General features: G+C 34.7%; 11 protein-coding genes across 33 annotated transcripts; 3 read left to right on the forward strand and 8 right to left on the reverse strand.

The window, feature by feature from the left end:
- Window positions 1-721: 721 nt before the first annotated feature.
- LOC104894531 (type I inositol polyphosphate 5-phosphatase 4) lies at window positions 722-6,039 on the reverse strand. The gene is made up of 14 exons (XM_010680787.3): window positions 5,252-6,039; window positions 4,989-5,076; window positions 4,532-4,600; window positions 4,299-4,386; window positions 4,091-4,195; window positions 3,358-3,979; window positions 3,071-3,264; window positions 2,786-2,894; window positions 2,513-2,661; window positions 2,077-2,336; window positions 1,915-1,994; window positions 1,599-1,673; window positions 1,345-1,497; window positions 722-1,242 (listed from the first exon to the last, which is right to left on the reverse strand). The coding sequence occupies exons 1-10, from the start codon at window positions 5,279-5,281 to the stop codon at window positions 2,111-2,113; spliced, it is 1,680 nt and encodes a 559-aa protein (XP_010679089.2). The 5' UTR covers window positions 5,282-6,039; the 3' UTR covers window positions 722-1,242; window positions 1,345-1,497; window positions 1,599-1,673; window positions 1,915-1,994; window positions 2,077-2,110.
- Window positions 6,040-21,695: 15,656 nt separating this feature from the next.
- Window positions 21,696-33,266, reverse strand: LOC104894533 (CST complex subunit STN1). 13 transcript variants are annotated; one of them, XR_007274026.2, is made up of 4 exons: window positions 32,337-33,265; window positions 28,576-28,622; window positions 27,242-27,329; window positions 22,281-24,014 (listed from the first exon to the last, which is right to left on the reverse strand). XR_007274026.2 is itself a non-coding variant. In XM_048643988.2 (3 exons), exon 1 carries the CDS (start codon window positions 32,894-32,896, stop codon window positions 32,339-32,341), a length of 558 nt encoding a protein of 185 aa, XP_048499945.1. In that variant the 5' UTR covers window positions 32,897-33,265; the 3' UTR covers window positions 27,112-27,329; window positions 28,576-28,622; window positions 32,337-32,338. The 13 variants fall into 13 exon arrangements, 3 of the variants coding, with proteins under 3 accessions (XP_048499947.1, XP_048499945.1, XP_048499946.1); XR_007274025.2 differs by lacking the exon at window positions 22,281-24,014 and adding an exon at window positions 26,452-26,891; XR_007274031.2 differs by lacking the exons at window positions 22,281-24,014; window positions 28,576-28,622 and adding an exon at window positions 21,696-22,241 and having other exon boundaries at window positions 27,242-27,307; window positions 32,337-33,266.
- A 634-nt stretch (window positions 33,267-33,900) lies between these two features.
- On the reverse strand, window positions 33,901-37,590 carry LOC104894534 (uncharacterized). 4 transcript variants are annotated; one of them, XM_019249771.3, is made up of 8 exons: window positions 37,437-37,590; window positions 37,155-37,264; window positions 35,843-35,956; window positions 35,461-35,739; window positions 35,239-35,352; window positions 34,618-34,690; window positions 34,453-34,536; window positions 33,901-34,247 (listed from the first exon to the last, which is right to left on the reverse strand). In XM_019249771.3, the coding sequence occupies exons 2-7, from the start codon at window positions 37,215-37,217 to the stop codon at window positions 34,499-34,501; spliced, it is 681 nt and encodes a 226-aa protein (XP_019105316.1). In that variant the 5' UTR covers window positions 37,218-37,264; window positions 37,437-37,590; the 3' UTR covers window positions 33,901-34,247; window positions 34,453-34,498. The 4 variants fall into 4 exon arrangements, with proteins under 4 accessions (XP_019105316.1, XP_010679092.1, XP_019105317.1 ...); XM_010680790.4 differs by having other exon boundaries at window positions 33,901-34,536; XM_019249772.3 differs by having other exon boundaries at window positions 33,901-34,536; window positions 37,155-37,269; window positions 37,437-37,572.
- Window positions 37,591-38,704: 1,114 nt separating this feature from the next.
- LOC104894535 (uncharacterized) lies at window positions 38,705-42,503 on the forward strand. Its single transcript, XM_010680791.4, has 5 exons — window positions 38,705-38,959; window positions 39,090-39,139; window positions 40,069-40,195; window positions 40,764-40,868; window positions 41,756-42,503. Exons 1-5 carry the CDS (start codon window positions 38,845-38,847, stop codon window positions 42,376-42,378), a joined length of 1,020 nt encoding a protein of 339 aa, XP_010679093.1. The 5' UTR covers window positions 38,705-38,844; the 3' UTR covers window positions 42,379-42,503.
- A 775-nt stretch (window positions 42,504-43,278) lies between these two features.
- On the reverse strand, window positions 43,279-50,755 carry LOC104894536 (selenocysteine Se-methyltransferase). 2 transcript variants are annotated; one of them, XM_010680792.4, is made up of 7 exons: window positions 50,529-50,755; window positions 47,413-47,469; window positions 47,068-47,297; window positions 45,907-46,036; window positions 45,314-45,517; window positions 45,030-45,101; window positions 43,279-43,652 (listed from the first exon to the last, which is right to left on the reverse strand). In XM_010680792.4, the coding sequence occupies exons 1-7, from the start codon at window positions 50,685-50,687 to the stop codon at window positions 43,497-43,499; spliced, it is 1,008 nt and encodes a 335-aa protein (XP_010679094.1). In that variant the 5' UTR covers window positions 50,688-50,755; the 3' UTR covers window positions 43,279-43,496. The 2 variants fall into 2 exon arrangements, with proteins under 2 accessions (XP_010679094.1, XP_057251270.1); XM_057395287.1 differs by having other exon boundaries at window positions 43,484-43,719.
- Window positions 50,756-55,251: 4,496 nt separating this feature from the next.
- Window positions 55,252-59,184, reverse strand: LOC104894681 (serine/threonine-protein kinase STY13). 3 transcript variants are annotated; one of them, XM_048643983.2, is made up of 7 exons: window positions 59,045-59,184; window positions 58,030-58,482; window positions 56,665-56,786; window positions 56,305-56,510; window positions 56,038-56,212; window positions 55,819-55,953; window positions 55,252-55,683 (listed from the first exon to the last, which is right to left on the reverse strand). In XM_048643983.2, the coding sequence occupies exons 2-7, from the start codon at window positions 58,376-58,378 to the stop codon at window positions 55,474-55,476; spliced, it is 1,197 nt and encodes a 398-aa protein (XP_048499940.1). In that variant the 5' UTR covers window positions 58,379-58,482; window positions 59,045-59,184; the 3' UTR covers window positions 55,252-55,473. The 3 variants fall into 3 exon arrangements, with proteins under 3 accessions (XP_048499940.1, XP_019105321.1, XP_019105322.1); XM_019249776.2 differs by having other exon boundaries at window positions 58,988-59,166; XM_019249777.3 differs by lacking the exon at window positions 59,045-59,184 and having other exon boundaries at window positions 58,030-58,923.
- Window positions 59,185-66,319: 7,135 nt separating this feature from the next.
- Window positions 66,320-69,217, reverse strand: LOC109135038 (high mobility group B protein 13-like). Of its 2 annotated transcripts, none has more exons than XM_048643984.2 (5): window positions 69,049-69,217; window positions 68,088-68,537; window positions 66,995-67,143; window positions 66,818-66,896; window positions 66,320-66,722 (listed from the first exon to the last, which is right to left on the reverse strand). In XM_048643984.2, exons 2-5 carry the CDS (start codon window positions 68,434-68,436, stop codon window positions 66,550-66,552), a joined length of 750 nt encoding a protein of 249 aa, XP_048499941.2. In that variant the 5' UTR covers window positions 68,437-68,537; window positions 69,049-69,217; the 3' UTR covers window positions 66,320-66,549. The 2 variants fall into 2 exon arrangements, with proteins under 2 accessions (XP_048499941.2, XP_048499942.2); XM_048643985.2 differs by having other exon boundaries at window positions 69,106-69,199.
- A 3,926-nt stretch (window positions 69,218-73,143) lies between these two features.
- On the reverse strand, window positions 73,144-80,747 carry LOC104894537 (FACT complex subunit SSRP1). 2 transcript variants are annotated; one of them, XM_010680793.4, is made up of 16 exons: window positions 80,606-80,747; window positions 78,951-79,136; window positions 77,303-77,408; window positions 76,257-76,393; window positions 76,052-76,135; window positions 75,829-75,917; window positions 75,605-75,713; window positions 75,421-75,507; window positions 75,234-75,326; window positions 74,915-75,112; window positions 74,642-74,787; window positions 74,424-74,559; window positions 74,101-74,199; window positions 73,817-74,008; window positions 73,640-73,718; window positions 73,144-73,544 (listed from the first exon to the last, which is right to left on the reverse strand). In XM_010680793.4, the coding sequence occupies exons 1-16, from the start codon at window positions 80,657-80,659 to the stop codon at window positions 73,417-73,419; spliced, it is 1,923 nt and encodes a 640-aa protein (XP_010679095.1). In that variant the 5' UTR covers window positions 80,660-80,747; the 3' UTR covers window positions 73,144-73,416. The 2 variants fall into 2 exon arrangements, with proteins under 2 accessions (XP_010679095.1, XP_048499938.1); XM_048643981.2 differs by lacking the exons at window positions 77,303-77,408; window positions 78,951-79,136; window positions 80,606-80,747 and adding an exon at window positions 77,061-77,081.
- On the reverse strand, window positions 80,606-91,564 carry LOC104894538 (methylcrotonoyl-CoA carboxylase subunit alpha, mitochondrial). The gene is made up of 16 exons (XM_010680794.4): window positions 91,079-91,564; window positions 89,467-89,588; window positions 89,068-89,215; window positions 88,455-88,592; window positions 88,111-88,206; window positions 87,974-88,033; window positions 87,767-87,859; window positions 87,560-87,671; window positions 86,604-86,708; window positions 86,121-86,257; window positions 85,195-85,429; window positions 84,947-85,113; window positions 84,717-84,833; window positions 83,894-84,139; window positions 83,481-83,576; window positions 80,606-83,342 (listed from the first exon to the last, which is right to left on the reverse strand). The coding sequence occupies exons 1-16, from the start codon at window positions 91,430-91,432 to the stop codon at window positions 83,334-83,336; spliced, it is 2,235 nt and encodes a 744-aa protein (XP_010679096.1). The 5' UTR covers window positions 91,433-91,564; the 3' UTR covers window positions 80,606-83,333.
- Window positions 91,565-108,618: 17,054 nt separating this feature from the next.
- LOC104894539 (protein NETWORKED 1D) lies at window positions 108,619-116,703 on the forward strand. 3 transcript variants are annotated; one of them, XM_048643980.2, is made up of 4 exons: window positions 108,619-108,861; window positions 109,610-109,784; window positions 110,548-114,629; window positions 115,384-116,703. In XM_048643980.2, exons 2-4 carry the CDS (start codon window positions 109,697-109,699, stop codon window positions 116,536-116,538), a joined length of 5,325 nt encoding a protein of 1,774 aa, XP_048499937.1. In that variant the 5' UTR covers window positions 108,619-108,861; window positions 109,610-109,696; the 3' UTR covers window positions 116,539-116,703. The 3 variants fall into 3 exon arrangements, with proteins under 3 accessions (XP_048499937.1, XP_010679099.2, XP_010679098.2); XM_010680797.4 differs by having other exon boundaries at window positions 108,620-108,941; XM_010680796.4 differs by lacking the exon at window positions 108,619-108,861 and adding an exon at window positions 109,478-109,519.
- Window positions 116,704-120,816: 4,113 nt separating this feature from the next.
- On the forward strand, window positions 120,817-122,756 carry LOC104894540 (protein DETOXIFICATION 55). Its single transcript, XM_010680798.3, has 2 exons — window positions 120,817-120,861; window positions 120,951-122,756. The coding sequence occupies exons 1-2, from the start codon at window positions 120,817-120,819 to the stop codon at window positions 122,394-122,396; spliced, it is 1,491 nt and encodes a 496-aa protein (XP_010679100.1). The 3' UTR covers window positions 122,397-122,756.
- The last annotated feature ends 17,230 nt before the right edge of the window (window positions 122,757-139,986 follow it).

The following is a 139,986-nucleotide window of genomic DNA, read 5'->3' on the forward strand; positions in this document are numbered from 1 at the left end:
TAGGGATTGGTTCAGTCTTGCATGAGATGGCCCACACTCCTTTTGTTATGTACTCATTTGATGACTATGTCATGGATGCATGGACGTTTTCTCTTTGTCATAACCCTAAATGATGAAACTGTCTCAAAATAAACAAATGCATTATAATAGATTTTACATACTTTTTCCGATTTTTTTTATACGTGTTACACTTTTCAAATCACGGACTACTAGGTAATTTTTGGAGATGATAGAAATAGAGAGAAAGAAAACAAAAATGTTCCATGTGAATATGTGATAGGAAAGAGATAAACAAAAGTTATTACCTAAAATAAAAGTGTACTAACATCTAATTTGAAACTTCCTAAAATTACATGTAAGAAAAAAAAACGGAGGAAGTATTAGAAAAATGTCTAAATATAAAGAAAATTTCCCTTTCTACTCTTTTTATGCTCTTGGGAGATTCATATAGTGACATCTCTGTAAGAAGCTGACAATGTTGTTTTCTGCAAGGACTATTATCTGTTTACTATATTCTTTTTACATTCAAATAACTGTGAAAGTTTAACTCTCATTACAATAAAGAAAGTGCAATGCAAGAAAATGGAGCAAAGTTCTGCCTAAGAAGGCAGATACTCAATATACAAATCACTCTTATTTGTTTTTACCTTTGACAGTATAATCATCAGAAACAGTAACAAATAAAGAAGAATCAGAACTACTGCTGAAAGAAGATAAAGGGTAGGGGTAAAAAGAAGCTTATAGATCAATAAGAACTTCAATTATGATCTTCTTTGCTCTTTTAGTTTGTATTTTTGTCCATACAAAGAATAAGTGCCACACATGACACACCCATCTTCTATGTATCTATATACTTGGATTATACAACTATTGAACACCCTCAAATGATTATGTTCATCTACTACTAGCTCTTTTACACTTAAAAATGTAACACTCCGACTAACAATTAGGCAACTAAGGGCCTGTTCTCTTCGGCATAAAACAGCTGAACTGAACTGAAATTAAGCTGGGGAGAACAGGCCCTAACAAGGGATGAGATGTCAATATGCCTTCACTTGAGTCGGATATTTTCATACACGATTATTTGCACTATCTAGGCAAATAAACAATCTAAATCTTTACAATTGTAATTTCACATTCCAATAGCCTAATTAAATCTATATTTACAAGAAAGAATGGTAATACTATGTCATAACCATCTAGGCCACTTATGGCGAATTCCTATTATGATATCAGCATATCCTGTATAAAAACAAGTTCAGTTTTCACATATTAGCTTAAATTTTACACACAAAAGGTGAATAAATAGGCAGAGGTAAACCAAATTGTTCATTTTTAACTCACCATTGAAGATTTTCTTTGTTTGAACTGTCAGAATATGCCAAGGGGTGTATATGTACCCCATATGACAGGGGAAAAGAATGGTAAGTTGCAGAGTTTGTGGGGTTAATAGAAAGGAATCAGCAAAGATTTACAGGTTGAGAGTACCTGTGTTTTCTGAGGAAGAAATGGGAGAATAAAGAGAATTAGACAAAAGGAAAGATTCACAAGGGATGGAGAATAACAGCAATAACAGAAAAAAGAGTAAAAAAACTAACCTTTTTTGGGGAGGGATGATGGTGGAATGTCACTATCACCATTATACTGTGTTTACATTGCAACAGTTCCACTACCTACAGATTAGGGGGACCAAAATCAAGATGTTACTTATCTTTAGAAATTTTGATCATAATTGATGCAAAATTGACTTATGTGTGAAGTATGAGAAAATGAGGAAATTGGGAAAATGAAATAACTGAGAAAATGATCAACTATTTTTGGTTATATAGGAATTGTGGAACTATACACTAACTTACAACAGATGATTTGATGCAATATGGTAAAGTGATTGCTTTTATCATTTTGGTAAGTTACCTTTCGACGGTTCTTTTGCAATGTACCTTCTAAACATGGAACACCTTATCATTGCTTACGAAATGCAGCAAGCCGCGTATCTGCAGAGTAAACATAGGAACTTATAGAATTTGAAAGTGATATTAAGATGCCTCAAAGAAATGAAGTAAAGATTATACCCACTTGTTAAAATTTCGATATTGAATTTGAATCCCTTTTAGTAGAAATTGAATCCTGAATATCCATGTGCTTGAGGTAATAGCTCTTCCACTTCAATCCGGGCACTGGAACAGCTCATACTTTTCCTGAGTCTGCCTCGGTTGATGGACTCTACCTCTGCCAAAAATACACTATAAACTGGCCTGTGATCTGAGAACCTAGATTCACCACGCACATAGGATAGTTGACGGAGGCCTTTCCCAAACCACAAGATTCGATCACACCTTCATATGTAACCAATAGCAATATTTCAGATGTCTAAATTTCATACTTCGTAGGTGAAAAGAACAAAGTTTGAAGCATCCATTTTTAACTTCAAATACAGCATAATTCCTGCTAACCATATCAGCATCATAAGGCAACAGTCTACAATATGAAAATATACATGCATAAGATTTACCATGCAGGAGTCCTTCGCTTCTCTTTTTGATGAGTATCAGCACCAGCATATCTATCTGAATTTTGGGAATACTTATATGTAGGAGGGAAGTATATCTTCCCTTCACTCCATCCCTCAAAAACACAACCGCGTCTCTGCTCTATGCGAAGCTGTAAACACAAACACATCAATGTTCAGACTCAGAACTTTTTCTGCATAACTATAAATACACACTGATTTAAGAAGACCAATGTTTTGATTTTAAGATAAGAGACATCCAGTTTAGAAAATTGCCTGATCTTTTTCGAGCAGAGCCTTCCAGTTTCTCATTTCAACAAGAGCCTTGGCAGATCGGTAGGATAGGGCAATCCGGTAATTCAAATCCCCAAGCCAAATGACTCGACTGCAACAAAAAATATCAGTGTTTAGACCAATAAGTAATAACATGTTTGTTGAACACATACATTGACACTAATCCAACAAAACTTTACATACATTCTTCCTATATACTAGTAAAAATATATATACTAGTAAATTATTGCAACAATTGAGATATAGAGATTCGATAAGGGGTCTCACTCATGGTCCAAAATATGCTGAGGGGAGTACTCATCACCCGTTGCATTAACTCTAGGAAATCTAGTCTTCTTCAGTATCTCCATGACATCGGAATTTCTTCTTAGCTCATCGCCCTCTTTTTGTCCTGAAGTTAGATGACTACAGACGAAGCAAAAGCTTGTTTGGTGTAAAGACATGCTAATAGAAATTGAACCCTGCAAAATATTATATACAAAGTTCCAACATCAGTTGAGTTCTTGCCTCATCCTAGTTCCTAGGAAAAAAAACTACAATTAACTTTCAAGTACCTTGTTTCCAAGATAGCCCATTAACCCTCTTCCTACACAAGATACTTTCATATTCTGAACATCATCTCTAAGATCACTCCTTACCCAAACAGTGAGAAATATTCCCACCATTTGCTTGCTTGCAACCAAACAATACCTTGACTGACCTCTTTGCTTTTCAGTCTCCTCCACGTGAAAGGAACCGTTGTAATAAGACATAGGTGAGCAATGTGGAACAACAGGTGGTGATTCACTTGTGTTTTCATCATCTGAGGAGCACCATCTATAATTGGGATCATAATCACTAGCTCTATGTCCAGACATGACCCGGTCACAAACACTGAATCTTCGATCAAGCCGTGGTTGAGGCTCTGACATGTCATTGTCCACCCTCATGCTCCGGCTCAACGACTGAAAAGATCGTCTGTGGAAAAAAGAGGAGGCCTTTTGCCTTGTTGATCCCTCAAAATCGGCGTCTAACTCAACAATAGGATCAGGGATTGGTGAAGGTGTTTGATAATAACCACTTGAACCAGGAAGACTGTTCAGAGTCCTCCTAATTAGTGCTAGCCATTTCTTAGCTGGGCCATTGTCTTCTGTACCCAAAACATTACCAGCATTCAGAGGAACAATTTCCTGAAAGCTGAATTCAGAAATGGCAGCATCACAAACAATCAGTACTTTTTGTCACATGGTAGAAAATTGCATTTTGTTTCAAGAAACTTAATCTGAAGTCTAAACATGAAAAACACACCCAAGAACATAAATGTCAGCAGGAGGTGATGTATGAAGCCAATCTTCAAGATTCAAATGGCTTGGTGGTGATTTTCCTGCCACATTCCAAGTAGCTACAAAAATCCTGCAACCATACCCAATTGCCAGAAATATGAACACCAATACTTCTCAAGGTGGAAATTCACAAAAAATTGAACAAAACCATTTTGAAAGAATTTGGGACTAACCTATAGTTTTCTACATCAGTGACATGAGATGTATCTAAATCAATCTTAATGCGCCGAGGACGGTCAGAATTCCTCCTATATGATCTTTCTGGTGAAAAAAAGCATTTGAAGAAGAGCAATTATGAGATTAAAGCACAAATTTGAATGGAAAAAGTGATTCTTGAAAAATTAGTATATATGGAATCAAAAGGGCAGAGTGGTCCAAAAGCAATATAATGTGATAGATACTGAACCTGTCTTGCTTTTCTTGATAGTGCATGCCTCTCTCTCTGTGAAGTTGTTACTCCAATCTTCATCACAACCTGAATAAAGAACCATTACAAACAAAAGTTGCTAAAGCAATGAAATTCATGCACTCAACTTCTCAAATTAGACAACCCCATTTCTTAGCCCCAAAGGAGAAACAAAAAGGGAAAAAAAGTGTGTAAAAAGAGAATGCAAGAGATCTTTAATTCTCAATATGAGCTCATATGACAATGATTCAATAATACAGCTGAAATATAACACTTTTGATTCAGAATTAACTATACAAGGATGAAATTGTAGAGTCTACTATAATGTAAAAGTAAAACAAGTTTAAATCACCCAAAAACTTAAACTCAACAAAATTGATCATTTCAAAATCATCATTATCAATATAGTATTTTTGAGTTAAGTTTAATTGAAGAAGAAAAAGGGGAAAAATTTCACCTTCATAGAAGACATCATCCGCATGAAATTCTTCAGCTTTATTCTTGATATTGAACCACTTCTTTACTAAAGTCTTGGGCCATGAAAGCTTCATTTATGCAACAGAACAATAATTAATTCAACCTCCCAAATGAAAGAGAATAGTAATAGTATTATTTATGTGCATATTTTTTTTCATTTTGTTATTTTAATTTTCTTAAAGAGGAAAAAAAAGAAGTTATGGGCATTTTCTCATACAAACACAAACACAAACACAAACACACCTTGGTCTTTTTGGAGCTCCCATCTGTCATTGTTTTCAGTACTTCATATAGGACACTCCCCACACACACTTAAGGCTTTTCTCTGGGGTACTCTAATTAATTTGGAGACACAAATTTGGAAGAAAAAATGCCAATAATTGATTGAAGAAAAATGGATCAAGCTTTCAATCTCAACCAAATAATAGAAAGTTTCTTACTTTACACACAGAAAAACCAACACCAAGAAAATTTGAGTAAAAGTCCAAAATAAAAATCCTACCTTTTTTCCAAGAAATCAAGAACTAACAAAGAAATTACTACAGTTTTTAAGCAATCTAATTTCTGGGTTTTTAACTATGAATTGAAATGAACAAAACCCAGTTAGGAAATTGGTTAAAACTTAAAACTCAACTCATTGAATGAATTTGAAGGGAGAAAAAAAAGAGGGAAAAAAAGCAGAGGAAGCCAAATAATAAGAAACATAACAAGAGACAAAGGAAAGATGAAAGAGAGGGATTGAGACAGTCAAGAGTAGTAAGAAATACTTAGTATAGTATTTTTTTTGAGATATATAGTATAGTATAGATTTATAGTATAGTATTAGTATTAAAATTAATATGAGTATGACAATGAGATTCAGAGAAAAGAGGAACAAGACAATGTGGGGAACATGAAGAGAGAGAAAGAGAGAAGATGGGTAATGTCCTCTTCTTCTAATGCTGGTACTGAGCAAGGCAAAGTATCGAATTTGAAGGGAATAAAGTGCAGCAAAAAAAATGGGGTGTAGACTTGACTGTAGTAGAGAGGTTAGAGAAGCTCATTTCCCCTTGAGGCTTTATTTTTTTTAAACTAGTCCAATTGTAGATTTTGAGTTTTTTGTCCTATGAAAATTTCTATAAACAAATTGGGGTGTGAAATAAGGAAATTTACTGATTGATATTTGCATGTGTGATTGTGATCACATTGAAAGGAAACTAAGATAATTGTGTAGCTAATTAGGAGTATATATTTACTTATTTAGTAACAAATCGTATTGTGTCAACACTTAATTGTATAAGGAATTATATGAGTCGTGTAAATGTCATATGCGAAGTAGTTAATGAGGAATCGGGGTTGGTTCAAGTGATGAGTTTTTTCATCTTCCTTGTCTAGGGTTTGATTTCTGCCACGAATTTAAGGGGATTGGGGAGTTGGGGGTGTCTGGTTTGTAATGAGTCTCTGGGTGGGGGACTTATGCGAGGGTAGTCCAGAGTAATTCTTCTTAGCAATTTTAAAAATAAAAAATATGTGAAGTAGTTAATTGTTAAAAATATACTACTATAATTGAATCTCGTTTGTATCGTTGCCTTTTATCACTCTCTATTCCTTATTGACAAGGAAGAAAGTGTGATTTTAGACAAATTAAGTTTTGTTTTTATGGCCAATAGGCAAAGACAAACAAATTAAGGTTGGAAGTGGCATATAGTATTATCAATAATGAAAGTCCTTTTTTTTCAATATCTGTTGATAAGCAACAAAAATAAATGATTTATGTTATTATCAAGCGACAATTATACTCTTTATGAATCTTGTCTTTTATTACATTTGAACTGTTACGATTAAGAATGCTTGTTTTGCAATGTTTTCAAAATCAATAATTTCATTACTATTTGAATAGCAGTTCAATCATAAGAATCTCGGAAGATACAACTTGACTCCGATTATCTGATACTAAAAGATCAACCAATACAAACATAAAGCTTGATTCGTTATCTTGATGTTGATTAACTTGGTTGCTCTTCGATGGACTGTTCACCACATCCTCAACTTAGCTTCTTTACTTTCGTCTTGTCTTATACGCAAGGTTTCTCGCTAACAAGTTCAGAATGCTCATGAGTTGGCTAATTTTTTATCGTACTTATTCTTAATTGTTTTAATTTAGTTTAAGCTAAGATGGAACTCTTGTAACAAAACAAAAAAAAAACTTGGTAAACATTCAAAGACTAATACGACTTAAGATCAAATTAATTCTCGTTTTTGTCGTTTTAGTTCCATATAATAGTATATACAAGTATACAACCACACCAAAAAGTACACCTACACCCAAAAAAAGTTGGTTAATTATCTGTTAAAAGTGATGAAACCATTAATCAATTGTTGAAAACTTGAGATGCATCTAATGATAAGTTATTCACATATGCGGATAAATGTACTTGTAATTTACCAAATGTGCACCTGCCCAACCTCTCCCCCCACAAACTGTTCGTAGTACTGACCCTGGGCAGCTGGCTACTCTAGGTTTTGATCGAACACCCTGGTTGTGTCCCCTTCTTCATTTTTGTTATTCCTTATGATGAGTGACAAAAAAAAACAGTTTAAAGTAAAAAAAAATGAAGATAAGGAAGAATCTGAATTTTTACTTTGCATTATGCGATATGCAGCTCTAGAAGCTAACGGATGTCTCGAAGGCGCTAGATAAGAAATATAGTATTGTTTAACTTAATTACTTATATGTATATAAAATGATATAATAATGTATAATTCCAATACAATGCATTTAAATGCTTTGCGTTGGAATTAAATGTTTTTTTCTCTTTCCTTTTGAAAAACATTAAATACTTTGCATTGAAATTATATATTATTTTATTATTTTGTATAAATATGAGTGATTAAGTACTCCCTCCGTTCTGAAATATGTTTCCATTTTTCTTTTTTCACGGTAATTTATGCAAGTAGAATCTAATAAGAGATAGAGATAGTAAAGATTTTTTATTTATATAAATAAATATTGTATGGGAAAAGATGAGTTTAGGAGAGAGAATGGAGAATAATTGGTGAAAGGGCATTAATTGTAACATTTTGGTTGAATAAACAAATTAAAGAAAAAAACAAAAATCAAAAAGCAAATAAATGATTGGACACGATTTTTCTAGACAATTTACGGAAAAATTTGGAACTAAATATGGAAATGAAAAATATATTTTAGAACACTTAAAAATCAAAATGGGAACTATATTTTGGGACGGAGGGAGTAGAACAATATATTTCTTATCTAGTGTCTCGGAGCGTCCGTTAGCGGGATCGAACATAAATATATTGTTTAAAATGAAAAGTAGTTGTCATGACAAAAGTTTGCATTAATCTATGTAATAAATGATTTTCGTAGGTTTATTTTATTTATTGAAATTCAAGAAACTCTTTTTGAATTTTGAAGCAGCAAATGTGATTAATAACTGCTAGTATTAGTACACCTTCATATATTTTTGGTCAAGATTTTATGAACCTATGCTGTTGTAATTAATAATTTGTTACCCGATTCTTGAAACATGCCAAATGTAGTTAAACAAACAGTATTGACAAAGATAAGTTTAATGTTAGTAATTATTTAAGAGAACTTCAAATGGATGAGCTAGCTACTTAACTTATGTTTTGGACTTTTCTGCTTAAATCATGCACTATTATAAAATTTATGTCGAGAACTAGTACTATTTACATGAAGTACTATAAACCAATAAACAATTCCATTTCGTTTAATAAAAATAATTCCCTTTGTAAATAGAGTTTTAAGTAATTACTTTATAAGAGAAAATATATATTAGATTGAAGTCATTTGACAAAATTTGTGAACTCCATATATTAAATATGAGCTCAAGAGGAATGGCAGAATCTTCACTCACAGAAGGAACAAAGAAGAGAATTCAGGGTGATAAGAGGTTGTTTGAAAGGTAATTCATGCCTAGCTAAGAACGAACATATGGTGACTTTTACGATTACTTTGAGGTTGAATGGAAGATATGCAAAATAGCTAAATTGTAAAGACTATTACTTCCTCTATTCTGAAATAAGTGAAACACTTCTCTCTTTTATGTAAGAGCTTTTTGAGAATAGGGTTCCAATTATTTCATAATAGAGGAAGTACAAATTTTCGGACGTTCCTGGGGTACAAACAATAGACCTTATGGGTTTCCTCCTAGTGTCATAGGAGGTTATTTGAAAGCTAATATATGCCAAAGGACGAGCATGATGTAGCTTTTAGAGCTATTTTAAGATTGGATGAAAGATAATACGAAAAAAGTTTTTGAAGACATATTTCAGAGCAATGTAGAGGATTCCAAGTCCGAACTACTAGAAAATCATCCCAAAACATCAAGAGAATCTCGGAAATTTCTTTGATAAAAAAATATCGTAGTTTATTAAAAGTTCAAAATTAGCCCAAAATAGCCCAATTTAAAGACCAATACATGTTCTTTAACGTTTTGAATGCAGAAACATTAGTGTAGCACCCCTAAGTGTTCACAAGCCCATTAGTAGATATGCTTTGGTGTATGACTGTAGTCCTATCCAAAAGGTCTCTACTAGGTTGATGTCCCCACCTTTGTATAAAGAAAAATTCGTTCTCCTTAAATTTCGACATGGGATAGCCTAGATGTTAGGCACCTTCCTCGATCCCCTCCTTTTAGGATGTTCAATAATTGATGCATAATGATAGCTGTAAGAGTGAAGCTACTAAAATGAGTGCAAGAGCTAATCTCTTGGGGTGGCAAACAAGCTCCAATGGCGGAAGGCCGAACAATTTAAGCAAAACTTAATATATATAGCGAGTAATACAATATTATCATGAGTACATTTTTTTCTTTTGAATTGTCACTAACATTCATCATCGTCTCGGGGTTATGGAATTCATACTGAAATTGAAAATTTATAACAATATCACATATTTGAGAATACAACTCCATTTTAATGGACGTTGACAATTGATTTTATTACAATATTATCTCTAAATATATTATCATTAACTTATTACCAACCATTGTGACCATTTATGGAATATGCCATAAAAATTGTATGTTAGCCAATGTAACAAAAATAAATATTTCAAAGGTATGATTAGTATTGATTTGAATAATCTACTTCAACTTATATTTGCTTTTAGTTATTACATTAATTCAAATTGCACAACTATAATGCTAATTATTACTTTTGGATTTGACTATTACACATGCAAACTATGAAGATAATTAAGGCAGGACTAATTACCTCCATATGAAACAGAAATGAATTTTAGTATGTCTTTTTCCAAGGTCCATAGTGCATTAGTGCACCTACATGTTAGAAAATTATCACCCTTGTTCTTGTTCACTATTTCCTAAACTCTTGAATCTAGGAACTTAATATAAGTATTTACAATAATACAACAAACAACAAATACTTCTATTCTGGCTCTGCATTTTGTAACATCAGTAATCAAGGTAGTAAAACAGTACCTATTTCCCATTTTCCCTTAAGAATTTATGATAAACTTCAAAGAGAATTGAATGTTTGCCTTTTGGGAGTGCTAACAGGCACATCTACTTTTGTACTTTGCCTTACTTCCATAGCAATAAAACACTGTCTCTAATTGTAGTATTTTGTAGAATGTCATATCTCTCCATTAAATAATTAATTTATCCTAAAATATATATAACATTTTCAATTTCGTACCATGTACATGCCTCACTTTGACCAAATTTTTTACTAATATATAAAGGAAATGTTAATATATAATATATTATTTTTAGATTTATCTCAATGTATATTTTGAATATATCTTTTATAATATTTATAAATATATACTTAGAGTCATCAATGGTAAAAAAAGTTGAGTATCGTCAAGACATCAAGTGTGTCACTTAAATTGTTTCATTTAATTGGAAAGAGAGGCCGGAGTAAATATCTATATAAATATATTAAAAGGCATGCGTGACAATGTATACAACGTGACAGCTCTGTTACTCCACTAGAATTGTCCAATGTGCACATAAGTCATGTCATCAATTAACAAAAGTAAAATTATCTTGCAACAAAATTTGAACACGTGACCTCTTGCTATTATACATGGCACAATTACCATCTCAATCAACTTTTAATCATGCTTTAAGTGTTCCACATTATTATATTTGTACCTTTTAAATATTGAGTTTTCCTTAATATATTTTAATGAGAATGGAAAAAAAATACATATCAAGTTCGAAAAACAATACCAACCTGGAGCAACGAACGAGCCCAAATACTAATTTATCTCTAATGAGGGTAATTTACCAAGATCTCTACTTTACCAATTGTTTAAAAAATGCTTTAACCTAAACCCACACTTTTTTTGGATGAAGATGCATGGAATTTCTAGGTTTCCAACTTGTATGGGTTATGCCTATCCTAAAACCTTTCAACTCTTACTTTAAACAAGAACAATATATGCCTACTAATTAGAATGTTTAACCTAGTTTTAAACCTCTTTTTGACTCAAATTTAGACTTCTGTCTAGTTTATAGTAGGCAAATCTCCCCAAATTCAAGATTTTAGCTTTCTTAGAGATTTGTTTCAAATTGTATAGGCTAAAGTGTTTATGCATGGATTAGCATAAAGTAACCCCACAAAGTATGATTTAATTACATTTAAGTCGGATCATGTTAGCCCATAAAAGCATCCTTAGGCTATTTAGCTAGACTGGCCCTCCACATCACCTCATGACACAATCTCATAGATTTTCGTGCAACAATAAAGTACTCTTTTAATGGTTATTATCTTACTAAAACAAGTTTAGATCTTGGATTAGACACTAAATAAATTGCTAATAACAATGTACACATGTGGGGGCCCCCAAACCAAAGGACCACAACGCTTGTGTAGTCTAATGTGTTGATTTCATTGGCACTCTTCAAGGAGAGTGATTATATTAAATTTAAGGAAAACAAAGTGATTTCTTGGACTAAGCTCACTACTTAAATTGACTAATTGTAGAACACATGCTGCATGTGGGGGACTGTTGATTCTTTCAACTTGTGAGTTCTCAAGCACACATAACTAGCAAACTCCAAAATAAACCAATTAACATGGGATTGATTATAGCTTCAATTTGGAATTACAGAATGAAATAGATAACAGCGGAATAATTTTCCTTCTCTATTGTGGATCAACCCCTTTTTATGTTTTATTTTATACTTTCGTCATTCACTATTAGTTTCGACACTCCCTATTTTTAGATGTTTCAGTTTAGTTGTGATGTTACCATTTTTTTATTTCCATGCTCTCTATCTCTTTGTCATCCTTGTTCTCATCGTATGAGTAGCTTTTTTATTTCTCTCTATCTCTTTCCTCACCTTAATTCACGCTTTCGGACTTTTCCTGGGTCTACGCTCCGAACGCCACGGGGATGCCTCCTAGGGACATGGGAGAGCATTAGAAAGGAGTCATGTGGATGCCTTTACGTTCATTTCGAGGCGATTTTGGGTTTTACAAGAAATGAACAAATGAGGTGTTCAAAGGCTTTTCGAGGCAATGCAAATGGTGCAAAGCACACGCGCAACGTTACAAGTTACGTCGGCACTACTAGGAATGTTTCGAGAGAGAATATGACCAGGTTCGGAGTAGTAAAAAAATGTCCCAAAAAAACCCAAAATTGAAGGTCATTATACACGCTTTCGGACTTTCCCGGGGCCCAAGATCCGAACACCACGGGATACCTCCTAGGGGTATGGGAAGTCATTGAAAAGGAGTCATGTGACTTGGATTATCGAATACGTTGATGCCTTACGTTCATTTCGAAGCAATTTTGGGTTTCACGAGAAATGAACAAATGGGTTGTTAGAGGCTTTTCAAGGCAACGCAAATGATGCCAAGCACCCGGTCAATGTTACAAGAGATAAAGACACTCCTAGGAATGTTTCGGGGGAAAAATATGATCGAGTCTAGAGAAGTCCAAAAATGTCCCAAAAATAGCAAAAATTGAAGGTTATAATAAACGATTTCGTACTTTCATGTGGCCTGAGATTCGAACGGCAAGAAATGTCTTCTAGGGACATGGGATGTCATTAGATAGGAGTCAAGTGCCTTAGAACGAATATATGGATGCATTTACGTTTATTTTGAGGCAATTTTGGGTTTCACGAGAACTGAACAAATGCGATGTTCATAGGCTTTTCAAGGCAAGGAAAATGGTGCCAATAAGTACCCATGCAACGTTACAAGTTACGTTGCCTTTCCTAGGTACGTTTCGGGAGAAAATATGACCAAGCCCGAAAAAGACCCAAAATGTCCCAAAAACAGCCAAATATAAAGGTTATAATACATGCTATCGGACTTTTCCGGGGTCCGATCTCCGGACGCCACGAGATGCCTCCTAGGGACATGGTGGGTCATTGCAAAAGAGTCATGTGGCTTGGAACGAATATGTGGATGCATTTATGTTCATTTCGAGACAATTTTTGGTTTCACGAAAATGAACAAATGGGGTGTTCAGAGGCTTTTTGAGGCAACACAAATGTTGCCATGCACCCGCGCAACGGTACAAGTCACGTCGGCTTTCCTAGGAATGTTTCGAGAAAAAATATGACCAAGCCCGAAGAAGTCCAAACATGTCCTAAAGATAGCCAAAATTGAATGTTATAATACACGCTTTCGGACTTTCCCGGGATCCGAGCTACAGATGCGACGGGATGCCTCCTAAGGACATGGGAGGTCATTAGTAAGGAGTCATATGGCTTGGAACGAATATGTGGATGCTTTTATGTTCATTTCGAGACAATTTTGGGTTTCACAAGAAACGAACAAATGAGGTGTTCAGAGGCTTTTCGAGGCAATGCATATTATGCCAAGGAGCTGCGCAACTTTACAAGTCACACCGGCTTTTCTAGCAACGTTTTAGGAGAAAATATGACCAAGCCTGGAGAAGCAAAAATTGTCCAAAAAACAGCCAAAATTGAAGGTTATAATACACGCTTTCGGACTTTCCCGGGGTCTGAGCTCTGAACGCCATGGGATGCCTCCTAAGGACATGGGATGTCATTGGAAACGAGTCATGTGGCTTAGAACGAATATAGGGATGCCTTTACGTTCATTTCCAGACAATTTTGCTTTCACGAGACTGAACAAATTGGGTGTTTAGAGACATTTCGAGGCAATAATGCAAATTGTACCAAGGACCCGCGCAACATTATAGGTCATGTAGGCACTCCTGCGAATGTTTCGATAGAAAATGTGACCACGCCTGGAGAAGTCAAAAAAATGTCCCAAAAAAGCCAAAATTGAAGGTTATAATTCACGCTTTCGGACTTTCCCGAGTTCCAAACGCCATGGGATGCCTCCTAGGTCCATGAGAGATCATTGAAAAGGAGTCATGTGGCTTGGAACGAATACATGGATGCTGTTACGTTCATTTCAAGGCAATTTTGGGTTTCACGAGAAATGAACAAATAGAGTATTGAAAGGCTTTTCGAGGCAATGCAAATAGTGTCAAGCACACGCATAACGTTACAAGTCACGTCGGAACTCCTAGGAATATTTCGGGAGAAAATATGACCAGGTCCGAAGAAGTCCAAAAATGTCGCAAAAACAAACAAAATCGAAGGTTATAATACACACTTTCGGACTTTTACGGGGCCTGAGCTCCTAACGCCATGGGATGCCTCCTAGGGACATGGGATGTCATTGGAAAGGAGTCATCTGGCTTAGAACGAATATAGGGATGCCTTTAAGTTCATTTCGAGGCAATTTTGGATTTCACGAGAAATGAACATTGGGGTGTTTAGAGAATTTTCGAAGCAATGCAAATGGTGTCAAGCACACGCGCAACGTTACAAGTCATGTTGGCATATGTAGGAATATTATGGGAGAAAATATGACAAGGCCAAGAGAAGGCCAAAAATGTCGCAAAAGCAACCAAAATTGAAGGTTATAATACACGCTTTTGGACTTTCTCGAGACCCGAGCTCCTAATGATACAGGATGCCTCCTACGGTCATGGGAGGTCATTGGAAAGGAGTCATGTGGCTTGGAACGAATATATGGATGCCTTTATGTTCATTTCGAGGCAATTTAAGGTTTCACGAGAAATGAACAAATGGGGTGTTTAGAGGCTTTTTAAGGCAACATAAATAGTGCCAAGCACCCGCGCAAAGTTACAAGTCGCGTCGGTCTTCCTAGGAAAGTTTCAGGAGAAATCATGACCATCCCTGAAAAAGTCCAAAATGTCCCAAAAACAGCCAAAATTGGAGGTTATAATACACGCTTTCGGACTTTTTCGGGACCCAAGCTCCTAACGCCATGCGATGCCTCCTATGGTCTTGGGAGGTCATTGGAAAGGAGTCATGTGGCTTGGAAGGAATATATGGATGCCTTTACGTTCATTTCGAGGCAACTTAAGGTTTCACGAGAAATGAACAAATGGGTGTTTAGAAGCTTTTTGAGGCAACATAGATGGTGCCAAGCACCCGCGCAATGTTACAAGTCGCGTCGGTCTTCCTAGGAAAGTTTCAGGAGAAATCTTGACCAGCCCTGAAAAAGTCCAAAAATGTCCCAAAAACAGCCAAAATTGAAGGTTATAAGACACGCTTTCGGACTTTCTCGGGGTCCGAGATCCGAACGCCACGAAATGCCTCCTACGGTCATGGGAGGTCATTGGAAAGGAGTCATGTGGCTTAGAACGAATATAAGGATGCCTTTAAGTTCATTTCGAGGCAATTTTGGGTTTCACGAGAAATGAACATTGGGGTGTTTAGAGGCTTTTTGAGGCAACATAAATGGTGCCAAGCACCCACGCAATGTTACAAGTCGCGTCGGTCTTCCTAGGAAAGTTTCAGGAGAAATCATGACCAGCCCTGAAAAAGTCCAAAAATGTCCCAAAAACAGCCAAAATTGAAGGTTATAATACACGCTTTCGGACTTTTTCGAGACCCGAGTTCCTAACGCCACAGGATGCCTCCTACGGTCATGGGAGGTCATTGGAAAGGAGTCATGTGGCTTGGAACGAATATATGGATGCCTTTATGTTCATTTCGAGGCAATTTAAGGTTTCACGAGAAATGAACAAATGGGGTGTTTAGAGGCTTTTTGAGGCAACATAAATTGTGTCAAGCACCCGCGCAATGTTACAAGTCGCGTCGGTCTTCCTAGGAAAGTTTCAAGAGAAATCATGACCAGCCCTGAAAAAGTCCAAAAAGTCCCAAAAACAGCCAAAATTGAAGGTTATAATACACGCTTTCGGACTTTCTCGGGGTCCGAGCTCCGAACGCCACGAAATGCCTCCTACGATCATGGGAGGTCATTGGAAAGGAGTCATGTGGCTTGGAACGAATATATGGATGCCTTTATGTTCATTTCGAGGCAATTTAAGGTTTAACGAGAAATGAACAAATGGGGTGTTTAGAGGCTTTTTGAGGCAACATAATGGTGCCAAGCACCCGCGCAATGTTACAAGTCGCGTCGGTCTTCCTAGGAAAGTTTCAGGAGAAATCATGACCAACTCTAAAAAAAGTTCAAAAATGTCCCAAAAACAGCCAAAATTGAAGGTTATAATACACGCTTTCGGACTTTACCGGGGTCCGAGCTCCGAATGCCATGGGATTCCTCCTAGGGACATGGTAGGTCATTGGAAAGGAGTCATGTGCCTTGGATCGAATATGTGGATGCCTTTACGTTCATTTCGAGGCAATTTGGGTTTCATGAGAAATGAACAAATGGGATGTTAGAGGCTTTTCGAGGCAATACAAATTGTGCCAAGGACCCACGCAACATTATAGGTCATGTAGGCACTCATGAGAATGTTTCGGGAGAAAATATGACCAGGCTTGGAGAAGTCAAAAAATGTCCCCAAAAAGCTAAAATTGGAGGTTATAATTCACGCTTTCGGACTTTCTCGAGGACCGAGTTTCGAACGCCATGGGATGCCTCCTAGGTCCATGAGAGGTCATTGAAAAGGAGTCATGTGGCTTGGAACGAATATATGGATGCTTTTACGTTCATTTCAAGGCAATTTTGGGTTTCACGAGAAATGAACAAATAGAGTGTTGAAAGGCTTTTTGAGGTAATGCAAATGGTGTCAAGCACGCGCGCAACGTTAAAAGCCACGTCGGCACTCCTAGGAATATTTCGGGAGAAAATATGACCAGGCCCGAAGAAGTCCAAAAATGTCGCAAAAACAGGCAAAATTGAAGGTTATAATACACGCTTTCGGACTTTCCTAGAGCCCGAGCTCCGAACGTCACGAGATTCTTTCTAGGGACATGGTAGGTCATTGGAAAGGAGTCATGTGGCTTGGAACGAATATATGGATGCCTTTACGTTCATTGCGAGGTAATTAATTTTGGATTTCAGGAGAAATGAATAAATAGGGTGTTTAGAGGCTTTTCGAGGCAACACAAATGGTGTCAAGCACCCGCGCAACGTCACAAGCCACGTCGACTTTACTAGGAGTGTTTCGTGAGAAAATATGACCAGGCTCGGATAAGTCTAAAAAATCCCAAAAAAAAGCCAAAATTTAAAGTTTATAAGTAGTAAAAACTAAAGGTGACCCAATCCGGTTAAAATTTAATCGAACTAATACTACCTTCGTTCTTCTTCTATTACAACAATGTGTTTTGACACAATTTTTAAGGATTTGGAACAAATGAGTAGTTTAGCATAAAAGTAACTCTTTAACTAACTAGAGTAGGAGAGAAATCCTCCTTATAAAATAAGAGCAATTTTATATAGCAAAGTGAGTAATTAATGATTGTCTTAATACGATAAAGTTAGGGCAATATATATATATATATATATATATATATATATATATATATATAATATATATATATATATATATATATATATATATATATATATTGTTAATTAATGTTGCTTCTTATACCAAAATTGAAATTGTTGTAACATATGTGAAAACTACCCAAAATAGTAACTATTGTAATATAAAAAGAATGGAGGAATTAAGTATATTGTAACCTTGTCTCATGTAAGAATCTATAATATGTAAATTTTTGTGTATTATAGGAGCTTTAGTTCTTTACCATTTAATACTACCATACATCATCTATTCCAAAATAAGTAAGACGTTGATGGAGACTGTGGAATTAAAGAAAGCAAAGAGATAGAAACATAAAAATTGCGACTCTATGTGCAAAAAGAATCGGTCTTATAAGAGACCATCTAATTTTAATTTAAAATTAGGCTCTTTTTTTTTGGTAAGATAAAGGGGACTACCACTACTTCACCAACTATTCAAGTTCAATATTAAGAAGAGAACATACTACTTTTTGAATACATTGAATAGTTTAAGCTATGTCGATTAACAAAAGTAAAATTAGCTTGCAACAAGATTTGAATTCGTGACATCTTGCTATTATAACATGACTCAATTACTATCTTAACCAACTTTTAATCATGCTTTAAGCGTCCACATTATTATATTTGTATTTTTTAAATATTGAGTTTTCCTTAATATATTTTAATGGAAATGGGAAAAAATACATATCAAGTTCGAAAACACAAATACCAACCCGGGGTAACTTCCAGACCCAAATACTAATTTTTGTACTACATCTTGGTCAACCATCACTTTTTCATTAGCAGTTTGGTAAATCAATTTGTATATATTCACTACTCTTTTGATCTATTTACTTTAATGATTGGCTTTATAAAACTAATGAAAAATTCTGACTTTCATGTATATTATCTTCTATGATTAGCAATCACGACCTTGATGCCTATCACATCCAAATTTACCAACTAATAGTTAGCTTTATAAGTTGAGATATGACCATTCTAGCTTTAGCACCTTCCACCTCATGAAGGACACTAATATTGACCATAATCTATCCAAAATGCGATGATTGCTTCCAATATTAGAATGTATAATGTTCTGTGAGTTTCTAATCTGTAGTTTTGTTCCTTAAAATAGAAGCAAAATACCTTAAACATCATTAGAAAAAGAGCAACAAGATTATTAAAAAAAGGGTATGATAGATGTCAATACAAGCCGTTGACTTTTGACCTTTATAATAGATAGGTTCGAACTGTACTTGATCTTATGTGATATAAAAGGAGATCTCCCCCCAACTCCAACGGCCAACATATTATAAGATGTTACAATGGAAAATTGGAAAGTAATGGATTAGGTAGGCTTTTCATGTTAGGTTGGGTTGTGTAGGACTCCATATATATATGATATGTATTGGAAATAATGAAATATGTGATTTTGAAGTTAATCTGCGTTATATATTGCTAAGAATTTGGTGTTTCATGAACGCACCAAATATATTGAGGCTGACTGTCATTTTGTTTGTGATGCTGTGAATGAATGATTAGTGAGTCTGTCATATATTCCTACTAAGTTTCAGTTGACATATGTTTTTACTAAAGCACTTGGTAGGATTGAATTTGAATTTTTGTTGTCCAAGTTGAGCATTCATAATTTGCATGCTCCAACTTGAGGGAGGGTGTTAGGACTCTCTCTATATATAATATGTATTTAGGAATAATGAAGTAGGACTCTCTACTTTAGGTTGTATAAAAATATTCTGATGATGAATGAGAAATATGACTAAAATTGACCCTAATTTAACAAGTTCTCACTACCTTATTTCAAGAAGCTATTGTTCCTCAAATCATGAATCAAATGCTACATTTTCAACATGGCAAAAACCCCCCTTTATTTTGACGGGAAAAAAAATTATTCATGAAAAGCCATTACGACAATAACCTCCTTAATTTATGCCAATTGTGAAATCAAACCTCTCAACTATGTTGCGCTTTGAATGAGTGATCTTTAAATCATGTTGGTTCCGATACCATATCAAAGGATCAACTCAACCAAAAATTTAAGCCAATGGTTGAAAACCCAAAAATAATTTTATACTCTGAAGGACCTCATCGATGCCATTGAAGATGAAGATGGATGTTCTTAATTATTTTCTTAACCTAGACTAATACCATCTTTTTATTCTTATTACTTAGCCTTTTCTCATTAATTCGATCGCCTTATGGATGATGGTGACTTGACTACCAATAATTTACCACCAAACAATTAATTCATGATAATAATGTGAGGAGGTGAAAGAGTAAAGAGTTGAAAATATTGGGCCCCTGAAATAAATGCAATATTGTGCGCATTTTCATATTTCATCTTAGGTTTGGTCATTAGTAATTATATGAAACATCTTTCATTTCATATTAATTGATTTTAATTTTGTACTTTTACCTTATTAGTACGAAAAATATATATACTCACGTGAGATCTTGTTACATTTATCTTAACATATATTCTTTAAAATAATAGGCTTTTTGTTTTTAATAATTTTTACATATAGATTTGTGTAATGGAAAGTGTAAAACTATATATCTTGCCATTGATATAGAACAGAGTAAGTAATAAACAATTGAGACCGTCATGTATGTCATAATTTCGACTTAGCATAAATTATTGATTTTTGATGGCTAATTGTTATGCACGTAAACATCTAGAAAAGGACATAATTACTCTTATTTATGAACCATAATATGGAGTTTGTGATGAATTGAGGATATCATTTCTTTTCTACATGTGACTATGCATCTAAGATCTATGTGACTATGCATCTAAGATCTAGACGTTTCGACTAATGATTTTCCAATGAAAATAGCTAAACACCAAATAATATGGAGTTTGTGATGAATTGAGGATATCATTTCTTTTCTACATCTGACTATGCATCTAAGATCTAGGCGTTCCAATGAAAATAGCTAAATACCAAATTATTTGTTATCCACTAAGTGAGAAAAATATACATTTTAAAAATGAGTTGCCCTCGCTTCTTTCTCTTTTTCTTTGGTAACAAACAGTTTAATGCTTAGCCATATTTTTCTTCAATCCATTCCACAACTGGTTACATGACTTGTAGGTAAGCCATCCTCAAATTAATGCCTTTGAATTTTGATTGATAGGAAAGCCACATCATGTCAAGTATTGTTTTGGCAACGTGATGGAACTCATCTCTTCAGTCTTCAACCACAAGAATTGTACCCAAAATGGATAGATTGAAAAACAAAAGAACCCAAATTTGGCTATAACCTGCCCTTAAAATCAGTTCAAGTACCAAAGTAGAGTTAAAAGTGGAGTGAGGAATCAATACACCATCATATGGCTCTTCATTAGTGGATACTCAACCATATTGGTATTTATTAACCTCCTTTGATAATTTAACCTCCTTAAATCTGAATAATTTCATAATGGACATTATTGTTAGTTATTATAGTTGCTGAAGCCTGAAGGCTTCTTCTAAAAGCTAAAAACTAGAAATTCTCATTTAGCCATGTTGTAAAAGGTTGTAGGATGATAAAGTGAATAAAAGTGGATGTAATTGAGATAAACTTACAATATAATTATATGGGATATTATTATTTTTATAAGTAGAAATGATTTAATAATAACTAAGGTTCAATTTGAGTCGGTGTAAAATATTTTCAGTATAAAATGATTTTCATAAAAAAACATATTCTAGTATGATGTGAAAGTTCAAAAAACACTAACTTCTTTTTGGATCATTGGTTAAAATTTCAACCTTCTTTTTAACATGAAATTGTAAAATTGAGACAAAAAAACTATATTATCTATCTTTGAAATTTAAGAGAATGAGTTGTTAGGCTCTCTTCTGTCTGAATTAAGGAAAATCTAATTCAGTTCAAATAAATTCAGTTGATTCAATTCAATTAATTTTTCTACCACAGCTATAATTCAATTTGATTCAGTCTAATGCAAAAGATCACAACCTCTTATTTTGGGACAAACTAGAGTAATCAAAATAGAAATTTCCTATTTCCCATTTCCTATTTCATAAATCGAGCAAATCATTCTCAACTTCTATTGCCTCTTCAAAATTACCAAACACCTCCAAAAACAAAAATAAAACATCCAAAAAGAACAAACTTTCCCAGTACTAATTGATTTTCCACTAGACTAAGAGAAGCAGTCAAAGGGATGATCCTTGATATTGTACTTTGAGCAAAGCATTTCCTCCTCTTGTAATTGTTAGTTGTAACTGTAAGCAAGAATTTCTGTTCCTCTCTTACCTCTTTCTTTTTGCCTTTTCAGTTTTCAGCTTTTACAAAAACAAAACAACCCCAGCCCAGCCCGGCCCGGCCCAAAACTCTCTTTTCTCTCTTCACAAAATGTGTCAAACATCAAATTTAAAGCTGCTAGGCCATTTGGCATTGCCATTTTGGCTTCTGAGTTTTTCTTCCAACAGTAAGCCTACATTGGTTAAGACAAAGCCAACAAGTAAGGCTTTTATTTCCTGATTTCCTCTTTCTTCCAACAGAAAAAAAACCATTAATTAAACAAAAATGATTAAAAGAGACTGTCTAATTTTAATATAAAAGTAGACCTAGTCACTAAATGAATCAAACTAGTCACCTAGTAACTATTAGGCTAATTCTCTTTTTAATATTGGACTTACCATTGTCTAATTTTAAGTTAAAAATAGGCGATCTCTTACAAGACAACCCCTTAAACAAAAACAAATAAACTGAAATTTGAAGCAATTTCCAAAGCAAAATCTGCAGCTGCAAAAAAAAAAATTGTGACAGAAATGGGACAAAGATGTCTTGTATTCTCCAACATGTAACCTTTTTTATTAATTTTGATGGATCCATCCAACATGTAACTCTTAACTTTGTACTGTATACGGTATGTATTACATTTACCAGTAACATTTTGTGTAGAACAGATGCTGTCACAGTATGGGAGAACAATGTCCCCCTTTCAATTTGAAACCCTAAAGATAAAACATCTATAACTATAACACACCAGAAGATAATCATATAAAAACCTATCTTTATCTATGTTCCCTTCCATAATATGTATTCCATGAGCATCTGACATCATATGATTATTTCTTCTTGCTAAAGAAGATTAAGTTAAATTAAATATTGATAGTATGACTAATTTTAAAGGATATTTTCAAGGTTTGGTATTCGAATAATTATGTGAATTCTAATATTAAGAAATCAAATTCTGGCGTTTCAGTATATATTAGATATTTAGATTGATAATTACTGAGGGATTATACGTGCAATTAAAAAAAACTTCTTAGAAGTTAGTCAAGTTTTACTAATCCTAGTGGTCGATACGGACTTTGAAAGACCTTCAAAATGTATATCTTAATTCTTGCGGCATCTGGGTAGATCTTTCTTCAAATATTTTTAAAAAATTCCACAACTTTCTCCAAGAGTAGCCATTATAGAAAAATATATGCTTGATAGTGTGATTTATAATTTTGTTGGCATTTGACAACATGAAGATACATCCCTTTGATTTCTACTTAAAATTTCCACTAATTGTTGACAACACTTCTTTGTATTTGTGAACTAAAAGTTTAATCTTCGGGGAATTATACATCACTCATAGTAATTGTATAAATCATCTATGCATAGAGGAGTTTATTTTTATACAAAAAAGGTTAGTGTATGGAGATATTTTGATAATAGAAGGGTGTGTGAAAGGGCTCACGATCCCTAAATCCTCCCACACAACCAGAATGAATTTTACTATTTCTCTTCGTTGATTACTATAATATAGTTAGGTTCTCTTTTAGATTAGTTAAAAAAATATCAAGGATGTCGTGGCCTAGTGATTAAGATTGAGGTGCTGTGAACGATAGGTCACAAGTTCGAATCCTCACTCCCCTTCTTTGTACTTTGGAAGAAGGTCCTTTTGACATAAGGGATACCGGTAAATGCTTGGTTTACAAGAACATAGGACATGATAAATTTTGCACTTACTACAAATTACACGTTCACACAGATAACCACTCCCTGTAACTTCGAAATGTTCCTACAAGGTTACAACCTTCTCCGATTTTTTACATGTTCTTTTCCAAATACCCCTATAAAGCACACCTCAAAACTTTACAAAACACACCTATCATCCCTACTAATCCTAGTTCAGAATAAAATGACCAAAACAAATAGAACACAACAAAAATGGCCTGTCAAAGTTCCCTTATAACACCTGCAAAGTTCAGGACTGGATAGTGAAGGGAAAAAAAAAAACCTGATTAAAGTACCCAAATCCTGTTTTAGACCATATAACAGTCATGTACTGATTTTGGCATACCCACATATAAATTTTGTCTATAATCAAAGATTCATGAGTCAAAGCTCCAAAAAATACATGACCTTATCACACAGATAGTAAGTTTATCTATAAAACCCTCTTTTATCATATTGCACTACAGAATGAAATGTCACTATAATCTTTCTCCAATGTGATTGCATCAAAATCCCAAATTCATTATTCATCCTAGAATATTCCCATTAGCAAACAAAGACTCTTGATCTGATGACATCATATCAGGCCTATATGGAAGATAGTGGAATCTTGCAGCACTAAACAAAGAATTACAAGCCATAGAAGAAGAAGAAGATAGCATTACTGATATAGTCAATAACGAATTTTTTTCAGCATGTCATTATGAATTTATGACCGACAAAACCTAATGTTTAACTAACATAAAATCACCTCAAATGTTGGATTGGACCTAAGTATAGTTCACTGACCCAATTAACGTGGCTACTTGGGACTTGTATCTTATGAAATGTGAAGAGAGAGCACTTTGAAATCTTTTTTTGACCCATCAAATCATGTAAACATGTACTCCAGAGTCTCAAGGCTTAAACTACATGGTTACCTTTAATTTGTGACTGTTAACAGTTTGACTTTGCACAAGTGCAAAATCATATACTTCCTCCGTTCCATAATAAGTGAAACATAGGGATTGAACACAAGATTTAATAAACATCAATTTCAAAAGCCAAAAAGTCATAAAATACCCTTTTTATTATCAAAAGTAGGAGAGAGAAAAGCAAACAACACAAGTTTGTGATGGGCACTCTTGTCATTTTGTCACTTTCTTTTATCCATTTAAGGTATGTTTCACTTATTTTGAAACGTTCTAAAATAGTAAGTGTTTCACTTATTATGGAACGGAGGAAGTATAGCTTATGATCAAGAGTTGTGCATATCTTTCATGCTAGCCTAAATTAGCAGTAAAATATTCTTGTTTCATATATAAACACTGTTATATTAACCCGTTAAAATATCTAAGTTTTATCTTAAGTTATGAAAAAATAGGTATTATTTTTCTCTTTACAAAAATATGCCACATTTGACTTTTTAGGGTCAAGATTTTAAACTTCAACCAATATCCTAATCTTATACACAATGATTTATGATGTGAAACTATTATATAATGTTCTTTTGAGAAGTATTCACAAAAGAGTACTATATTTATTTTTTATTTCTTATATTGCATAGGTCAGACATAGTCATATATGATCTTCTAACATTCATTTCGATGTATATTTTTGGAGTATCAAGTTCTAACAATTTTTAAGCATACAAAATCAAAGATACTCCACTGTTTAATAAACTTAACATCTAGTGTTAGAAATAGATGTTCTCCAATAACCTTTTAACACTTGCATCTTTACCTTATTGGGAATTCATTTACTCTTCTCTCTTTTATCACATGAGTTAGCTTTTTTTTTCCCTATGAATCTCTCAGCTTTCTTATTTTTTATGCCAAGAAAAGTGACAAATTTAATATGATACAAAGTAATATTAGTAATTAAAGATGTATATTAGAGAATGACAAGATAAAGGAGAAGATAACTTAAGGAGGAGGACCGAGGGAGTACAACATTAAGGTACCACCCTTATCATTTGACATTGTTGTAAATTGTAATTGTGGGGTTCTCATCAGAAGTCCCATGTGCCACGAAAATATGATCTATTGCTAACTTCTAGAAACTAAGTCAATAGACTTAGAGGGTGTTAAGTGTTCGGTATGGGAAATTTTGATGTAAGAAACAAATTATAATAAGCATTTCGATTTCTAACTGTTTGGTATGAGTGTTAAATAACGAATATCGTTTTTGGAGAGAAACATAATCCCCTTATTAGTTATCCTTATCAAACTAGTAGAAACAAATTACATTTCCTTACTCAAACATAAACCTCTCAATTGTTTCCCTTCCACTAGGACAACAAACAACTATTAAAAGTAATAATTATTGTTTCCATTTTCCCTCCTTATCCAAATTCTTTCTATTCCGTTTACATTAATTATACTAAAAACCCTCTTAGTATGACCTATTGCTAACTTCTGAGAAACAAAGTCAATAAACTTAGTTTGAGTATGGGTACGTAGATTGTTAAATTTCACTTAACTAGATTTTGTATATCTCGAAAGGATGTTTTGGTAACTTCACAGCATGTGAGGTCGACAACCCTCCTATCTCTTATCACTCCTCCATGAATTTTCTCTTATACAAAACTAATAGACATTAAAAAGTTTACCACCTCGGACAACAAGGAGAATTTATATAGGAAAAGCTTTCTATATTACTGTAAGCAATAGGCAGAAGATATATCCCCTCATAATCTTTCATGATGAAAAAAAGAAAGAGAAAATTGATTGATCATTAAGCTAAAAAGGAAATTTAAGTGGCAGCATGTGAATTACTAGCCATGTCAGAGAATAAGGTGCGCAAAGGGTTTTTAGTAGATGGGTTTAAACTAGAGGATGAGATGCAGACTAAACAACTTGACCAATAGTTCAGCAAGTTCACCTACCCATACAATATGGAATTCTTATACATGTAATCATTAGAAGGAAGCATTTCCTTCATCCCTCCTAGAAAAGATCCATAGACACAATTTCTTTAATAAACAATAAACCCAATTGGAAAACTGATGGAGGATAGAAGTAGGAGACAGATCAATAAAATGTTCTGCTATCATATTAAAATTCTCGTCCTTGTGCTTCAAAGAAGGGTACAATAATGCAGCAGCACTCTTTAGCAGTATGTCTACCCTGTACTAGTATTCCCCAAGGCCTACCTGTCAGAAATGCTCTCAGAATTAATTTGAAGCTCTAAATTCCTGCATGAGCTAACCTAAATTATCCATAAATGTATTGCATCCAAGAACTAGGCCCTGATCAAAGTGTAGAAAGCAACTAATCACAAAATTACAAACCCAATTATCATTTAGGCAACTTGTAGGCTATTATGCTCAAGTATTGGTCATGCAAAGAAGAATCTATAAAATAACAGGCTGGTTGAGTTGCAAACCATCATTTTTCATAAATAGTGAAGTACTACACTGATACACTCTTACATTAACAAGTAAAGCTACAAGGGAAAAACATGAAATAAGATTAGAAAATCCTGTTCAAGATCATGACTAACCTCTCCCCTTAAGAACTTCTTTTCCGATCAAAATCCTATATGTACGTCTTGATCAGGTTCTGCTAGCTGCATATGGTTGGATTATTTCCTGTGCATTAAATCTTGAATGCTAAGTAATCTAAGTGCATGTTCAATCGATTTTAAACAGATGCATGCACTTTGAAGAAGCTGTAAGGACAATGTGCATCAAACAGAGATTCCAAGAATATCAATTTGCACTACACCCATTACTCAAAGACATAAATTCAGTCATACAACAAACGGAAAGTATTGATTGAATTCAGACACTCTCTAAAGAAATGCACATCAACATTGATATCAATATTTTACTGAGATTCCCCTAAAAAGGATTGCAGCTTGAGTGAGGCAAGGAGTTTGGATACATTAACCCCACATAGGGGCTGTTTCTACTTGACCCTAGATCTGATGTGCAACAAGCATCTACTACTTCGCAGTCAACAAAATAAGCGCAAACCATTCAAGTAAGCTATTATATCTCGTCCACTTTAATCACAAGTTAAAGAATCATGTAACAGAGTACAATGGAAAGAGATACACCCTCAGACAAACAACACAATCAGGAAACAGCTACTTATATATCGTATTGTTTCATAGAATATTTAATTGTGCACACAATATCGAAAATTGTTTTGCATGAGGACCAAACAGTTACAACATTTTGCAGGTGCTACCACTCTGTTATAAAAATAAGATTAGTTGAAAACAATCCTTCATCAAATACACACTATAACCTTGCTTGTTCGACCTTACTGTGTGCCAACCCATAAACCATTTACAGTAACAAGCTCAAATCCCGTCAAAAATCCAACTCTGATCACTAGACAACTGTGATAGGTGAACTGTTAGCAGGGCTGATATACAAAGACCACCAGCGAGAGCTAAAAGTGGTCTTTATTCTTAACTACATAGTTTCCCTTTTATGTGTCTCAATTAAAAGATTCTGCCAAATGTTTAGCTAGAAGAACTGATTCCTCCGCATAACCACTAACAAGAATTACAAGATACAATTCTTTCGAAGAGCCCAGAACATGTCAGAGATCTAATATTCAATTCAGTTCCTACCTTAATAAGGTCCACGCTTAATAGCATCTTTAGTATAAAGAGGAAATATGCAAAATATATATTATGTGGGATAAAAGTAGTTTAACAAAAACATATCCCACCCTAACTCAAAGGGTGCTTTCACCATATAAGAGCCTGCAGGAAACATGGCAACAATCATGGACCTTCGAGAATCAAAGGGCACAGAATAGTTCAGTCCCACCTCTAGAATATTCTTTGAGCAGAATGTCCTTAGCATAAATTTTACATACCAGCACTTGGAGCTCAGCTTTCTGAAGGCAATTGTTTCAGGAAATTCCTGCTAAGAAAATGAAATAATGAGATCTCCATTTTATCATGTGGCATGAGTTTATCATAATGTGTTCCAAATGCCATCACCTCCTTAAAGTTCTGAATGACAGTCCCTAGTGACCAAGACCCTTGGACATCACAATTTCGCATCTTAAATTGGAGAAAGAAGCTTTATACAGTGTTTTTATACATGCCCTTATAGCTTGTGTTGTGGCCTCCACTTTTTGGCCTATAGGATCGATTATAACTTCTCTTGATAGTGTCCTTAACCGTATTCAATACCACGTAGCACCTTGAACTTAATGGGACAGTTTTCTATAGCTTCTATAGAGGTTTAGAGACTTAGATTCAATTCTCTGTCAGCTTTCTGCAGAGGTCCTTTGAATGAAAAATTAACTATCGCCTTAAGATCACCTATAGCTCCTTGAACCTTGAGTAGATACGAGACTCCAAAAAGGTGCCCCTTCATAGAAAATCATATAGCATAAGTTAGAGCCTTTATTTGAGGGCTCTAATTCTCTAAGGTCCTTTGTCTTACAAGTTCAATAGTTCCTTTGAACCTTAGGTATTTCTACATGAACATTCATAGTGAGTATAAATGAGAGAATTAGGAGGAAAGGGGAGGATAGGAAGAAGGGATCTATTTACCCTCGTTTGGATATGAAATACGGGAAGAGAAAGAAATTGGAGGAATCCATTTTCCTTTCCATTATAATAAACCAAATCTCTGAACTATTGGTAAGATTTGAAATGAAAAAAAAGGAAGCACACTCCTTCCAACCCCTCACTTCCCTAGAACAATTGAAAGTAGTGCTCCTTAAGCTTGCTCTAAAGATCAATCTTAATATTTAAACATTAAAATTTGTATCTCATCTTTTGCTGAGGGTATTTCTTCCACCAATGTCTCCTTAAAGGCTTAAATACCTTCACGCCATGAAGCAATGAGGTTTCAGCCTTTTGGAGATTCTAACTTTCTCTAATATTACTCAAACGTTCAATTTCATGACATTTAACCTAATATAGATTCTCAAAATGCAATGTTATATCTTCATACGATGTAATCGTAGGACCTCCAAGGCTCCAAGGACCTAACCCTGTTTACTTATTTTTTGATCAAACATGTTTGGCAGGTTTCTCAAGTTCTAAATCCTTACAAATAACTTTAAGTCTCTTTAGGATTTGAAGTGGTTTTGACTCCCAATTCCCTATACAATTTTTTGTCAAAGTTCATCATAATGTCCTCGAACCTCATATATTAAGTTCTAGTTGAATCCTTATTCCCCAAACAACTACTTTTAGGATTTCCAATAGACGCTTTTGTGCAATGCCCTCGAACAATAAAGAAAACCACCACAAGCTCCACACTTACACATTAACTTGTTCAGACGTTACCCTAGATCACTAGGATACCCTTTACCTTACAATCTTAGGGTCGTTTGGTTTAAGGTATGGAATGGAAAGAGAATGGAAACAAATAGAGGAGAAGAATGGTAACAATAATGGTTATCTTTATTAGGTGCTTGGTTCAAGCCATAGAATGGAAATGGAATGGTAACTATTACCACCAAATAAGGTATTTTGTTACTCGAGGGGGAGGGAGAGGTAACAATTTAGGGGAGTCCATTACCACCAAGTAATGGTAATAGATTGATAAGGGGTTGAACCAAACAAAAAGAAAGGGAATCGGTAATTGATTCCATTTCTTGAAGCCCGAAAATCATGAACCATACATGCTCTAAATATTCCAATCAACTCTTCCCAATATTGTTGCTTGTACTGAACCACATAGTAAGAACTATAACCATTCATTATGGGGTTTCACGGATCCAATTTAATTCTTCCTAATATTATGTTTCTCACCAATGACCCTTCGGGTCCTTCCACTAACACTTGTTAAGATGTTGCCATTAGCTTAAGTAAAAGCTTTAATTTTGAAGGGAAAAAACTGAGCAATTGCCTAGAATTTACATCAAATTTAGCAAGGATATTCAATTTGAGTGTTTGATTTGGAAGTCTCTAAGAGTAACTAAGGTTGTCCTCGAACAATCACCCAAGAATCCTTCTAAAACCTTGGGCATAATTTCGCGGTCTATGAAGCATGGAACAAAACTTTCCTGATCTCATATAAAATAACCTTGTATTATAGCTGATTTTTTGCGGGCGGGGGTAGGGAGAGGACGGCGGATGGTATCGGAATTTAATTCCTCACAAGCATACTTTTGTAACCACTTACTCTTCATCCTATATTATCATATGGCATAATTGTATAGCACAATCGTGCGCTTCATGGTTCAGGAAACAAATCCTTTGCAACAGTGCTGAGATTGTCTTAATCAGTATTACAACGTGGTATACCAAGCCCTCGAAAATCAAAATGGACTTGTTTAGGATGTTCATACTCCTTAGAATCATTATATCCAGGATCCATAACTTATAGCTTAGGAGTCGGGAGAGATCTAGCTCCATTTGTCCTTGGTGCTGGTGAAGATGCTTCCTGACCTTACAGAATGAGCAATAACTATATCGTGCAATTTTTTAGTGAACTCCTCTCTGGCGCTCATTGACACACAGTTAAGGCCTTTGAATGACGGGTGATTACTACATCTTACCTATTTTCTTAAGGTTTGTAAACAGGTTCCCTCTATAACCTTAAACCTAAGATATCATTACTTGGTTACATGAGCCGTAAAAGTAAACTTTCAAGGACTTATAGGCTTGTAGAATTTCATTTGTAGGTTCAGGAGCCTAAACTCATTAGAAACCCTCATTCATTTTAAAAAATAAATACCACTATTTTTAACGCCTATCATAAGCTAACTATTTCGGATGTCCAAAATTCTTTCATGTTAGCCATAGAAACCCTCATTTATTTTAAAAAATAAATACCACTCTTTTTAACGCCTATCATAAGCTAACTATTTCGGATGTCCCATCATATCATGCATATGCATATTCATTGCCTTGGCTAAAATGGTTCCCATCACAATCCTCACATTAGATAGTATCAATATGCAAAAATTTGAGCCTCCAATAAAATTACTCCCTTTCTAGGATATCTCCCTAAGCATCATTCAGCACGCCACAACACCAAGAACGCAAAAAGGGATGGTTCAGGCTTAAGATTCTAGACCATTCGCACTAACCATTATATTTTTAGGGCCATGGACATGACTCCTAAGCAATCATATGTTACCTTAAAAGACAAATGACACAACCTCTATGCTAACTTTATAAAGCAAACATCTAAGTTGACTGGGTCCTAGCTAAACCAGCTTGAATTCGGCATCATCCATCCTGTCCTTGTATAAACTTCGAAGCTAGTAGCATTCTAGCACATCCCTTATACAACAAAGCTTAGTCTGCTTAGTTGGTGCACACACACTAGTATATAGAGCATGGTGCGTAACTGCGTATATGTACATGGATAGCAAGTCAAATGAACATATGTACTTGGATAATAATCCAAATGAACATATGTACATCTCTAGTTGGTACATGTTCATTGGTATTGGTCTTTGTGTTCATGATATAGTCCTTCATGTTCATCATGAGTATGGTTCTCTTCTTACGGACATGTGTATGTACTAATGTGGGCTTATACAACTCATATGAAATGAATAATAGCATATGATTTAGTATTTCCCCATGTCAATTGTCAGCCCAGTCATACAAGCCAATCATTCAATAACAATAAAAATGAGCTTCAAGAGAAATCAATTACCCTCATTTCTTGCAAGACAGACCATCATACCGCTTCCGAGCCAAGTTAATACAATCCAACATATGCAAAATCTGGTGATTCGGATCCCTCTCTACCACCACATCATCCACAGTAACCTGAATTGAACCTCGAAAACCCGATAACTTGCCTCGAACCCGAACATTAAAGCCGAGTTCAACCCGGCTAGAATGAATGTTCGCCATTTCAGCAATTACTTGAACATCTGATGTGCGACGGCGTGAATAGTAGGAAGAAGTGAGCTGATTTAACCATAGAATACATTGGATACAACCAGTACCATCATCAATAGAAAACCTAAGGAATTTGTCGGGTTTGAAGTCCCGGGTTACGACAACTCCGAATACTTCGACCCGTGAAACCGGTACACCTTTGCGGAGGAAGAAATTCGGGTCGCGTGAAGAAGAAGAAGAGGAGAGAGAATGGGATGGAGTTAATGAGTTTAAATCGAAAGCGAAGAGTTTGAAATGGAAATTAAGGGGCAAATTTGGGTTGATTGAAGGTTGTTTGTTTGGTGGATTTCTGTTTGTTTGATTTGACATTGAGAATTTTTTGAAGGGATGGAATGATTAGGTTTTTTGGATTTTGGGGATTTTTTTTTGAAGGGAAGAGATTGATTATGGCGGGAAAGCTATGGCGTGGAACACTTTTGGAGTGGAATTCGCTTACATTTCCTCTCACTTTCAAAGTGCTTAGCCTATGTAACTCGACTAGATTAACCGATGCGAAAGGTATGGATTTAATAAGGTATTTATCCTTACTGATTACAAGAAAAATAACTCTTAGAAAAGAAAATCACGGAGTTTACTAAATTTCGTCTGTATTAACTAATTACCTTCTGTATTTTTCTCCAATTTTTGTATTTTTTTACCTTCTTTTATTTCAAAAATATTAAAATTTCATAATTTTTTTTAACAAGAAACAAACCAAACTTTGATTCCATCATGGTGTAAACGACCATTTTTTAGATTCCACCACGATCGAAACAAAAAAAAATCGATTCAACTATGGAGGAACCGAAAAACGTTTTGGTTGCACCATGATGGAAACGAAATTTCATTTCGATTCCACCATTTACAGTGAAATAAAAAGAGAGAATTTCAAATTTTCACAACAGAGCGGGATGAAGAGAGAAATAGGGAGAAGAAGAAAAAGGAGGGGACTGTCGGGGAAGCGTGTGCGAGGAGGGGGGTTGTGGGGGCTGGGAGACTGTAGGGGTGGAGGGGAATGCAAAAACGAAGGTATAGGAGAAGGGCAAGGGTGATTAGCCCTATGCAAGGGCTGCCCACAGGAAATTCATCTTACCATAAAATTCCCGAAAGGAGCCCCCAAAAGAAAATATAACATGAGGGAAAATGATTAGTGAGTGTATATATACTTCTATGTGCAACCTTGATTGTCCTTTAATTGCAACACTTAAACATTTATACGTATTATATACTTATTTTGCTAATATAGAAAAAACAAATATTTACATAAAATGTCATTGGATTTCAACCATTGTATATATTTAAGAGATCAATTTTTAAGAATAGATAATCAAATATACATAAATAGTCAAACTCATATATTATAAAGAATAAAAGTCAATATGTTGCAACTAAAAACCAACAATAGTAAATATCATATTGTTCATCAACATAGAAAAGAATAATGGCCCACCTTATGATTAGAATTAGTTTGGATCATCGACCATATTTGAGTTATAGCTCGTAACCAATTTTCATGAACAAACTATGTCAGGAACGGAAGGGTGTATAAGAGTCTATTGTTTGTCCACCTCGTCTAATTTCGCACCGATACTCCGATAGCATGTTCGATTGGCAGCAAGTGTCCGACGGCATAGACGCATAGTGCACATTATGCATCGAGGCACGCATCACACTTCACGAGCTGGACAAGAAAATATGTTTCGCATCGTGTTCAGTTTTTCTTGGCATAAAATGGATTCTGAAGTAAGATATTTAGTGATTCTGCACTAATATGATGCCTAATACATCTTGCAAACATTAGATAACTCTGCCTAACAGATTGCAACATTGACAAAACAATCAAGTGAAAAAAATACTGAACAAGCTTATATAGAAAAACTTGATACATCTTATAAAATACACAATCTGATTTTTTGAAGATTCTTCAGCAGCCTATCCGACCATGCTGCGCTTTCTACCCCTTTGTCTCACTGCAAAACACATGAACACTATGAAAAACGATGGCAAATCAAGATGAGATGGAGAGAAAGCAGGTTACACCGTAGCAGTACCTTGAGCTAGCTTGTTTAGAGTGGAACACCATTGCTTTGAGGATTTTCTGTATGCAGCAAGCACTCTTTCCATCTACACAAAAATGTCCATAAACAAAATAGAAGAGCCAAATAAACCAAACTGATTCTTTTGAATAGCTTGACTTAACATTCATAGGACGGCCTGACAGTCAGTCCCCCACCCAAAGGAACAAACCTATGGTTTAAAGAACCACTACTCTCGAACCTCGAGTAACAAAAGATGCTGTAAACAGGAGAAAAAATTCTACTCTCTTCATCCCATATTACTTTGCACACTTGTCTTTATTAGTTGTCCAAAATTTTTTGCACACTTGTCTTTTCAAGTAAACTTCCTCTTACTACATATCTCGCCAACCCCCAAGCTTTCTCTTACTTTTCTATCTATATATAGTACTTCTTAATCTATGTGCCAAAGAAAAGTGAGCAACATAATGTGGGATGCGGGGAGAAAATGAAAACCCAAACAAATCTCATATAGATATTGCCATGGAAAACATGCAATAGCCTAAACTGTTTTCAGTTAGTAGTTAGAAGCTCAAAAAATATATATCTGCATGACGATATGACATGGAGTGATGAGAGAATAAAAAATAAACCTACCACGTTTCCACAAGAAGAGTGCATAGAAACCAATGCCCTTTCAAGAACATATAAGTCCACTGCTTTGTCTTCTGGTAAAGCAGATGTAAAACTCAGACCAAAGTCAATAAGCACCTGTAAAACATAACAAATCACTAAGTGCTCTTTCCCTGATAAACTCCTCACCCCATTTAGGGATTTTATATTCCTTTCCAACCAAAGAATATCAGAGTAGAATCTCACCAGCTGATTGGTATCCTTTCGGATCAACATGTTCGAGGTTGTCAAATCTCCATGTACCAGACCACCATCATGAAGTTTCGCAATAGAATTCCCTATCTGTGTTGCAATATCCTGTAATCGTTCTTCAACAATTCCATTTGAGCCAAACTCGAGGAATGTCTCCTTAACCATAGGGCCCTCCACATACTCGAATGTAAGAGAATGCAATACTGGGTCTACCGAGAGTAAAACTGGAGTTGGAACTCCTAGTTTTCTGGCTTTCGTCATGCATCTAGCTTCCTGTTCGAAACCAAAATTTCATGGTCAGTAAACACTAACTAATCAACTAGTGTTGATAAAGAGAAAAGTCAGGGATCAAAAGACTACCCCTTGAAAAACTTACTGCATTCAAGCGCTTAAGTGTAAGCTTTGCGTCCAGTGTTGGATGCCTATACTTCTTGGAAAAACGTTCCTTTACAACACACCTCCTTCCAACAAAGGTTGACTCAAACACTCTCTGAAAATGAATAAAATTATCTTAAGATGATGTTTGATGCAGCATACTCAAAAAGAAAATTGAGATGGCTACACGAACTTTATCAAGGAATATATGGCATATAAATCTACATTGTCGCTATTATGTATCCTGCAGAGAAACTCTTTTGAAAATTACAGCCCCATTGGTGGTAATAAAGGGTAATAATGAACAGCAATTTTAGATAAATTTGTACATGAAGTCTCATCTCAATATCCGTGGTAATGCTTGTTCATCCTGAACTACCTCTTTTTTGTCATGCATTTAAACAAATTTGAGGATAACCAAGTGCCATCAGCCCACCACCATCATTAGAAGTCAAAACGTATTCCAACTCAGCAAGACCTCTAACAGATTAATCACTTCAGGCTCGTTGAGCACCTAACTCACCTTCCTTTGAAGTTAAAGGACAAATAATTACAGGGTTCTAACTTCTAGTAGCAGATTGAGCTGAGTCTCATACTCTCGTTTGTTCTTGTCCCAATGTGACCATCCATCATATCTTTCTCCATCGCCAATTTAGAGGAGGTATTCAATGCAAATAGAAATTTGGGAAGAAAAACACATGTTTGGAAATGAAGTTCTATTACAAAAAGGCATTGACATGAGACATTCTTTACAAAAACTACACATAAATTCAGAACCATTAGTACTACCACCACTTATTACCGACCACCAAATGGGCCGTTCAAGAAAATCACAACCTCACTTCATATATCAACAATCAAAAAAATAGGGAAAAACAGAGAAATCAAATTATAATTCTACTCCCTCCGTCCCAAAATATAGTTCCCATTTCCATTTTGGGTTTACCAAAATATAGTTCTCATTCCCATATTTAGTTCCACATATTCCCATAATTTGTCTAAAAAAACCGTATCCCATCACTTATTTGCTTCTTGAATTTTGTTTTTTCTTTTGTTTATTCAACCAAAATGTTACAATTAATTCTCTTTCACCAATCATTTTCCATTCTCTCTCCTAAAATCATCTTTTCTCATACAACATCTTATTTAAATAAACAAAAACACTTTACTATCCTTCTTAGATTCTACCTGCATAAACTACCATGAAAAAAGGAAATGAGAACTATTTATTTTAGGACGGATGAAGTATATAACATCTTTCCAATGAGATATGATTCCAGAAGAAAAAATAAGGTGAAGAAAGCATAACTCACAGCTTCAGCGCCTTGCTTTAGCAGAATGAGACCCTTGTAATTTCCATCAGCCTTGACCTCCATTCTAGAAACTTTGTAGCAACCCAAAAACTAGGTCTTTTCTTTTCAAGCTGCACTAGCAAGAACACCAATAATTAGATCAATACAAATTCATTCATGTTACCACTATTTATAAATTATAACCAACTACCAAACGAGCCAAAAGAGTTCAGCTTTCAAATTGAATTTCTCCAAATTCCCCAAATCAATTACAGACTATGTAAGATATATAATTAGAAATACCTTATCGGAAACCTCGCCGGTGATTGAGGAGGACCGGACGAGGGTACGAGAGAGGAGAGACAGATTGGGAGAGGAGAGAGGACTGAATGACGGGAGAGAGGCGTGCGTGAGTGAGTGATACAACTTACATCCTCCGTTTCGTATTACTAGCTAGTAGCTACACTTTTTAATTGACGGACTCTCAGACAATTTTTTAAGAATAGAAAGATAGAGAGTAAAAAGAAAAGGGACCTGTATGAGAGGACTGAGGAGAGAGATATTGAGAGTTTATTGCTCAAAAAAAGGTATAACGAGTAATATGAAATTTCTCACAATGGAAAGTGTAGCGACTAGCGATTATTATGAAACGGATGAAGTACAAGTTTAGATATCCCTTGAGGCGTAGAAGGGTTGAGTGCAAAACCCTAAATTGTTTTAAAAGATATTTTTAATGATATTGTTGCAGTTCCTAGTAAGAAGTGTAGCAATATATTTAAAAAAAATAATATTATTTTAGTATATTGTTGGCGTTCTTGACAAAAACAGCAACCATATGTCTGGTTAAGTAGTCAAATTTTTGGGCCGAAATCGCAGCAATATCTTTATTTTTATATTTTATTTTTTCTTTATACATTTTATATATTGTTGCGTATAGGTAAAATCAAAACAATACCATCGCAGCAATAAGCAATTATTATTTGAGGAAACTATTGATTGTCTTAGGAGAGGAAACTATTGATTGTCTTGTAAATTCTCAATGTGTTCTTTTTGTTTTACCTCTTTTTTTTATCTTTCTTATTTTTTTTAAATTAATTGGGCAATTACATTTCTTTCTTTTGTTTCCTTTTTTTATTTTTTCGTATCCACCCCTCATGACCTCTTGGCATATACTTCCTCCGTTCTATAATATAATTCTTGTTTCTTTTTGCACAGTTTCTAACACGTACCTTTGACTTATTATATCTTCTATTTTGTATTAGTAAAAAATATAAAAAGTTGATATTATAAATGTGGATATTTAGGTGAATCTAATAAGACCCCAAAATAGTACTAGAACTATATTATGTGACGGAGGGAGTATAATATAAGATATAGACTATGTTCTTTTGAACTGAACTGGGTTGAACCGAGGTGAATTGAATCGAACCGAATGAAATCCGAGAGAGAAAACTAACTGAATTGAACTGAAATTAAGTTAACTGACACGCCAAGGTTGGGTCTACAACATTACGTGGAACCTCAATCCAGATCGATAAGTAATTACTAACAACCTCCTTTTTATAAAAAAATTATAACAACATTTATTAGATAATTATCTATCCTCAAATCTGAATCCTCAATGCACATAGTATAAAATCTGAAATCAATAGAGAAAAAATTAAGCTCAAACAAATCCATTGTTCTTGAATTCCTGTATTCTCTCTCTATTATGGCGGATCAAGGGAAGAAAGCTGAGATCTTTGAGCTCGATAATGGCTCAATTAATGTCAAAATCACTAATTATGGCTGCACTATCACTTCTTTGTCACTCCCTGATAAAGATGGTACGTCTTTTCGAATTCATAATGTAAATTTAGTTAATTAATATTGTAAAGTTTTCATCTTTCCTTGTAATTTTTGTTTCTTCTGAATTTATTTTCTGGGTTTTCTCACATTTTCATCTTTTATTTGAAGGAAAACTTGCCGATGTAGTACTGGGATTTGACACTGTTGATCCTTACCTGGTAATTTATTCCTTTTTTGCATGCATTCAATTAATTGATTCCAAGGTTTTTATGTTGAATTTCTGTTAATTAGGACAAAATTTAAATATGAAATATGATTACCCATCTTGCAAATTATCAATTGAGCATTGGAATTCTTGATTTTAAATATATAATTGAAGTGTGAGGAAGTGTAAAAGGGAATATTTCAGGAAAAAAAAGTGCAAAAGGGAAGATTTGACCCATTTGGCTTATGGGCTTTAACAGAAATGGGATAGTATGAATTGTGAATGGGTACTACTGTATTGTTAGAACAACCTAGTGACTTAGAAGAAGTACCCGTGCTACACAGAGACGGATACTGTATTGTTAGTATGAATTGTGAATGGGTACTACTGTATTGTTAGAACAACCTAGTGGCTAAGTTGCACAGAGACGGATACGGGGATGGAAAACGGCAAGCTTTCGAAATTTTAGGAAAGGGTACCCGAACCTTTACTGGCAACATATCGTATTAGGTATGGGTATGGGTACAAGTATGTGACTTAGAAGAAGTACCCGTGCTACACAGCTTAGCTTAGTGGTGGTTTGATTGACATGAAAATACACACAGGTTGTACACAAGAAACAGGCATTTAGGGAGTTGTTTGGTTGACAAAAATACGGGAAGTGGGAACCTCTTGATAGCACAAAGTGAGGCAAGCTGAATATTCCTCGAATGCAAGTAGATTTTAGGAATGGACTTTGTGTGAAATACAGTTTAATTTTGGGAAATCTAACATCCTTTGTCCAATTAAACGGCCCCTTAGCACTGAGCATTTAGGATCTTGCTAACCTTGATCCTATCGTGAATACGCAATTGTTTGCCTTTGCAACCTCGTTTGTCTCTCTTGTTGATCTCAATTTTTTAAAAGGTGTTTACCTTTAATTTTTCAATCATTGTACCTCAGCAAGGAGCTGGATCATATTATGGTTGCATTGTTGGTCGTGTTGCAAATCGAATCAAGGACGGGAAGTTCACACTAAATGGAGTACAATATACTTTGCCTTTGAACAAGCCCCCAAATAGTCTCCATGGTACGATAATTTTTGCTTTTGGGATGCGAGATCCTCAAACTTGGTCTATCTCTATACTTCCATTGATACCAATATATCTTCTGATGCTGTTTACTAATGAGTCATTTGACAATGTTTGGCAATGACATTCTGTTGCTTATTTTATTAGTTCTATTGTCATTTGAGAGTATCAGTCCTTTGTTGATTAGGTCAACATATAGATTCTTTTCATGATTTCTAAGTGTTGCATGTTATTGTGCATTTATCAATCCTCACGCAAAAAATGGTATAGCAATCTCAGCACTGAGATAGGCATAAATTCTAACATGATTGCACTTGGATATTGAAGTTACCGACTTAATATGTTCTCTTCCCCCCCCCCCCCCTTTCTTCCGTGATGTTTACCATAAGGTCCGGATGGCGAACAGGACCATAGTTTGTTTGGATAGTTTCCTGTGGTCTAGTTAAGAAAAGTTAATGGGTAAAATGTGTTCAATGCCTGGTACAACGTATTCCTGGTAACACAAATTATATTTATGTGATGACTTATATTCTTATATCAGGTGATAATTGATCTTTTGCAATTCAGGTGGCAACAAGGGATTTGATAAGCAAATTTGGGATGTAGCTGAATATAGGAAAAGTGATACCCCCTCCATCACTTTTAAGTATCACAGCCACGACGGCGAGGAAGGTGAGTTTTGTTTCCCCTGTATTCACTTCTCTGTTCTACTGTATCTCATAGTGTGTTTAGCATTTAGCATATTGGGACCATTTAGCTTTTAGCAATACTTGTGTAAGACATACCAAAACGTTTTCTTTTCTTTGATAAAAGACATGCCATTATTGACAACATATACACGAGATTAATAAAAAGCATTAGTAGGGTTATAATGGATATACGGGGTTTATTGCAATGCATCAATCGCTTCTTGATAAAACTTTAGAGGAACTACTAGTAGTGTCTTAATGGGGTTATTGGCAGGGTCTCCATCATGATGCACACAAGAAATGAACTGCCTAGCTTTCTAACCAAATTAATAGACTACTTGAGGTGTGACATAGTCACATAGAGGGTTTCAATTAGCATATAGACCTTATTATACCCTTACCTGAAAATCATAAAAACCAGCATTTTGAAATTGTAATTTCTTATTGTGTTTGTGTAGCGAAATAGGACAGTATAAATGTCAAACACTTTCTGAAAGAATCTACTCATGCTAACATTATATTTAGTTAAATTTCCTAGACCAAACTGCCAACTCTTAGTGAAATCTGGTGCATGTAATGATGTGAAATACTACCTCGATCTTACTTTAGATGTAACCGTTATAACTTTTGTTAAATTCATTTGTTAACCTTGATCATAAATTTTGACTAATACTCATTAAGATATATCTCGAGGATGAGGTTGGGTGTATCTAGATGCATATTTTCAACACATCAACTCTTTACAATTTTTACTAATAGGTCTTTTTGTGATAACCAGTCAGAGTGTTGCAACTTCTAAAAAATTGAAGAAGATTAATTACTGGTAGTAATTTCCAAACAAGATACTAAAACATATTTTCCGTCGAACAGGTTATCCTGGTGATCTTTTTGTGACTGCAACATATACTCTTACCTCCAAGACTACTATGAGGCTTGACATGGAAGCTGTGGCCGAGAAGAAGGCAACTCCAGTCAATCTCGCTCAACATACATACTGGAATTTAGCAGGGCACAGTTCAGGTCCGGTGCTTGACCATCATATTCAAATATGGGCAAATCACTACACCCCGGTAGATGAGAACACAGTTCCAACGGGGGAAATTGCCCCAGTTAAAGGCACAGCGTTCGATTTTACGTCAGAGAAGAGAATTGGTCAGGATATTGCTCAAGTTGGCATGGGTTATGACCACAACTATATGCTTGATTGTGGAGATGAAAAGATGGGATTGAAGCATGCTGCTAGAGTCAGAGAACCTTCAAGCAGAAGGGTCCTGGATCTCTGGACTAATGTGCCCGGCATGCAATTTTACACTGGCAACTATGTGAATGGAGTTACTGGGAAAAGTGGGGCTGTATACGAGAAACATGCTGGACTTTGTCTCGAGACACAAGGATTCCCGAATGCCATTAACCAACCGAATTTCCCTTCTGTTGTTGTTGAACCTGGTAAAAAGTATCAGCACAGCATGTTGTTTGAGTTCTCAATTGCATAGAGTGAACCTAAATATATACTATGTTTTGCCTGTCACAAGTTGCAGTTACTTTGAATTCGTAAATAATAAGTAACAGGCGATATTCATAGCCTTTACCATGTAATTATTTTTCCATTCTTTATCCAGATTGTTGTTTGCAATGGTACTGGAGAACAAGAGAAGAACTACAAAAACTCTGTGCCAGTACGAATCCCTGCAATTGAGCAATTGTGCAATAACTCTCATCAGAAGTCTTGCATATGATTGTGATTGTGGAGTGCTGTCATATATGATTCTTAAAATTGTAATTGCATTTCACGTATGAGAATACTTAGACCAGTTACTGAAGCAACATAGGTGTATCCAAATTGAATTAGCCTTTTGGTTTGAAGACACATTTTGTAGCATAAGCAGCTATGCTCATGTCCCAGAAGTTATGGTACCAAATAAAACTGGGCAGGGGGAGCACCGGACGTTCCATGTGCCAAGCGCACATGCCTTGTGCCATGGCAGGCCGTTTAATACGGGCCAAGACAAAGTCATGCTGTGCCGAGTTTCAAAAAAGTAGGCCCATCCACAGCCCGACCCAAGTTTCGTGATGCACCCACTTGTGCCTCATAAATTTTATACGTTGTGGATTTTTGCTTAAATTTGGCATGAGCCCAACTGGCCAGCCGGCCAGTTCGGCTACATGGCACATGGCCCACGACTCGGGAGCGTGTTTGTCGTGTTGTGCCGCCAGTAGCAGGCTCATGTTGGGCGCCTGTTAATATTTTTAGCTATTAATTTTCATAAGAAATGTGATATTTTGAACGTACAGAGGTGAATCTAACAAATACCATTGAGGGTATTGCAGTTTCTATAGTTTGATATAATCTTTGTTAACGAGGAGAGAAGGTTTTCAGTAAAGAACCTTACAGATAAAAGTCATTATGTTGGAGCTATTCACAATATCACTTACTGTCAGTATGCAAATTGTCTTTGCGCAGAAACCCCCTGCATTTAAGTATACAGAAGATATGAAGGGGACTTACAGCAAAAAAAAAAAAAAAAGAGCTTAGCGGAGCCTCAGAGAAAAAGGAATCCCCAAGCTCTACGTCTAGCATTAGTCTTTTACAACTCGAGAGTATCACTAAGTGTTAACCTGGAGGCACTGAGCGCTTCGCTAAAGTCCTGTAAATGCCACTAATAGTCTTTGGAGTAGTTCTACAGCAACCGCCAAATAGAGACGCCCCTGCCTTCCACCAATTATTCACAAAAGAAATGAAATCTTCATCCTGAACCCCTGTATTTTGCTGCAGGAATACACAGAGTCAGTGGCATGAGGTTTTGTGTATCTTCTTAAGGAATACAAAATTATAACTGTTACACAACCCATTGCAACAGCAAATCAGCCAAGTTACGACAGAATTCAGAAGACGATGCTGTCTACTAATTCTAAGACATTTTATAGTTTGAAATGTGCATCAGGTAACATATGTTCTGGATTTCTGACTTGATATCGTGAGTCGTGACAGACGGAACCAATCGTAACAAAATATGAACATAATATAAATATGGAAACAAGTCAATGTGCAATATACAGGGGCCCTCCTGCTTCAGTCTAAACTATCCATCACACATTCAGACCATTATAAACTAGAAGAAAAACTGTGGGACCCCTTTAAGTTCTTTCTGAGACCTTCTTAAAGAGCTTGTAACGGAAACTCTACACACTGAGTATGTGATACATGAAAAAGTCACTACTATAGTACTCTAAAAGGCATTCACCCACTTCAGTTTTACTCTCCTGCCAGGTACCAAAATGATCTTGCAACATGACCGTTACCCTAAAAAATTTGGTCTCTGCTAAATTCTAATCGGCTAATCCTTCCATCAAAGAGACTCAAACTGAGTGTTACAAGTGTTGCTTGCATTGGATATACAGTCTATGGTAATGCAAGGATATAAAAAGTCTTGGCCTGATACAAGTGGCTATCGAAAGCCCGGACGTCTTCCCTTTCTGAAATAGAGGTTTCTCTGTACGACCCCAAAAAGGATCACACATGGCTAATTGTCCTTCTGGCTGGGGTCCATGAAAGCCATTTCAGTACGGTGTAATCAATCAGTATGGTGTAGCAACTTCAAAAACCATGATGAAAGCTGACAGTAGGTATTTACCGACCTTTCAGAAGCTGCTTTGGAGCCTGAAAGACTAATTTCTGTCAGAATTCAACTCCAAGAGTCTAGAATGGGTCTGTCTGCTTAACTTATTGCTAAATGACTGTTTTAGTCATGTGCAGGTTTGGCAATATTTGGGTAAACATCAAAAGGCTTCCTTTTACTTGTCCATGGCATCTTCCACCAAAAAAATTTGGGAAACATTGCATAAAGGGTCTAGTACTGGAAGTAACATAGGAACTAGGTGGCCAATGGACAGTATACGCCCATCACATAATTCAACATGGTGTATGCTATATGAAATGTATTAAAACCACTGCCAATCACTTAGAGAAACAAAGAATATGCACTATGGTAGCATAAGTAATAAAAACACTATGCAGTCCACTAAGAAATAATATTCAGAAGAGAGCATTTTCTGCAAATTTCATCAAAGTATGAAAAAATATCCAATAATAGATCCCCATAAACTTGAAAATGTTGATAACCAATATCAAAGAGAAGGAACTTACCACCCACTCCTTTATGATGGGATCATAGGTTTCACCACTGTTTGGATATATAATAATTGGCTTGGTTGTCACCTGAAAAAATGATCCATAGATGGTATATAAATTTCAGTGCTCGATTAGTGCTTGGTTATGCTAAAAGCAACATAGCAGAATATACATGAGAAACTGGTATGTTCAAAGATATTTAGAAGTTAATTCACCAATTGAATTCATTTGAATTTGAAGAGCAAAAGATTGTTGGATCTCCTCCAGTCTCCAGATATAGGAAGACAACCTAATCATACCTTTTTCATTGACAAAATCAGTCCTTGAATAAACCTAGGAGGGGTACAATTAATGCCAACAGCAACAACCTTCTTGCTCGCCTCAGCAATTGATGCACACTCAAGCAAGGAATCACCACTCACCACATTCTCACCATCCTTCGAATTGAAAGTAAACCATGCTGGAACATTTATATTTTCCTCATCAAGGAGTTCTGCATAAGCCTGGATATAGAACATGACAACCAGGAAAACAGTCAACTCAGGGTAAGCATATATACAACTTTGCCGACCCTCATTAACCAAATCTGATTTCCCCCTCCGTTCCATATGGACTTTCTAAATTGAAAAATCATTAAGCTGCCATACTAGAGCATATATTATTGGCGTTGTACATTAACTGACATCTAGAAAAATGAACTGAAAACATCTCAAATATGGGAAGTTAAAATTCCAAAACCGAGATCATTATAGAAAGGCCGAACTGCTGACTCAATGAAATTATGTTAAAGAAACTATATAATATGAGCCAATAAATCGTTTCAAGAACCTCGGTACCATAATCTTTAACCTAAAAGAAAATATTAGAAGGAAAATTTGGATTTGCAACATACCTGTGCTTCTAATTTGTTTGGAATTGTTTCAAATGCTATTAGGTCGGCACCTGACTCAGCCAAAACCTGAACTCGTCTCCGATGAAAGTCTTTTAAGTAGTCCAGATTCGCTGTATTACCATAGTTCCCACTGTAAAAAGATTGATAGAAAGAAGCATATTACCTCAACGTCAGCTGACATCTTGTCAAAAAAAGGCCAAACGGCCGGCAATGCTACTATGTGCAACACATTGGAAAAGATGCAAAGATAACGGTCTATCAGACAGCACACAGTATCTTTATTACCCCTGTATATGACCATAATACAAAAAGGCTAGAAAGTTTCCAGCTTGAGGTTTCAAAAACGGTGTAAAAGAAAATATAGAACCAGTAAAAACAAAAAAGTTGATTATAAAGAACAAAGATAGCACCAGAAGAACCAACCTATTCATTCACACTCCTACCACATAGATCACGAGACTTGGTCTGGATACATCAAAGAACATCAGTTTAATCACATAAACTTAGCCTTGCTTCCATGCACAAAATCCAACAACATGAACAAAAGAATACAAATGAAATTGATATATTCCTTATCTCCTTTCCACCAGCTTTCTCCCTCTATTTCTAGCCAGATACTACAAGCGTTTACGGCACAGGTAACAAATATTAAGTGCAAATACTCTCATGTATTGTCAGCAGCGAATTTGGTGATGGCATGAGAGTCATAATTCAGCCACTTCTATCACCAATGAAACACACATGTGCATAAAGCAGCAGTACAAATTCATGCCAATGAATTATATAATGCTTTTATGTATTCACAAGTATTGAATTTTTTTTATCACTCCCCAATTAGAAATGTGATATAGATGAGTTCGAAACTTTTGTTGCCAGCATTGTTCCCCTACTGTATCACAAAATCGGGAGGATAAATGTTAAATTTACATGATTAGATAAAGACAGCATTTGAACAGTCGTATTTATACGAGAACTAATTGATAGTCAAGACATTTCAATTCAGCACACGCACAGTAATAGGGTATTAAGTATTTGACTGGTTAGCCATGACTACTCATGTCTGCAGAACTTCTGAAGTTTGCAGGACATGAGAAGTTCATCATTGAGGCAAATCCAAAGAATTAAATAGTGTAAGAAAGGGGGAGGTGATTTTGGGGATACCTATACTCAGAACCATCAGCCAAATAAGCACCATAACTTCCAACTGATGCTGCAACCAAGATGGGCCTATATTTTAGGATCTTGTTATCATCTCTATCCTCCACTGAAGTTCTAGAACATTCTTCATAATATAAGTCACGTGCCTCACAGGCAATATCAACACTTTTCCTAAGCAAAGCTTCACTCTCTTCTTGTGATAACCCTTTGGCTCTAAATCCTTGGATGGTCGCCTATAAGGGGACATCAAAAAACAAATTTTCAAGCTCTAAATGTCTGTGTAAGAGGTAGAAGAAACATGTAACTAATTGCTATTTATCATTAATTACAAGAATATAGGGAAGCTACCTGATATGATGCAGATATAATGATATCAGCACCAGCTTCAAGGTAGTCAAGGTGAACCTGCAATAACTTGTACTTCATTACATACAATTAAGCAGGTTTTGTAGTCCAACATCTAAAAGTGAATAAAAAATCTTCTTCATGGATCATATTGCATCATAAATGGTATACTTCTTCCGTTCTTTTGTAGTTGCAAAATTGCACTTTTTCCTAATATATAACTTTGAAAATTATGATGTGAAATCTTGCTGGAAGCCTTTCAAGTTTCAATGTGTATTTTCAAAATATCAATACTTTATAATTTATATAAAACTAAAGATTTTGAGGGTCAAAGAAGTGTCTTAGAGACCGTAAAGAGTCCAATGTTGCAATTATAAAGAGCGGATTCTAATACTTCCAGCGATGGTTCAGGCATTTAGGCTCCCTGTAATGGAACGAAAACAGTGGTTCTTTTTGTGTGTGTTTGGTTAACTTTCATCTTTTCAACTTCTGTTTCTTTAAGGTATTTGAATCTTCTGATTTGTTACCTTCCTTCCTGACTGGTAACCATATCTATTGCATGGGGTAAACTTAAGAAGAACACTATCTTCTACTGCCACTTATCATCTGGCTCTGGCAGCCGCTCCACACTAGTAATACCATCAGTTCATCACTGCCATTACATGCTATAACCATCATCTATTGTTAACTTCAGAGGAGAGTGAAAGAAAGCCAATTGGGACCAATTTGCAACGTTTTTCACCCCAACGCCACATCATCATTTACCACCATCACATATCATAATCGATGGACCATTTCAAATGAGAAAAGGAGCCCATTTCAATCAAAACCATGGGTCTAGCTGAAGGCATGAAAATGTCCAATGTAATTGTTGTTGAATTATGACAAAATCATGCCCAAATTTTGGACTTTGCAGCCATAAAAGTTACCAACAATTAAGACAGCACCTGAGAAAAGAGGAGAGAAAATCTGTGGAGCAGGGGAAAGAGGTAGGAATATATAGAAAGTGACATGAGATAATGAAGTTAAGGGTAAGGACCCAAACTTTCGGAAAGTTTAGGGTTAGTTTAAGGTTAAAGACCTCATCTTTTAATATTTAAGGTTAAGGAACTCAACTGAGTGGAAGTTATAACTATGTTAACATTTCCATTTACTGAGGTCAATTGATACTAGCACATTACTCCCCCCGTTTCTTTTTGGTCCGTTTCTTTTTAATCTATATAATATTGCTTTTTCTATTTCTGGTAACATGTCTCATCTACTTTCTACACTTTTTCGACCCATGTCATCCACTTATTAATATTTTAACCCACTTTTAGTTTCTCTCTCTCATTTTTCAGTTTCTCTCTCATACTTTTGGACTTCCTCCTTGGTCGTCCCCTAAACTGAAGTGAGTAAACTAAGTGCATGTCTGGTTTGTTGAAATGGTTCACTATTTTATCTTATTAACTCTTTACTCTCTCACTCTCATTGTTTGACCAAATGGTTAGTGAGACATAATTTATATAATAAACTATTGAGCTTCCCTAGAGATATGAGATGACTGATGAGAGTGCATTGCGAACGATGATCACATGGCTAACTTTCATTTCCTCAGTTTAAAGGATATTGTTACCGCGGGATAAAAAACTGCAACATATTAGGTGGACATATTCCCCTTGCTAACGGAAATAGCAGTGGCGGATTATAGAAGGGGCGGGTGGGGGCTTGGCCCCCCATAACTGTTGTTTAGTTCACAAGACAAATAGTGGCACAACAGCAAGTGTAAAAGGAAGTTTGAGCACCTAAAGTTGCAAGTTTGAACCTTACATCAACACATTTGGACTTTTTTGTTTTTCTTCATTTTAAATGCTTTTCTTTTTTCTTTTTTCTTCTTTCTTTTTTTCTTCTCTCTTTTTTCTTCTTTCTTTTTTCCTAACAATCATAAAGTATAAGTTTATCTTTTTTTTCTTTTTTTTTTACTTAAGAAAGTAATTAGGTAATTTATTTAGTTTTTTTACCACAGTAATTTACTTAGTTGCTAATGAACTATACCTTCAATTTCTTAAAAAAATACTCAATTTCTTGAAGATTTCACAATGGCCAAACAAATAAATGGAAGAAATTTCTTAAAAATTGCACCTTTGAGATTGTGATTTATTACATTAGCTACAAGCTCTTTGTGGCCATTAGTTATAGTGATAGAACATAAAACTATTCTTGGGACTCCAATCATCAGCTTAAGCTTTTGGTTGAGTTGGTCCTTTGACAAATAGTATATTTATATTTTGGTGTGTATTAGTGTTTTTATTCATCATTTAAAATTTTTCACTAAGGGCCTGTTTTCTTCGGCATAAAACAGTTGAACTGAACTAAATTGAACTGAAATGAATAGTGATATGTGAGAGTAAAAGTATTGTCAAGAGCTGAACTGAACTGATCTGAACTGATCTGAACTGAATTAAATTGAACTGAACTGAATTGAACTGAAAATAAGCTGGGGAGAACATGCCCTAAAACTTTTAGTTTATCAACTCGGCCCCTGTTAAATAGTTGGTCAAGATCCGTCACCGGATAATAGAAAATCATTCGTTAAATCAAACACACAAAAACGGAATCGTCATTTCCATTCTGTTTCCAATGGCAGAAACTTGCCAACCAAACATGACCTAAAAAGAAATAGAGAGAGTAAAAGACAACATGATCACACATATTGCAACTTGCAAGCATGTGGGAAAAAAAACTGATTTGATGCTTCTCAAAAATTAATACCTTAACCCTCTTATATATCTTTGTTACATCAAAACATTAAAAGTTTTTTTTTTTTTTTAAGAAAAACGCTTCTCAAAGTTAATATCTCAAAAAATAAAAAACTTCTAATATGTATAGTATAGGTCATGTATGTGCCTACTATGTAGAGAATATACACAAATTTGATCTTAGAAACGCAACATTACAGAATAATCCACAAAAATTCGACATTTATACTAACAAAACACTAAAATCAACCGATTAAATTCCAATCACAATTTAAAATCACTTCATATTTGCAAATTAAAAACCAAGAAATTCACAAATATCAGCAAGAATTCAAACAAATTAAACCAAGATTCATAAAAGGTAAAGAACAAAAAAAAAACCTGACGAACGAGGTGAGGAGAAGTGAGGAGACATTTGGCGCTCCAAAGAGGATCGTTGAGATCGGCGCCATGACGCTCAAGTTCCGTCGCAAGTCCGCCGTCGACGATCGCAATTCCGTCGGAATTTGTGAGAAGTTCCGATAACTTTAACGACGCCATTTTTTATTCACTTTGAGTCCAAACACTTGAGTTGCGTAGCTTTAAGTAGAAGCAATGTAATATAAGGGGAAATTATTCAGTTGATGTATGTATAATTGTATATTGTGTTTCTGTGACTCAGGTGGGACCACCCTGAATTTGCTTTTTTGGATTAGATTACTACTTCACGTCTCAAGATATCACTCTCGCCACGTGTGGGGTATTACGGTACGAGAAGGTATTGTGTCAGACAATAGAAGTGGTCGGACCAGCCTCACCAACAACAACTGTCCTCAATAACCAACACAAGTTCTTCCGGCGCATTTTGTCCTCACTCATGCGCACCCTGAGAAACTTCCAAGCGCGCTTAAATGTGGAGTAACTAAGGAAATAAGCTCCCTAAAAAAAAGATGCATCTTGTTGGAATGAGTAGCCTGCTAAATCCCTTTAAAGCAATCATGAGGGGTATTACACCAATGAACTGAAATAATAAATCAATTAACTGAAAACTATAAAAAAAACAAGTTAAAGACATCAACTGAAATAAAAAAGACATCAACTGAAACATCATAAGCATTAACTGGGAAAAAAATCGTCCAAAAACGAGTCAACATTTACACCTTTCCTACCGGTGAGCATCATTTGTCGGTTAAGTCGCAGTAATCTTCGAAAACACCAAATCACCAACTTTCTCACACACCCGTCTACCTCTCTCTAACTATTCTGATTTCTCATTATGAACCTTCATTTTCTCTCTCCTCTCCTTCTGCCATAGCGGCAGCTATGGCGAGTCCTGCGAGAATCGCACCTTCTTCTCAAACAATGGTGTCCTCTCCAGCTTTCTCTCCGCCGAGGCAGTCGTCAGAAGTTTCGTCCAATTCTTCCGAACAACCTGATTCTATAAGTCGGGCTTTGAGTTTCTCCAGAAATGGCGATTCTATAAGTCAGCGGTGGTGGCGGAGTTTTGGGCTCAGCCCGTCTAACAGTAAGCATTGGTCAGACGGTCTGACCCAATACTTTCACTTACGGTTAATGATCAAGAATTTGAATGATTCTTTTAACTTTGTTGTTGATAATATGGAATCTTAAAAAAAAAAAAAAACTTAAATGGAGATATAATGAACTTATTACATCAGTTAGGAGATGTCATGCATGATTTCATGATAGTGAATTCTTTTTTTAGTTCATTTTCTTATTTTGTTAATTAGTTTCTTTTTATGAGATTTTTTTCAAACCCTATTACGGGGATTTTAGTCTCTTTTGTAGAGATCTCCTTCTCCCTTTATATTTAGGTATGAGAAATTGTTCTCGTTGGTTGAAGTTCGAGACTCAACATGAAGGTTTTGGAATATCGGATGTGGTCGACATGGCTCGATCAAGAATGCTCTTCCCAAACTATGACAGAATGATGGACTTCCTCATCATTAGCTGCTTGATTCAGCAAATACAAGAGGATTGCGCTGTATTGTTCGATTTGGTTCATTGTAGTTTCTTCGAAGACAAATTTGATTTAACCTTGTTTGATTGTATCATGATTTTCTTTAATGTCTATTAATGAAAGTTCTCTTTAAAAAAAATATTTATTAACAGAAAAATTTAGTGAAATTACAAAATATAATGGAGGATTTAATTTTAATGTTTTAACACGCAGGAAGCCAGGAATATAGTATATATCATGACACGTGGTTTAACATCCAGAAAAATGAAGTTTCTGCGTGATATAGTGAGTGTTTGAAAGATATAGTGAGTTTCTGCATGATATAATGATATGAATGATATAGCAGATTGTTCGGAAATGACGTAGTTTTTGCATTATACACTATGTTTCTGAATTTTATAGTGGATTGTTTAGAAATGATGTAATTTCTGTATAATATATAATGTTTCTGATTAATATACTAAGTTTTTGCATGAAATAGTGGGGCATGATATATGGGGTTTCTGAATAATGTAGTGAATTGTTCATAAATAATACGTGTTTTTGACCTTATACAAATGTTACTGTCAATCGGGTACAAGTAAGTCAAATTGTGGAATTCTTGCAATTGTAAGCAATAAAGTTGACCATTGTATTTTAGTTGTGAGGTTGTCTGTAGAGGTGATCATGGGCCGGGCCGCGGCCAAAAAAATTTGCCCATTGGCCGGGCCGGGCCTAAATTCGGGCCGAATTTTTGTGTCCAAAGCCCGCCAAAACGGGCCGGGCTTAGCGGGCTTTTGCGGGCCAAAACGGGCCGGGCCAAAAAATAGACTAAAAAGTCGTTTTTAGCTTGCCCAAAAACAAAAAAAAAATGACCGGGCCGAAAAATTCTGCCCAAAACCCGGCCCAAAAACGGGCCGGGCCGGGCCAAAATGATCACCTCTAGGTTGTCTCAAACTCAATATGTAAGAGCACCCGTATTAATGATCAGAAAATAAGTCTGTGGAAATCTTTTTTTATTAGGACAATTAGTAATGATTGAAAATAAGATTGAGAGAGCTCCATCATAGAATTGGAGCATGGCACAATTGATTTCATGGTCGGTCGTCAGGTAGAGCCAGTGTGTTGCGTGTGTCGCATTCCTGTGAGCTTTAGAAATAACCATTGCATGGTTAAAGATATATACCAAATTAAAATGCAACCAATTCCATACTACTTTTAATGTTATTTGCAAGTAAAGATGTTGAGTCATTGAATTATGTTTTGGGTTATAATAAAATATATTATTCGAGCGATATAGATCGTGCAATGGTACTAATATGTTGATGTTGTAGATTATTGTTCTCTAAGGAATAGGTACAACCTTAAGGGATCATGCAACTCTTTTTTAGAATGGTAATGAGAAGTATCCTAGCAGAATGGAACCTCACACATGTTCCACAACCAACTACGTAGGCGAAACTCTTTAGGAGTGGAAGTGAGAGAGGATGATAGTAAGGGAATATCTCCACAAATTAAAGTGTCTCTTGTGGGGTTTGATTCCACAACCTCAAGGTTGTAAGACACAAAACTCACCACTAAATCAAGTAATACTACTTGGTGGGATCATGCATTGTAGAGTATCCTTAACCATAAACCAGAAAATGGTTCATGGTCATAGCCCATTTTTGTTTTACTTAATCATAAACAAAAAAGATTTTCATGAATGATCAAAGGAATGAACGATCCGACGCTAACAGTCGTACGTGGTAATTCGTTCACCAGTGTCATGCGTATTCGTTTTCAGAAAAAGTTGATCCATTTTAGAATAACAAAAAGAATTAAAAATTATGGCGTGTGTTAGAAAAACCTGCTAACCTTATCAACGTTTATACCTCGAAAAGAAATAAAGTTCATATTTTTCATTCTCTACAAATAGTGATCAATTTTGGCATTTTTATTTTTCCATAAAACAGGGAAAACGGATGAAAGAGAGATTTTGTTCATGGTTAAGGAGTGAAATTGAAAATGATTCTGAAAATGATGTAGATAAAAGAGGAAGTAGAAGATGAACTATTTCTTTATAGTTTATGAACAACGATCTTATTAGGAGTGAAAGGAAAAAGGCCAATGAAATCGCACACCCTATTATCCTGCCCTAGCTGATCTCTTAACCTCTAGTTGGGTTCGATTAATAATTTAATATCCCTTACCACTCAATTCAATAGAGTTTTACTTATGTAGGGCACAATTTTCTTATATGTTAATTGTAAAAAGGTTATATCTTATATGTGGTCAAAGAGAGGCATTTCAATAAATTCTTACCGTGATGAGTAAAGTATGAGTTATGACCATAAACACTTGTTAAAACCCTTGTGCATTTCAATAATACTCTACCGCCCTGTTTGATAGTTGTCAATAAATTGCAGTAATGATAATGAATTTTAAGTGTAATTTTATTAGGAAAGCACCCTTAAAATCTCTATAAGGAGGCATTTTTTCTCCATGGGTAAACAATCTCACCGCTAAACTTATATTTTTGTCTTCAAAGTTCAAGGGGAAGCAATTTTCATTACCACTCATTAATCATTATCACCTAGTAAGTGGTATTGGATGCGAATGAAAATTCAAGAAGAAAAGTAGACACTTTAAGATAAATTAGCATTACCATGAAAATTGACAATGATATTCTTCACAAATTTACACACAAATTGATTCACATTACTATCATTTACAACCAACTATCAAAATATAGTACTTTACTTTTGCAGTGACATTAATAATTTAACTCTTTTTTCTGGAAAAATATTATAAAATTTCTTTAACATTTAGAAAAAGAACGGTGTGAGATCATAACACTTATTAGCTAAATTCCACAATCTATAGGGCTTATAGATGATAAGTATGAGAGGAAACATCCATAGAATATTATACTATCCTACCTCTTTATCTTGTACCTTCTGTCTCCCCTAATATAAAAGCTTTTTAGTTCAATTATTTACTTTTATAATCAGTACAATCTTATCAAAAAACCTTCAAAACCTTCAATTAAATATTGTTTTGTACTTAAAAAGAAAATACTTAATGTAGCAACTAAATTGGTACAGAGGGAGTAATATATTACCGCGGAAGTAGTATATACATTTCAAAATAACCATATGTATGCACACAAAATAAAAGCACAAAAAATACAAAGCACAAAAAAAGCAATTATTTTATAATTTGAATAAACCAAAAAAACCTACATCTTTAAGCACTACTTATATTTCATTGTATACGACTAGGCCTAACATAAAGTTTTTTTAAAAAATTACACGCATTTCTAAGCTGCCAAAAAAGGAGGCATTCTCAAGCTACCAAAAAAAAGTGGTATTTCCTAAAATGATTAGGTTGAAAATGAACTAACAAGAATTATGGACCACGAGTAGGGCCGAAGCAAAAACAACTTTGAACAGCTTGATCATCGGGTATCATTCCACCACCTTTGCTTGTATCGAAGGCTTCTAATAATCTTACTACCACATCCATGTCAGGGCGTTTATCAGGATTGGCATCCCAACATTTGCGCATGATGCTCGCTAACGAAGGAGGACAACATCTTGGCATTTCCGGACGCAAGTTCTATATAAGAAAGTTATCAATAATGATGTACAAGGTGAATGTTTTGATGTTGTTACTGAATACTGAGTTTAACATTTCAATTTCATTGTTATAAATTGTTATGCATTAAAGCCATATATAGAGGTGTAATCTAACCTGTCGAACCACAGCAGAAGACACATCCGCAAAGCTCAGATCTGGATATGGCATATCGCAACAATAAATTTCCCACAAACATATCCCAAAGCTATATACATCACACTTTCTGTTATATGGCTTACCATCAAGAACCTACAAAGAGAATCATCAGAATCTTTTTTTTCTTTTCTTTTCCATTAAATTGATAACACTCTGTCAAAACCGATATATTATTACCTCTGGTGCCATGTATCCAAGGGTACCAGTTTCACCGGTCATATCACGTGGGTTTTGTGCCTCAACTCGAGCAACACCAAAATCCGCAATCTTCAAATTTCGGTTAGTGTCTAATAACATATTTTCTGTTTTTACATCACGATGAACAATCTTTTTGGAATGGAGATAACTTAAACTGAAAATACACGCAAGGTACGTTATTGTAATTACTTCACTATCATAAATCGAGTAAAAAAAAAACTTGCAAGTTTCTAACACAAAACTTACCCTCTAGAAAGGTCCAGAGCAAGTTGGATAACAACTTTGATAGCAAGTTTCCTTTTCCTATTTCTAATTAGATAACGCTTTAGTGTTCCTCCCGCAAGATACTCAACAATAACACAGCATGCTCGAGTAGGAAGAGACTTGCCGTCATCGCCAGAGCTATTCAAAGGAACTTTAAGATTTGAAGTTCCCATTGAAGCTCCAATAAACTACAATACAACATAAGACACATGTATTTAAAGAATCATCATTAATAGTGAAAGAACGACAAGAAAATTTAATAAACAAAGAACAACATACTTGACAAGATTACATAATTCAGAAATATTCATGTCAACCATACAAATTTTTAACAACTTCTACCTTGGTAACATTTGGATGATCGAGTTTATGCCAAACAGCAACTTCTTGACGAAATGAGGCTCGAAGAGCCGCAGTTTCGGCAGCCGTGGCCATACCATCCTCTCCCCAGTCCAAAACTTTCACTAAAATATTCACGATAGAAAAAAAGTTAGTCAACTACTACAAAAATTTATCCATAATAACATTACAATTGATATACTATGTCACATTGAATTGCATATATAGATCTATTGGCTTACACATTCAATCACTCCAACAAAAAAAATTGTACATTTAACAGGTATGTATCTCAGCCTTCATCCTCATGTCCAGTCACACACATGATGAGATAGAATATGTTGTGTCACGCTAAATAACATAATATTGATTGGAGTATGAATGAATGAACAAGATATTGGTATCTTTTTACCCTTACTATACTAAATTGCACTTTTGATATCAATTTCAATGAATAAATTTGCCGAAATAGGGATTATACACAGATTTCCATGTCGTCCAAAGATTCATATTTTGTTACCTCACATGTCACAACAAATGACCAATATGATGATAAAATATACGACAATAGTACAATTGGTGTACAATACTACAAGTCTACAACCACCTCACTCTCATAGCCACCAACAAGCATTTGCAAATGAATTCTAAGTGTAATGTTTGTTTGATTTCATGAGTTAGTCCAAAAACTCTTAAGAGTAAGGAATCATTTGCTTACAAAGACAATAATACGAAAACTTATATTTGAGTCAAAGTAAAATGTCCAGCCATATAAGTAGAGGAGTCATGATATTTGTAGACTACAATATTGACTTTTTAAGGTAAATTAAGCTTTTATCTAATTTGACACCCCTAACTAGATCCATGAGATAGAACAAGATGTGGTATACACCTATAAACTTTCACCTAAAGCCTTCTAAATCTTTATAGACCATAATAAAACGAAATGTAAATACTCCATATAAAGTTTCGCCTAAAGCTTCAGAAAGAAAGATCATAGAATATGAAAGAGCATACAACATCAAGGAGGTCTCATAAAGAGAATCTTTCTACTTGCAAGAGTTCGAGCTTCCAACATGATTCGTAATGTAAAAACTTTTTGCTTAATAGAAGATAGAGGACCTTGCAAAACAGAGATGATGACATGACCAAGTAAAAGTATTTAAAGTGATAGCGGATGATAATCTGTTGATGCTTAACATTTAATATATGAACAAGACTAGTAAATACTTGACAAAAATTAGACATTCCTAATATTAAACAAGAGTATCATCATATCCAACATAACTTAACCAATAATTAGGCATGAAAACATATAGTACTATGAATACTAAAATAAACAAAGCAAGCATAAATTGATTTCATTACCTGCAACATCCTTTCCATCATAAGTAGCCCTGTAAACACTACCATATGTGCCATGAGCAATAACATTGTTAAGATCAAGTTTCGCCAATTCGATTTCCCATTCTTCTTTTACGGCATTTAGATCACGATCTCGAGACCAAACACGGCTCGAATGTTTTTCCAATTGAACATCCCAACTCTTAAAATCAATCATATCAGCCCTAAACATCATATTTTTGGCACTCAAATTCCCCACATCAGTCACATTGGAAAGAGAAGATTTCCGATTGCTAGTTGATTCTTCAACAGGCTTCTCAGATTCCTTAACAACTGAAACACTTCCATCACCTTCGTTACTCTTTGAATCCATTTTTTACCCAATTTTTATCTTTTTTCTATCAAATTTCAATTAGAAAAAGAAAAAAAGCAGATAAACCAGAAGAAAAACTCCCTGATATATCAAAACTGTTCAACCTGAAAAGAAAAACGAGATTTATAAATATTTTCCTAAGGCTGAATAAAGAATTACAAAACACAAAAAATTGGCTATCCTGGAAAAAAAAAAAATCAACAAAAATAAAATTGGGTATAAAAAAAGGTAAAACTAATCAAATTTAAGATGAATAATAACATCAAAAACATTTCACAAATTATGAAGAAATGAAGGATATAACCATCAAAAAAAAAGTTGAAATTAATAAACCATCACCCACCAAAAATTACGCTTAAAGATGCAAAATTTCGCCATTAAAGCAAACTACAATGACAAATTCTATGAAAATGACCTCTTGCCCAACCATCAATACATGAAAATCCAACAAAAAAAATACAACCCACGAAAAGAAATTCACAATAAACTCAATCAAATTCTCACATAACAATAAAACTATCAAAACAATCACCAAAAAAAAAAACAAATTTCAAGCAGAAAATAACCAAAATATTAATAGAAAAAAGGAAAAAGAAAAACGAGAGAAACCTGAAAAGCAGAAGAAGATGAACAAATCATGACATGAATTGAATGAGAAACACAAACCACAAAATTAGCTGATCTCAATGACTTTTGTGGATGACAAAAGAACCACCTTTTTAGAGAGAGAAAAGATAAAAACTTTTATAACTTTTGGAGAAAAGTTGTGCTGCAAAATAGTATCAATTTTGTTTGGTATTTATCTCTTGAAAATATTATTTATATTTTCAGTAAATAGAGTTTACAATATAGAACTCTTACTTCTACTAACAGCGAAATTAATGGCATATCCGAATCTAGAATAGAGCTACCTCTCAATTTATCTCTTTAAAATCTTTGGGCTCTATATATTTTAAAATGCTACCTCCAATTTTGAAAAGAAGAATATATGTTTCTTGCCCCATCTAGTTATAGAAGGACATGTAATTAATAAAGTTAATATTATAGTATAACTTGGTCTTTTAATTTTATACTCCCTCCGTTTCACAATATAAGGCACGCACGATGTTCGAGGTCGAACTTTGACCGTTAATTACTCTAAATTTATGTTGATATAAAATTTTAAAAAATAATATTATTATAGTATTTTTCAAGACGAATCCAACAGTATAATTTTTATAATTTTTACTTATCATATTTGAGAGATATTTGTGGTCAAAGCAAATTTTCGTAAAGCGTAAATGACTTATATTTTGAAACAGAGGGAGTAGTATACTTGGAGGGTTGAATTGATCATGATATATTATAATCATCTAATGGAAACTAAATAGGGAAATAAACTATTTATAATTTTAAAAAAAACTAATATGAACTCGGTATACACTAATTAGTATTAAGTTTACGTTAATGTTATGTGTGATCATCTCATTCATCAATAAAGTATATATATACATCCTGCATTTAGGAGTCCTATTAGGGATAACATGCTATCCCTCAAGTCTATCTTAAACCTATAAAGATAATTCCTAACCCCTTCCTCGAGTGGGAGCATGCAATTATGCAAATCACGAATGCCCAACTTGGACAATAAAAATTCAAATTGAGCCCTACCGAGTGATTTGGTAAAAATATCGGCCAGCTGAAACTTAGTAGGAACATAGGATGGACTCACAAGTCCTTCAGTCACAACATCACGAAAGAAATGACGATCTGCCTCAATGTGTTTTGTACGCTCATGAAACACCGGATTCTGTGCAATATATATGGCAGATTGGCTATCACAATATAGTCGCATTCCTACAGGATGTTCAATTCCGAGATCACCTAATAACTGCTTCAACTACTTTAATTCACACACAATAACTTTTGGAGAAAAAGTTGTGCTGAAAAATAGTATCAATTTTGTTTGGTATTTAACTGTTGAAAATATTATCTATATATATTTTCATTAAATAAAGTTTACAAGAGTTACCCAACAAAAAATCTACAAATATACAAAACTGTTGAGAGTTTGTCTTGTAAGAGAACGTCTACTATTAAATTAAAATTAGGCAATGGTAAGGCTAATATTAAAAAGAGAATTAGTCCAATAATTAGTCCAATAATAACTAGGTTAATTTCTTTCGGTGACTAGTTTAATACATTTAGTGACTAGGTTTAATTTTATATTAAAATTAGACCATCTCTTTTAATAAGTTTTGAACTGTTGAACTCTTAATTCTAGTAACAACGAAATTAACGGAATGGTATACCGAATCTAGATAGAGCTACATGTCAATTTACCTCTTTTAAATCTTAATGGGCTATATATATATTTTAAAATGCTATTTCCAATTTTGAAAAGAGGAATATATGTTTCTTGCCCCATCCAGTTATAGAAGGACATGTATGATGTAATTATTAAAGTTAATATTATAGTATAAGTTGCTCTTTTAATTTTATATTATACTTAGAGGTTGAATTGATATTCTAATCATCTAATGGAAACTAAATAGGGAAATAAACTACTTATAATTTTTATATACCGGTGATTTCAACATGGAAGAAGTATATCTCATTTGACCGAGTAATAGGTATATAAGTATAGTCGTATAGAGTGAGTATCAAGGATGACCTAGTGGTTGTGAGGCTCTCCTACTATGCATGGAACTTGGAGGTGTGATAGACATTTCATAGTGAGATGTCAGAATGATATCTTACAAAAATTTGGTATTAAAATTCAAAGCTAAGTCAAAATGGTATCAAAATACAGTCATTTGGTACCAAAATGTAACATTGATACCAAACTGAAATTTGATACAAAAATAGAGTTGGTACCAAAATACTCTATTTTGATACTATTTTGACTTAGTTTTCGTACCAAAAATTTTGTGAGTTACCAATATAGGATTCAATTCTCACCCCTCACAAGAAGGATTCTCAATTTCTCCCCTTATTACAAAATAAGTCTCCTTACCAAATTAAAAAAAAAAAGTATAATTATAAAACTTTGTCCATTAAAGGAAAAAGTAGTTAGAAAATGACCTTAATTAATATGTTTGGTTGACATCAAAGAATTGCACTTCCCATGAATTCATGTGAGAATTATGAATGACCAGGGGGTGGGAATAAATTTATCATGCACGTTTTGTGGAAATTTCAATTTCGTGAGAAATTTGAACTACCATTATTTTCCCCCTTCATGTCAACCAACAATCACTCAAATCATAAAATTATGGAAATTTTTATTACCTACCTAGTTTCCTGTACACCAAATAACCACTAAGTATAATACTTGCTACATTATTTGAAGTTTTATTATCTTTATATCATTGAAAAAAGTATGTTTCTTTGACTATGAGTATCTTTTATTCCATGTAAGTAAAAAAATAATTAAAAAATTATTATTAAGAATTTACACAGATTTAACAAGATCATAAATGACTATATTTTTATTTAAAAGAGATACAAAATAATGGATCAAAGTTGATAGTTTACTTTATCTACAATAGATATTAAAGAAAAACAAGATACAATCAAACGAGGTTAAATGAAATTCGTATTCGAATAAACTACAATGAAATAGATCGAGCAATACAACACAATCCCCTTGTATTTGTTGAATCAAACAGTTATTGATGTGCAAGTCTATCATTCTAACATAGTTTGAAAAGAGCATTCTTGATTGAGCCATGTTTACCGCATACGAGATTCCAATATCTTCATGTGGAGTCTCGAACTTCAAGCAGTGAGAACAATTTCTCATACCTAAAAACAAAAAATGAACTTACAACTCCCATAGGGGAGAAGGAGATCTCCACAACATAAACTAAGAAAATTTCTTAAAGAAATACTAATTTATTCAACAAAACAAGAAAAAAAAAACTAAAAACTGAAAATAAAAAGAGAAAAAGGGCTTAACATGGATGAAAACATCCATAGTAGCCCCTAATCTATAAAGAAGGGGTAAGGGAGGCTAGAATTTTGGAGAGAAGAGGACGACCTTTTTTCCCACTCGGTACTCCCATTGACAGTTTACTTTTTAAAATGGAAATATAACAACTAGAAAAAGTCAGGAGGAGTATTTGACAAACCCAACTATAAAAAAAACAAGTAATTACAATATACATACTTCCTCCGTTTTTTATTAGATGTTACACTTTTCAAACCACGGACTCCTAGGTAATTTTTGGAGAGGAGAGGAGATAGATAGAGAGAATGAAAAACAAAAGGGTCCCATGTGAACATATGATAGGAGAGAGATAGAGAAAAGTTATTACCCAAAATAAAAGTATAACAACTAATTTAAAACTTCCTAAAATAGAAAGTGTAACATTTAAAAAGAAACGGAGGAAGTATTACATTTCACTAAACAACTAAAGAAATAATGAGAATTTAGGCTATGTTTAGTTCACCTGAAATTTTCTGATCTGAACTTATCTGATCTGATCTGAACTTATTTTTTCTGATCTGATCTGAACTTATTTTTTCAGATTACAAGATCTTATCTTTTAGATTTTTCTCAATATATAAGAAAAAATATAGTCATGCGGGGTCTTGTTTGATTCGTTTCAATGAGTACTTTATTAATATTCAATTATTATAATTTTTACTAATATATAATGAAAGATATAATGATTTTTAAATATAAGCATAATCTGAACTGATCTGATCTGAACTTATTTTTTCTGATCTGATCTAATCTGATCTGATCTGATTAGATCTGAAATAAGCAAAAATAAGGTGAACTGAACACAGCCTTAATTCAATTATTTTGTTCCTAGGGGTTTTAAAACATGGCTGACTTTTGCAAATTGCGTCCGTATCAGATGACGTACGGATGAGAAAACACAGCCTTCCAGAACGGTTTTGTCGTAATGTCATTACTCTGCTAGTCTGCTGGACAAGGACAAATAATTTGGAATATTCAATACATTTTTCAACCCAAAATGTTATTAATGAATGTGGTAAAAGTAGGGAAGAATTTGGTTTTACAAACTTGCAATTAGTCTTCTGTTTATATGGTGGTTCATGCATGCTCTTATATAAGGTTTAGTCATACAATCACGTATTTTCTCAAACTTTTGGACTTATTTAAGACCTATGAGAAAGAACGAGATCATCCTTCCTTTTCCACCGATGTGGTCTACTTTTTTAATATAATAACCCACTTAAATATTTACCTCTTTATCTTTTTTAGTTTATCTATCTTATTTTTTCAATATTTTTGTCAAATTTTTGAACTTTCTCCTTAATTGTCCCACAAAGTGGAGTGAGTAGATAAAAAAATAAACATAAAAAATAAGATGTAAGCACCATGAAACTTAGTTAAATACTTTTTTAGGGATAATAACATTATCATCACTAATAAATAGACCCAACGTTACAAGATAATATATTCTAAAATATTACACATCAACATGAAAATTTAGAATTGAGTTTTCCTCTGAAAAATGGTTTCATGAAAAATCACTTTCTGTTCGATATGATTTCCATCCAACCAAACACACCCTATATGTAATTAAGTATCAATTAGAAGTCCTAATTTTGTACATATCTCCAATTTACAAAATCCCCAATTTGCTAAAAATCGTAATTCACAAAAGTGAAACTATAGATATTATGATGACTAGAATTGGCAAAGTAATTAGCTTCAAAACATAATGAAAGTTGGGGAATAAACACCCCATCCAGTCCATGAGGAATTATGTGAAGTACTCCTTAGAGCATCTACAATGGGTGGGTGGGTTTTTGTTGGTCTTTGTAGTTTTTCCATTCTCTCTCATTTTCTCTTCTTACCCCTCACATCCCACTAACTTTCCACCAACTCATCTTTTTTTTCTCACAATGGCTAGACTAGTTCTACTTGGCTTTTTTAATTCTCTCTCTTACTTTTGGTATACTCCATCATATTCTCTTTCCTATCGAAAATGTTCTTATTCTTATATAGAGTAGATAATTTTTATTCATGTTTTAATTAGTGATATATTAATTAATTTATATACATTTTGAATAATTTTAGGTAGGAGAAAGTTATTAGAAAGAAAAATAGGTTGTGAAAAAATATGATAAAATATATCAAATTAGGCTCAATTTATAGATAATTTTTTTTATAGTTGTAATGTAATTTTTTTTTAAAAATTATAAGCTGGTTTTATTTACTTTAAAACAAAAAAAACAATCTTGTAAAAAAAACAGCAACAATAAAGCAATATTGATACATATGGCAACACCCCATTTATTGTTATGCACATCATCCAAGGCATGGTTGGTCTAGAATTCCAGACCAACCAACTCCAAGGGTCAATTGCTCCAATAGTAAAGCTAGCTTTACTTTTTGCTAGACCAACCAAAACCAACCCCATTGCTCATGCTCTTAAGCCTTTATTAGTTTACCTGTATTCTTTTTTGGATATCTCTTATTAGTTTACCCCTTTCTTTTGTTCATTTTTGGAATAGGATCATTAACTTTTCATCACATACATTCAACTTTAATATAAAATAATAGTTTCTCTTTCTTTCTATGACCCACAACATTATTTCTCCTAAAACTCTGTGCAAAAGAAAAGGGTAAACTAAGGCTATGTTCAGTTCACCTTATTTTTGCTTATTTCAGATCTAATCAGATCATACCAGATCAGAAAAAATAAGTTCAGATCAGATCAGTTCAAATCATGCTTATATTTAAAAATCATTATATCTTTCATTACATATTAGTAAAAATTATAATAATTGAATATTAATAAAGTACTCATTGAGACGAATCAAACAAGACCCCACATGACTATATTTTTTCTTATATATTGAGAAAAATCTAAAAGATAAAATCTTATAATTAGATCAGTTCAGATCAAATCAGAAAAAATGAGTTCAGATCAGATCAGATAAGTTCAGATTAGAAAATTTCAGGTGAACTAAACATAGCCTAATAAAGACCGGAGAGAATATAATACTCCCTCCTTTTTTTTTAGATGTAACATTGGACTTTTCACATTTGCCGAGACACAACTTTGACCGATAATATCTCCAATTGTATAAAAGTAAAAATTATAAAAAATATATATTTGGAAAGTGTATACCGTGACGAATCAAAAAAGATCCCACATGACTATATTTTTTCTTATGTATAAATAACAATTAGTGGTCAAAGTGTATTGAATGAATAGTGCCTAAAATCAATATGTTACATCTAAAAATAAACGGAGGGAGTATAAAGCAAATTGGATTTGAAGAGCATAAACAATCTAGGTGGAGTTCCCTATAAACGGGGAAGTCAAATGTGGGTTTTACCTAACAAGTTTTGGAATGTTTACGTTTAAGCGTAGCAAAATCTATAATTTGAGAACACGAAAATTAAAATCAATTAAAAGGTAAGAAAGATGGTTAAATCATCAGAAAATTAAGAAATATAGTTGAAACAAAATTATCCTTTTTCTTAACAGTAACATTTTACTTCAAATATAAAAGATTTTTTTTGAAAGATATGGTAAAACAATATGTTAGTTCATTATTTGCAAGCTAGAAACTTGGGAGAAGCAATAATAAAGTAAATGTAAGCCAAGCACAACGATCAAGAAAATTCAACATTGTAACCTCAATATTATAAGGTGAATTTCTAACCAACTACACTAAACCTACTTTCGCGTTCACCGGTTCGATATGAAAGATTATAACTTCATATTAGCCGTAGAATAAAGTTTCTATGCACTACTATGTTTATTTACATCTTGATTTGAAAATCCGATTTGCTTGAGTTCTAATTAATTTAGTGAGGTACGCCTCCCTCCATGCGACTATGTCTAGCATTTCTACAAGCATGATCGGGTGCATGTTGTAATACTACGGAGTGACAATTGCTGCCCAGTGCCCACAATAAATTATTTACAAGAAAAAAAATATTTTAGTTATGTAAAGTTTTTCATCTTGCTTTCAGAATAATATATTCCCATTTTAATTGGCATCCATTGAGCACAAAATGGTTAGGGCAGAACTCAGAAGAGGAGCATTGTTAATAGTGACCTAAAATGCTCGAGAGCTCAAAATAGAGGAACTCATGCTTCTACACCACCCTGCAAGCTCAAAATGAGACCGGTTGCGTGGTTGATTAACATATACTTGACCTGAACAAAAGAACACAACTATGGAATGTATTCTTATAAACAACATACATCCGCATTCAAAGGAGAATATCGATTACTCTTAAGGACTGTCAGATTCGTCCCCGAGTACGAAATTGCAGCAAGCGCATTCTTGTAGTCATCAAGCGCAGCAAGGTATCGCTTCTTGTCAGCAAGAGCTTTTGCCTCATAAGGTTCTTTTTCCTCGGCTACATCACAAAATCAACCAGTTTAGGATTCTTTTAGGTCCTTTTCAGTTGTTACTGGGACAGCTTAGTATTTAGTTCTATTTATATAATCATACCTGACATATTCCTCCATCTCTCCCCAAGAACCTTCCCTATATCTAAAAATGTAATTCCCGGGTTATCTTTCTTTGTGTTCTGCATTAAACAACCCAAAGAAAAACAAAATGAAATTCAGGTATGCTGCAATGATATAGTAATAAGATATGAAACAACCATGTCCCTCTCATATGTACCTCCCGTTCAGCTTGAGAAAAGAATATAAATCCAGACATTGCCCTCCTTGGTGCATTTGGATTCTTTTTCCTCTTCAGTTTTTTCTTCTTCGATCCATCTTCATCTTCATCTTCATCTCCATCTTTAGGTTTCTTCTTGCTTGAAGAAGCTTTCGATCCATTTTTGATATCAATTTCAATGAATAAATTTGCCGAAATAGGGATAATACACAGATTTCCATGTCGTCCAAAGATTCATATTTTGCTACCTCACAGGTCACAACAAATGACCAATATGATGATAAAATATACGAGAATATTACAATTGGTGTACAATACTACAAGTCTACAACCACCTCACTCTCATAACCACCAACGTGCCTGAAGCATTTGCAAATAAACTCTAACCTTAATGTTTGTTTGATTTCATCAGTTAGTCCAAAAACTCTTAAGAGAAAAATCATTTGCTTACAAAGACAATAATACGAAAACTTATATTTGAGTCAAAGTAAAATGTCCAACCATATAAGTAGAGGAGTCATGATATTTGTAGACTACGATCTTGACTTTTTAAGGTAAACTAAGCTTTTATCTAATTTGACACCCCTAACTAGATTCATGAGATATAACAAGATGTGGTATGCACCTATAAACTTTCACCTAAAGCCTTCTAAATCTTTATAGACCATAATAAAACGAAATGTAAATACTCCATATAAAGTTTCGCCTAAAGCTTAAGAAAGAAAGATCATAGAACATGAAAGAGCATACAACATCAAGGAGGTCTCATAAAGAGAATCTTTCTACTCGCAAGAGTTCGAGCTTCCAACATGATTCGTAATGTAAAACCTTTTCGCTTAATAGAATAGAGGACCTTGCAAAACAGAGATGACATGACCAAGTAAAAGTATTTCTAAAGTTGATGAAGGAGAAGTGATAGCGGATGATAATCTATTGATGCTTAACATTTAATATATGAACAAGACTAGTAAATACTTGACAAAAAATTAGACATTCCTAATATTAAACAAGATTATCATCATATCCAACAGAACTTAATCAATAATTAGACATGAAAACATATAATTGACAAAGCAAGCATAGATTTCATTACCTGCAACATCCTTTCCATCATAAGTAGCCCTGTAAACACTACCATATGTGCCATGAGCAATAACATTGTTAAGATCAAGTTTCGCCAATTCGATTTCCCATTCTTCTTTTACAGCATTTAGATCACAATCTCGAGACCAAACACGGCTCGAATGTTTTTCCAATTGAACATCCCAACTCTTAAAATCAATCATATCAGCCCTGAACATCATATTTTTGTCACTCAAATTCCCCACATCAGTCACATTGGAAAGAGAAGATTTCCGGTTGCTAGTTGATTCTTCAACAGGCTTCTCAGATTCCTTAACAACTGAAACACTTCCATCACCTTCATTTCTCTTTAAATCCATTTTTTACCCAATTTTTATTTTTTTCTATCAAATTTCAATTAGAAAAAAAAAAAGCAGATAAACCAGAAGAAAAACTCCCTGATATCTCAAAACTGTTCAACCTGAAAAGAAAAAACAAGATTTATAAATATTTCCTAATGCTGAATAAAGAATTACAAAACACAAAAAATTGGCTATCCTGGAAAAAAATTCCACCAGAAATTAAGAAATAAAATTGGGTATCAAAAAAGGTAAAACTAATCAAATTTAAGATGAATAATAACATCAAAATTTTCACAAATTATGAAGAAATGAAGGATATAACCATCAAAAAAAAGTTGAAATTAATAAACCATCACCCACCAAAAATTACGCTTAAATATGCTAACTTTTCGCCATTAAAGCAAACTACAATGACAAATTCTATGAAAATGACCCTTTTCCCAACCATCAATACATGATGAAAAACAAAATCCAACAAAAAGAATACAACCCACGAAAAGAAATTGACAATAAACTCAATCAAATTCTCACATAACAATAAAACTATCAAAACAATCACAAAAAAACAAATTCCAAGCAGAAAATAACCAAAATATTAATAAAAAAAGGAAAAAGGAAAAGGAAAGAAACCTGAAAAGCAGAAGAAGATGAACATATCATGACATAAATTGAGTGAGAAACACAAACCACAAAATTAGCTGATCTCAATGACTTTTGTGGATGACAAAAGAACCACCTTTTTAGAGAGAGAAAAGATAAAAACCGTTATGTTTAGGTTAATGTTAGCGTGTGATCATCTCATTCATCAATCAAGTATATATACATCCATCTAAAGTCATGTTAGGAATAACACTTTATTTCTAAAATCTATCTTAAACATATAGATAGATAATTCCTAACACCCTCCCTTAAATGGGACATGCAAATCACGAATGCCCAATTTGGACAACAAAAATTCAAATTGAGTCCTATCAAACGCTTTTGTAAAAATATCAGCCAGCTAAAACTTAATAGGAACATAGATCACGAACAAAATGACAATCTGCCTCAATGTGTTTAGTACGTTCATGAAACACCGGATTCTGGGCAATGTATAAGGCAGATTGACTATCACATCATAATCGCATTCCTGCAGGATGTTGAATTACGAGATCACCTAATAACTGCTTCAACCACTTTAACTCAAACACAATAGCCGCCATCGAACTATATTCAGCCTCTCTGTAGGCTGCTGCTTAGTCTTCCAGGAAATAGGGAATATCCCAACAATACAAACCACCCACTCACATATCTCCGAGTGAGAGGACAACTAGCCCAATCCGAATCGCACCTTTATTCCTAAAATCTATCTTAAACATATAGATAGATAATTCCTAACAAACACTTTATAAAAATTTTGGAGAAAAAGTTGTGCTGAAAAATAGTATCAATTTTGTTTGGTATTTAACTGTTAAAAATATTATTTATGTATTTTCATTAAATAAAGTTTACAAGAGTTACCCAACAAAAATTCTGCAAATATACAAAACTGTTGAACTCTTACTTTTAGTAACAACGAAATTAACGGAATGGTATATCCGAATCTAGATAGAGCTACATCTCAATTTACCTCTTTAAAATCTTTATGGGCTATATATATATTTTAAAATGCTACTTCCAATTTTGAAAAGAGGAATATATGTTTCTTGCCCTATCCAGTTATAGAACGACATGTAATTATTAAAGTTAATATTATAGTATAACTTGATCTTTTAATTTTATAGTATACTTGGAGGGTTGAATTGATCATGATATATTCTAATCATCTAATGGAAACTAAATAGGGAAATAAAGTACTTATTATTTTTATCTGCTGATGTGATTTTAATATGGAGAAAGTATATTTCCCTAAAACGAGCAATAGGTATAAACTAGTGAGTGTCCAGGACGAGATGTCGGGTTGTTACTTTTTCGTAACTTTTTGTCGAGTGTGGAAAAATTGACATAATGACATGATAAGTAATTGTATGGTTTTTGAAAGATAAACTCTTAAAAGTTTTGGGATGAAAGCAATTGTTTAATTCTTTCTACAAGGAATTGGATTAAGAGTTTATGTCTATAATAGTCTCTTGCTATATTATCATAAAAGGTTAGTTATCTAACTACTTGTACAAATCTTTTAATTAGATATAATTATAAGACTTTATGATATTTTATTTTGAAATACTAAACAATTGTGTTATCGTAGGTTAATGGTTAAGCATTCACTTTTCGTTTCAAAGGTAACTTCGATACCTTGTACAACATTAATTTTTAATTGAGGGTTTTACTTAATTATAAAGCATTTGCATTGCAGCTTTAGAGGAGAGTGTCACGTGGCACGCAAACTTTCTTATGAACACCTTTTAATATATTAGTATAGATATAGATATAGAGTGAGGATCAAGGATGACCTAGTGGTTTTGAGGCTCTCATTCCATCCATGGAACCTGGAGGTGCGATAGGTTTCTTATAGTAAGATGCCAAAATGACATCTCACAAAAATTTAGTATCAAAGCTAAGTCAAAATGGTACCAAAATAGTGTCATTTGGTACACAAAATGTAACCTTGGTACCAAACTGAAATTTGTTATGAAAATAGAATTGGTAACAAAGTACTCTATTTTGGTACCACTTTGACTTAACTTTGGTACCAAAAAAAACTAAAAATTGAAAATAAAAGGAGAAAAAAGGCTTAACCTGAACGAGAACATCCATAGCAGCCCCTAACCGATAAAAAAGGGATAAAGGAGGCTAAGATTTTGGAGAGAATAGAGAGAAGAGGACGATCTTTTTTCTCACTCGATACCGAGTCTTCCATTGGTAGTTTACTTTTTATCCAGAGTATTTGACAAACTCAACTATAAAAAAATCAAGTAATTACAATATACATTTACTCTTAGGCTGTCAAATAATTTCACTAACCTCATAGTCTCATACTAAAGAAACAATGAGAATTTAATTAAATTATTTTGTTCCTAGGGGTTTTAAAACATGGCTGACTTTTGCAAATTGAGTCCGTATCAGATGACGTACGGATGAGAAAACTCAGCCTTCCAGAACGGTGTTGTCGTAATGTCATTACTCTGCTAGTCTGCTGGACAAGGACAAATAATTTGGAATATTCAATACATTTTCAACCCAAAATGTTGAAAATGAATTGTGGTAAAAGTAGGGAAGAATTTTTGCAATTACTCTTCTGTTTATATGGTGGTTCATGCATGCTCTTATATAAGGCTAGTCATATCATACAATCACGTACTTTCTCAAACTTTTCTTCTTTATCAGTTTTTATTTTGATCTGCACATTGTTATTTTTTTAAATTTTTTTGATGATATATTCCATCTATTTAAGACCTGTTCTTTTTGACCTATTTTCAATTCAGTTTTTCTCATTTTAAAAGAACAGGACCATATTCCTCTTTTTCCATCGATGTGGTCTACTTTTTTAATACAAATATATAATAACCCCACTTTAAAATTTATCTCTCCATCTTTTTAGTTTGTCTATCTTATTTTTCAATATTTCCGTTAAACTTTTGAACTTTCTCCTTGGTTCTCCCTAAGTGAATTGAGTAGATAAAAAGTAAACATAAGAAATAAGATGTAAGCACCATGAAACTTAGTTAAATACTTTTTTTAGGGATAATAGCATAAGCATCACTAATAAATAGACCCAACATTACAAAATAATATATACTAAAATATTACACATCGACATGAAAATTTAGAATTGAGTTTTCCTCGGAAAAATGATTTCATGAAAAACCACCATCTCTTCAAAATGATTTCCATCTAACCAAACACACCCTACAAGTAATTAAGTATCAATTAGAAGTCCTAATTTTGTACATATCTCCAATTTACAGAATCCCCAATTTGTTAAGAATCGTAATTCACAAAGTAGTTAGCTTCAAAACATAATGAAAGTTGGGGATAAACACTCCTTTCAGTCTATGAGGAATTATGTGAAGTATAATATAAAGCAAATTGGATTTGAAGAGCATAAGCAATCTAGGTGGAGTTCCATGTAAATGGGGAAAAATCAAATGTGGGTTTTACCTAACAGATTTTGGACTGATTCCGTTTAAGCGTAGCAAAAATCTATAATTTGAGAACACAAAAATTAAAATCAATAAAAAAAAAAGTAAGAAAGATGGTTAAATCATCAGAAAATTAAGAAATATATTGAAACAAAATCATCCTTTTCTTAACAGTAACATTTTACTTCAATATAAAAGTTTTGTTTTGAAAGAAATGGTAAAACATGTTAGTTCATTATTTGCAAGCTAGAAACTTGGGAGTAGCAATAATAAAGTAAATAATGTCATAAGCCAAGCACAATAATCAAGAAAATTCAATATTGTAACCTCAATATTATAAGGTGAATTTCTAACCAACTACACGAAACCTACATTGGCGTTCAACAGTTCAATATGAAAGATTATAACTTCAAATTAGCCGTAGAATAAAGTTCCATGCACTACTATGTTTATTTACGACATCTTGATTTGAAAAATCGATTTGCTTGAGTTCTAATTAATTTAGTGAGGTACGCCTCCCTCCATGCGACTATGTCTAGCATTTCTACAAGCATGATTGGGTGCATGTTTTAATACCACGGAGTGACAATTGCTGCCCAGTGCCCACAATAAATTATTTACAAGAAAAAAAAATATTTTAGTTATGTAAAGTTTTTCATCTTGCTTTCAGAATAATATATTCCCATTTTAATTGGCATCCATTGAGCACAAATTGGTTAGGGCAGAACTCAGAAGAGGAGCATTGTTAATAGTGACCTAAAATGCTCGAGAGCTCAAAATACAGGAACTCATGCTTCTACACCACCCTGCAAGCTCAAAATGAGACCGGTTGCTTGGTTGATTAACATATACTTGACCTGAACAAAAGAACACAACTATGGAATGTATTCTTATAAAGCAACATACATCCACATTCAAAGGAGAATATCGATTACTCTTAAGGACTGTCAGATTCGTCCCCCGAGTACGAAATTGCAGCAAGCGCATTCTTGTAGTCATCAAGCGCAGCAAGGTATCGCTTCTTGTCAGCACGAGCTTTTGCCTCATAAGGTTCTTTTTCCTCGGCTACATCACAAAATCAACCAGTTTAGGATTCTTTTAGGTCCTTTTCAGTTGTTACTGGGACAGCTTAGTATTTAGTTCTATTTATATAATCATACCTGACATATTCCTCCATCTCTCCCCAAGAACCTTCCCTATATCTAAAAATGCAATTCCCGGGTTATCTTTCTTTGTGTTCTGCATTAAACAACCCAAAGAAAAACAAAAGGAAATTCAGGTATGCTGCAACGATATAGTAATAAGATATGAAACAACCATGTCCCTCTCATATGTACCTCCCGTTCAGCTTGAGAAAAGAATATAAATCCAGACATTGCCCTCTTTGGTGCATTTGGATCCTTTTTCCTCTTTGGTTTTTTCTTCTTCGATCCATCTTCATCTTCATCTTCATCTCCATCTTTAGGTTTCTTCTTGCTTGAAGAAGCTTTCGATGATGCTGGATCCTTCTTTTCTTTCTTGGCGGGCTTCTGTATAGACTCATTCATATCACAAGAGTTAGTTCAGCCAAATGAAGTAGATATTTCTGGCAAAAAAAAGATTTGGCATGGCATGAACTTACCTCTTTTTCATCACCACTAACACTACCATCGGAATGATCTTCTCCAGAATCATCAGTTGGTGAACCTCCATCATCCTTGTCTAGAACAAAATCTTCGTCCTGTCCAGAAGCATCAACTATGTACTCAAACTTCTTCCGACAAAGCTTAGGTAACAATGAAAGATATAACCATCCCTTATGCCAAACCCCCCTACTCCCGCCGAAAAAAAATAATGGAAATGTAAAAGAGGAAAGACAAAAGGTTCCTGAGCTAGAAAATATATTTAAACTTCAACTGGTCCAATCCATCCATAATGCTGAAACAGTTAGGAATGATGTAATACCTCTTCATCACTCTCATCTTGTGCATCCTTTATTCTATTCATATGAGGATCAACATTTTCATCATCACTACTCAGAGGTGCAATGGAAGGTTGATTGGCACCATCTGCTGCATTCACGATTTTCAAGCCCTTAGCGCTGCAAGTAACCAAATGAAATGGTTAGCTTAAAACCAAATGCTACTTGCGGCGAAGATCAGATATTGGGAGTTAAACAAAACCTGATGAAATCAAACAAGTTGGTATATTCACTCCTCTGGATATTCCGGAAGAGATGTTCCTGGTCTGTCTTCAATTTTACAAGGAGATCAAAATAATGCATATTGGACCCCGCAACAACATGCCTCTGGAACTCCACATAATCAATCTAGATACGAGAGGAACTCATTTGTTAGAATGATAAACAGCCAAAACTAAAAAATCAAATTTAATAACCTAAACATGGGAGGATACTCAAATACAACTGCCATACTTTAGATAATTGAAGAGTATACCTCCTCATGAAGAATAAGGGTTGGAGGCTTGGGCAAGAAGAAAAAGCTCTTCTCAAGTGGGTACAGAATTCCGTCTTCAGCTTTCAGTGATGACTTGACAGCATAGCCATCTTGGCAGCTGCGGAATTTTCCAGGCCTAGTAACCTTGGCGCTAGATAGTGCACGTAATATGTTTGTAAATACATCATGGATTAGACCCTGTGTCATGAGAAACCAACAATGAATACTAATTTAATGAACATGGAGAGCCAAAGAACTAAATAAGGACGGCAAAATATTCTAAGAACTACTTTCAGATGCAAAAATCTCTTAGCATTACCTTGTAAGAAGATTCCAACTTATCTTTGTACTTGGTTAACAAAAGTTCCTCACTCAATGAGAGGGTGCTTTCAACCACATAGTCGGTCTCAAACTGAAAAAAGAGAAGCATACGGACCGTGTTTCAATCAAAGACAGATCTTCGAAGAGAAAAAATCCAGAGAATGAAATAACTAACACGGTAATACCTGCATCACAATATGTGGGTACAGAGTTTGCCCTTTACGAATTGGAGGATCAAGAGTGATAACAACAAAAGTATGTGGCTGATTCGACTGCAACAAAACATAGATGTTATGTGATCATCGCAATAATGAAAAGCTATCAAAAACGTATCCAAAGAAGAAAATAGAAATTTTAAAAGCAACAAACCTTAGGGAGACAGAATAGACGAACAACACTGCTGTATTGGATTTTAAAATCATTAGCTTGTCCTTGCAGACGTAAAAATGAAAGATGTAGTTCAACACTATACCGACCCCTGGAACAAAGACAGTTATCAACAGTTAAATTTCATCTTAAGTACAGAAAAAAGACAAACTAACTAACAGCACATTATTATCTAGAAAGAAATAGTGGATTGGTTTTGCACACACCTCGGAGTAAGGATAGCAATACCATCAAATGTGACAACAGCCTCTTCCGCATCAACATCAGCCATAGACATGATCTTATCGTGGAAAACCTAAGAGGAAAACCCCGCAAAAGAAAAAGAGAGAAGCTTTCAAATGTATGACAATCGCATTGTCTACAAAACCAAAATTGGATTTCTGAAGGAATGAGCCAAAACTAATCTCATTTGAGAAGAAACAAACTCACTTGAGCTGAAGGGCGATTTTCATCACCAACAAACTGGGTGTTAGAATTTGGTATGTGAAAACTGATCTCCATAAGCGAATCTTTCTGCAGAAAATCGAAAAGGAAATTAAATTTAGCACTCAACCAAAGTACAAAACCAACAAATGCACAAATCAAAGAATGAATAAAAAAGGTCCTTCCAAGACATCGTAAACGCGCAAAAAACCTCATTGGCACCAGTTGCATCATCCACATGGAACTCCAATAGAACATCATTTTTTCCTTGCATCTGAGTTTGTGAGACATCAGCTAAAGACAGCTCAAAAGCTTGTTTTGAACCAGCCTTAAAAGCCAACATATTCCCTGTAAAAAGCATATAAGCTTGCAATAAGAACCCTTTGATTCCATCAAACCAGGTTACATAACTTCATTGCACAAAACTATTAAAAGGCAGAAATAAGAAAAAAAAAAAAAAAAAAGCACCAGTTACAATGTAAAGATCCTATCAGAATCAGATAACAACATTAAACAGGCCGAATGCCATACCTCACTCAAACTAGAGTGTCTTAAGTGAACTTAGCTATGGAGCAAGAAGGCAAAATCTCATCTAAAGAACAACACAAATTAACGTAGACTCTTGGAGGAATGGGCTAAAACTAGCAAAAATAATTGGTTTTAAACCTGGAACGAAGAAACCAATGACCATCCAAGTCTACCATTAGCCAATTGAACTCATTCAAATTCGCTATAAATGACACATGATCCATGTTCTTTTTGCAAAGCAGGCACTGTAAAAGCATAGCATCCACTTGAAAGGTCAGTTGTTGAAAAGAATAAAATTTGGTGACCCTTCCCATGCAATAACTAGATAGCACCTAAATATAAATATTCAAGTCTCCAAACTTGCTATTTGTCCGTCACTTTTCAGCTTAGCAACCAAAAAGCGCAAGGCTCTTAGTAACTATCTATACCAAGAAAGTTGATTTATTGGCATAAAAAGTTAATTTATCTCAAAATATGGCAATTCAACCTCATGGGAAGTCTAAAATAAACTGTTTATCAACTCTGATTCCAGCAGATTTCTCCAAGCATACACTATTTAGATTTCTCCCCCAACAATCAGAACCCTAACCTACACCCCACAAAAAAAGCAAAAGGCTACAAGTGCAACTGTCATTAGCACCAAAAAGGCTTAAATCGACAAAAGATAAAGAATACAAAGAGCAAGAAAGAATTTAACAGATGAAAAGAATAAACCAGAAACAAGATTACCACTGAACTCAACATCTCCCCAATTATGCCCACTAACAGAAAGCTGTTTCTCTTCAGGGGTAATTCCATAACTGCTTCGGAAGAAACTTGTCAGAGTGGCAACATCCTATCAACAAAAAAGGAAGGCAATCAACTTTCATGACCCTACAGATCTTAAATTCAACGTAGATGGAGAGAAATAGAATATGATTAAAAGTGCATCAATAATTTAAGCATTTGCAAACAGAGACCTAGTAGCAGACTGAGCACCAGCACATAGTGGCGCCAAGATTTCAGAACGCAACAAAGGTGCCACTACAGAGTATGAAATACAAACTCCAAGCAAAAATTTCAAGCAGACAACAGTATAAGCAATTAACAGTCAAGAAATGTGGATGCAGATGAAACACAACCAGAAATTAAAATTTAAATCAACAAAAACTCCAAAAGAGTAAAGAGGTTGAACACCTCTGACTTTCAAAAGATCCTCTCCCCCAGGCCCAAAAAAAGGTTGTGGAGGGTATCACAATGTGACCACAAGAAAGATTAGACCTAACAGCTTCATGTAAAAATCCCAGCACAACACCATCATCATCCAGTTTGTAATACAACTGATATTCACGTTGAGTCAAAGCTACCACACTTGACAAGTGACTTAAGAAAATAATGCACATTAAAGGCCCAAGACACATTCCATTAGCCAAACGGGCATGATCCTCACTTTGATCATAAATCTTCATCTTTCAAATCATATCTCTTTTCTAAAAAATTTAACATCAAAAGACCTTTCTAATCTACCAGATATAACTCAAGGCCACACAGGAAAAGAAAAGTAAACTAGGTTATGAGGAAGGAGAATATCAGCACTTGGTATTCTGAGACTAAGTGACTAAAAAGAGCATAAACCATATGTGATTAACTCACATTCTCACAAGAGGTGCTGAAAAAAAATATACTAACAAGTGTCAAGACCCACATGACCAACTTATCCCTATTTACAACTTATTTGTAGCCATTGAAACCAGACAATTTCTCTCAGATATATTTATCAATAGCACGACATATATAAGCAACTATCCAATTCCAATCAAATCAAAGAGCTACAAATTAATACAGCGCATTGAATTCTCTGTATTTATTACGTAGTAACATGAAATATCACCATTCGTGCATGTCTAGAATTATATTGGAAAGCATTTCTCTTATTGCAAGGCAACAAGTTGCGACTACACACATTTGAAGGCATAAGTTATTTTAAAGGCATAATAAATCATATCTAAACTAGTATGCCAAAGGCCATCTAATTAAAGCAAGATGCATAGATGATAGATATAGTACATGTCTAGAAACTATAATTAATACACTACTAGCAGATCATGCATGTGTAGTGAACGTTATTTCACAGAGGAAGTACAGCAATCCCAATAATCTAAGCTTTAATCAATGGGAATAAAGTTTAAATCCAATCGGGCCTCTGAACTTATTGTTTCTCAACAGTTTTACATAATTATATCACGACTACATAATTATATACCAAATGGGGAAAATTCTGCATTTTGGTAAGACATGCACAAGCAAGGAAAAAAGACAAAGATTAAGGAAAAAAATTCAAAAGACTCCACCGATATATAGTCAGATTTATTAAAAAGAAAGCAGAAAAGAAATGAACCTGATCCCGGAAGCCAGTAAATTTATAGTACACCCCATCTTTACTCCGAACTCCAAGTTGATTCGTTCTTTGCACCTTCATCCAGAATAACCCAGAGATATTACTCTTGTCAACTTCAACAGCTTTCCCACCACCCTGCTTTTTCCACAGGATCCCACCCGAATGCACTCTAATCTGCCCTTGTTTCTGTAAGCCCAAGCAGAACAGAAAAGATATCGACATTAACTGGTTATGATACCAAACCAAGGATAGTATATATGCAAACATACTATTGACAATTCTGTAATTAACTAGAGATACTCTACATGCTCTGAAAACAAGAAAAAGTGATAAGAGAGAGAAGTAAAAGGAATATAGTCCATGCCCATGTTTGGAGTGGATTAGATTGGACGTTAGAACACAAAACAGGGGGGAAACGAAGAGAAGTCATGTAAAATGTTCTTAATTGCTCCCCCATTGCTTTCTGACAAAAAGATTTCATTCCCCTCCCTCATTTCTTATTTAGCTACACAAACGCCTGCGTTGTCCTCTCATATTTAGCTAAACAAACGCAGGTAAATGTTACTCATTCCAATTCTTTTAGAAAAAAAAATCTACAAGTCCCCACCCCCTCCCTTCTCAATTCTATACAACTTTTTCACCAAAGTAACTTTTCTATTCCTTTTATTCACTTAGAATGTCCAATGAACAATTAGTTGTCAATTTGAATGCACATAAAATCATACCTATCAAATTTGAGTAAGTTATTACTGCTGACACTCCTTACTCTGTGTACATAACCTAAAAAGACACTTACAGCTTGTTTGGTAGAAAGGATTTGGAAAGAAAAGAAAGGAAGTGCAAGGAAATTTGTAAGTTTCCAATGTTTGGTTCAAAAATTTCTTTTTAATAAAAGAAAATGCAAGGAAAGACTCTTTAATAAAATTTCACTTTCCTATCCTCCCAACGGTCGGGGAATTTGGGAGAAAGAGAAAATTTAAACCAAACATGGGAAGCTAAGTTTTTTTTTTCCCTTTCTCTTCCGTTCTTTTCTCTTCTCTTTATTTCCTTTACTAAACAGGCTGTTAAATTCAGGCAGAGGAATTATATTTCTCATTATCCTCTCACAGGCAAACCTTCTACTAGTCATCTGCATCAGAACACCGGCGCTACTTCAGTACACCCCTATATTGAGCTTCTTCGTCATTCAAATGAATTTAAGAGCAGCAAAACACACACGAATACAGAATTTTCAAGCTAATTAACAGTAAGGTAACAAATATGAGTTTCTTACAGCTAGACGCCGTAAAATTAGGGTTCAACTAGGGTTTGGGATTGCAGTAAAAAAAAAAATCCTGAACTTAAGCTGAAGTTGTCTCTATTTCTCACAATCCTTTCAAATTCAATCACTTAAACCCTAATTTAATGCAAACACAACTTTACGGCCTATAATCACACAACATGCCAGTAAATTGAAAACGTTCCAATCTCGCAACCAAGCTTAATCTATAGTGTAAAAATAGAGATGAACACGAAAAAAACCTAGGTGAAAAATCGCAAAAACATACTGAACACTTTGCAATAAAAATTAGGGTTAGAAACTACTATGAAACGACAATCGATGCATGCGAAAACGATACAGCAAATGAGGTGAGAAAGAGGAGAGAGAAACTAACATTGCCGCCGCGACCGCCGAGAGAAACGCTATTGAAGAGATGACCGTCCGCCATTGTTACACTTTTACGGAGATTTCAGAGTGAAAACACTCGAGTGAAATGTGTGAGAAAAATGGATTAGAATTGGGCGGAGATTTTATGGTGTCGAACTCGAATGGGGGAAGAGAAGAAAGGCGCGAATTTCGTTTGTTCGTTCTTCACCGTCTATTGCGTTATGGGCTGGCTTTATCTCTACTTTTTTTTTTTCTTTAAATTGGGTTAGAGCCTAGAGGGTTGGGTTAGTATCTAGTCTTACATGCACGCAATGCGTGCGATAACGTGTGATAACAAATAAAGTAGAAAATAAAATTTGGGTAGAATAATTGTTTTTACATTTTATTTTATCAAAAAACTGATATTTTAAATGTCTAAATTTCCCCCTTTTTTCATTCAAATGAAATAGTTAGTTATCCTCTATTTTTTTTCTTTTTTTCCTTTTTCTATTTTTTAGTGTCCCCCGTGTGTTGCCTTATAGAATAGAGATACTTCAATGTTGGATTAGTTTCAAAATATATTTTCAAAATATTATCAATCTTTTATAAGTTTTACTAATCGATAATTGAATTTATTAACCGTCAAAGTAGTGCACTCGGCACCGGCATATGTAAAAGTCGATGCGTTGTATGTATTTAAATACAGCAGAAATATGATATAGATTGTATAATAAATTTAAATTAATCATAATTAATATTGCTCAGGTTTGTTGTTGAAAACTTGAGATAACAAAATGTTAACCCATTCAAGAGCACTATCAGTTATTACGTTTGTTTTAAAGATTTTAAAAGTCATAATAATACTAATCATGTGTTCATTTGAAACTGACAACTTTGTATTTCAAATTGGTCAACGGGTCGGGCCGTATAAATTTTAAGGGGGAAAGGTTCATTATTATCCTTAAGTTTGTAACACCTTTTATCGGTAGTTAGTGAGATAAACCATCAAAGTATTTTCAAAGTTTTTTTTTTTGAGGGGAAAGATCGAAAAGTGCATTAAGATAGGGACATAAAGTCCACCAGTACATACGGCGTAATTTCAGAGGGAACATGGTTCTCCCATCTTTGTTCTACACCAAAAGGAATAAGTCTTGCTAGGTGATGAGCAACAGAATTGTCATCCCGTCGCACGTGATACCATTTAACATAATGAAAGAACTACATGACGACAAGATATCCTCCAAAATAGAGTCAAGAACGGAGAAATAGATAGCACCTTTCGAGAGCCTGGAGACGAGCGACTTGCAGTTTGTCTCCAAAACAACATTTGGATGGTCATGAGCACGTGCCAGCTTCATCGCTAGGCACAAGGCCTTCCCTTCCGCCACTTCCACGGGCCACCACGCTTAATTTCTCCTACTTGTTGCCCACAGCACACTACCTTCCGAATCCCGCGCCACCACCCCAACCTAATCCACCCATCCTCTCCCACCGAAGCATCTGAGTTCACCTTGATCACCCCAGGCAAAGTTAGAAGTACTTATTTCATCCTCTTTTAATTGACTCACTTCACTTTAATAATAGAGAATTAAGAAGGAAGTCCAAAAGTGATACAAAGAAATAAAAAAGATGAAAAGAGAAACTTTAAGGTGGGTTATTAAATGAAAAAGTGGAACACATAGTAGAAAAAGTGGAGAAAATAAATGGGACATGTTCCATAAAACAATTGTAAGTCAAACAACATTCAAATCAGTGTTGTATACTTGTATTCATTCAATTTGTGATCACGGTGACAAAGATAATCTTTCTCTTAAGTAGATGTCACCCAGAATACTCCTAGGATCAAACAAAAGTAACGGGATAAAGTTAGCAGTTAACAGTTTTATATAGACTACAAGATAAAACTGAAAACTACAACTAAACATGTTGCCATAGAAACTCATCCTAGGATATGCTCCAATAGAGTGAACGGGGGAGCATACTTAGTAGATTCTTCCTACTAGGATAGACCCTAAAAGAGACATACTGACCTGTCAAAAATAGACCAAACAACAGAACAAGCTAAAAACGAACACCCCAACAAGAAAAGTGTAATACAAACAAATCTCACATAAATGAAGAATAAAAATTTATAAACACTTCTATGACGCTATTGTTTTACGTGGATTGATACTTTTTTTGTAGGTTGTATATATACATTTTTAATTTTATTCGGATCCCCGCACTGTGAACCCATTGGTAAAAATAAGAACCCAACTGGACTAACACCTCTCGCAGGTTAACCAACCGAACTATACAAGTCAACGCTTGAGAGTAAGAAGGAATATGAGGAAATCTCTACTAACAAGCACAAGGTAAGTTCTACATCACCTCCACCAAGCATATTTGGTATTTTTGTAGGTTGTATATGTATGTGACGAGTATATCGTATTTTATCATCTGTAGCATATTTTGAGCTACGCTTAAGTGCTGTTGTTTAGGAGGACCAATTAGCACGCAGTGAGCAGACCGCAATTGATACAAAGTCCCGAAGGAAACTGCTGTCTAAGCCTCCAGAGATTAGCATAGTAGTGATGTACAAGTAGGGAGTTCCGGTATTATTTATGTACAGTCTACAATTTGCGTTACATTTTGAAGAAGAATTGGCTTCTGATTCTCTCTAAATGGAACTTACATGTGTATGAGATCATTTACATTTTACAGAAAGTTACAGAGTGTTTCCCTGTATACAAACCGCCTTGCACATTGAGCCAATCTCATGTTTCCTGGAAATGTGAAGAATTTATGTTCAGTGTATATACTCAATATTCATATTCATATCTATTTTATGCAATCAGATTTGTAAAGCCTGTGAACTAATCACAAGAGCATGATCAACATTCAACACAATGAAGATGACGAACCTTCACCATAAAGAGAATGCTACCATCTGAAACTTGCTGTCCCGGAGCTACCTGAAGTCCGTGAATAAAACCGGAAGAAGGAGCCTTGACAACGTGCTGCAACAGAAAACACAGCATTTTCACTTTTCAGATGATAAAAGTGAAAAGAAGTCACAAAATTATTTTCCGAGTGATTTTGTAAGGGAAGTTTTTGCCAAATGCCAATATCAATGGGAACAACTTGTTCACTCCCATATCTTTTTCTTAAAATTTTCAGAAGAATACACATGTTAGGGGATGGAGTGGCAATATTATAAATTTTGAGAGAGAATTATTCATAAAATAAACAAATATAGCTTTACCATTACCGCCACTTAGCATCACACACCATATGAGCCATTAAAGTTGTTAAAAAAAATGTACATAGCACACACCTCCATTTTCATGGCTTCCATGACTAGAACTGGGTGCCCCGCCTCTACTTTATCTCCATTCCTTACAAGAACCTTGACCACCAAACCAGCCATAGGTGCCAAAACAGAACCTGGGGAGTGAGATGCCATAGCAGCTCTCTCAGGCCTATGGTCAGCTTCATCTTCTCCAGACAGTTCCAGCCCAATTTTTTGTCTAAACTGATGGCTGTTTAAGCCATGCCAGACGTTTATGTGCTTGAATTTATCCTGCCAAAATACACCAAAAGATATCTACAACACTCGAAAGCAAGGAATTGGACAATTGAAGACTTAAAGATTATGTAATGCATGCATTAAATTCAAGTATTCAGGGGACGTTAAGTTGCATGGGTGAATTCGTGTACAAAAATTAGAGATTTCCACCTTCACATAGTATATCACTATATTTTACCATCACATAAGATTATATGGGAAAAACTTAACAATGAAGAAAACAATAATATGCACCAGAAGATTATTGGCAGTTCTAGTCCAGCAAACATCACAGGAAAAACTTTTAGAAATAATCCCCGAATAACAACACAACAATCTAACAGCTAGTTTGCATGCATCCCAAGATAAAAATAGTTATATGACTGCTAAGCTACCTCTGAGCAGAGTTTTCTCACTCCCCAGGGCCAAGCAAGCATACTCTACCAGATATAATGCATCAGACTACAGTTAGAAAAAGCTATAAATAAGTTTGATGCTTTTAGAAAGACTTTCTTAGCAGTGGAAAGCTTATATACTTTTATAAAGTGATGTACATTTCTTGAAGGCAGCAGAATTCTGCAACGAAACACACCTTTATAGAGACAGCTAATGTTAATAGCACACTTAATCCTTGTGCTTCAACCCTAAAGTCTTGATCACCTAACTGCACAACTTTAACTTCCATACCAGGGGAACCGCTTTCTCCAGCCTGTGAAATTACACCAACCTTGCGTTATGCCAACCAAAAGACTACACAATGAATACCAAGGATATTACATGGGAAGCTAACAAGGACCCTTCCAGAGTATTATGGACAGGTACCTTAATGAGATAACCCCCATCTTGTTGATATATAAGGCTTAATTTCAAGGGCTCTTGACTGCCAGTCCCATAATCATTCTCCCACTCAAGTTCAATATCACGCTTGGGACAATAGTTGACTCTAAATGGAGGGTCAGAATACCAGATAGAAAGTGGGCTTCTTTCCCCTGTCAAATTGTCATTACAAGTTCAAAGTACTTCAATGGCCTTGTTAGGATATTGATACAAAAGATTAGCTATATGCTTACCTTGACAGTTTCTCTTTGCTGTGTTGATTTCCATCTTACAAAGACATGCAGCAACAAGCATTGCGCTATGTACAGCAGATTTGTGTGCTTCCTCTGCCAGCTCCATATTACTTGAATCAGGAAATAATGCATCTCTGTGGTTTTCAATAAAATGCGTTTCAACTTGCCCATTCTCAAAAGCCCAGTGGTTGGCCAGTTTGAAAAGAAAATTTATGTTAGTTGGCAAACCAGCAACCTGTATCAGCAAAGAACTATCTGGATGTTAGAATGGGTGCAGGATTCAATGGAAGATGCTACAGACTAACATAAGATAGTAGCAGTTCACTTGTTCAAGTTAATTACATTGTACTGGAGACAGAATTGAGGCGAAGATGGTATGTCATTAATGGGAAAGGTGAGAGTACAGGGGTCATAGGAAATCATTTGAGCAGACAATACTGATGACTGCATGTTCATTTGAAACTTGAAAGGACCTATGATGTGTTCAAACATACATTGGCACATTGATAAAGATTTAAAGCAAAAGAATTACATCAAACGCTGTTCAGCACACCTCCATAAAAGCCAAAAATAAGAAACTTACCAACAGGCCACCTAACATTGAAGATAAAGAAAAACAAGATTTCTCTCCCTTCTTATAGAAGAATGAAAACTGACATAAATTCAGATAGATTTATGAAAAATCAACAAGTCAATCCATATATTGTAAGCGAATCACAATTTCATGATGGACCACAGAAGCAACAGCCCTAACCACGTCCTTTTCTTTTCATGAAGATGGGGAAAGGATGGAGTAAAAAAAGGCACCACAACAAGTAATGCCAAATCTGTAGTATTTCAGTACACTGCATACACATCCTTCCAAGGAAACAATACCCACAGAGAGAAGATGTAGAACATGAAAAATGGAAATTTTAGAACCATGCCTGAAACTTTGATAGGCAATCCTTCAATTTAACTAATGCCGTGGCACGACTTTCTCCCCAGACAACAAGCTTTGCAATCATGGGATCATAATGCATACTAACAGTGTCTCCTTGTTCAACTCCGGTCTCAACACGAACTGTTCCAAGAGATTGATTTAAGAAGTATGAGATAAAGAAAAAATAAAGACAGCTAGATGAACAGGTAATAATGAGATACAATTTTAACCATCATATGAAGCTTGCCTATTGCACAAGTAGCACTTAGTAAGCCATTGATTGAAAATTCAGTGGTTCCGCCAAAATAAAGACGGGTCTTTCCAATAAATGGAGGGCATAAATGAGTTTGGTGCAACAATTAACATGAGATACGAGACAATTAAAACATATCTCTAATTAACCATTCAAGAACCACTAGAATTTGCTAAAAATGAAAAAGAAATTGCACTATTATCTGCACATACAGACTAAGAGAGGTGCAACAACCTGTTTCTGACTCTGGAACAGGTCGATAGTGATGAAGAACCCCAGTAGCTGGTAGAAACCCTTTTGGAACATTTTCGGCATAAATACGGGCTTCAAATGCATGACCTGTCAACATATAGAGAGATCATAAAGTCACAAACTGCATAAATCACATATAAGCAATAATGTCAATAGAGCAGATTTCTGCCTGTGAAAGCATGCTTGACAAAGTAGTGAACCCAAGCTAAAATACCATCATCCAACCCAAAGAGCATGACTCTCATCTAGATTAACATTGCCATAAATTTATTATTGTAGTAATAATTCAAAAATAATATTGACCCTTCAAACAAAATAATGGATTTGCAAGTAGTGGTCTTATCAATCACCATGGGCTATTTGTAGTATTGAAAAAAAGAAAAAAAAAACTGAAGCAAACAACTCAACTGTAGTATTTAAAAAAGAAAAAAAAAACAGAAGCAAACAATTCAACAGTAAACATAACCTCAAGGCTCAAACACAATTAATATGACACGTTCCAACAGTTCCAAACAAGAAAAAATACTTTCACCGGTTTTCCCTTTACCTAAGAAGCTTCTTGTTGATTTATTCCTAAAGTCTATGAAAAGCATCAAAATACATTGGCGGATGTTCTCATATGTCATCATTCGTATAAAGACACAAACATCACCTCAAATCTCAACATATATTCATGATCACCAGAAGACCACGACTGCATTTCAAGTGCCAATTAGTTCAAGAACATAATTCTCCTAAAGTTCCCCATTCTTACATGTACACTTAGCTCTTTTTTTCAATTTATTAAGACTTTTAGCAGTTCAAAAATCCCAGCACTCGAGCAGTCTCAAGCGCATTATGGCAGCATCAATATTGTTAGCACAGAGATTCTGTCATTCTGCAAGACACTTTCATTCAGATGAAGACTTTTGGTTTCTAAGTTCTATATGAAGTTTCACCTGATAAAGGCACCTCTGATTGCATAACAGGAAGAGGCTCGCCATTAGCAACCCGAATCTGCCATTCTACAAGATCTTGGCCAACAATCATCTCAGTGACAGGATGCTCAACCTGCAAAAAATGATGTGTATGCCACTAATTAGAAGTCCAAATGTCCAATTCACAGCATTGCAGACATAAACCAATAACATAAGCAATTGGAGCACCTGTAATCGTGTATTCATCTCCATGAAGTAAAATTGACCTGAGAGAGTATCCAAAATGAACTCGACAGTTCCAGCATTGTAATAGCCAACTGCCTTTCACCCCGAAACATGTTATATCAGCAGGACCATTGGACCAATCGGAAATCTAAGCAAAGAAATTGTGAACCTATATAAGGTATACTATCAATCCAATGTCTAAGCACATACCTTGGCTGCAGAAACAGCTGCTTGACCCATTTGAGAGCGAAAATCATTACTAACATTGGGCTGTATCAACAGGATGTTAGTTACAACCTCTTTCGATCGACAATCATAAAACTTAACCAAGAATACAGAGGCATTACAGCTGGGGCTTCTTCAATAATTTTCTGGTGTCTTCTCTGTACACTGCAATCCCTTTCATATAAATATATGACATTGCCAAGTTTGTCTCCAAAAATCTATGAAGCACAAAGGCGAAAGAAAGTAAAAACATAGTTAACAGTATGGCCATATTAACAAAAGAATCACAACTCACAAGGACTCATCTTTCACTCACGGTGTTTGACAACTATAATTTTATGCCTAACGTCACCATGATAACAATGCCATGTGGATGTTGAACTACAAAGAAGAAGAAAATCTCCTTTCAAGCTTAGCCAAAAGAAAATAGAAACAGTAAACAAAAGTAGGAAAAGGAGAAAGGGACCTGAACTTCTATATGCCTAGGTCTGGTGATATATTTCTCAAGCAAGATTGTGTCCACTCCAAAAGAAGCAGCAGCCTCCCTTCTTGCAGCCAAGAATGATTCAACAAATTCATTTGGGTTTTGCACAATCCTCATGCCCTAAAAAAAGAATTGATGTCATATAAGAAACTGTAAGGCTTCCATATGCAAAAGAAGAGGTTTTCTCAAAGTTAACGTAAATAAACCAATTACTGATATCAATATGTAAACAACTTGGTTTTGATGCAAGTTCAGTAAAGTAGACACGGACAAACAATATCGCAGAAATAGTACAACATCTTTCCGCTTCGCCCTGTCACCTCAAACCATATTTGGCATCAGATATTAAACCAGTATTGCGGTATAGCTGTATCATAAACAATTGACCAACCACAGAACCACAGAACGTTTCCAGCTAAGTGCTTAAAGTGGTTCCTACTTGAATAGATAGGAACCAGAACAAAAAGGTATTTAGTATCTGCACCTCATGGTTCAACCAATAGGAATACTATCAACATACTCAACATTAGTCCTCAGCATGCACAGCAAATGTTGACCCAATAAAAAGGACAATAAACAAAAAGAAATGGCACACCTTTCCTCCACCTCCATGTGTTGGCTTTATTAGAATGGGGTAGCCGATTTTTTCAGCTTCCGATTTCATTAGGTCAATATCTTGATCATTACCATGATAACCAGGCACCAGAGGAACACCTGCTTCACCCATTATCCTCTTTGATGCACTATAAGCCAGATGAAAGGTCAATTAATCAAATATTACTAGTCTCCAACTAACAAGCACATCAGGCCACAGCAAAATTGTACACATCGACAATTTTAAAAACCTCATTGGGGTCAAAAAGTCATAAGAAAATGATCTTGAATACACAAATTAAAAACCTCAGTGGGGTCAAAAAATCATAAGAAAATGATCTTGAATACACAAATAAAGTTATATTGGAGAACATGGGAATAAGGCAGCCCTTGTTTTTACCTTTTGTCGCCCATATCCCGTATTGCAGATGCTGGAGGCCCTACAAAAGAAAGACCTTCGTCTTCACACTGTTGAGCAAACTCAGCATTTTCTGACAAAAATCCATAACCAGGGTGGATTGCCTGCACGCCAATTGGACGACAGATTCGCCAAGTCAGCATCATTATCATATAAAGCAGAGCTAAATAAAAATGTTAATCAACTTTTGCACCAATTAGTCGACGTCATCATACAAAGAAATCCCCGTCTCAAAATCACTACACTCAGTACAGCAGCTACAGAAACGTTCACACATATAAACCAGTGAAAGGTGTCCCCTTATTTTCTTTCCCAACAAAAGCTCGTCAATTTGTTAGTTATGCAATTGAAATAAATATTACCAGCCATGGTTGATTCAAATTCCTGCTATATCCAAATACCTAGCACCGTTCTACGAAGAGTATCCCTTGCAACATAACAACACTTTGTGTACTCATGCAGTATCCCTTACATGGATGCCAGCAAGCATATTTCCTAGTCATTGTACATAACATCTTGTTGGAATACCTTGAATCTGGGACTCTCTCTCTCCTCAAAACGTAATAAGGTTTGTTTCTCCCTGAGCCTATGAATAAACTAACACATTGTTGGTAAACAACGTATATCTTTGTGTCGATTATCTCGTTGCAGTTTTTCTTTGACTACCTTGATTCTAACACATCTAATTCAAACAGTTCTTTTTTCATTCTACATTTTAGTATCATTCTTAAATCTCTGTGCCAATGAGAAAGCGACGTATCATATTAGAACTTTATACTTCTTATAAAAAATTCATTGCGCTCAAAAGACATACTCTCTCCATTTCACAGGATTATGAATTGTCCTTCTCTCTATCTTGTCACATTTCATAACTCTTCATTATCACTTTATGCATCTAACACACTAGCTCCTATAGAGCCTAGTTAATTACTGGTTTTCCACTCTCACTAATGATTAATCCTTCAGAAAAGCCAACTATGACAGACACTATGAGACAAACTAATGAAGGTAGAAAAGCTATCAATGATCACGAAAACATCATAATATAGCTCTTCTAAACCCTATATAAGAAGCCACATTTCTACTTCAGGTTGTCTCGACATACTATGTCACTATATGCATTTCGCATATCAAACTCCGATTTTCCATATGATCCTGAATATTACACTTCCCTAAGAAGGATAATTTTGATACTCTAAACTCAGTTTCCTAACGGATACTGATCAAATGCAATGTATTCAATGACTCACTGTTGTACGCAAGGTACACGAAAGGCTACTTTTGCTAATTCAGAGCTCTCATATTATGTTTATTTAGAGGAAATCCTAATTCTTCTAGCACACAATCCTCAAATGGACTAGAACAGCCTAAACAAAATCTGCTTACATACATTCAACAAGCTGCAAATATTAGTTTATATCAAGTACATAAGTCATAACAGTGCTAAATTGCTAATAATACTAAGAAATCACTCGATTCACTTCAATAACTCTCCTCACACATCAGTACATCATCCAACTCCAAACGAAACATCAATTAACTCAGACAAAATCAAATACTTCAAAAAAAAATCGAAAAATTCAATAAAAATTACCTGAGCACCAGTCATTCTAGCAGCTTCAATAATCGAACTCGCCTGTAAATAACTCAATTTCGCAGGAGGAGGACCAATACGAACAGCTTCATCGGCGAATTTCACATGAAGACTATCACGATCAGCGTCGCTGTAAACTGCAACAGTTCGAATCCCTAATTTCTTCGCAGTCCTCATTATTCTACACGCGATTTCTCCTCTATTTGCTACCAAAATCTTCTCGATCATCATCTTCTTGTTTTCTTCGCATGAGTTTTCCGACGACGAAAATCGTCGGAGGAGAGAGAATTGCGAGAAAACATGGAGGTTTTGTTGGTGGAGTTTACGACGGAGGAGAACAGTAAGAGCTGCCATTGTTGTTGAAATTGGAGTTGCAAAAATGGTAAGTTTATTTTTGCAGAGATGGTTAAATTAGTTTGAAATGAAGCGGATAAATACTAATGATGTGGATTTGATGGGATTATGATGAAGTGCTGGCATTTTGACTAGTGAGTCATCTGTATATCAGTTATTCACTTCTAAGTCTCTTTCTTTGTTTTCTTCTTTCTCTCTCCTTTTTTTGCTTGAAAACTGAAAAGTACTGTATTGATTTAGTTTGGGCTGCAAATGCAATACGGCCCAATGTAAAGAACTTATGGGGAAAATTTTATTTGTTATTTCTGAGTACAGAATTGGCCAGAGTGCAAATGTGACTATGGATGTTTAATTTCTATTTGGGAAATTTCCTCAGGTACCCCTGAGGTTTGACGTAATTCTCAAATTACCCCCCACATTTGGGGAATTCCTCAGATACCCCTGAGGTTTGAGTTTGTGTCTCAAATACCCTTACTACTCACGGCAGGTTGACAGACGTTAACTGAAGCATCTAAAGGGCGCCAAAGGAGATAGAGAAAGTTTGTTTTATGTTTGAAAGTTGGTAGTTGGAACATTTAATGCAAGAAAGTAAAGGAAGAGGAATTGGCAGTTGAATGAAGAAATCCCAAAATCTAGGGTTTTTTTTCCCAAAAAACGCACCAAATTCTTTAAAGATTCAAACAAAGGGGGATTTTTTTTTACAACGAAGAACAATTTCTGGAAGGCGAGTTCGAATTGCAAGGTATGTAACAGTAATTTCTCTTCTGAACAATTTTTTCCATGTTAAATGCGTAATTTTTATGATTTCCTGTTAAATGAACAATTGTTAGGGTTTTCAATCTCGTTATTATGGCCTGTAAATTGATTGTGGGGTTTATTTTGGTGTAATGATTTTGTAGGGTTTGGGGTATTATCTCTGAAAATGGTTGCGATTTGGTTAACTATTCACTATGAACACAATGGTTATGATATAAGAGTACAAGAAACTGATCAGTATAGCTTCATGTGTTTGCTACAAGACTTAGAACAGGAAGCTCATAAGCAAAATGTCATACCTGCAAAAAATCCTGTTATTAAGTACTATCCACCTGGGATTCAACAGTTAGTTGAGGTTACTTGTGATGTGCATCTTATTAGGATGTTTAGTTTGTTTCAAAATAAAATGGAGATAGATTTATACATAACAAACTCAGAGGTTCCTTCTAGTTATGTTGAGAGTTACCACAAACTGAAAGCATACAAGGAACAGAAAGAAAAGGAAAAATTGGAGAGGGAAAGAAAGTGGGCTGAGAGTCAAGAAAGGCTGAGAAAAATGATGGAGGAGCAAGAACTGTTTAGACAACAGAGAGAGAGGGAGGATGCAGAGAGAAGACAAAAAGAGGAAGAAGAAAAAAGGAGGGAGGCAGAAGAAAAAAGGAGGAATGAGGTCATAGATATAGAGCCTTTGGCTACAGAGGTACCTGTGTTTGATGTTGATGGGGATCTCAAGGAAGGAGTGGACTATGTTTTTGTAAGTCCTGAGAAACAGAAGAAGTGGGCTCAGTCCCAAGAAAGTTGTTCAGGACCAGCAGGTAGAACAAGGTCTAAGCCCAATCCATTTGTTGCTTCCCCTCCCAGGCCCCAGTTCACAGAATCCCAGGCCCAAAAGCAAACACCACCAAAAACAAAGGCCAGGAAGAAACTAACTCCAAAAAAAGCAGCAACAAAAAACCCCACCAAAACCCAGCCCAATGAAACCCAACCAACTGAGCCCACCCCAACCCAACCAACTGAGCCCACCCCAACCCAACCAACTGAGCCCACCCCAACCCAACCAAATGAGCCCACCCCAACCCAACCAACTGAGCCCACTGAAACTGAGCCCACCCAAACCCAGCCCACCCAAACCCAGCCCACTGAAACTGAGCCCACTCAAACAACAGAATCACATCAAAACCCTAGGACCAGAAGGGTCCCAAAGACAACAGCTAAAAGGGGGGGTACATTTCAACCATCAGAAAGAAAGCAACACAGACAAACTGAGCCTCAACAAACTGCAGAAGAAGAAATAGGCAGGCAGCAAGATGATGATGATGATGTGCATGAGGGTTTCCTGATTTAGCTGATGAGGTTGAAAATGAGAGTTATTTGCACAAGGTTTATAGAAATGGGAAGTTGTTTACTGAACAACCATTTGGTCAAATAGAGCTACAACAATGGCATCTTTTCTTAGATAAGGAGCATATGGTGCAAGCAGTTAGGGATTTTTCTGTGCAAGTAGGGGCTGATTTGGTCAGGCTGAAAGTTGATGCAAAGAGATACACTGTGGTATGTGCAAACCAAGATTGTGGCTGGAGATTGCATGCCTCAGTCTTGCCTGATAAAGTGACATGGGCAATTAAATCTCTAAGTGAGCCACATTCTTGTCACAGACTTGAACATAACCCTATGGCTGGTATTAAGTGGCTTGCAGGGAAGATTTTGGATCAGGTGAGGGCTAACTTTGAAGTACCCTGTCAGTCCCTTATTGATTTGGTGTTGGATAAATATGGGGTAACTGTACCCAAGTCCACTATGTATAAGGCTAGGGCTGAGGCTGTGAAAGAGATCCAAGGAGCACATGATGAGTCTTATGGGCATCTGCCACATTATGTTTGCATCATTAAGGAGAACAACCCTGAATCCTTTGCCTTCATCAGTTGGATTAATGAAGGCCCTGCTAATCCACTAACATTTAAGAGGATTTATGTTAGTTTTGATGCTATGTTCAAGGGGTTTATGAAAGGATGCAGACCACTAATTGGCATTGATGGTTGCCATTTGAAAGGGAGCTTCAATGGATGCTTGCTATCTGCAATAGCCCTAGATGGAAACCAACAAATTTTTCCATTAGCATATGCAGTGGTTAGTGAGGAGAGTTCAGACAACTGGGACTACTTCTTCAGGTCTTTGAGGCTAACACTGGCAACAGCAGAGAGAGATGACTGGACTTTTATGAGTGACAGAATGAAGGTACTTTATTTTCATTATTTATCATGTATCATCAAGATGCTTGCTATTCCTAATCTGTTGCTATGCCTAATCTGTTGCTATATTGATCAGGGGGTTGAAGCTTCATTGAAGGCAAGTTTCCCAAATTCTTCCAGAAGAATTTGTTGTAGACACTTGTTCAAAAATTTCAGTGTAAGTACTGTGGTCCTACACTTATGTAATTAAGTTTTTTAGGCCCACCTATTGACTTCTGTTTTATGATGCAGGGAAAGTATGGTGGCCCATATTTTGAGGCCTACTTCTGGCAAGCTGCTGATGCCTACAATGGGTGGGTCTTCAACAGAGCAATGAGTGAAATCAGGAAGCTTGATGTTGAAGCTTATGAGTATCTTATGAAGATACCATTGAAGTTATGGGCCAGGCATAAATTTGACACCACCCTTTGCTGTGATGATAATACCAACAACTTCACAGAATCATTTAATGCCACCTTGGGCCTGATAGAGTTAGGCCTATTTTGGGAATGCTGGAAGGTATGACTACCTAGCTTCTAATTTTAAAAAATTTTATTTCAGCCTTGAATTAACATCAATCATGTGCCTTGTATTGTAGCCATTAGAAGAAGTTGCATGGTTAGAATAGCAACCAGGCAGGCAGCATGTGAAGAATGGCCAGCACATGAACTCACCCCTTATGCCAAGGAGCAGCTAAGGAAAAATTCAGAGGATGCTAGAGGCTGCCAGTTGCATATGTCTGGCAAAGGGAAGTGGGAGGTTGTTGAGGGCAAGACATCATTCCCTTTGGATATGAATGGCATGTCTTGCATGTGTGGAAGGTGGCAAATGACTGGGATACCTTGCAAGCATGCTTGTAGGGTTATCAACAACAGCAGGCTCAACCCTTCCCCATTTGTCTCCAATTACTACACATCTGCCACATACAAGCTGACCTATGAGCTCAACATTGCACCCATGTCTGATCCCTCTCAATGGGCACCTGCAGAAGTCCCTAATATTGCACCACCTAGGGTAAAAAGGACTGTTGGCAGACCACCAAGAAATAGAAAGAGGCAGCCTGGTGAGCAAAGGAAGGGGAAGAGGTCTGTCACCATCAGGTGTACAAAGTGCAATGAGCTTGGACATAACAAGAGGAGTTGCATGGGAGGTTTGACAGCAGCTCAAGAGAAGGCAGCTGGTCGAGGAAGAAAGAGGAAGAGTGCAGGTGTGGAGGAGGGTGTCTCAACACAGCCAACTGTTCAAAGTGAAGGAGGTGACAAGAAAAAGGGAAGAAAAACAAAGAAGCCAAAGTACACAACCGCAAGCTCTTCACAACCAACTTAAGCTTCTGTTTTTGGTTCTTTTATTAGACAATTTGAAAGTGTTTTAAGCTTGGTTTACAAACTTATGTAATTAACAACTTAGGGCAGTTTTTTGGGTTACTTGTGATGTTTATTTAACATAATTTGTGAACATCAACTTAGGCCAGTTTTTTGGAAGCAAGAAATGTTATATAATTAACCTCAATTGATGGCACTTTTTGGAGATATATACATTGGAAATTTCGCACAAATTTGCAACAAAACAACTGTTCTTTCATTCATTTCAGTTCATAGCAAGCAAACATTACATCTTTGGGGCTACAAAACAACTTCCACCCAACAAAAACCAGCACTCTTACATCTTAATTAGCACAATAATAATCACAATAAATAACCCCCATCCAATTAACCTAATGAGAAAAGTCAACTCATCAATCTTCTTCACTAAATCATACAAGGTCTTCAGGACTTTGTCTTCACCACATTCACCCAATTTCCCCTGCAATTTTGATAATCCCACTTCAGATACTTTTGGGGTTGCCCAAAAATAGTGGTTGTCACAAGGTACACACTTGTAGTATAATTTGTTAGGGTTGTCTCTGGATTCAGAAACGCGAAGTTCCATCTTCTTCCTACACTTGCTGCATCTTCTCGCTTCATACACAAGAGCTTCCACAATTTCACCAACAATTTCAGAAGAGGACGACATTTTAGGGCTTGCAATTTTTTCGAAGAACAGAGCAAAGAAGAGAGAGGAAGAGATAATTGGGGAAATTCTCTGAAAATTAGGTTTAAAGAGGTTGAAGATGAATAACAAACATATTTGGGCCCCATTTAAACTTTCTCTATCTCCTTTGGCGCCCTTTAGATGCTTCAGTTAACGTCTGTCAACCTGCCGTGAGTAGTATGGGTATTTGAGACACAAACTCAAACCTCAGGGGTATCTGAGGAATTCCCCAAATGTGGGGGGTAATTTGGGAATTACGTCAAACCTCAGGGGTACCTGAGGAAATTTCCCTTTCTATTTTGGTGCAAATGATGTGTTCACGACTCACGAGTGTGTATTCTTGTGGTTATTAGCTGCTCGGAAGGTTATGTTCGATAAAAGTAGATCTTGTTGTGGACTTGTGGGGAATAGTTGTTGACGGTTGTAGTAAATATGAACTCGTATAAGAGTGCATACTAGGTGTAACATTTTATACTTTAACTTATCGTTAGAAGTGATTATGGGTCGGGACGGACTTTAAAAAATTGTCAGTTGGTCGGGTCGGGCCAAAATTTTGTGTCTAAAGCTTGCGATTTCAGGCCAAAAATAGCGGACTTTTCGATCCAAAATTGAGGTTGTACAAAAATTAGATTGAAAAGTCATTTTTGGCTTGCTCAAAGCCCATCCCAAAGAAAAAAAAATCGGGTCTGACCCAACTCTAGGACAAAAAAAAACTGTCCAAAATTCAAGTCGGATTGATTTGATCAACTCTACGTATGTGTAACAACATTCAACAAGTTACATGTATATAAAACACAAACTTCAACCAAAAATGACATGGATTATACAAATAATGACATGAAGTTTTGATATCATTTACTTCATGTCATTTGAGTTTTTTTTTTCGAAAGAAGCAGTGGTTTATGGATTGTTATTATGGTGTAACAATTACATCTGAAAAATATTTGCTCCTATAATATTTGTAAAAATTTAGCCATAAAAGTAACTTTTTAATAATTGTTTCATAAAATTAATAGTTAGGAATTTAGGATTAGTTCAGGTAACCAAAAAAGTTAGAATTATGTTATAATCAATTCGTGGGGTATTGCCGTGATTGAATATTCCATATTATAGTGATAATTTACTATAGAGGTTACTATGCATGAATTTGACAATACATAAAATTAGGGATGTACACGAACCGATTCTGACTGGATTTTGGACCGGACCAAAATTTGGACCGAACCGTACCAGAGATTCCCGTCTGGTCCGGTCCCCGGTCGCGGAATATCGGGATTCCGGTCCACTAGTACGGTCTAAACCCAGAGACGATCGGAATTTCTATTATTTTAGTAAAAAAAAAAGTTTATATGTTAAAATTAAAAGGTAGAAAGTTAAAAACTTAAAAATAGTACTATATTCTTTTAGGATTATTATTATTAAAATTATTAATTTTTAATATATATAATTTATAAATATATTTAAATAAAATAAAAAAATTTATGGAAATTTTTTTTGATCCAATCCTGATCCAAGAAAATCCTGAATTTCGGGTCATCGATCCATGCACACCCCTACATAAAATCATTATTTATGATACGCATCATCCCTCTAGAATCTAGACTATTCTCAAGATACACTCTTTTTTTATCTTTCTTGTTCCTTTTATTGGTGAATTCTTCATAATGTTTTGGCTAGGACAAACCACAACTCACAAGACACATCTTTTTTCCAATGTTAATAACTAGCCGGTTAAAGCGAAGTTACATTTCACCATGCTTAAAAGGACGCACATGGGCCAATGGCTTTAATTGGCTGTTGGAGGTGGGCCTAAATATTATGGTTTGTTACGACTTTTTACGAAGGCAACATAATGGCAAATTCTACAGAACATGAGCTTTTTGTGAGCTCTCTCTCTTATCTCCATTATTTGTTCTTCCACTTTTATCTCACACAACAAACCAAAGATTGAATCTTGCATTCATTTGCAGGATCAACAAAGACGTGAAAGAGGGGTCCATGAACATATACCTTCCCTGTTCTTTGTCTAGTCTAGCAATAAAGATGGGTCCATATCATAGGTATTGCCATGCACTACTATGTACTACTAACACTATTAGGCGTTATTTGTCTTAAGATGTTAGATAGATGGATATACTTTCCCAAAAAGCCAAGGAGAGAGAAATTACTTAGAAGTTAGTAGGATGGTGTTGAATTGTATTGTTGATAATGGCGTTTGAAGGAAATCAAGTTAATAGTGGGCCACAATTCGCGCTATAAGTAGAAACAAATAAATAGTGGATTAACTTATGAGTTTTAATAGTTTTTTAAAATTTTCTATTTCTAATGAGTTAACTACTTAGCGGGTAGATGTTAGGGGTGAGAAGAATAACTGGGCACCAGATTCCAGACCTTGAACCAGTTGGACCCTGTGGGTCCGGAGCTAGAATTGGTCCTGCTTGGGTCGGGTATGTGTACAAATATGAAGACTCGGCTGCAAATGGTTCCAACTTTGGGTAGTAAAATTTTGGACCCGACACCCACTGGGTATCCGGTAAATCTGGATTCTTGATGAAATCAGGTCTCAGACTAAGTAACTAGTAAAATTTTCTTATGTATGGTGAATAATTTAGTCATAAAACTTATTAGCTCGATAATAGAAATTTGGTCGAAATTATAACAAGGGATACTAATACATATATGATATGGTTCTTATTTTAGTCTTTATTAAGCTTATTAATAAAAAATTTAGCTTTTGAATGCCATTGAGTACCGGATACTCAATACTAAAATCGGTTCTTGGCAATTCCAAGATCAATTCTAGAAAGTCACCTCTAGTCAAAAGCAACATTACATCATACTTCCATTTCCAGAGAACTGGGTACCCGGTGTTGGACCTAGTTCCAAGACCAATTCCAGAAAATGAGGACCTGGTCCAACCAATTCCAATTCCGGTTACAAATTTTAAGAACCGGTATGAGAGGATTCATGTTTAATTCTTGAAATTTTGATCGGGTACTTGGTTGTGTTCACTCCTAGTAGATGTAGTCATGTAGCATTGCCCAAGTAATTTTGGATAAAACTTATTAGATGTAACTACTCCTATTTCATTAGTCACGTGGCATTAATTATTATATTAATGAACGAAAGTTGAGTAAGTGTGGTTGTGTTTAATTTGTGCAGAACAATAGTCAATAATAGTAGTATAATTTTAATAAGAAAGAAGACGATCAAAATACACAAAGACTTACACGGAATAAGACTTAGTTTGCAAGTGAGAGATTCTCAATCTTTTTTAAACTTTAATGGAGATAAAAAAAAAAGGATCATATTAAATCTTTCAAAAGCCTTAATAATTAATCACCTAATAATTTTACAAAATATATGGAACCCTAATAATCCCAAGAAAGTAAGTCCTATAATAATCTCAGCAATAGTCATCATATTAATAAAGGAAATATCAAGGAAACAAAAGTTTACTAGATTGTCATACCTTGCCCGCTCGAAGGCACGATTCACGCAGTAGCTTCCTTGACGCTTCGCCCACTCGACTGTAAGTCTATTATAATAGCTCATCCGGACGACTTTTCAATATCCAAAAGATGGTTTCTCATAAGATTCAAGACAGTCAATAACATAAAGTTTCAAAGACGATATATATATATATATGTATATGTGTGTGTGTGATTCCTGCATCTTCGTCTTATAGGACTCGTCATGGATGAAAAAAATGTGAAATAATGATGACTAATGTCTAAAACAAATTACGATATAATATTTATTAAATCATATGTGAGATGAAAATACTTATACGTCAACACTAAACCATCGATATCTAAACAAATTGAAGTTGAATATTTTATTTATTAAGTAACTTCTGTTATTATATATTATTATTGTTGTTATTATTGTTGACTTTTTTTTGACATTATATAGCACTATTAGACAATTCCACGTACAATAAATTTTTGCTTATTAATAACAATGCTTGCATGCTTCCCCTAATCTTTGAAAAAAAATGCTTGCATCTTGCATGCATGCATACATGTTGCGTGTTGCTTGCATCTTCTAAAACTTTGTTTGAAGTTTTAAAAAGTAATAATATTTTCTATCATGAATATGATTCTAATACTCCCTAGTCCCTATCATTGGCTGTGATAATATTCTAATAATATATGCATTTATATTTTCTCGATTTTTGATGTTGCGGACGAGTTTAAAGTTAATTTCTTCTTATTATTATTATTTATTTATTCTAACTAAAACATCCAATAATAAAAAGTCTATTAATATCACTATTATCTTCAATAAGAAAAGATATAAAATTGTAGTAGATATATTGATGAACTAGTCTCTATCGTCTATATAACTTAAGGTAACGAGTTTCACACATCAGATAAATTGTATTGTCAATTTTTTGTATTAATACAAAAAGGGTTGGAAAGAAATTAAAAACGCATGTAATTGTTTTTATTATTGATTAATTATTACTTTATTTTCATGTTTATTTGTAAAATCGTAATCACTCGTTTATTGCAAAGTCGCAAGCCTAAGATAATAAATTTCATGTAAGTATTCACGTAGCAAGTTTAATTTGCAATGAACAAGTGGACAGTAGTCATCGATATATACTCTTTCCGTTTTTTTTAATCTACTCACTTTCTTTTTTAGTCCTTTTTTTAGTCTATACATTATTGTTTTTTCCATTTTTGTTAACCTATCACATCTATTTTTTCTTCTTTTTTCACCATGTCATTCACTTTTTTATATTTTAACACATTTTTTTGTTTATTTCTCGCACTTTTTAGTTTCTCTCTCATATTTTTGTACTTCTTTTTTTATTCTCTGTCAAAATAAAGTGATTAAATTAAAAAGAAACGTAACATGTACATGATGTCCTCACCCCTTTTGCCAAAACAAAAAAGTTTGAAAGGAAGAACAATGGAGAGCTTAAAATTCATTCTTCTTAGGTATATGTTTGACATTAACGTATTATAAAGTAGAGGTGACTAAGCAAAACACTGTCTCCATAATTAAGTGTACGTGGTGACACCTATTACCAACCAAATTGCACACAGCCACAAACCAAACCATTACGATTACGAATTTACGATACCAATTGACAATGAGATTCCATGTTAATTATTCTCTTGTTTAATAAGCCTAGCAACCGGTGCGGATCACGTGTCACGCTTTAGTATACATTATCGAGAATGCTAGGAGTGCACTGTACACCGATACAATTTCTTATCAGCGCTATACAAAATTGATGTACTGATTATTACTAATAACTACTAGTGGTTGCTTGTTGAACAGAGTTATGTTTCGTGTAATTTAATAAGATAAAAATGATGTATAGTTTGAAATGGGAAAAATTTTATTTACCCAGTGGATCAATAACCCACTACAAATAAAAATAAATAAATTATGAATCTAACTCATCAAATTTAATAGTTTTTTAATTCTCTATTTTTAGTGGGTTAACTATCCAATAGGTAGATGGAGCATTGTCCGTTTGAAGTAGACATTTGTCACACGCTTCAAGTTATAACTAGTTTAGTGACAATAAATAGAGTTCATGACATTACAAAGTAAGAGACTATGAATTTGTGATGGGTGAAATGTGAAATACTTGCTCACGAGTTTTACTAATATATATATCGATAATGTATATATGAGGTTAATAATAAAAACTGCTAAAATGGTATTACTAGAGTTATAATTGTTATTTACGTAGCATATATGTGATCATTTAAAAGGTTATTTCATTATTTTTTTAGAAAGCCAAATATAGTATTAGTGTTCGTGAATGTTAAGAGTGGCGATTCTCGAATAGTGTTGTAACCTTCTAAACATGAGATGAGCTTGGGGGGAGGCATGACAGTGAGAAAGTTAGTATTAAATTAAATTAAATATAAGAATTTCCAAACAAAATAATAGATTTCAAGTAAATACGGGTGGTAATATAACACCCTATAAATTTATAATAATGATGATATACGGATGACTAAAACAATAAAACATTAGATGCACCTAAATTAGATTTCTAACAAAACCAAGCATGACCCTAGCAATCGTAAAGGTCACTCAACTTCTTAATTTTGGCTTTTGGTACACTGTTGTTGCCATTTGATATGCCTGCTAAAAACCAAATTAATTTGGCCGACCCTTAAGTCCTTTTACTATCTCATCCCCCGTGTTATTCTTTTCTAATATGCTATTTTGTTTTCTAATAATTTAATTTTGACCTGGCGATGTGATGTTTATGTGTATATCCTATATTTAGTGGATGTTTATCCTATATTTAGTTAAGACGTACTGATAATTGTTCATTATTGTCAAATTAATATCACTATTACACCAAATTGGTGATAAGCTACCTTTCATCCCATCTAACCCAATTCAATTTGGGGATGATCTGGTTTAATGAAAAACATTTTTTATGGAAAATAATTTTTCATGACGTTTCTATTAGAATATTAATTTTCCTTTATTTGATTTGATTAAAAACTATTAGACTAAGAAGGGAAAAATACAAATAAATGCCGGAATGAGAGAATGGAGAAAAATAGTTCTCATTCATATTTAAAAAGGAAAAAACGATGAAAAATCCTTTTTCACCTTATTAATTTTCCTTTTTAAATCTCTTGTCCAACCAATTAAAGAACAGAAAATGTGAAAAATCGTTTTCCTGTAAGATAAATGTTTTCCTACAAAATAATTGGAGCCTTGATATCAGAGTTCTTCTTTCTTATATGCCATTAATGTAAAGCTCAATATGTACTAATTGATAAGTAATCAAGGATGAGGAATTAGTGATTATGGCGATTGAATTACAGAAAAGTTAGGTTGAGGCTACTCTCAATATTTGTTGGTTAGTTATAGCAAGTTTTATCAGCTAAACCCTAAACCCTATATATGTACCAAATATAAGTTTTTTTTTACAGAATTTTTTGGATGCTTGGATTTGGGTTGGAGCAAAAGATAAACTTATGATCCTATATAATTCGAACTGTTATAACTTTTATACGTATTAATGGATATGCTTATGGATGATTTTAAAACTTTGAGCATGGATTGTACAAGTTAAAAATACGAGTATCCAATCCTTATGGACTAACTGGTTTAGTACAACCTGATATGTACCAAATATTAGCTTTAATAATAAGTTTCGATAATGCATAACAACAAAAGGCAAAGATGGTAAAGGTAATGCATTCAACACTATAAAAATTAAAATTGAATATAGCAAAAGATCAAATGACAAAGTTATTTGAGAATAGTTAGGGTAACCTAGCCTAATAAATGCAATAATCTTGATAGCGTTATCTCTCTATAATAATCTTGATAGCGTTAAGAAATTAAAGAGCACATGATCTATGGACAATAAATGATAAAAATACAGAATAGAAACGTGATGTAAATTGCAATTTGTAGAAAAGAGAATCCTGGCATTCCACTTTCCTGGTGACGAATGGGCAAGTGTCACCAGTCTCCTCTCCACCGTCCAAGCCCCAAGGAGACGAGTCAGACAACCTTTCTGAAAACTTTGGGTTTTTGTTTACACCTTCTAATAATCCCAAAACTAAAGAAAAAGAGCTCAAGAATTTCACACAACTTTTTTTAGACTTTATTTTTTGTTATTAAAGTAAACTGAATTAAACTTAATTTATCTAAATTGAATCCCCTCAAAAAAAAAAAAATTATCTAAATTGAACGTATTTTATCTGAACTGAACTAAATTAAAATTGTGAAGAAAAATAATTAAACTAAATAGAACTGAATTTCCTTTAATTTTAGTTCAAAAGAACATAAGCTTACTCATTTACACGCTAGATTTAATTTGTTTTATAAAAATTTTGGACGCAATCGCTTTATATTTAAACGTAGTATAGTTTATTTCTTTTAAAGCTACATGGTGTATTAATTACCAATAAATTAAATGATGAATAATTTTTAAAATATAATATAATTCTCAATGACGTTCTTTCCTGAGTTGTAAAAGTGTTATATAACCCCGTAACATACTATTATACTAGAATTTTTTGCACGCGATGCGTGCTTGAATTTATTTCGAAATAGAAACTCGATTTTCTTTGCCATAAGAGTCAAAATTTGAACATTAGACATATGAAGTATAATTGTTTTTAGTTACAAAATTTATTAGTTTAGTCTCTGTCACTTAAGTATCTTACCATTCTCTCTCTTTTACTTTTCAAAGTTAAATTCTATGAACAAAATAGAAATTTTATTGAATTTATTTATGATTTCTAATATTATAATTTTTTAGTTGATCTTTGAATTAAGTACAGTACTAACTTCTAAATTCTAAACACTATAAAAAGTAAATAATTTTTTTCCTTGTCTAACTTCTAAATTCTGATTTCACTACAAATACACCTCTCTTTTTATCATGACCCACCATTAAGTGTGAATGGTTCTTGAGAATAGTGATTTGTAAGTAAATTTTTGTAAATGTTTTTGTATGTATTGACGTTCTAGTTTATTAGTTTTAGTTTGTATGTTAATTTTAAGTTTTAATAAAGTTTCCCGATTATTTGAGTGATTTGCATGATTTTTATACCGTGATCTTCTCAATTGTATGAGTGATTTGTAAAGTTTCTTCTTTTAAGTGATTTGTGAGTGTCGGTTTTGATTTTGACATTCTTTTTGTAATTTAGAAAGGAAAGGGGGGCAAAATAGGCATTCCAAAAGAGAACACCATTGCCCCCCTTCCCTTATATAATAGAGATATAAGTATCTACAAAATCATCTATTTGTGAATGTATTACTTCAAGGTAAAAAACTCAAAAGTAAAGAACATCTCGTATAATAAATCCAAGTTTTTATTATTGGTTGCACAATAAAGATTTTCGATTGAAAGTATTTTCCTATAAACATTAGTAACTTACAAGTCGAACAATTACAGTTTACAATAATTATTGTTTGAATTGTTTTTATATGTCTTTTTATAAAAGCTAAGCTAGACCAAGTTGACTTACGAGAGGTCTAGATTCAAACTCTAGTAAGACAATTCTTCTTATCATTTTAAACAAAAAAAAAAAAAACTTTCATAAAAGCATTATTCTCGAGTCTCTCGTACTCACAGTAAACTTGTTCTCTTTACCTTAATTTTTCTTACTTTGTCTAAATTTTACTTATTTAAAAAAATAAGTAAACATAAGGTGAAGGTGAGACTTTACAAAGATGGTCTTTAATATAAAAGTAGACCTAATTACTAAATGAATTAAACTAGTCATCGAAAAAAATTAACCTAATTATTATTAGACTATTTATCTTTTTAACATTGAGTTTGCTATTACCTAATTTTAATTTAAAAGTAAGGAGTTAGACTTTAATTAGACTTAAGTACAATATGAGTGTATTGTGTAACCGGGTAACGTATGACGCATCTTGTGAATTGTGATACCATTGACCAAAATCTTCCTTGATCATAGTAGTATAATCATGTGGATTTGTAGCTTGTTGGCTGTTGCGGTGGAAGAAAAAGAAGAAGAATCAGAATGATCCGGGTTTGTGTAGGTTGGAGCAGTAAAAATATTTGTTACTCCAGAGACCAAGATTATTATGATGTCAACTTCAAATAACTTACTCCATGCGTCTCAATTAGGCAAAAATTAATTCTAAATTAGTCTAAATTTTTTAATTTTTTTTGACGTATAATCTCATTATTATTATATTAGTTTTTATAACACTTCTTTTTGGCCCCTAGAAGTACAACCTACTCCATCTCTATCAATAAAAATTACTCAACTTTCTCTCATTAATAAAATAAAATACTCCACCAACTCGTATCACATCCACATTAATAATATTACTCCCTTCGTCAAAAAATAGTTCATATTTTTATTTCGGGAGTCGAATATTAAAATCTTTGACCAACATTCTCATGCGAGGTCTTATTAGATTTACCTCAATGTGCACATTCATAATATTAAGTTTTTTTTAAACTAATACCAAATACAAGATATCGTAAGTCAAACCTACGTTTTGAAAACTGTGCAAAAAGAAACAAAAACTATATTTTAGGACGGATGAAGTACACCTTATCATATTAAAACAAATACTCTCATTATGAGATAGACAGAGTATTATGTTACTTATTAAATTAATTGTATTAATTAAAACAAATTTCACTAATTAAAATAAATTTATAACAATTCTCTAGTATTTTTGCTTATGTAATCTGCTTACTTTTAAAACTCCTAATAAAAGACGTCTTTTTCTTGATTCAAAATGATTTTTACTAATTCGAATTAGTTATTGTAAATGTTAATTATAATTATTGATTTATTTTATTGATTAAACCTGAAATTTATAATTTTTTTGACTATCATTTACCAATGATCTCGATTAAGCCTTGAGAAAATAGACGGCACATCTAGGTTACCAGGTGTTGACTCTGTGAACATGGTAAGTTGAAGCTTTTTTTAGCTAATATGTTCATTTGAAAACCTCCGTACACCCCAAATGTACTATGCTCACGATACACTCTCTTGTATAATATAAATTATAGTTTGTTTTAAGCCATCAAACGTCTTGTATAAGACCACCTTATTGTGAAATGATTATAAGATCACCTCACTTTATGCCGTAGAAAGGTCGCCAACTCATCATATATATTAACAGGGTCGCTTGTTAAGTTAACGAGGTTACTGTTAAAAAAAGATCACCTTATAATTATATATTAAAGTAGCCACTTTTACTATAAGGCTATGTTTAGTTCACCTAAAATTTTATGATATAAACTTATCTGATCTGATCTGAACTGATCTGATAACAAGATCTTATCTTTTAGATTTTTCTCAATATATAAGTTAAAATATAGTCATGTGGGGTCTTGTTTGATTCGTCTCAATGAGTACTTTATTAATATTCAATTATTATAATTGTTACTAATATGTAATGAAAGATATAGTGATTTTTAAATATAAGCATGATCTGAACTGATCTAATCTGAACTTATTTTTTCTGATTTGATTTGATCTGATCTGATCTGATTAGAACTGAACATAGCCTAAACGACCCTTTACGGCAAATAATTACCTCCGTCTTACCATTAATTATCTTAAGACAATCTTATATGAAATTTTGTACAATTATTAAGTACTAAAAAATCTACGGACATTGATTGAGTGACCCTAAGGGTTGACAATCCTCTTATTATTGAATTTTCATTGGTTAGAAATACATTAAAATATTATTTTTATATCTCTTCTCTCTTCATTTATTACATACATATCAATATTTTATTCGAATGTGTCTAAAAAAGTTGGCAACCCTAAAGGATTACTCAAACATTTTCCTTTCCATCTACTCACTAATTAGCACCAAAAAAATATACACTGATTAGCACCAGAAAAGGTCAACTCATTCATTACCAACGTTCATCTCAATTCAATTAATAAAATCTTCCAAAATCCACTCACTAATTACCAACGTTCTTTGCAATCAAGTCCTCAAATTACAACGTTTCAGAAAAAAAAAAGTCCTCAAATTACAATCCCATAAGATTCTCCCCCCAAATTAATTAACTAAAATAAACAGATACTCTACACGTCTCCAGTCTCCACCAAACTAAGAAGGAAAAATTAGCCATATAATCACTCATTTCCTTCCTACATTAATTCCTACCAAATATTCAAAATGGGACCCACTTTATAATAAAATCATATATTTTCTTCTTAATAAAATAAATGTTACACTTTAAAAACACATTTTTCTAACTTTTTTTTAAGAGGACAGAAATAGAAAAAAAGAAAAAAAAAAGAATCCGTGTAATTCCTCTATTTTAAATTAAACGCAACAAGTTCACTCTTACGCATGTCGAGACATTATATCGACCATAAATATCTATAATTACATAAAAGTAAAAATTATAAAAATTACATTTTATGAAAGTACGTTACGAGACGAATCTAACAAAATCCTACTTCACTATGTTTTTTCATTATCTACAAGTTAAAACCTAGTCAAAATTAAAAGTGTAAATAGTGAAAAAATAGAATTGTTGCATTTAATTCGAATGAAAGAAGTAATAAAAGAGAAATAGAGAGAAATTATTTCCTAAAAAAGACGTATATTATATATCTTGATACAATCATATTTAAAACGTACGGTGATATCTATTTTATTACGGAGGAAGTACTAAAAAAATTATACAAATACATCTTGTAGTCTTGTGTACAATAAGAATTGTTTAGTTGGAGACTCCATAAACTAAAAAAAACCTCAATAATTGTTTTTCTTTTTCAGCGTGACAGCCCTCCAAAGGCTTACAACAAACAGTAGAAAGCTCCCTCCCAAAAAAAAAAAAAAAAAGTAGAAAGCAAAGAATAAAAGCAAAGCAAAAACAGAGGAGAGAGAAAAAAGAGACACAGAGGATCAGAGAAAGAGAGATCCAACGACAATGGGGTGAGACCTTGAGAACTAAGGGAAGCATTCAACTGGTTTTTTTTTTTCTTAAATAGCTCACAAAATTATTTAATTTTCTGGTGAGTTTTTATTGTTTCATTTTTTTTTTATTCTTTTTACATAATATTGTTTTTTTTTATTTTGTATTTGATCATGTTTGTTGACTGCTAAAATGAGGAGCTAAAATATTTTTTTGATTTGGTGTTATGTGTAATTATGACCGTTGTCGTTTCATGATTTTAAGATTTAGACTGTCACAATTTATGTCTGGATTCATTTTCAGTCAATTGTGTTTAATGGGATTTTTTTTTGTTTTTCCTTTTTTCTTGGAATTCAAGGTTTTTTTTTTCTTGGTTTTGGAATTTTTAGTTGATGGGTTTTTGCTAAAATTGGGTTTGAGTAAATTGAATTATGCAAGATGATTTCTTTTTCAGGGATCAAACATGGGTCTGAGTAAAATTTGGCTGTTTTTGTAGTATACTTTATTTTGTTATTTTGCAATTTAGTTTGGAAAATTATATTCATAAACTTGTTGAATTTTTCTGATCATTTTGAATTATGCACTTGAAAACTTGGTCAAATTTTACTAAATTTTTGCTGTGTTTTGATCTGGCAGTTTGATCTCTTTTGAAAGTTGAAATTCTAGTTGAATATTCAGGTAGTTTGTTAGGGAAATTAGTGTGTTTATAACATGATGAGATGTTTGTACTTAGTTTATTGAATTGAGATCATTATGTTTGGTTTACAGGTACAGAAGCTAATTCTATGTTGTAAGGGATTCAGGCAGTGTGATCAGGCTGGCATTGTGAAAATTGAGATAGTTCTGGAGTGAGTAATGGCGAAAACTAAAGACATGTATTCTTGGTGGTGGGACAGCCACATTAGCCCTAAGAATTCTAAATGGTTGCAGGAAAATCTCACAGGTTAAGCTCATTACCCTTTGCTTTGTTTTGTTACAATTTCGACAGCAGCAATTGTAGTTGCTTGTTACTTTGTTAGCTTATCAGCTTGAATGAAGTCGAGGTTAGATGATAGCACTACAAGCTTGTGAACTTGTCAGGCCATTGACTTAGTGTCAAGTATGAAGTTTAAGGGCTTTTTATTTCATGTGTAGTGTATTTTTTTAGGGTAGATGGAATGGTTATGTTCTATGTTACTCGGACTTGAATAGTCTTGTCTGAGACGGGTATGTGTCCGCGTGTTTGACTTGGCTATTTTTGTGGAAAAATTCCATGATTTTGATCCAAAATGAGTGTCGAAGTGTTATATGCATGTTGGAGTGTTGATGATTTGACATGGGTGCTTGAGGTAAGATGAAGAGTCCAACCAACATAATATATATTGTTCTCCCTGTGGCTGTGTCTTGGAATCATTGTAATGTCTATTCTGGATTCATGTAGATGTGATGCTTATCATGAATGATATTTACTGTCACAATGTGTATGGAAATGTGGACTCTTAATTGTTGATCAACACTTGATCTTGACTCTGAGTACGGAATTGGAATTATAACATCTTTAACTCTTAATTGTTGATCAACACTTGATCTTGACTCTATGGAATTGACATTATAACATCTTTAAAATTTATCCTTGTATCAAATTCTTCCCTTGTAATCTGCAAATGTTTATGTCAATTTTTCCCTTGCTAGCAATGGTAATTGACTCAGCAGTTCATTTCCTACAGATATGGATAGCAAAGTGAAAACAATGATTAAGCTCATTGAAGTAGATGAAGACTCTTTTGCAAGGCGAGCTGAAATGTATTATAAGAAGCGGCCCGAGCTTATGAAGTTAGTTGAGGAATTCTATCGTGCATACCGTGCTTTGGCTGAAAGATATGATAATGCGACGGGGGTGATTCGCCAGGCCCATACAACAATGGCAGAAGCATTCCCCAATCAAGTCCCTTTTCTTATGAATGATGATGGGCCTGTGAATGGCACGCACGATTCTGATCCCCGTACACCTGAAATGGCTCCAATACGAGCTTCATTAGATCCGGATGAATTGCAGAAGGGTGCACTGGGTCTATCTTCATCAGATTTACTAAAAACAAATGGGAATTTCACAGGCGAGGCTGGTAGATTAGGACCGAAGCAGCTGAATGGGTTAGGGAAGGCAAGAAAGGGCTTGAACTTTCAAGAAGTGGAGAAGAAGCATCATGCTGAGACTCAAACTTTGACTGAATCGGAGAGATTAGGAAGATCAGAGACTGATATTCAAGCTCTGAAAGAAGCCCTTGCTAGATTAGAAACTGAAAAGGAAGCTGGTTTGCTACAGTATAAGCAGACTTTAGAAAGATTATCAAATCTAGAGTCTGAAGTCTCACAGGCAAAGGAGGATTCTAATGGACTGATTGAACGAGCAAGCAAAGCTGAAGCTCAAGTGCAAAGCTTGAAGGAATCCCTACAAAAGGTAGAAGCTGAAAAGGAGGCTAGTCTGCTACAGTATCAGCAATGCCTCGCCAGGATATCCAACTTGGACAGCCATATATCTCGTGCAGAAGAGAATGCCGGACATCTTAATGAACGAGCTTGCAAAGCCGAAGGAGAAAGTGAGGTGTTGAAGGAAGAGCTTTCTCGATTAAAAGATGAAAAGGAAGCTCTTCTTGCAAAGTATATGGAGGCTTTGGAGAAGCTAGCGAGCTTGGAGAACAAATTGTTGTTAGCAGAGGACTATGCCAGCAGGACTAGTGAAAGAGCTGACAGAGCTGAAAAGGAAGTTGAATCTCTGAGGGAAACCATAACCAGGTTGACAGAAGAGAAGGAAGCTGTTGTTTTTAAACATGAGCAGTGTTTAGCGAAGATAGTGACGTTGGAATGTGAAATTGATCTTATTGAGAAAGAGGCTAAAAGGCTCAAAGCTGAGATTGAAGATGGGGTGGCTAAGTTAAAGGGAAGTGAAGAGCAGTGTCTTCTGTTAGATAGGTCAAACAAGTCTTTGCAGTCGGAGGTGGAATTGTTAGAACAGAAATCGAGTATTCAGAACCAGGAGCTATGTGAAAAGCAGAAGGAATTAGGTAGACTTTGGACATGTTTGCAAGAAGAACGCATGCGTTTTATGGAGGCTGAAACTGCTTTCCAGTCACTCCAGAATCTGCATGCGAAAGCCCAAGAGGAGCTCAAGTCTGTTGCTGCTGAGCTTCACCAGAAAGTTCAACATTTGAAGGACCTCGAAAATCAGAAGAGAAGTTTAGAAGACGATGTCCAGATGGTGAAGGATGAAAACAAGAGTCTTAATGACCTTAACCAGTCCTCGGCTGTTTCCATAAGAAGCATGCAAGAACAGATCTCTGACTTGACGGAGGGAAAAGGGAAGCTAGAACTGGAATTGGAGCTTCAGCTTGATCAGAGGAATGCTCTCCAGCAGGAAATTCACTGTCTTAAGGAGGAAATAGATAGTCTGAGCCAGAGACACCAAGAGGTGTTGAGGCAGGTGGAATCAGTGGGCTTTGATTCAGAATCCTTTGGTTCCTCTGTGGAAGAGTTGCAGCACGAGAACTCAAAACTCAAAGAAAGTTTCCTGAGCAGTGAGACTGAGGTAGCTGCTGTAAAGGAGAAGCTAAGGGTAATGGAGAAGCTCGTGCAAAAGAATGAGCTTCTGGAGAATTCACTGTCGAATTTGAATATTGAGTTAGAAGCAGCAAGAAAAAGGGTGAAGGAGTTGGAGGAATCCTTCCAGTTTCTTCTTGGTGAGAAGTCTACACTTATTGCTGAGAAGGGCTTTCTTATATCCCAGTTACAGATTACAACTGAGAATATAGAGAAACTCTCAGAACATAACACTTATCTGGAGAACTCTCTTTTTGATGCTAGTGCTGAAATTGATATGTTGAGGACGAAATCTAAGAACTTAGAAGATTCATGCAAGTTGCTTGGTGACCAGAATTCTGTCCTTGTTACGGAGAAACTAACATTGGCATCTGAGCTGGAAGCAACACACAGTAGGTTGGAAGAATTGGGGAAAAGACATACAGACTTAGAGCAGAGGTTCACTGATCTGGAGGAAGAGAGAGAATCTACACTCCGGATGGTACAAGAATTGCAAGTATGCTTAGATACTGAGAAGCAAGAGCACACTAATTCAAATCAGTCAAGTCAGATCCGAATGGCTGATTTAGAAAACCAGATTCATCTTTTACAAGAGGCAGGTGATTACATGAGAGAGGAGTTCGAAGAAGAACTAGATAAAGCTGTTAATGCTCAGTTCGAGATCTTTATCTTGAGAAAGTGTATACACGATCTGAAAGATGAGAATTCTTTATTTCTGAGGTACTCTGAGAAACTTCTGGAGGCATCCAGATTGTCTGAGAAACTTGTATCGGAACTGGAACAGGAAAATCTTAATAAGCAGGATGAAGTTATAGTGCTGTCTGGTCAAGTACAAGGGTTGAGAATGGGGATCTTTCATTTGTTAGATGCACTTGAAACAGATGCAGGTTTAGCAGGTGATGACTATGACAATGAGGACCGAAGAGTTATCAACCTGATACGTGGAAAACTTGATAATATTAAAGCATCTCTGTGTGAAGCCTGGGATGAGAATCAAGAACTCGTTATTGAGAAATCTGTTCTTCTTGCAATGATTTCGCAGCTTAAACAAGACGTGTGGGATCTGAATGCTATTATCCACACCCTCAGGCAGGAGGTTGAAAGCAGGAATGGAGAAGTTATTCTACTCCAGAAGGAGATTCAAAAGCTTCTGCAGAGTAATGAAGAGCTGATTTTCAAAGTCAGGGAGGGAGCTGAGAAAGAAATTGTTCTTCTCACTGATATGGAAGACCTCCGCGAGAAGCTTTATCATCTGCAAGGGGCTTATGACGATCTACAAAAAGAAAATTGCAAGGTTATTGAGGAAAAGGGATCTTTGATGAAGGCATTTGAAGATCTGGAGGAGGAGAAACACAAAATTGAAGATGAATGCTCTTGTATGGTTGGGGAGGTAGTTGCGCTGGACAATCTTTCGTTCATTTTCAAAAAAGTCATCTCTGAGAAATCAAAGAAAGTCGTAGAGTTGACTTGGAATATCGACAAGCTTTGCAGCGACAACAATATCCTTGAGGAGAAAGTGAGAATTGTAGAGAGGACACTGGAAGATGCTCGAAGTAAAAATTTGAATTTTGAGCTCTCATTAAAAAATTCAGAGAATGAACTGAAAGAAGTGAGGGTTGCAAATGATAAGTTGAAGGATGAAATAGCTAACGAAAAGAATCTTTTGTTCTTGAAAGAAAAGGAGCTCGTTGAAGTACAGTCAATAAAAGAGAACCAGGAGATCCAAGTACTTGAATTGTCCAAGAATTACGCTGAGCAACTGAAAGAATGTGAAGACCTTCATGAACTTATTGAAAATTTAGATTCACAGATTTTCAAAATGCAGAAGGAACATGAAGAGAGTGAAGCGAGAATACAAGTTTTGAGTTCAGAACTGCAGAAGGGAAAAGATGAGGTCAAACTATGGGAGACTGTGGCAGGAACTTTCTTCACCGAGCTACAGAGCTCTAGTGTACGGGAAGCATTGATCAAAGAGAAGTTCTCTGAGCTTTTGAAAGCGTATGAGATCCTTGAAGAAGAAAGTGATTCCAAATGCGTGGATATTGTTCAGTTGAAAGGAAGAGTTGGGACCCTGGAAGGTGAAAATGCTGCAATAAAAGCTCGATTGGCTGCAGATCTCTCTGCCATTGTGTCTCTGAAGGATTCCTTGGCATCTCTTGAAAAGCATGCTAATTGGCACAGAAAGAATCACAAAACTGACAATGAGGAGAATGAGGTACCACATTTCTCTCTGATATTAAACCCACCCCATTTTGTGAACATAGTGGTTGTTTGTTTGCGTGTAGAAAGTGATACTTCGTAGGAAATTTCAATTGCTAGGAAATAATATGTCGTGGAAAGTATGCAGAGTGTATGGTTTAATATGAGAAGTAGAAATACCTAGGGCGGCTAGGTAAGTTAGTAATCCCTCCATTTTGTATTGAACTTCCCATGAAGGTTGACCTCCTACATTATTGTCAACCAAACATTTTTTTAGGTCTCTACTTCTCATGCTTCTTCCTGTCAACCCAACAGTTGTTAAAAGTTTCTATCGGTGTGGACAAGTTGTTCAAAGTTTCTATCAGTGTGATATAGACTTCAACTGTAATGGTGTGATCTTTTACTTTCCTCAACATCAGGTAGTTATAGGATTTGTAATGTACCAAGTCTTGACGACATCAGGTGTTGTACCAGTTATCACTTGTCCACTTCAGCAGTGATCTAAAATTTGAAATTTATATCTACCCTCTTTATATTTGCTTCTATCTTTTAGACATCCCAAGTCAAGACATATTGCTTCAAAAAATTATGCTTCCAATTAATAGCTTTGTGAGAGGGTTGGTGTAACTTCTATTTATGTTGCCGACCTCTTTACATATCCACCTTTTGCCTGCTAGTTGTGTTGTTTGAACTCACGTAACATAGAAGTGACGGAGAAGAATTGCATGATTTATGTTCTTTGATAATGCTTACTTTTGTCATGTTTTCAGGGTGTCACAAGCAATCAAAACTTGAGTGAAGATCAGCCAGTTGTGTTGGTCAACTTGCATGATGTGCAGGCTAAGATCCAAGATGTGGAAAAGGCGGTTATAGAACTGAAGCAACAAGCAGAAGAGGAAAACTCTGGTGTCCGTTCTGAACTTGACTCAGCATTGCGAGAACTTGAGGCACTAAAATCTCAAAGCAGCTCACGTCGTGGCAGTGGAAGATTAAGTAGGCGCGTTGCATCAGCACATAATCCAGAGGAAAACAAGCCTCGGAAAACAAATCCTGATGTCTCACATCCAGAGGAGGAGCTTCTGATGAAAGACATCATGCTTGATCAGGTATCAGATAACAACTCGTCTTTTGGTAAAAACAGAAAAGTTATGGGGTCTGATGATCAGATACTTGAGTTGTGGGAAACTATGGACCAAGCTGGAAGCATTGACCTCACAGTTGGTAAGCCTTCCATTGTTCATAACAAGTACTCTCATCTCGAGTCTCTAAAAGAGAACCGGAGTGGCCGGCCATCAATAGAATCAATGGTGGAGAAAGAACTGAGAGTGGATGATCGACAGTTGAATCCAAAGAGATCTCTGAATCCGGAGCAGGAGGATAACAAGAGAAAAACCCTAGAAAGGCTTGCTTCTGATGTTCAAAAGCTAACCAACCTTCAGATTACAGTCCAAGATTTAAAGGAAAAATTGGACAGTACTGAAAACACCTTTGGAAAGGGAAAGGGTACTGTTGAGTGTGATGGCGTCAAGGATCAACTCGTGGAAAGTGAGAGTACAATCCTAAAGTTGTTTGAGTACAGTGCAAAATTGATGAAGAACATTGAAAATTCTTCAACGGCTTCATCTTTCGATGGCTCAGTTACAGCTGATTCATCAGAAAGTGGGAGTGGTAAGAGGAGGAGATGCTTGGAGCAAGCAAGGAGGATATCAGAGAAAATTGGAAGGTTGCAGCTTGAGGTGCAGAAGTTACAGTTTTCTCTAATGAAGCTTGACAATAATAAAGTGAGCAAAGGTGGGACCCGAGTAACTGAGCGAAATACACGCGTTCTTCTACGAGATTATCTGTATGGTGGATCGCGGACCCCGCGCAGGCGGAAAAGGACTCATTTCTGTGGATGTGTGCAGCCTCACACTAGAGGAGACTGATGTTCTATAAGCCTAGGAGTTTGATCAGTTTTAGCTGTTCCTGTAATTTTTTTCCCAATCTTTTAGAACTTGTTGACCTACATATGATCTCTTTATTTTTATGGGAAAGAGAATCTCGTGTACAATATACATGTTTAAGAAGCTAGTTATTCATGATTAGATTAATAGATTTTCTGACAAAATAAAAAGCTTTAAAGGTGGTTCAACTTATTGAATAAATCCATTAACCTCTTAGTTGGATGAAGAAGTTTTGAAGGGAAGGGGAGAAAAAGCGGTTCATTTTCATTGTGTGGAAACTACTATCATGTCACAGATGGCATATGAGTTTATGATAAATATTCACATAGTCAATCAACAAAGTCTAAAGTAATTTTTTTTCCCTTCAAGCTTATCTACTACGGTACCAGAATGAATATTGATCTCCACCAGGTAGACGTAACTCTTTAGTTGGTATACGAAAGTGCATACTATAATTCTTCTGTCTATCAAATCGCAAATCGTCTCGGTAAAACAGATCAAACTTGTTATTATCAAAATGATTTGAACAGTTTCGAAAACCCAACATGCATACATAGATGTTATCATAAGCTTTCGAAACAACAAAGGGATATAATGGAATATATATTTTTGGTCCAAAACAACAATGTGAGGATCAACCTTATTTCTTTTGTAATTTGTATAAGCAAATTAAGTACTATAGTAGCATGTGACCAGTGTATACTGACATTAGCCTAACCGTACTTCAAATCTATTTTGGTTAAAAAATAATCATGCTGAAAAAGTATCAATGCAAATGTGAGCAATGTCGCACATTTTTCTTAAGGAGCTTGCTGAGTGAGCAGCATAAGTGCATCACACATTACACATGCTCTATGTATATCCTAATTGTTTGATTCTTACAACGTGGGGAGATTAGGGAGTGATGTGAAGAAAACAAACAAGTGAAATAATAATATCATGATTATTTTGATACTGTCCGGAAAAGGAAAGAAAGTGTTATAAATATATAAATCGGAGGATAGGAGTCTGGAAAAGGAAAGGAAGTGTTATAAATATATAAATTGGAGGATAGGAAAATGTAGTAGGTCGTGTTATTGTTATGAATTACCCTAACTTATCAATTTTTTTGTCATGATAGAGTTCTTTAGTTCCATCTTTATATATAAATTTCAATTTACTATAACATCAACCATTAAAAATATCGAGCCATTGAATTTCGTTTATAATTGGAAGAATACCATATAAAAAAATAGCACCAAAATATTTATACTAGTAAACTCAAGGATATACAAAAAATTCTGAATACATCAAAGTAGGTAGTAAATAAATTGAAACTTAGAGGTATTTGGTGAAAGTGAAACAACCATTTTTTTTTAATATTTATTTACATGTGAAGGTAGACTCAAGGATAAAAGTAGGAAATAGCTTTGCCAACTTCGTCTCACAGCTAATTTGGATGGGTTGTGGAAGAACCAATAACAATTAAAGTTGGACAAGATGTGGATGGGTAAACATCTTAGAGTTAGGCCATTCATAAAAGAGGGAGAAGAATCTCAGTGTTCGATACAGGACCAACATGAAAAAAATATACGTCACGTACTAATGTTTTTTGCCATTGTAAATTTGTATTGCATTAGAGGCTAACAAACCGCGTCTCGTTATATACATAACTAGTTGATACAATACTTACTCAAAAAACATTATGGACTTAATTGGACTGAACTGAATTGAATTTGTCTGAACTGAAATGAAATAAACTGAAGTGAAATGAATGAAAACTGTGAAAGAAAACTAACTAGACTGAACTGAACTGAACTGAATTGAATTTTTATTAATTCAGTCTAAAAGAACAGACCCTAAATACTTTAACTAGACAGGCTCAAATAGTAATTAGATAAAATTGGAAAACTATGCATTGCTTTCATCATCATATATATGCTGCGATTTCACTTTGCTATGTTAAAGATAGTTAGAGGGCTGTAAATATATTCTCATCTGTGATATTATCACTAATCAAGAAACTAATACAAGTGCGAGGCATGATAAGAGAAGAGACCAACTATTGTTAACTCTGTCGGAAGTTGGGGCTTAATACTTGAAGCTTTAAGACCAAGACACAATTGGAGTAGATTTGTGAACTTTACTGGTGGTTGGAGGGATCTTTTCGTCATAAACTGCGCGAAAATATCTGCGAATCAACCTGCATTTCTTTGTGAGATAGAGATAGTTACCAACTGTTCATCCGCCCAACATCAAAGGCAGCTTAACTTTTAATCAACCTGTACTAAAGGCAGAATAGATAACAGAAAGATCTTATCAATCAGGTCAGATGATAATCTCCATCATTAAAATAGTAAAGAGCAAAGGAGAAGTGTAATCTGTCAAGAGATTTGTCATTAGTTAGCACAAATAATTGGATAAAAAGATATAACCACTAAGCTATGATATTACAAAATGCACATGCAATGTTTTAAGCAGATGTGACTGACAGGTATGGCCGCATGGGATGTTCGAAGTTACCGGGAACTAATATGTAAAACTCCCCTCTAATGAACCATGAATTTGTCCAAATTAACTTCAAAAATATATATGGATGGTCAAGATTAACTTGTGCAAACAGAGGCTCTTTCCATCTAATAGGCAGATACGAAAGGCATGGGTCTCACCGTCTCATTGTCTCAGAGTTATAGGAAACTGTTACATAACACTCCCCACCAAATAGCCATGTGTTTGTCTCAGATTATCCTAAAATTTTACATGGGTCTTTAAGAGTAAATAAGTAACTAGTGCAAACAGAGGCTCTTCAATCTAACCCAACATAAAAAGATCGAGAACAAAATAGATTAAAAAGAAAAGCCTGTTGCTCCTTACCCAAAAGTAGTAAAGCAGATAAAGCAAAAGTAAAATAAACCTTAAAAGACTTACAATGGCAAAGCTGTAGTAAATACACTTTTCAGTGAAAGAAGAGGCCTCTATTGCATAAAACAGTAGAAATAGATGTGCTTGCCTGACTATAGCAGACAAGTGAGCAAAGCACAAAGGTTTGCCAGTAACTGCATATATCAAAGATTTAGTCAACATTTTTCCAGATAAACTCATTGAATTCACTCTTCTATAGTCACATGTATCTAATAATGCGATTCTAATCCTCCACTAAGGAATCCAACTACCTATGAATATCAATCACTAATATAAAGCAGCTAAATGTCCCAAAATAGTGGTAAATGGGTAAGGATTGGTCGACCCAAACATGAACTGCCCAAAGATGCTAGTAAAAGATAAGAGTCTTATGCTGACAAAATGAGGTTAGTTGTCTTAATTAGCTTTCCTGGGCAACTAGCATTGGGAAGCATTAGGTGTATAACTTTGATATCTATTACAAGAATCATAAAAAGAAACGTGCAACTCTGATATATTCTAAAAGTAAACTTGTGATGCAGACAAAATGGAACCAATTTTTGCCAACTTCCCTTTTGTAATCCTTTGGTGGTACCAAGCAAAGAAAGTTAAGCACCGTTTTGGGTAATTCAAACAATCAGCAAGCTGCAATACATTTCCATACTGATTCAATACGATTGCACATGGTAAAAAAGCTGCACATGGCATATTAAAAATTAGCAAAACGTGGACAACCCAGTCAGTATGATTTATATTCCCACATTTTAAAGAGAAAACAGTACAAACAACTTATCAAAATGCAGAAAAAAAAAAGTTACCTCTGTAAATAGATAAAATCAGGTAGAAGATCAACCATTCATAGGCAAACTATAAGTACAATTTGCTATGTAAAACACATACAGGAAAGTCGTACAACACTAAATTAACAAAAACAAGATTTCATTCTATGCACATGGTTCATAGTACCGATAAGCCAGATTAGGCAATAAGGGGTAATGAAGACTTTCACTCATGATTTATTTCAGTATATGGAAAATTTTACACCTCGTTACCAGTCCTATAGAAAGTATACTAGCAATTTTTGCCATAAAAGCTGAAAACTAAGGACCACCTATGTAGTGTGGATTCTAAATGTAGAGTGTCTACAAGATAGCATGTTCTATCACAATGCTATATCTAAATTAAAAAAAGATTTTTTGACGAAATTAAAAAAAAGAAAGCACAAGGGAATAGGACTCTGACAGTGCCTTCATGCCTTATAAAATCCTTTGCATTGTCCTAAAACTCAGCACACATGCTACTTTGACCCCATAACAAAAGAAATATCGTGATCTTCAATGCTTTGCTCCTCCTCTAATTATTAAAAATATAAGAGAAAACATGTTAAAGTCATGTAGCAGTACAAATCAGGCAGAAGCTACCGAGGTATGAATTTTTGTTTGTTAACACTGTCAAATAAATCTGTTCTTTATCTGGCAAGTTTTGACATTTTTTACATTGAACTGTTTTTCTAGGTGGTAGAAGAATTAAAGAAAATGTCAGATATAGGACTCCCAATTGTGGCCATGGGTTTGGTGGGCTACCTTAGAAACATGATTTTGGTTGTATGTATGGGAAGGCTTGGAAGTCTGGAACTAGCAGGTGGAGCACTAGCTATTGGCTTCACCAACATCAGTGGCTACTCAGTTCTGTCAGGCCTAGCCATGGGAATGGAGCCACTTTGCAGCCAGGCTTTCGGTTCCTGTAATGTATCAGTCTTAAACATTACTTTGAGGAGAACAATAATACTGCTATTGACTGCTTCGCTACCCATTGGGATTTTATGGTTCAACCTTGAGCCTTTCATGAATAAGCTTCACCAAGACAAAGACATAACTTGTGTTGCAAGCCTATATTGCCGATACGCAATCCCAGATCTCATAGCCATTAGCTTTCTTCATCCTCTCCGTATCTATCTACGTAGTAAAGGGACAACCTGGCCATTAATGTGGTGCACTCTGCTCCCTGTTATGCTAAATATCCCTATAGCCATCCTATTATCTTTCAAACTTCATCTAGGCGTTCGGGGTTTAGCTGTTGCTACTTTCATCACTGACTTTAATGCTGTTTTCCTCCTCCTAGGTTACATTTTCTACACCAATAGCAAAAAAGAGCCAATAGGTGTGCCATTACTATCACAACATACTACAGATTCAAAACCTTCACTGGGAAAGGAATGGAGAACTCTCCTTCAACTTTCCATCCCAAGTTGTTTAGGTGTCTGCCTAGAATGGTGGTGGTATGAGCTCATGACTCTTCTTGCAGGTTACCTTGAAGAACCACAGGTCACGTTGGCCACGTCAGCTATAGTTATACAGACAACTTCCCTCATGTACACCTTACCTACTGCACTTAGTGCATCAGTGTCAACTCGAGTTGGACATGAGCTTGGAGCAGGTCATCCTAAAAAGGCTTGTTTGACAACAAAGTTAGCCATAGGTTTAGGTCTATTTAGCTCACTGTTTGGTCTCCTATTGACAACCTTTGGCAGAAGAGTATGGGGAAGTGTATTCACCGAAGATAATGCAGTTTTAAAACTTACAGCAGCTGTACTCCCTATCATAGGACTATGCGAGCTGGCCAATTGCCCACAAACTACAGCTTGCGGAGTTCTTCGAGGGAGTGCAAGACCTAGTATTGGAGCAGGAATAAATTTCTATGCATTTTACATGGTCGGTACACCAGTCGCCATAGTTTTAGGTTTTGTTTTAAAACTAGGATACGTAGGCCTTTGCTACGGACTCCTAGCAGCTCAAATAGCATGTGCTGTCTCTATTCTTGTAGTTATATACAAGACAAACTGGGAAACAGAGTCCTTGAAGGCGATGGACCTAGTGGGACGTGCGCCAGCAAGCAAAAATCAAGCATGCAATTATAATGAAGAAGCTGGATATCTAAGAGAGGTGGCTTGTCTCAAGTGAAAAACATGTGAGAGACAAACAAAAATCATAAATTCAATACAACCGATTTTATTAGTCCCATTATGTTCTACCATGAGTTGAATTCGTTAGTGTTACATGTACAAATGAGATGAACTCGGTAAAGATAGATCCTTTCATTTAATGAGGATTCTTTTTAACAAAAAATTCCTATTTCTTCCTAGAACATTATCACCTTAAGCCTACACAAGAAGAAACGTGCCCACTGTAGAATAAAAGACATGACGATATTTGGTATGCGAAAAAGGAATAATGATAGTTTTTCCATTTTTAGAAAGTCCAAGAGAAAACCTTAGAAGTGAAAGTATCTAATTATCTTATCATCAGTGAATGTTCAACCCTCCACGCATTTAGATATATAAGGGCATGTGGACAAAACATTTAGGTATAAAGACAGCATACACCCGGAACTCGTTTCAGATAAAAATATCTGCATTCTATTTCTTTTAGAACCAATCTAAGTTCACATTTGATGCCTCACCAGATTTCTGGTGATCCATACTGAGATAGTGGCAGGGTGCAGATAACTTTTCTGAATGAACAGTTGCATTTGGCCTTCTTTGCTAATCGATGTTTAATATCATAACCAAAATAACATTTCTTTATCAGACCCCTAATACCCCTTTTTTTTCTTCTTTTTTTTTCAAATAAGGGAAGATAACAGACCATTCCTTGCAGAATGGATCACCAGAAGGCTGACTAGGCATCAATAAACTAAGATCGGTTGTAAAGGAGACAGGATTCAGATATTAATTTCAGAATTAAGTTTTGAGTGTAATGAAAGACACACCTGAGTACTATTGGGAATCACTAAGGGACTACTAATTTTGGAACAGAAATAAGATCAAAAGGACTACAATTTTTTGCACTGATTCGAAGGAGTACCTAAATTAACATGCCAGCAGGGTAATAACCATGTAAGGGCAGCTATGCACTATTCCTAGGACCCTTAGAAGTAAGTTATTACACATTCATGCCTACACAAACAAACACCTTTTGGAATCATAACAAAAATTAAGATCACTAAAGAAGTAAGCAAAAACCACAGCATGTTGATCACACTTCAGTAGGTCAGTCTGTTTAACCTCTACTAAATGAATTCTTTATTACACCTGGACAATCCATTCATTCCAACTAACCAACTCAGTCAACCTTCAGAGTATGGCCATCGCACACTTGATCCCCAGAAAGTCTAACATCTTTGAAAAAATGGCTGAACTCAATCCTTGAAAATGGACATTTATGGGATAGTTTAGATCCGAGTCCAAGTAGTATATACAAGATAACTAATTGCCATGGAGTTGGAAACATGTAACCAGAGTAAAGCCACAAGGAGGTAGCAACTACATTCCAACAATTCTCGATCTCTTCCAACTATAAACATCACAGACAGCTAAACGAAATGCGCACTATTCTGAATTTCCGATACATAAATCTTATCTCACCCCTCCCAAAATTGACATAAAATTTGCCTGAATACCTCTTAAATTGTGGCCAGAAAGTACCATCAGCCACTGCATTTAACTTATTATATCAAGATAAGCACCGATAATCGCTCCGCAACTTTATTCAATAATCTAACGCCATTTCTGTTAGCATTGCCATAGCTATGTTGGTAAACTTGTTTTAACTCGCAGTTAATAATCGCAGCACAATTTGTAGTAAATTCTACATCTCAGCTACTAACAAAGCAATTCCAGTATTCCCGCGCATAAATTATGTCTACTTAGCATATCTTCTTGCTCGAAATTCTCCATATAATTTGCTTATGTGCAGACAAATCAAAGCGGGAGCATAAATTAGTCGGCACTCAATTCAATTCACAACGATTAGTATGTAATTAAAGATTGCTCCAACAAAATACAAGGAAAATTGAAAGCAACAAAGAAGCAATTTGGCAGATTGAAGAAATAAAAAACCCTAATTTAAGTAATTCGTGAGACATTGAGTGACGGATAATGAAATTACCTAGCAAGAGAGAGAGCTCTGTAAATGTTGCAAAGATGAAAGAGATAGAACTCCATTGAAGAACGTAAACATGGCAGTGATATTTTTCGCCATTGGAGAATTGGATTCATGGAATCGTTTGTGCAAAATGAGCAAGCTGAAGATGATTATTGATAATCCCGACGCAAGTAATCTTTTCATCTTTTGTATTGTAAAAACGGTTTGTAAGTTGTAACCAGTTTGTTGATATTCTTTTTTTTTTTTGGTGAAAAAGGGGAAATTGCATTTAAGTAAACATTGTTTCAAGCAAACCTCTCGGCTACAGTCATAGTAACACTACTAATACAATCCTCCTCATAAGGTATTACACAATAATTAGGAATCTCGTTGAAAACACTAGCTACCCTATTACATATTTGGGGGTCTTCAGTTTGTTGATATTCGCGGGTTGCAATTTCCCGAGTCATTGCATATTTGCATCATAAAAAGTTATTGTAAGGTGCTCTATGTTTGAATCCCCTCTCCTTTTCTTTATACTTTGTACTGAGTTTTTCCATTAATTACATTTTTACCGTTTTTGAAACTTTGGGGCATTTCGAAAGTTTGATTTTTTTTAGAAATAAATAGTAAATTGAAACGAGACCGACACACTTTTTTGTTACTAGAAGAAATGTTTTCTTTAAAAACTTACTTTTTTCTTTAAATGTCTTTAGATCTCTCAAAGTATAGCCTAATAATCTAGTATCAAAACTGTAAAATATTGTGTTTCTTTCCCCCGCATTTCCTCAATTTTAGAATTTACGTTTCCCTGCATCTACGTGTCTGTGTTCGTCCGTCACGTGTCTGTGCAACTTAGTCTAAAACTTTTTTATAAGGTTTTAGAATGGAACTATATGAAACTTTAAGAACTTATTTGAATTTATCTAACATGAAAGTTATTTATTATTAATGTTATTGTGCACCCGAATAACTGAGTTGCTAAACTCCGTGCTAGTTTTTCCTACTAACGCCCTAATACACTCAAAATGATTAGGCGTTCTGTAGTTGCATTTTTCGGGACAAGAGTGATGAGCGTATGATTTAAAGAGGAGTGTAGACGTCCAAGGTGAAAGAAACCATGAATAGCAAGACAAAACCGAGGACCTACAATAGGCCAATAAGCTTGAAAAGAGTTGGCTCCAAAGCCATCAGATCCCGACACTTTATGGGGGTTCATATCAAAGAAGATGAAATATATATCATCATCAGAAAATGGTGCTAATAGAGTAGTAGCGTCAGACTTGGTGACAAAAGGCTTGACAAAATTGAGGTTGATTATCCGAGAATTAGTGGTATCTGAAGTGAATCTTTTTTTGAAGTAATTAGTAAGAAGAGTTTTAATGCCGGTTAGCGAATCAATCCATTGACTAAGAGTGTATTATAGGCGGAATATGGTGGTTTTAACAATTCTTTTTTTCATCTTGTTATGGAAGAATCGTGAATTACAATATCCTTGAGTTAGCCATTGTTTGTGACCAAATTTGCCCCAATTAGACTGGCAAAAAAGAAGCAGTTTTTCTCTTTGCCGTATGAGACGATTAACCAAGCACGAGGGTCTAGTTGTCAGGTCAGCGAGTCGGGATCCAGGGTTGAAACGCCCTGGTTTGGGTTAGGGGGGCAACACACCCAAACTTTTAGGTATATGCATGCTATTTAATATATCAAGTCTGTTTTAGTTTCAGATTTAGGTCCATCTGGTTAGGTTGATTAGTAGCATACTATATAAACCCTATAATTAACTTCTGCTTGTATATTATGTAATTTGTACTCTCTCCTAAACCTAATAAAATCATTTCTTCTCTTGATGAGTACGTAGCTAACACATTGTTAATGAAACACATTAATTAATTTCGCATTTGTACTCTCTCCTAAACCTAATAAAACCATTTCTTCTCCCCATGTGTACATCCATGTCTGTATAAGTATAAGCAAAGAATTCAGCATAAATTTCGCATTTTTCACCACAATTCATAGGAAATGAGCATCACAATTCAAAACCCCTCAATACCACGCAAAGGCTGACTTATTAATTAGAATAATTTTTTCAAGTATTAATATATAAATTATGAGTAAAACTAGTAAGATTTATTTGTTTCATAATTGTTTTGGATAAGTTCTTTTGAAAAATGAGTGCAAGTAGATTAGATGGATATAGTACGATAGTATATATAAATATACATATATAGAGGGAGATCGAGAAAGATATAATCATGATTTTAGAAAGAAAAGTTACAGTTTTATTTATTCTTTTGCACTCTGGGAAGAGTACATATACAACCCAGCCATACATTACTAGCAGATTAATATATAAGATCAGCTAGTATTATAGAGAATACACCAGCAAGCTATGATCGCACACACCAAGCCATGATTGTTTATATATAGCAGCAAAGGCCGCAACAAGAGAAAGCAAAAGTTAGAAACAAACAAGCACAAGATAATGTATCAAACGAACATTATTGTGCAACAAAAGCAACACAATTAGGTAGAAATGATCAAATTATGATAGCTCAATCATAATATATATAGTCAAGCATCTTTACGGCAGTTGATAGCTTGATAGCTCAGACGCATTGTCCACCATTGCAGGTCAAACCACTACCTGGGCAGCACGGAAAAGTAGAATCACAGGCATGTCCTGCGTGATCCTCGCAATCTGCACAGGTACCTTCATGGCATCTAAGTGGCGCACAACATGGAAAACTAGAATCACACGCATGTCCTACGTGATCCTCGCAATCTGTACATGTACCTTCATGGCATCTAAGTGGTGAACAACAATGTTATAACGGATGTGAGAGAGAAACAAATAATGAATGCAAAAAACAATAAAAACAGACACCAGAATTACGTGGTTCACCAATTTGGCTACATCCACGGCAGAGAGGGAGAGAATATTTTATTATTATGTGAGGAAAACCAGATTACAGAGAGAAAAGAGACTAATTCGGCGCTTAAAACCTAGGTACAAATAACTTAGCGCTCAAAAACGCGTTTCCGCGTTATCCGCTGACCCGCCCCGGCGCTCGGGCGAAATCCGCCCGACCGGGCGGTCCCCAGCTCTTCCAGATTAGCTTGCGCGCCCGACCGGGCGAGATCCGCCCGACCGGGCGAGGCGAAAACAGTTTCGTCAGTTCTTCGTAAAACTGACATAACTTTCTCGTTTCTCATCGGAATTGGGCATATGACCTATCATTGGAAAGCTCTCGGAACAAGCTATCACCTCCACTTTGAATCACCTCAAAATCATTTATAGATTGAGAGATATGTCCATTCAAAGTCAGCCTTATGTCATTCCTTCTTCACGCATTCTACCAAACACCTTCAAGGCACCATTCAAGTCACTATTCTTACAAACAATCTGGTGCCGCACCACCACATGGATCACCTATTTCCGAGCAGATCACACATTGGAAAATACCGGGTGCAACTTGTACGCATTCAAGTCCATCACAACAATCATTTGTAGCACTGCCAACCACGCATGTACCACCAGCTACGCCGACGCATGCTTCCACCTTAAAGGCTACGATTTGGAGCATCACAACTGAGAACTCCAAATGAAAGATATGGTCAGCTTATATATATTGATACACTCATTGATAGTTTAGGTTGTTAGTACCAAATTACGAAAATAATCACAATCACCAAGGAATTAATGCCATTCTCAATATATATGTAACTCCTAATATTTACATTTTTTTAGGGAAACTCCTAATATTTACACGTGATAGAGTATAAAATTATTACGAGGACTCCAACTATCAGCTTAATCTTTTGGTTAAGTTGATCTTATGACATGGTATCAGAGCAAGCTTGACATAAATGTCACGAGTTCAAATCTCATCCACCTCTCCTTTTTAAGTGGAATATATAGTGTCAAGTATGAGAGAAACCTGTGTTGCATCCACACTTATGGCCCAATGAGCTCTCGCGTGAAATAGAGTATAAAACTATTTTTAAGACTCCAACCGGCCACCAGCTTAAGCTTTTGGTTGAGTTGGTCCTATAACAACCTGAAATTACTATTATTCTCAATATATATAGTATTAAAAATATTTGATATCACTATCCATATATAATCTTTTTATAAGACAATTTTATATATAAATTAATTCTGATGAATCATATTAAGAAGATTCTTTAGTTACTACTACACGTGTATTATATAATGTAATTAACAGATGAATATCTTGAATAAGATATTAGCGTCTAGGGATACTTGCTATTTAAAAGAGATTCAATGTTGAGTCATATGCAAATTTATATGACTTCATAAATGGAGTATATAGTTAGATTAGTATAATTTATAAAAATTCAGTCAAAGGTTCACCTTAATTGTAGATGCAGAATAACAAAGCAAAGAAACATATAGAGGAAGCAGTAATTAACTCATTATGACTTTTGGTGCGTACACACACAAACATATAAAATTTACAATGGAATATTAGAAGGATGAAAAAACAACCTGATATTAGTAATATTAGAATGAAAATAGTGGCTTTCGTGGTTCTTTTATCCATTTCTTGTAGTATACAATGATTTCTTATTTCTGTTTTTAGGAGGATGAGTTTTTCCAAGTTAAGCAGCAGTTGTTATTTATACTAGCTTTTTATACGCAGCATATGGTTTTTTTAATGTGAAAGTGTTTAATTTCATTGTATATTCATATAATTCCACTCATACATACGGTATATGTTGCCACTATGTGTTAATATGTGCAGATAGTAATAGTTGTTTGCATAAAAGAAAAATAAATAACTAATGTCAACGCTTATGATGGAGATAATATGTATTTATTTGTAAGATTATTTTTTCAGGCACAGATGTGTTGTGATATCAGTTTGTTGACATAAGATGTTGCTAAGATTTTTTTTAAAAGATAAATTTCATTAATTGAATGTCAAACGATATCTATGATAGATATTAAACAAAAATAAGATATGATCAAAACAAGATCAAATCAATTTCGTTACCTTATTGATTGTTTGGTTCAAGCCAAGTAATGGAAATGAAGTGTAACCATTACCTTTAAGTAATGGATTTTGTTACTTGAGGGGGAGGGAAAGGTAACAAATTGGGGGGAATCTATTACCATCAGGTAATGATGGTAAGGGATTGATGTGGGGTTGAACCAAACAAGAAGAAATGGAATCGATTGGTAATTGATTCCGTTTCTTGAAATCCAAAAATAATGAACCAAACGAACCTTTAGTTACGATGTATTATAGAATAACTAGTTATTAGGCCCGGGCTATGCCGCGGGTAAGAAAAAATTTCTTTTATAAATATAATACTTTCTGATATTAACACTAAATATAACTTAGTCTAGTGGTTAAGACTTAGTATATGTACTTGAGGTCTCGGGATCAACCCTTAGTACGCAATTTCTAATTTTTTTTTTGTTGTACATGAATTACATGAACTAAAACTCCCTACAAAGAGCTCCACGTGACACAGTTTCTTGTTTATGCAAACTTTTTAATATATTTATATAGATAGAATTATGAACAATAGAGATTCAACTTGGGAAATGTCACAAATCAAGTGTATTCTTACTTTTTGTAGGTTGATTATATATTGAATGATTAAGTCAATTGATAAATATCAACTTAAAGTATACCCATTAGTTATATCAACATCTTAGCGACATCTTATGTTAACAAACTGAAATCACAATACATATGTGCCTAAAAACTATGTTAGTAGATACAAATTCTCCATGAAAAGCGTTGGTATTATTATTGTTTTTCTTTTATGTAAACAAACATTATTATTATCACCTTCTAGACATCTTCACACATTAACACACAGTGTCGATATATATTGTATGACCGGATTGAATCATATACTACACAATAAAACCACTTGACATTTAAAAAAACAATATGCCGGGTACTGAAAAGCTAGTATAAATAACAACAATTTCATAACTTAGAAACTCATCCTCCCAAAAACAAACATAATCAGAATCATTCTTTGTATACTACATCACTAATTACTAGCAATGGATAAAAGAACCATGAAAGCCACCTTTTTCATTCTTCTAGCAGGTTTTTTTTTTCTCTTGTTTCTAATCTTTGATTGTTAATTTTATAAGTATGCATGTATGGTTGTATGCACTAGGAGTCCTAATTACTACTATTTACAGGGGTGGTTCTTGACCCATGCAATCACGGCGACGGAATAGAACCCCCAAAATATATATATTTTTAATTGTTTGAATATTAGACAAAAAGAAAACATTTGAATTAGTAGTAAAAGTGTAAGGGAAGGAATAACGAGAACATGAAATTCATCAAAGTTTTGTTGTTTAAACTTTTGAAGATAATCGCCATGAGCCAGCGGTAAAAACAAATCTTATACTAGCTTCTATTTTTTTTGAACTACAAATGAAGGGCCCAATTAAGAAAATTGTACAAGCCCCTATTATTTTTGCCTATATTTGCCCTGCCCCTGACTATTTACTGCTTCCTCTATCTATTTTGGTTCCCCTTGTATAGTGAAGGTTAAAATTTGACCATATTTTTATTTTGTACCATATATATACTTACAATGTCAAATAGATTTATGATTCAACACACTTGACAACTTTTTTTTTGAAATGACTAGTATCCCTTGTTCACAATTATTTCAGATTCAAAATTTTATCATGCATGAAACGATTACGCAACTATCTTTATTTTGTAATTGAAAACTAAGCTATCTTTATTTTGTACAAGTATATGAATATAAGCTGATGATTTAATTTCTTCCGATTTGTTTGGAATTCTTAGTGGTGATACTCCAAATGGTGGCCTTTAAGGTGGAAGCACAGTGCAAAAATTATCATGAATCATGCGTTCCTGACAACTGTTGTGCTGGACTTGCATGCATACAATATTCACTAGGCCTATATCGATGTGAACATGATCCGTGCGGCGTGGTTACTAAGCCATGTGACTCTACTTTTGACTCAACTGAGCAAGACGATTGTTGCAATGGACTTAAATGTCATGACTCTACTTGTGTAGATTGCGAGGATCACGTAGGACATGCGTGTGATTCTAGTTTTCCATGTTGTGCGCCACTTAGATGCCATGAAGGTACCTGTGCAGATTGCGAGGATCACCCAGGACATGCTTGTGATTCTACTTTTCCATGCTGCCCAGGTAGTGGTTTGACCTGCAATGGTGGACAATGCGTCTGAGTTAATACCATGCATCACAATACATATCATCTGTGTCAAGCTAATATCAACTGGAGTACGTACTTTCATTTGGTGATGCATGCTAGCTTCACTATATATATGTATTAATATTATGATTGTGTGAGTGTGAGTGTGAGTGTGAGTGTGAGTGTGCTTTAAGATCTTCGTTTGCTTGCTGCTGCATACGATGGTTGCTCCTATATAATACTAGCTCATCTTATATACTACTAATCTCCTAGTAATGTAAGGCTGCATGGGTTGTATACTTGTATATCAATTATCAGTATATGTACTCTTACCAGAGTGCAAAAGAATAAATAAAATTGTACCTTTTCTTTCATTTAGCTTCTTACTCCCTCCGTCCCATAATATAACTAGTGCTTGTTTCTTTTTTACACGGTCTCCAAGACGTAACTTTGACCTTCATTATCTTCAATTCCGTATTAAGAAAAAATATAAAAAGTTGATATTATGAAACTACACATTCAGACGAATCTAACAAGATCCCACATGAATATGTTTTTTTATATATACAAATGAGAATATTCGGTCAAAGATTTTAAAGTTTGACCCAACAAAAATGAAGTAGGCACTATATTATGGGACGGAGGGAGTAACATCTTTCTCAGTCTCTCCCTCTCTATATCTATTTATATACTATCGCAGCACTATATTTATCTAATCTACTTACACTAATTTTTCAAAAGAATTTATCCAAAACAATTATGAAACAAAAAAATCTTACTAGCTAGTATTATTGCTCATAATTTATCTATTAATACTTCAAAAAAGTGTATTAAATAAGTCAACATTTGCTTGGTATTAGGGATATCAAGCTCAAGATATATCATATTATCATTAAGATACCGAAATTTAAAGACGAAATTGAAGAGTAAGAGCAAACAAAAATCACCAAGTCATAGTAGATAATATACATAAATTGGAAGATAAGATTATTGCTTGTAACTGATTTCATCCAAAATCACGAAACTATAGCTGAGGAGTAGTAAGGCCAACTGAAGTTAGTGTCAAAGAGAGAGAAAGAGCAATGAATGAAACAGTAAATGGCTTAAAAGTTCGGAGGTAGTTAAAAAAAACGTGGAAAAAGTCACGGATGTAATATTTTCTAGAACTTACAATCCAACAAAACAAAGGACGAGGCTTGAGAGATCCTATAACAAGAACTTCAAGGAGTTAACAAGGTGAGGAGTATCAAACTTCGGTCTCTAAAAAGAGAATTTGAAAACTTAAAAAATGAAATAAGGAGAATTAATAAACGATTATTTTTGAAAGGTGATAGAAGCTAGTGATTTGAATGAAATCATATGGGGAAGAAATTTCAGATGACAAAATTATGAAAAAGATTTTATTAAGTTTAACGGATATATATGATAACATTATTTGCTATCAATGAAGAATCAAAATATATATCAATAATTACATTATTAGAACAACTCATGGGATTCTTGGAGTACCATAAGCAAAGGAAAATTCGTTATATCAATGAAAAATTAGTTGAGACCGTTCTTGTAGCAAAATTTAAGAAAATGTCCAAGAGACAAAGACGAAGGATTTGAAGGATGAAGATGAAGAGAAGTCACTCAAATGTATGAATCAAAAACTTTCCTGCAATATTTGCAAAAAAGATTAATCATGATATTGCAGACTGTTGGCATAAAGGGAAACTACAATCTCGGGTGTGCAAAATATTCGATCATGTAGGAATGAATTGCAGGAACATGAAAAACGATGAGATTGCCAATTTTGCCAAAGAAAATCAATAGAAAAAACTCTATTTTGAAGAAAATTATCTTTGAAGTTTTGTTAATGACAAGAGCATTAGGGGGAGGCTTGGTGTAACACCCCAAAAATCCATACATGTATAAACTACGTTGCATCGACTTTGGGAGTGTTACTGCCGCGGTAAAACGAAGGGCTTATTGAAATAAAAACATTATTTTACTCCTTATTATGAAAACTAAATTGCAGCGAAAATGAAATGTTAACTACAACTCGAGAATCACTATAGACCCATTTTTATTTAAAACCATTAACTAAGTAATTCATAAACAAACTCTAAAAGGTTCAATAAATTAAAACACTTAAATGGTTTATAAAACAAAGAGTATCCTTTATATCCCCGAACTCATGCAGTAGCATCAGCTTACCTAATCTGCTCCGCATTGAATATCAATGGTTCATCACGTGTCACAAACAAACACAAATAGCAAACCATCAGCTATGCTTAGTACGTACTTAAACAGTTCAATAGTATAGCAAGTATAATCAATATAATGAGAATCATTCCTAGACATGATACTACTAGAGTATTACATTTATTACTTTTATAATTTAATTAGCAACGAACAGGAACGTACCGTCATCTTTCTAGAATCATACGGGCTATTAATCCTTAATAGACAACTTGGTCTATCAGATGGAATACAAATGCGGTCCAGTTCTGCTTCACACCCATCTTAATATGCAGACCCCCAAGATCGTATGGAACCTTCCGCCTACTTGAGTTATCAAAATTTGTAAGGACACTACTATCGTCACAGTAGGCCTGCGTAGGAGTGTAGAACAAGTCCGACACTTCCTCCATTGTTCACTACTTGTAGGGATTCCAACTACATGTTTATCGCCAAATACCATTCTTAGTGGTATTCATTCACATAACATTAAACATTTAATCATTTAATTTTCCTTCTTAGATACATTGCTTAATTCTTTAGTTTAGGCAACCTCATGTAACATCCTTGCTACAACAATAAATCATAGGATTCCAATCCAATTTTCATTTCATGCTTGTGATATGATAGAATTACGCATACCAATAATAATTCATTCCAACTCACAAGTCATACAACAAGGAAATACATACAGATTTCCAAATGATTTCATGTTATCAAACAATCTCATTAATCATAACCAACAATAGTCCCCTATCATGATTCTAAGTTTCAAAGAAACAATTCATAACTTAATATGATATAGTACGCGTACGTACCTTGTAACGGAGAATCTTCGCTGACTACTTAAAATATTTTGCTTATGAAATTGGGACCTAATCGAATAATAAAAGTATTTCAATGCTAAGTCCTTGATATTATTAATATAAAAATCAGCTTATCCAACTAAGTTAAAAATGTCGTTTTGAATATTAAAAATAAGAGTTATGCTATATGCAGTCCTTAGGGTTGCATATAAGACATAAATACACTACTTTAAATATTAATGGAAATAAGTTGTGAATTTATGAAAATTGCATCAATCGATGTAATAAATGATCAATCAATGCAACTTATTTTCATTTTTAGCTTCTTATATACAGTCCTTAGGGCTGCATATAACTTTTCCCTAAAAATAAACATTCTTGTTGTTTAAACTTTCTTTTCATAGACTTTATTGAAAAAAACATATTTAAGACTTAATAATATGCTTGTAAATTTGATTTTTCTTAACATATATTATACTTGATTTATAATAACAAAACTTACACAAATATACCTGAGAACTTAATTATATGCTTGTAGACAACCAACTTTATTATATTAACTATTGAGATTGAAGTATGGCAAATTCACTAACCAAGTGTTTTTTCCAACTTTCTTAACTTGATTGAAGGACTGAATCTAATGAAAAAAAGTCAATTTAATGCCTAGCATCATCTTCGCAACATTTTATGTCTAACAAACTGAACTCACAACACATACAAATAAATTAAACACCAATTTTCCATGAAAAGGGTTGGGAATAATATTTTTTTTTCATGTGATGAACAATTACTAGTCTACTACCATTCTCACACATCAAGAGAATCGACCGGCCATTTAAGAACACATAGTGTCGATATATGTCACGTATGAGCGGATTAAGTCAATAAGCAATAAAAATATTACTGATCCGGCCACAAGACATTAGAAAACCATATGCCGGGGTCCAAGAAAGCTAGTATAAATGGAAACAATTGCATAACTTGGAATTTCATCCTCCCAAAAAGTTTGAAAGATATAAGAATTCTTTGTGAACTACATCACGTACTACTAGTAATGGCTAAAAGAACCATGCAAGCCTCCGTTTTTATTCTTCTATCAGGTTTCCTTCTCATCGTTATAATCTTTCTTTCTCAATTTTATATGCATGTGTGTCTACGCAATATGAAGGAGTTTTGCTATATGCAATCCTAAGATTTTAACGATAACTATTTAGTATAAATCCTAAATTGATATTGGATTAGAAATTTATGATGATATCAAATTATCAATCGTTGATCAGAGTAATCATATTGACAAGTTTTTGTTTAATGTATTTTCCTTTTGCAATCATTAATTGCTATAATTGTTATTTTTTCCATATCATTTGTAATTATGTTCGATTCATACGTTTTATAATATAATCTTTTTATTTGTTTTGTCATATGTCATTAAACATGTGTTTGATGCTCAAAGACGAGCATAGAAAAATGTGAAAAATCAGTCAAATAAGTTCAAAAAAAATAGGAAAAATTCACGAGAAAGGATCCAACTATTACCCTTTTTTTATAGGTTCCAACTATATATTATTCAGGTCCCAAGTTTACTATCTTGTGATTTGCATAGGTCCTGAGTTACTTATAACCGGTTTAAAAGGTAAGATTATTAGACGTTTACAATCTTCGAACACTTCCATCAAGTGACAGAGACCTCTAAATTGGGACCAACGCTTCAAAATCTTACATTCTAAACCAAGTTATAAGTAAGTCAGGACCTAAAAAGCATAAGATGGTAAACTTGGGACCTGTAAGGAATAATCTATAGTCGTGATTTATAAAAGAAAATGGGTAATAGTTGGCCCCTCTCTTGTGAATTTTTCCAAAAAAAAATAAAGGAAAGAATATCCTAATTATGTTAAATGTCTAAAAGTATCTTCGTAATTTAATTTCATGTCGATGATTATATGAATATAAACTAATCATCATATCTTCCATGGAGTTCTTAGTGGTGATGCTTCAAATGGTCGTCTTCAAGGTGCAAGCTCAGTGCCTCCCATATGATTCTCCATGTGACCCTACTGTAATTCCAACGAATTGTTGTGATGATCTTCTGTGCGTACAAGTTGCACTTAATGAATTTAAATGTAAAGAAGGACTTTGCGAGGATCACGCTGGACATGAATGCGATCCTATACTTTTCCCATGTTGCCCAAACCTGGAAACTAAATTGACTTGCATAGATAACATATGCGTGGAACAGTGAATGCCATAACAATTATCATCTCTGATATATATGCGCGATATATATACGTGGGACTTATGCTAATTGTGTAACTTTTGTTGCAAAATGTTTGATGAATTTTCTTGCATTGTAATTGTTGTTTGTGAATTTTTGCTTTTTGGTGCGCTTGCTGCGCTGGTCCGATAGGCTATATGTGTACTATCGTCATTTGAAGTGTGCATGATTTATTTTGTTGGGGTGTTCAACGTTTGGTACTACAAAGCTATAATACTCATATGTACTCGATCTTTGATTTTGCACGTACAAGAATAATTTTATTAATTTGCGCCTCTTCTTTGATTTTATTGTTTACTTCATTTGTTCTATACCGCCATGGCCTGGTGTGTGTTGAAGTGTAATTTTCTCCTCTTTTTTTTTTTTTTTGGAGGAAATAGAACAATAGATAAATTAAACTGTCAGATACATAGTTTAGCCATGGTCAGCATTCACATGTCTGCTTCTAAATAGTTAATACAATCCGGGGGAGGGATACTTAGTTCCTGTTGGGGCCTGCAACCTCCCTTGGGCATATTTTGCTAGTGCATCCGCAGGTTTGTTGGCACTTCTTCCTTCATGTTTCAACTCGATTCCGGAGTTTTCTTGGAGCAACACCCGACAATCATAGATAACATTATACAAAACACTCTTAACTCTTCTAATATTATTTATTTCCTCTAGCGCATTTTTGCAATCAGAAGCGATGATGCAATGTCCCCAGTTCTGATTTACCGCCCACTTGACTGCAATAAGGATGCCCCTTGTCTCTGCCTCCAAAGCATTAGAGCAAAAGGTGCTCATAAAGACCCCTCCTTGCCATCTACCATATGAGTCCCGACAGATTGCAGCTAAGCCAATTTTTTTTTATAACATAAGGAAGGAGCTATCCACATTGATTTTTAAAATCGATGCCGGGGGAAGTCCACCTAGTGGGGAGTCCACCTAGTGTAATTAATTTTCTCCTTACCATATGAAAAGAAAGTATGTTAATTTTTTAGATTATATGAAAATTGGCATGGGTAACCCAATAAGGAGGAGGAAAGTTTAGCTCACTTACAAGTTAGGAGGTTCCATCGTAGAACCAATTGGTGAGGAGTAGGGATGGCAATGGGTCGGGTCCAGCTAGACCCAGACCCGTTTATTTTTCACAGACCCAGACCCGCTCCAGACCCGTTGGGTCTAGATTTTTCAGACTCAGACCCAGATCCGCTGGGTCTAGCGGGTCCGTGGGTCCTTACTGGGTCCTAAATGGGTCCTTCTTAGTTTTAAATTTTCATCACATTTTTTAATATATGTAATTAAAAAATTTTGCCTAATATATATACTATATGTTTTTGTATCCATGGTTAATGCATTCTCTAAATAAAATTTTAAGAATTAACTCATTAAATATTAAAATGTTACAACTTATAAAGTTACATGTCGTAGTGGAGTTACAACATTAACGAGTTCACAAAATCAAAACTCATAAAATTATAGAGTTTAGGTAAAAAAAATTTCTAATATGTAAATGGGTCCTTGGGGCGGGTCTGGGTCTAGCATATATGGACCCGGACCCAGACCCGACCCATGCTCTTTGGGACCCAGACCCGACCCGGACCCATTGGGTCTAAAATTTCTGGACCCAGACCCTTATAAATGGGTCGGGTCCTAGTGGGTCTGGGTCGGGTCCAGGACCCATTGCCATCCCTAGTGAGGATGAGTAACTCCTAATCTTATAAAGTGGTTTATTCTCTCCTCTTTCTCGGATGTGGGACACTCACAAGTGGACATTTCATGAGTTTCAACAAAGTATTACACCTTCGCAATACGAGTAGATTTCCAATTAATAGAATTCTGTCTCACTAATTATTAAAGAGTCACTTTTTATTTGCACTACTTTCTAAATAACCTCTTTAACTCGTATAGAATAGTAAAACATTCTTTTTTTTAAACCAACTACATGGAGCAATTTTTTTTATTTTTGAAAGAGAAATTTCATTAATTGAAGGCCAAACGGCATCTACAATAGATATTAAAGAAAAACAAGATACAATTAAACAAGGTTAAATCAAATTCGTCTTCGAAGAAACTATAATGAACCAGATCGAGCAATACAGAGCAGCCCCCTTGTATTTGCTGAATCAAACAGCTATTGATGAGGAAGTCTATCATTCTGACATAGTTTGGGAGGAACATTCTTGATCGAGCCATGTTAACCGCATCCGAAATTCCAATACCTTCATGTTGAGTTTTGAACTTCAACCAATAAGAACAATTTCTCATACCTAAAAACAAAACAACCACACTCACAACTCCCATAGGGGAGAGGGAGATCTCCACAAAAGCGACTAAAAACCCCATAACAAGGTTTGAAGAAATCTCATAAAGAGATACTAATTTATTCAATAAAACAAGAAAATCAACTAAAAACTGAAAATAAAAGGAAAAGGGGGGCTTACCATGGATGAAATTATCCATGGCAGCCCCTAATTGATGAAGAAGGAGTAGGGGAGGCTAGGGTTTTGAGAGAAAAAGAGAGAGAACTACATGGAGCATTATATTGAGGGAAGTGGGATTTGTAATACAAGTAAATATATATAGAATCGTCGTCCAATAACAATTTTTTTTGAAATACTTAATTCAAAAATATATAAAAAATCCAGCATGATAACTAACTTTTTATATATTAGTGAAAAAAATATAGTTGATTAAACTTTAAAAAAATTGGGTCGTAAATCATTTTGAGACAAGTGACAAGTTACCACCTTCGTTTCTTTTTAATTTAAAGAGTTTGAATTTCATACTTGTCCCTGTAAAAATCAAATCACTGGTATTTTTAATCATTTATAATAGGATAAAAGTTGATTTTATATGATATATGTTTGGATAATTCTAACAAGATCTCCCACATAACTATATTTGTTTTAAGGCACAGTGTCTGTTGTTAGCATATACTTAACAAATACGGGTTGATCCGTAGGGAGAGTAGTTTTAAATAGGTTGATGTTCAATTATCTAACTACTTAAAGAGAAAAATTTGTTGGATGATTAATAACTAAACTTGAATAATTTAGAACACAAATGGATGAAAGTTTATCAAATAATTAAAAACCTAGGGCATTTATTCGGTCCACCATGCTTGTACCAATTCAATCAATACAAT

The sequence above is a fragment of the Beta vulgaris genome, chromosome 5 (assembly GCF_026745355.1).
Source record: "Beta vulgaris subsp. vulgaris cultivar EL10 chromosome 5, EL10.2, whole genome shotgun sequence".
In the NCBI taxonomy this organism is placed as follows: Eukaryota; Viridiplantae; Streptophyta; class Magnoliopsida; order Caryophyllales; family Amaranthaceae; genus Beta; species Beta vulgaris.

Excerpts from the sequence above, each read along its gene's own strand:
- LOC104894535 (XM_010680791.4), top strand. The coding sequence starts at position 38,845 with ATGGCGGATCAAGGGAAGAAAGCTGAGATCTTTGAGCTCGATAATGGC. Across the intron at positions 39,140-40,068 it reads ACACTGTTGATCCTTACCTG|CAAGGAGCTGGATCATATTA; the intron begins GTAATTTATTCC and ends ATTGTACCTCAG. Across the intron at positions 40,196-40,763 it reads GCCCCCAAATAGTCTCCATG|GTGGCAACAAGGGATTTGAT; the intron begins GTACGATAATTT and ends TTTGCAATTCAG.
- LOC104894533 (XM_048643990.2), bottom strand. The coding sequence starts at position 32,896 with ATGTCAAATCAAACAAACAGAAATCCACCAAACAAACAACCTTCAATC.
- LOC109135038 (XM_048643984.2), bottom strand. The coding sequence starts at position 68,436 with ATGGATTTAAAGAGAAATGAAGGTGATGGAAGTGTTTCAGTTGTTAAG. Across the intron at positions 67,144-68,087 it reads TGATGGAAAGGATGTTGCAG|CTTCTTCAAGCAAGAAGAAA; the intron begins GTAATGAAATCT and ends ATGGATCGAAAG. Across the intron at positions 66,723-66,817 it reads GAGATGGAGGAATATGTCAG|CCGAGGAAAAAGAACCTTAT; the intron begins GTATGATTATAT and ends TTTGTGATGTAG.
- LOC104894537 (XM_010680793.4), bottom strand. The coding sequence starts at position 80,659 with ATGGCGGACGGTCATCTCTTCAATAGCGTTTCTCTCGGCGGTCGCGGC. Across the intron at positions 77,409-78,950 it reads TTACTGGCTTCCGGGATCAG|GATGTTGCCACTCTGACAAG; the intron begins GTTCATTTCTTT and ends TTTTGTTGATAG. Across the intron at positions 74,788-74,914 it reads CCCTTATTCTTCATGAGGAG|ATTGATTATGTGGAGTTCCA; the intron begins GTATACTCTTCA and ends TCTCGTATCTAG.
- LOC104894539 (XM_048643980.2), top strand. The coding sequence starts at position 109,697 with ATGGCGAAAACTAAAGACATGTATTCTTGGTGGTGGGACAGCCACATT. Across the intron at positions 109,785-110,547 it reads GTTGCAGGAAAATCTCACAG|ATATGGATAGCAAAGTGAAA; the intron begins GTTAAGCTCATT and ends CATTTCCTACAG. Across the intron at positions 114,630-115,383 it reads CTGACAATGAGGAGAATGAG|GGTGTCACAAGCAATCAAAA; the intron begins GTACCACATTTC and ends TCATGTTTTCAG.
- LOC104894681 (XM_048643983.2), bottom strand. The coding sequence starts at position 58,378 with ATGGATTCAAAGAGTAACGAAGGTGATGGAAGTGTTTCAGTTGTTAAG. Across the intron at positions 56,787-58,029 it reads TGATGGAAAGGATGTTGCAG|TGAAAGTTTTGGACTGGGGA; the intron begins GTAATGAAATCA and ends TGAATATTTTAG. Across the intron at positions 56,213-56,304 it reads GCTCTGGACCTTTCTAGAGG|TTTAAGTTATCTCCATTCCA; the intron begins GTAAGTTTTGTG and ends GTGTATTTTCAG.
- LOC104894534 (XM_019249771.3), bottom strand. The coding sequence starts at position 37,217 with ATGGAGGTCAAGGCTGATGGAAATTACAAGGGTCTCATTCTGCTAAAG. Across the intron at positions 35,957-37,154 it reads TAAAGCAAGGCGCTGAAGCT|AGAGTGTTTGAGTCAACCTT; the intron begins GTGAGTTATGCT and ends ATTCATTTTCAG. Across the intron at positions 35,740-35,842 it reads CACTTAAGCGCTTGAATGCA|GAAGCTAGATGCATGACGAA; the intron begins GTAAGTTTTTCA and ends GGTTTCGAACAG.
- LOC104894536 (XM_010680792.4), bottom strand. The coding sequence starts at position 50,687 with ATGGCGTCGTTAAAGTTATCGGAACTTCTCACAAATTCCGACGGAATT. Across the intron at positions 47,298-47,412 it reads TTATATCTGCATCATATCAG|GCGACCATCCAAGGATTTAG; the intron begins GTAGCTTCCCTA and ends GTCCCCTTATAG. Across the intron at positions 45,102-45,313 it reads TGATTTTGTCAATGAAAAAG|GTGACAACCAAGCCAATTAT; the intron begins GTATGATTAGGT and ends TCATTTTTTCAG.
- LOC104894538 (XM_010680794.4), bottom strand. The coding sequence starts at position 91,432 with ATGGCAGCTCTTACTGTTCTCCTCCGTCGTAAACTCCACCAACAAAAC. Across the intron at positions 88,207-88,454 it reads CTAGGCATATAGAAGTTCAG|ATTTTTGGAGACAAACTTGG; the intron begins GTCCCTTTCTCC and ends TGTGCTTCATAG. Across the intron at positions 87,672-87,766 it reads AGATGAATACACGATTACAG|GTTGAGCATCCTGTCACTGA; the intron begins GTGCTCCAATTG and ends CATTTTTTGCAG.
- LOC104894540 (XM_010680798.3), top strand. The coding sequence starts at position 120,817 with ATGTTAAAGTCATGTAGCAGTACAAATCAGGCAGAAGCTACCGAG. Across the intron at positions 120,862-120,950 it reads ATCAGGCAGAAGCTACCGAG|GTGGTAGAAGAATTAAAGAA; the intron begins GTATGAATTTTT and ends CTGTTTTTCTAG.
- LOC104894531 (XM_010680787.3), bottom strand. The coding sequence starts at position 5,281 with ATGACAGATGGGAGCTCCAAAAAGACCAAG. Across the intron at positions 5,077-5,251 it reads GGAGCTCCAAAAAGACCAAG|CTTTCATGGCCCAAGACTTT; the intron begins GTGTGTTTGTGT and ends GCATAAATGAAG. Across the intron at positions 3,980-4,090 it reads GCTGACATTTATGTTCTTGG|CTTTCAGGAAATTGTTCCTC; the intron begins GTGTGTTTTTCA and ends TTCTGAATTCAG.